This window comes from Hyaena hyaena, unplaced genomic scaffold (genome assembly GCF_003009895.1).
Source record: "Hyaena hyaena isolate Hyena2069 unplaced genomic scaffold, ASM300989v1 scaffold_1241, whole genome shotgun sequence".
Lineage (NCBI taxonomy): Eukaryota > Metazoa > Chordata > Mammalia > Carnivora > Hyaenidae > Hyaena > Hyaena hyaena.
In genome coordinates this window covers 223,594-347,635 of record NW_024081876.1, presented here as the reverse complement: position 1 = coordinate 347,635, position 124,042 = coordinate 223,594, and the positions used below count along the sequence as shown (strand labels likewise).

The following is a 124,042-nucleotide window of genomic DNA, read 5'->3' as shown; positions in this document are numbered from 1 at the left end:
ACAGGGGCCCAGGGAGCCCAAGGTCTGGTCCTTGGGAGCCATCACCACTCCTTATAGGGCAGAAGTCCCAGTGGAGCGTCACAGGAGTCCCCGTAACATGATCCCAGTGTATTTACTGTGGCGCCTTGGCCTTGAGCACTGCTATGGGCATTTTGGACCCTGCAGCCCCCTGCTCAGAGTAGGCTCCCCATGGCCATCATGAAGAGTCATCATTGAGGTCTGACAGCCTCGAGCTTGAATCCAAGCTTTTGCATTTAATAGCTCTGTGTGACCTTTGGCAAGCCATTGGAGGAGCCTCGGTTTTCTCATAGATAGAATGTGGATAATAGCAGCACCTCCTCGGGGGGTTCTTGTGAAGTTAAATGAAGTCCTGGTGCCAGGCATCTGATATAGTGCTGTGTATATAGTAAGTACCCAGCAAGGGAAGCCCTTAGAAGAAAAAGCTTTCTGTCTCCGGAGCGGCCCAGAACTAGCCTCAATGACTATGGGCTCAGCATATCGTGCAAGATTGGTATTTACCCGTCTGTGGAGTTCTCAGCTGGGTAAAACTGGAGACCAAGCAGGAGACCAAGCCAAAGGCTATCCAGCCTGGTGATCAGTTTTTCCATCTGAGAAATGGATACCAAAGTTTCTCCTGCCTGTTTCCTGGTCATCCTGTGAAAGTCCCATGAGGGAGTGTACCAAGCCCTCTCCAAGAGGGGTGCTGGTGGCCAGGCAGAAGTTTCCCAAATGCCAAGACCAGTAAGTAGGTCTGTTCTTAGTTCTTCCCCACAATCTCTCACTTCCTCTCCGATCTCCTGGCCTTGGTACTTAGGACTACAATCCATCCTCTTACGGCTGCCGGAGCAATCTTCAGGCACCGACCTGGCCATACTTCTCCCTCTCAGAACCCTTTCATGCTCCTCCACTTTGAGGCCCCTGCCATCAGTCTACCCTCTGTGGATGCTCTCCTAACCATGCCCCACACTCCATTAGCTCCTTACTCCCCACAGCTTTTCAGACCCACCCACTCCTCTAGGACACTGCCTTTCTCTATCCCTGCCTCTGTTTGTCAAAGGGGCTGGTTCATTCCTGGAGTTGACCAAGCCCTGGGCCTGGGTATGACAGGCCAAATCATGCATAAGAGCTTTGAATAGGACCACAGGTGCATGATACCATTTCCCCATGAGGACAAGCAGTCTAGGAGGCACACTATGGTAGGGAAACTGAGGCCCAGGAAATAGTGTCTCATTCAGTCACATAGCAAGTCAGGGAAGATCCAGACTAGCGCCCACATCCCCAGCCCACCCACCCCATGCGGGTCTTCCCACATCAGCTGCCAGGAAAATGGAGAACTCTACACAGGGTAAGGACATCTAGGAAAACCAGAAAGAGACTGTACTTCCAAGCCTAAACACACAGGGGAACTGAGCCGAGGCCAGTGTGTCCAACTGGAGGCTAGGAGCCAGTCAGGATTTTGCCCTTGGAGTGCTCTGATTGCTTGCAGAGAATCTCTTTGAGCTCTGGAACCCACGGGCGCTTTGGTCTCTGCTCACCCCAATACCTATCATCCTAGATGGTCTCAGCCTAAGGTAGAAGAGGGAGGGGTTCTCAAGGCTACTGAGGGTTCCAGTTTTCCCAGGGGGATATGCAGACACATACTGGGACCCATATAAACACCCCACAGATTATGGAGTCTCACACATACAAACACACACATGCCTACACACCTACATAGTGTCTCCTGGGGCTAACAAGCAGGCCTGCTTCCTGGGCCACTGGGACTCTGCCCAGGGTGGCCAGGGGAGCCATGCAGTGGGTGGTACTGGACCCTGGGAGTCAACTGAGGCCCAGAAAGTTCTGGGGAAGGGCTTGTCCTCCGTCTCACTTGAAGAACAGAGCCGTGGTCTGCAAGGACTTCCTGAACCATTCTAGCCCCCTGGTGGACTGGGTGGCCATGGCTTAAATGACCATCTTCTGCCCAGGTCTCCCCCCCCCATACATACACAGACCTGGCTTTGCCCTCTGGGACCTCAGACTCATTTATTTCTCCAGCATGGATGACCCAGGGGACAAAGTCAGGATCCTTTCATTCCCCAGGGCAGCTGCCAATCCCCTCCCAGGTCAGGCTGACTGGTTTGTCATTAGCCCATCCTAGTTTTGTGGTCAGCCTCCTGCCCTCCTTACTGCGTAGGCCACCAACTCCAAGTCACATCCTCCAGGAATTCATCCCTGGTCCATAGCCCCTGAGACACCCTTGGCATGTGGTCTGGTGTCCAGTCCTTCTTGTACAAGACTGCAGTCAGGGCCCAGGAATTGCAACCTCACCCACTGGCTGATTCACTTTCTCAACTTATATCTGCCCATTGACTGTTTCACCATGATGAAGACCATTCAAAAAGCAACTCTGAGCTGAATCACAAAATGGGGTCTTCCTTCTGAGAGCCTCATTCTCTCCACTTTATCCATAGTGAGGCCTTTTTCTGGCCTGTGTATCTCTGGCTTTTTCTAGTTCCCTGTACCTGCTCCTCAGCCTGCAAACTAGCTCAGGCCTCCCCTGTAGCTATAACCCAGATTTCCACCCCCCTTGGCTTTCCAAAAGCTACTGCTGCACACTCCGCACACTCCAGGGCATGTAGGAGGAAGCCCCTCTTGCTTTCTCTCTCAGATGCCCTCTGCTCTGGCTCTTTCTTTCCTGTTACTGCCTGGCTCACTCTGTCCCCATTCTCCGCAAGAGCAGTCACTTTTCTAGCCGTGGTCCATGCAATCGGCTGTTACAGTCTGCACTGAGAGGCTTGTGATATTTCCCTCCCTGTCCCCGCCACAGACCTTTGTTCTCCTCAAGAGCCCACGCCCCATGGACTGTACAGGGCTCTATACTGTAGGCACCGAACGGGAACAATGGGGAACTGCAACACCAGAAGGAACTGTTTAAATCTGTACACTTGGTCTCCCCCAGAATCTAGGGGACCATCCCTAAGGCGCTGGAGCTTTCATAAAAGAGGGTCCCCTTGTCCTCAGGTGTTCTTGTCTCCTTTCAGGCGAGGTGTGCCAATATGCACCCATCTTCCCGGGAACGCCACCTCTGAGCTGAGAGAGGGCTCCCAGCTGCCGTCTGCCCCTCCCATTCCCAATTCAGTCTAGATAGTAGTTATCTGCCAGGATCTCCTAGGGAGCTTTGAAAACATCCTGATGCCTGGGCTCCACCTTCAGAAATCTGATTTATTTGGCCTGGGGTCTAGTCTGGGTGTCAGGATTTTTTTTTCTTTTAATTAATAGACTTTATTTTTTGGAACAGTTTTAGGCTTACAGAAACATTGAGAGGAAAGTACAGAGTCCCCATATACCCTCTCAACCTCCTCTCCTGTCTCCCAGTTTCCTCTGTTAGTAACATATTGCTTTAGTGTGGTCCATTTGTTACAAATGATGAGGCTGTATCCACACAGCATCATTAACTAGAGACCACAGTTTATAGAGTTTACTGGCTGTGCTGTACATTGTATGAGTTTTGAGGAATGTATAATACCATGTATCCATCCTTACAGTTTCATACAGAATAGTTTCACTGCCCTAAGAATCCCCCATGTTCCACCTGTCTATCCCTCCTTCACCCCACTCTCACCGACCCCCTGGCAACCACTGTCTTTTTACTGTCTCCATAGTTTTGTTTTTTCCAGAATGTCATAGAGTTGGAATCATACAGTATGTAATCTTTTCAGCTTCCTAGGTGACTTTTTAAGTTTTTTCATCAGTTTTAATTGAGATGTAATTGCCATATATTACAGTATGTTTACGGTGTAGAACATATTGATTTGATACATTTTTACTGCAATATGATTGCCATTGTAGTATTAGGTAACACTTCTTTCTCTTCACATAATTTCAGTTCTTCTCGTGGTGGGAACAATTAAGATCTAGTCTCTTAGCAAGTTTAGTATTTAAAATAGTTTTGTTGTCTATAATCACAGTACTGTGTATTACATCTCCAGAACTTATTTATCTACCAGATGCAAGTATGTATCTTTACCTAGGTGACTATTTTTTTTTTTTATTTTAGAGAGAGAGGGGGCAAGTGGGAAGAAGGGCAGAGGGAGAGAGAGACAATCTTAAGCAGGCTCCATGTCCAGTGTGGAGCCTGGCATGGGGCTTGATCCCACAACCCTGAGGTCATGACCTGAGCTGAAATCAAGAGTTGGATGCTCAACCAACTGAGCCACCCGGGCACTCCTCCTTATCTAGGTGATGTTAACAAACAATGATGGTTGACATGAATACCCTCGGTCTAGAATTTGGTACAGATAGGTATTAAATCTGTTGCTCCATGTTTCTGAATCTAATGTGGGCAAAAGTCTCATTTTCTTTTGATATGTCCATCCATCCATCCATCCATCCATCCATCCATCCATCCATCCATCATTTCAGTATATGTCCAGGGCCTTCTATACCTAGACACGGAGTTCGACACCCAGCTAAATCAACACTATTCCTGCTCTCATGGCTCTCAAGTTTCCATGTGTGTGGATGATTTTGAACTGATATGAGTGCTCTTATTGGAAAGGCTTGTTGTGGTGGCTTCCTAAGAGTAGTTAGGGAGGTTTTCTAGAGAAAAGGAGGTTCCAGCTGAGATCTGAAGTTGGAGAAGCACTAACTAGGCCAAGGGAGAGGAAAGAAAGCTCCAAGTAAAGGTCCAGTTGTGCAGTAATCCTGTGGTAGGAGGGAGCATGGTGCTTACCAAGAAGTGAAGCAGAGATGTTGGGCGTGAGGAGGAGAACAGTGCAAAGTGAAACTGGAGGGGAAGGCAGACCTGGATAATGTGTACTGAAAGGATCAGTCTGGCTACAGTGTAGAGGAGGGATGAGGGTGGAGGAACCAGAAAAATGGAGAAATCAGTGGGGGAAGGGCACTGCAGTGTCCAGATAAGATACGATATGATGATGGCTGGGATGGAAAGAAGCTGAGGAGTGGTAGCCAAGAGGAGGCAAAGAAGCAGATGGACATGAGGGGTACGTAGGAAGCCAGAGGTGCCTTGAGATATTCAGGGAAGATATGCAGTAGGTACTTAGACATGTGGGACTGGAGCTTGGAGGAGAGGGGAGAACTGGAGATGGAGATGTGGGTGTCCTTGGAGTATGGTTGGCAGTGGAACTGGAAGCTATAGTTGTGATAAGATGGCCTAGCATGTGGGCATGGGGTGAGAAGAAAGAGGGTCTAGGATTAACCCCTGGAGGACTGGGTGAAGAGGAAGAACTTGAAAAGGCATTGGAGCAGGAGGGGCAGGGAAGGTGAAAAAGAAAAACCGGGTGTGGCTTTATAATGGAAGAGTGTGTGTGGTTTCAAGAACTAGGGAGTGGCCATCAGTGTCCATGATGCTGAGTGGTCAAGTCAGATGGAGAAAATGAGGGCAGATAGTCTTTTCAAGAATTTACCTGTGTAGCAGGTTGGGGGACATGGATACAACTCCCTCACCAGGGTTGGCTGCCTCAGGACCTTTCCTTTAATTGTGGAAAATTTTCCTTAACTAACAACCTGCACATGTTCCAAGGATAGACATGAATTTGGGGTGTGTGGAGTGTGGGGTTGTGTTTGCCCAATTTAAAATGGCATTAAAGGGGTGCCTGGGTGGCTCAGTCAGTTAAGCGTCTGACTCCAGCTCAGGTCATGATCTCACAGTTTGTGGGTTTGAGCCCTGTGTCAGGCTCTGTGCTGACAGCTAGCTCAGAGCCTGGAGCCTGTTTCAGATTCTGTATCTCCCTCTCTCTCTAACCCTCACCTGCTCACCCTGTCTCTCTCTTTCTCTTTCACAAATAAATAAAAACATTAAAAAAAATAAAATGGCATTAAAGAACATCTCTGAATAGGCATCACATCAGGTCGGTGGACCATGTTACCAATTCTCAGGTAGCATTTGATTTCACCCTAGAAGCTTATATTACCTTTTAATGGCTTTTCCTTTTGTTACCCTAGGAGATGTATGCTTCTATTGTTTTCAAATGGGAGAAAAAGAAAGGAGAGGGTGTGGCCAACTTCAGTCAAAGAAAAAAAGAGTGAATCCTATAGAAGACCCTGTTAATATCCTTCCTTGTCCCCATCTTCACAAATTTTTCAAAAGAGTCAACCATAATTTCTCACATTCCACCATTAATCTACCTTCCCCTTCATGGACATTGGTCTCCTCAAGATCACCAATGGCCAACAAATCTCTACTGTAAGTGTAGAGGTTAATTTATAGGAGACTTATAATGAGTAAATAATTCTTGTCCAATAGCAATGCAGATATTTTCTGTCTGGTAGAAAAGGGAACCCCAATGGTTGCACTTTCTTGCCTTGGGGGACATTAACCTGTCATGTTAAGTTCATTGCAGTATTCCTTTGACTGACCAACTCTGTACGCATTCTCAAATTCTCTTTTGAACTAGTCTTCATATCTTATTGATGGTCTCATTCATTAATCAACAAATAAACACTTTGACATGTGTTCCTTTTATATTTAAGTCATGTTTTTTGACTGTTTGGAAAATTATTCTTTACCCCTCCTGATTCTGTGGCTCCCCTACAGTAGGCTAACACTGAGGACAGAGGTGAAGGTGGCGAGGTGGGGTAAATTATATGAACCCACAAGGGATTGGCTACAAAGGGGTTTCCTGGCATAGTCTAGTCTTGTTTGCCTGATGCCCTGGCTTGCTCTGGATTCCTAATTCTCCTGACAGCTAGAGCTGTCACCAAGGGACTGGGTTTCCTCTGAACTGTGCCGAACTGCAGTGCCTGAGTCCTCAAGCAACAAGTCCCCTATCCTGCGGGGAGAGGGCCTATCCAGCTTTTTCTGCTGGCCTCCTGAGGCCAAGGCTGAAGAAGGATTGCTCGCTTCTCTCCCTAACCCCCCTCCCCTTCAGGCCTAGAAAATAAGTGTAATGGTGAGGTCTGTGACTCTCACCCAAAGCTGGCCACCCCAAGCACAAAATTGCTTTGAAATGTTCTTAAAAAGGCGTGCATATGCATTCCATGCATTCAATCCAATTTTGTAACTACTGTCACCAAACAAAACTAGCCCTCTAAAGAGCCCCACCTTGTGTCTGTGCTGTGATTCAGCAAACATTTAAGAAAAGCTTTGATGTGTTGTACCCCTTCTGTTGGGTCCTGCATCTATATACATCATTTAACCCTCACAATCTCCTTTTGGGGGGGGGGGTAAGAAATATTGTCCCATTTTGCTGATGAAGAAACTGAGATTTTTGAAGGTTTAAGTGGCTTGGTCAAAGTCACACGTGGTACAAGGGGCACACCCAGGTGTGTCTGTTGCTGATCATGTTCTCCCTTGGTTTATAATTATTTGTTCCTCCATGGTCAGAGCTGGTAGGGCCTGGGAGACCCGGCCCTCGTCAAATGGGAAGATAGGGCCCAGATAGGGGCCAGAACTAGACCAAGGTAACACAGGGAGGGAGGTGAAAAATCAGGACTCAAAGCAAAAACTAACCAGTGGTACCCTCTGGAAGCCTAGAGGACTCTCTCTGTCTCCCAGTCAGGCTGTTAGAAACGTAAGAAACCTTGCTCAGGAGTTTACAGTAGACAGAGCCCTGGGGAGTCAAGAAATTGCAGGTCAAGCTCTGGGCTTTGGGCAGGACACTACCCGCTTGGAGTCTCAATTTTTATACATGTAAAATGGACCAATTATTGGGAGACTCGAAAGAGGCAAAGGTTCTCAAGACAAATATGCTGTAAACCTACACATTGCCCAGAAGTGATAGACCAAGGCTCATTCTGGGGTCTGGAGCTGGACTCGGGAGGTCCAGATTCAGGTTTTATTCCTTAAATAAACCCTTGTGTAAATTTCTATGTCTCAGTGTCCTCATATGTGAAATGGTGGTAGTAATAGCACCTATTCAATAGAGTTGTATGAGTTCAAGCACTTGGAACACTGATATGTAACGATCGCTCAGTAAAGTTGCCTTTTTATAAGAGGTTTACTGCTCAAGGTATACACAGATCTCCCTCAGGCCTCGCCCCCTCCAGCAGGCCCCGCCCACGCCCTCACTCGAGCCCGCCTTCTCTTTACCAGGTCCTGCTCCAGCTGTCCTGGGTTCCTCCCGGCACGAGGGGGCGGAAGCGCCAAGTGGGGGGCTTGTAGCCGAAGCAGGTGACACTCTAGGGTGCGGCGGCGGCTGCTCTATGGCCAGTGGCAGCGGCACTCTAGCCAGCGGGTGTGCAAGGCGGGCTCTCAGTGGTGCGGCCGGCGGGCGGCTATGGCGGCCGTACGGGGCCTGCGAGTGTCGGTGAAAGCAGAGGCCCCGGCGGGGCCGGCCCTGGGCCTCCCGTCGCCTGAGACGGACTCCGGTTTGGAGCGTGGCGAGCCGGAGCCCATGGAGGTGGAGGAGGGCGAGCTGGAGATTGTGCCAGTGCGGCGCTCACTGAAAGAACTGATTCCGGTACGGGCGGGGGGCGGGGGTGAGGAGGAGGTCGCCAAGCTGGTGTCCCGCGGGGGAGGCGGCCGGCGCCTGGGCTGAGGGAAGTCACCGGCAGCGGAGAGAGGCGAGCGAGCGCTTAGGAGGCGGAGGCGCCAAGCTCGAGGAGAGATGGGGAACGGGAGAAGGGACCCCAGGGCGCCCGGAAATGGGTGTTGAGGGGGCTGGAGAAGATGCGGGAGCGCAGGGGGGTAGTTGAGGACACCCCCTTTGCTGCTTGTCTGAGCCAGGCTGTGCAGAGGGGTGAATGAGGAGGGGCTGGGGTTGTCTGAGGCTTGAGATAAAGACGGCGGGGGGGGGGGGGTGGCAGGCGGCAACAGAAGGAACTGTCGGGTGACGTTGGTGTCCAGGTCTCCCTGTGAGTTCAGCAGCTCCGGTGGAGCTGCTGTTTGTTAAACACAGCACTCGCGGTTTCTCTTGGAGGGTTGGACTTGTCAGCAGCAGAAATTCAGTGTTTCTTTTGTGACTTCAGAGTCAAATCTTGCCCTCATTCCACCTGCTCTGTAACACCTTCACGGTGGCCCTAGCAGGGGACCCTTAGTGAGACCAAAACATAAAGGAACCAGCAGTGGTCCGTCTTTTATCGCATGGGGGTGGTGAGAGGCGTTTTGCTTTTGGTTTGGTGGGTCTGTGTCTGGTTCTTAGGGCTGGTCTCAGGCCTGCGTGGCTGCTCTCATGTACTTAATTTCTCTTGTGACCCGAACTACTTTTTACCACAGGTCAGCAAGACTGGCTTTTAGACTGAAATTATGGGAAAAGGTAAAGATAGAATCACTAAAGTTAGCAAATGATAATGACTCTGGTAACAACAATTAACATAGTGTCGTTTTACCATTTACTATATTGTATTTAAGTATCACTGCAGTTGAGAAGTCTGTATCATCCCTTTATTCATTCTGTGCAACATGCAGTTCTTGCCGCCCCCCCCCCCCCACTTATGTGCCAGACACAGTCCTAGGCACTGGATCAAGATTAAGATTAAACTCTCTACGGGAGTTTATTTTTCAGCCGGAGGACACAAATAAAGAATTTTTTTTGTAGTGGTAAGTGCTAGGAAGAAAGTAAAAACGTGCTAATGGGGCAGACTGTGCAGAAGATAGGGAGGGTGTGCAGGGCGGGAAGCCACATGGGATAGGATGGTCAGGGAATTCCTCTGAGATAGTGATATTTAAGCTGAAGCCTAAATGACAAAAAGGAGCCAACCACGTGCAAATTTGGAAGAAAGTGTTCCCAACCCAGGCAATAGTAGGTGCAGAGGCTCTAAGATGGGAACGAGATTGTTTTGCTGGAGCAATGGAAAGTTCTGTAGAGCAAATGGGAGGGCAGTTCAAGAGCTCAGGAAGGCTGGCAGATACCGTGGAGGAGACCCAGTCCAGAGAGACCAAAGGAATGGTACAGTGCATGTAGTCAGCGACTCTCAGAGCTGTGACTTGAGTCTTCCGCTTTGGAGTCCCATCTGCTTTTCATTGCACTGTGCTGTTTTCCCAGGAGCTCTACGTGAGGCTGGACTGTCTGCATTTTGGTGAGGACATGTGCTCCACCTGGTGGCGTCACATGATGAATTTGTCCTGTGTGGGTTGGGGAGATGAATGAGTGTGCCTTAACTTGGACATTTTTCATGGAAGCCTGTAGATTTTCTTTTCCATAAATTCCTTCATCCCATAGACTTAGTTACAGTTTGGGACAGGGTTTGATCTAGAAAAGACTTCTTGTTAGTAGGGTTGATTGCTTACTTCCCAGAGTCACTGAGACAGACTTCCTCATAATAAAGTGTTGTCAGGGTGAGGAAGGATTGCTGAAAGGAATGACTATCCAAAAGGAATCTGTTGGGGAACTGTCTTCTATCATGAGTTTTTCCTCAGTTGCTGTTAGCATTTCTCATCCTTCCCCCTTGTGTTAGGACACAAGCAGAAGATACGAAAACAAGGCTGGCAGCTTCATCACTGGAATTGATGTCACCTCGAAGGTAAGACAGGCCATAATTTATTCATTTTGATAAGCAAGTGAACTCAATGAGGTTGGTGCCTAGGACTTGTAGAACAGCAGTTATTCTTTACCTCCTTTTTTCTTTTGTTGCTGTATTAAAGCAGTTTTTTAACTTGAATTTTGTGGTACACAATGATGCCTTCATGCCTCCTGAAAACATCCAGGTAGCATTTGTGTTCTTACATTTATGACAAGATAAAATCCATGTACCTAGTTGCCTGTGCTTAACCATGTCTGGAAAAAGTTCTGTGCTAGGAATGCTTTTCTTATCTTATGTCCATGCTTTAAAAATGTGTATGATGACTCCACTTTAAATGAAACAAAACATGACAGGTATCTGGCATATAGTAGGCTGTTAGTAAATGTCTTTATTCTTCATTGGTTGCAGGCTTAGAAAAATAGGATTTCCTGACTCTGTGGCTGTCTAAACTTTGATGGGCGAGTCAGCTGATTTAGTCAGTACCTGGGAGTATTGCCTTTTATCTGGTGATTGCTATTACTAGGTTACCAGTTTTCCTGTAACTTCTCACAGAGCCAAACCTATTTTCCTTTTATAAACAGTCAGTACACATTTGTCGCTGTAATTAGTGACATCCAACTTAGACATTCTTTCTGATTTTAATGTGTGCAATTAAGTTTAGAATAGAATTTTGAATTGTATTTCTGAATAATAGTACCATGTAACTATATTAGGTGTATAAAAACAAAAATAAAAATAAATATGTCATGCTCACCTTTTTATAGTTTATCTGGGTCTCAATCTGTTTCAGATTGCCTAAAGGCCAAAACAAGGAACTGATCATCTTAAAAAAATTTTTTTAAATGTTTTTTATTTATTTCTGAGAGAGAGACAGTGTGAGCAGGGGAGGGTCAGATAGAGAGGAAGACACAGAATCTGAAACAGGCTCCAGGCTCTGAGCTGACGGTCAGCACAGAGCCCCACGCGGGGCTCGAATCCACGAACCTTGAGATCATGACCTGAGCCGAAGTCGGACGCTTAACCAACTGAACCACCCAGGCGCCCCAGAACTGATCATCTTTTAGACAGGCAAGAAAATAGACTAAAGTCAAGATGTTTTCTTACTGTAATTGACAAAGAAGTAGACTGTGCTGTTCTTACTCCTGTACAGTTTGCCATTATGGGAAACGTGTCTGGGAAAAGATGGTAGCCCCAGAACTGGTACTTAAGTTGTTACTAAGGGAAGGTAGGTTAATTATTGTGGCCGGGGTGGGGAGAGGGGAGGGACGGAGTTCTATGAAGAAAATTAGCTTCTATGAAGAAAATTAGCGTAACTATTGGTGAGTAACAAAGTGTTGCCGCTTTACCAATCCCCACAAGCTTTCTTGGAGTCAGACCTTCAATTAGGATGGCAAAATCAATATACAATTAGTGAAGAGTTCCTAAGAGCTATCAGAAACCCATAGTTGGACCTGGATTTATTTTACCTCTTAGAGAAAAATTTATGAAGCTGATTATTTTGCTTTTCAGTGAAATATCAGTGCTGCTTGTCACTTACAGATGAAAAGTGGCAATTCCATGGACACAAGCCTAGAATAGAGGAGAGAATTTCTTTGCTTCAGTGTTATTTTTAAACAGGGAAAATGCTTTAGGGAGTGGACTGCTCAGGCAGACATAATGTGATAGGTGTGATTACCATGCTCACAGATGATGTGAAATGGGGGTGGTGGTTTTGGGGCTTCTAGAAATAGAACCAAGATCAGATCTATCCGTCCTACTAGCCAAAGAATCTCCAGCAAACCTTTTGGCTTTCTTACGCCTTAGTTGCTGGACCTGGAAGATTGGAGGGAGATTGTTCAGTTGTAATTTGTTTGGATGATTGCTGATAATAAATAAAATGTCAGAGAACTAAAACATTCATTACTCGTGGAGTTAACAAATATTCCTCGAATTCCTGCTATGCCCCCGACACAGTGATAGGCACCGACTTGTGGAGATTATTATAAATGATAACAGTGTTAGTGTACACTCTCCCAGTCATTGTGAATATCCAGTCGTCGGCAAAAATCATCAAAGGCATGATGTTGCTTTTTTCTTCTGACTTACTTTAGGGTGTCACGGAAGTGTTATGTTGCATTTGTGATTTAACTCTCCTTCTCTGTGTGTCACTTCTTTGGCTTTTTCTGTACCTTGTAGGAAGCAATTGAAAAGAAAGAACAGCGAGCCAAGCGCTTCCATTTTCGATCAGAAGTAAATCTTGCCCAAAGAAATGTAGCCTTGGACCGAGACATGATGAAGAAAGGTACATGGTGTTTGGGGGGCATTTTTTTGCATTTCCCCAGAGAATGACCTTTCCCAGGCCTTGTGATTCTGGCCTTGCCTTGCATGCCCTGTCCTCATCCAGACACTCCCAAAGGAAGGGACTTGCGAAAGCTCCATTTCTGAGGTGACCTGTTCAAAGTTGAGCTGCTGTTAGCTATGTCTCAGATGTTATAGCTGGAAAAAAAGAGATTATCTTGTTTGAGAGAGCCCACAGAAGGTCACCCAGTTAATGGCAGAGCTGAGATTAGAACCTATACTTCTACAGATTCTTACTCATTTTCTGCTTTTATCATGGAAGTGGTAACTTTTCCTTGCCTGTAAATGTAGTGGGAGTGGATCACAGTGATACTGTTTTTAGGGGAGTCAGAGGGATACTGGGATTGGTAGCGAAGCAATTAATGCATCTGTTGATACAGGTTTTTAATTCTATTTTTATGTTTTGTTAGGGTGCATATTTTTCTTCCTAGAACTCATCCTGAATTATATATAGTAATCTTTCCCAGTCTTCCAAAGCAATTTATAAATAAAAGGAAAAATATTACTTTTTTAGTTCACAAACCATATTATACCACTCAATGCAAAAAGTCTCCCTCGCTTGTATTTGCAAATTTGGTTATTTGTGAAGGACTTAATAGACATCCCTCTGAATGCATGTTACAGTTTTCCACTTTGCAGAGAATTTCTCTAGGCTTGCTTGGTTAATAAAACCATGTTGAATGAATGAAAGAATAGCTACTGTTTTTTGGGAGCTTGCTCTCTTACCAGGCACTATGTTAATTAGCATATTACATATTTGTTTCCTATTCGTTTGTCACAACAGCCCTATAAGGATTATATTTTTATCCCTATTTTACGAAGAAGGTAACAGACTCAAAGAAATGTAATAAATGCCCAGGCTGATGCAGCTAGTAAAAGTGGAGTCAGGGTGTGACCCCAGGTTTCTCTGATTCTAAAGCCTTGCTGCTAATTACTTTGCTCTGTTACCTTATAATATGTACATGATGCCATAAACTCAAACCTCCTAAGTCCTTCCTAGTGGACAAGGTAGTAGCTTGGATGCAGAGCTCAACTTTGGATGCTGCTTTACTCTTTTTCTGCATCGTGAGTTCAAGTTGGAAATATGACCTTGCTTCCCTTGCAGGCTGGGTTTCCAGGCATCTGCTTGAGTGAGTTTCTGTTTTAGGAAAACTCCTCTGAAGGCCAAGGACAGCTGTGCAGCTTGGCATTCATGTGCCTATACAGTCTGGGCTGAAGTAGACCCCTGTGACCTTTCTCACAATTCTGCTTTTAAGCACTGTAGTTTCACCACCTGTTTATGTCTAGTCCTGTGAACATTTCTTGTATGACATCTTATCTCTGATCCTATTCATTCTGCTGATTAACCCTTCCTTGTGCCATGCTTTGTCTGGCTCATATGTCACTTCCTCCATAAACCAGCCCTAATCATCCACTAAAATTTCTCTGCCAACTCTGTGCGAGCTCTTTAGGGTCTTAAGCCCTCCTAGAATTCAGTCTTCATTTCTTTGTGAATGTGGGCAAGTTATTGAATCTTTTTAAGTCTGTCTCCTTGTCTATAAAGTAGGAAAATGACACCTACCTGAAAAGGATGACTTTCAGGATTAAGTTTTAACTAAATAAATAAAAAGTTGTAGGTGGTTTAAAAAATATTTTAATGTTTATTTTTGAGAGAGAGAGACAGACAGACAGAACACAAGTGGAGGAGGGTCAGAGAGAGAGGGAGGCACAGAGTCTGAAGCAGTCTCTAGGCTCTGAGCTGTCAGCAGAGCCCAACTCAGGGCTCAAACCCACGAACTGTGAGATCGTGACCTGAGCTGAGGTCGGACACTTAACCGACTAAGCCACCCAGGCACCCCGTGGGTGGTGGTTTTTTGTTGTTTTTTGTTTGTTTGTCTTGTTTGTTTGGTTGTTTCTTTGTTTTTTTGGAAAAGCAATCCTGATCTCATGGTTCTGAAGATATTTCTAAAAAGCAGTACCATCTACCTGGGATGTCAGCTGGAGCAAGTTGTTCATTGCAACTTGGTTTTCCTCTAGGAGGCAGCCTGCCCTAGGATAGTGTTGCTGAACTCTGGAGAACCCTCCTGGCTATGCCAGATCAATTCAAATCAGAATGGGAGTGGGGGTTATAAAGGTCCCAGAGAGAATTCTTTCTTTTGTGTCTCTCTAGGTAATTCTAAATATGTATAGTCAGGATTGAGAGCTGCTGTAGTTCTGGTTAAGAGCATGGGTTCTGATGCCTGACCTGTCACTTTTAGCTCTGTGACCTTGGGCAAGTTATTTAGTTTCTAAATCTCAGTTTCTTCTGGAAAGGCAGATAACAGTATTTCTTATAGGCTTATTGAGAGGCTTTATTAAAATGTTACAGTTCTTAGAGTGGTATGTCTGATGTATAGTTAAGTGCCCCATAAATCTGTTTTTATCATTATCTGACGTTCTCCATATTCTAGGTAGTCATCTAAGTGGCCTAGCCTCTTGGGAGAATGGGGACATTGCAATACTCATCTTAACTCCTGAAGCCACAGCAGGTGTCAAGTTATTTCTTCTTCTTTTTCTTAATACCGACATTAATAAAAGCTATCACTTGAGGGGCGCCTGGGAGGCTCAGTCGGTTAAGTGTCCGACTTTGGCTCAGTTCATGATCTCACCCAGGTTCATGGGTTCAAGCTCCATGTCGGGCTCCGTGCTGACAGCTAGCTCAGAGCCTGGATCCTGCTTCGGATTCTGTGTCTCCCTCTTTCTCTGACCCTCCCCTGCTCACGCTGTCTCACTCTCTCTCTCAGAAATAAATAAAACATTAAAAAAATTTTTTTAAAAAGCTATCACTTGATAAATAGTTATTATATGCCGGTCACTCTGTTAGGTGGTCAGTTTATCCTTTGAACAATGCTGTGAGGGGAGAGTATTCTTCGTTTGTTTTACTGATGAGGAAACTAAGGTGCTGAGAGGTTGAGAAGCTTGCCCATGGTCCCACAGCGAGGCAAGTAGTAAGGATGGAATTTGAAGGCTGGTCTAACGGAGGCCCATGTTCTAATCCCTCTGTCTGCATTCAAGGACATAGTTTGGGATCTGCTGTACTCGGCCATTTTGCATCAAGAGTTCCTGCTATTCTTGAGTGATTCAGCATCAAGCAGCTTCAGTCTCCTTATCCCCAAGATCAAAGCTCTCATAGTTGGAAGGGGGACCTTAGAGGTTATCTAGACCAACCTCCTGCCCAGTGCTGCAGGCCTTTTGGCAAAGTTTCCAATGTTCTTTTGACTCTGCCTGAATATTTCCTAGTGATGAAACAAAAACTATTTATGAAGTGGCCAGTCTTGTGTTTGGATATTTCCTCATGTTGAGCAGAAATTGCTTTCTAGTAATTTCTGTTAGTTATTCTGTACCTCTTAGAACAACATTAAGTCCTTTCCTTATTCACACAGTGAACCTTCTGGTGAGGGGATGGCAGCCTATGCCCTACACTTTCTTTATGTGTCATGACTTTCTGGTCTTCTTCCTCTAGATTTTTTCTAGTCTCAAAATGCCCTACATGAGGTGAGGTGTAGATTTCAGATACGGTTGGATTCATGGAGAGTATGGCGGGACTGTTGCTGTAGTCACTGTTCTGGCTGTTTCTTAGTGTTGTATTAATCTGGTCAACCTAACCATCCAGGGCTTTTTCCTAGGAGCTGCACTCATTCAAACAATCTTTCTCATCTTGTACTTGCGGCACTTTAAAGAAGTTACCATTTTATTTATCCCTATCAGTTTACATCCTGTTGAGTTCAAAACTGTTTCAGCCTATTGAGTTGATTTTATCTTAACTCTGCCTTTCAGCATTTTAGCATGAACACCTCACTTTGGTATGCATGGTTTCTGCATCCTTATCTTGTTGGTAAATCTTGAACAAAATCCATGAATTATTAGTCTTATTCTGTTATCAGGTCCACATTTAATTTTGTTGTCATGAGAAACTAGATTACATGCTTTAATAAACTTGAGGTAGAACACTGTCTATGGTATTCTTTGAATTTCTTGGTCTGGTGACCGTATCAAAAAAGAAAGAGATTAGTGTAAACTCTTGTCATTTCTTATGGGAAAGACTTGGTTTCTTAAGGGATCGTAGATTCTGAGAAGATTTGTTTCTTTTTTAATTTCAAAGAATGACCCTTCCTTCCTTCCTTCCTTCCTTCCTTCCTTCCTTCCTTCCTTCCTTCCTTCCTTCCTTCCTTCCTTCCTCTTTCTTTCTTGTTGTTTATTTATATTTTGAGAGAGAGAAAGAGCTTCTGTGTGCAAGCTGGGAAGAGAGAGAACAGGAGAGAGAGAATCCCAAGCAGGCTCCACGCTATCAGTGCAGAGCCTGATGCAGGGCTCAATCTCATGAACTGAACTGTGAGATCATGACCTGAGCTGAAATCAAAAGTTGGACACGTAACGACTGAGCCGCCCAGGTGCTCTCTTGGGTTTTAGTTCTTATGTAATTATAGCTGCTCTACTGTCAGTAATTAGAATAGCACAATAGAGCCACAGTTCTGCCCTTTTTCCAAAGCAGTTTTGCTCCAAACACTTAAAAATGAAGCCATTAGCATTTTTGATAAGCCTGTTTACGCTGGACTTTAACCTTTTCTTCATTAGATATTATGCAAACAATTTATGTTCACCATAGAAAATTAGGAAAACAGAGAGGTTGCCCACAGTCCACCCCCCACACCCAGTTGTTGACATTTTGTGTATTTCCTTCTAATCCTTTCTGGGTGTGGACTTTATTTTTGTTATTCCCTTTGTAGTCATATTGTTGTTTTCATTTTTACTTGATAGCTGATCAACAGCATTTTCCATGCCTAATATTAGTCTTCTAGATTTTTATATTTCTGACATTCATTCTCTTACATTAGTCATTATACTTTACTCTTTATCTGTTTTCCATGTTTGTTCTTTGGTAAGTTGTGCTCACCTGGGAGCTGCTTGTCTTCTCTTTTTTTGGGGATTGCCTCTCATACTCCAAGGTACTGTATTTAGTGTCTTCCAAAGTTTTTAATCATTTTAATCTGAGGTCTTAGAATTGGCTACTTTTTCTCTGGATTCTCCTTGAATTTTGAGTCCTACTATCTGTCATTCATTGTCTTATTTCCTGTTAGAAAATCTGGGATGATGCCCCTCATTACCTTGCTTATAGTTAGCACTCAGCTGTCCAGTCCGCATTCCCCAGTGCATGCTGTTCAGTGCCCCATCAGCAATGAGCCCCTTCTCATAGGTTGGGCATACATCTAGGTGCCTTTTTTTTGTTTTATTTTAAGCAGTGACATTGTCAGCAAGGTGAGAAGTACTGAGCATTCTCCTTTGGCAGGCTTCCATCAACTCTAGAGCTTAAAGTTTCCATTTCTACTGGATCTTCCCACGGTCAGTCAGTTTGGTTCTCTTTTGAGGATGAACCTTTCTTATCCTCCAGATGACAGAGAGTAGTTTTTCTATGCAGTGATATGGCTTTTGCATTTTTTTTTTTTTTTTACATCTTTACCTGCTTCTTTTAAACAAGATTGTTCATTGACCATTTCTGGATTTGTATATCGTTCTCTCTACTTTAAAATAGAGATACCCAGGGGCGCCTGGGTGGCTTAGTCGGTTAAGCGTCCGACTTTCGCTTAGGTCATGATCTCGCGGTTCATGGGTTCGAGCCCCGCGTCGGGCTCTGTGGTGACTGCCAGCTCAGAGCCTGGAGCCTGTTTCAGTCTGTGACTCCCTCTCTCTCTGACCCTCCCCTCCTCACGCTGTCTCTCTCTCTCTCTCTCTTAGAAATAAATAAAAACATTTAAAAAAATAAATCTAAAAAAAAAATAAAATAGAGATACCTGGGGGTGCCTGGGTGGCTCAGTCTGTTAAGCATCTGACTTCGGCTAAGGTCATGATCTCATGGTTGGTGGGTTCCAGCCCCTCATAGCGCTCTGTGCTGACAGCTTAGAGCCTGGAGCCTACTTCGGATACTTTGTTTCCCTCTCTCTCTGCCCTTCCAGCACTTGTGCTCTGTCTCTCTATGTCTCTCAAAAATAATAAATAAAAATGTTTAGGGGGGCCTGGGTGGCTCAGTCAGTTAAGCATCCGGCTTAGGCTCAGGTCATTATCTCGCGGTTCATGAGTTCAGGCCCCGGGTCGGGCTCTGGGCTCACAGCTTGGAGCCTGGAGCGTGCAGCCTGCTTTGGATTCTTTGTCTCCCTCTCTCTCTGCCCTTCCCTGCTCACGCTCTCTCTGTCTCTCAAAAATAAATAAATGTTAAAAAAAAAAACAAACCTAAAAACAAAGTTTAAAAACACTTTAAATATAGGCATCTGAGGCTAGAAACTTTTTTCCTTATGCTCTTTTCCTTTTGTTTTTAAGCTATTTTCCTCCTCACATGTAGGTTTCTTATTTAATGTTAAGGTTTTGATAGAACAGTGCTGTGATACTCTTGAGGTTTATTTTTGCCATTTTTTTGTCTTTATTTTTTCTGATTGTCCTATTTGTGATTAAATCCTTGTTACCAGATCAACAAGTCTCCTACAATTGATCTTCATTCTTTTCCCTTTACCATCACCAGGAGCTCTCCCTGTTGTTCATTACCTTCTTCAGAACCATGTCTGTATTTCTCATGATTTTTTCTTTAAAGTCATGATTTAGCTTAAAGAACTGAGAAGACTCCTGACCAATGCAGACATACATCTCATTTGCACTTGCCCTCTGTTCACTAATTTTTTTTTAAATAAAAAATATTTTAAATTAAATCCAGGTTAGTTAACATATAATGTAATAATGGTTTCAGAAGTAGAATTTCGTGACTCATCACTTACGTATAAAACCAGTACTCATCCCAACAAGTGCCCTCCTTAATACCCATCACCCATTTAGCCATCCCCCTATACAACACCCCTCTAGCAACCCTATTTGTTCTCTATATTTAAGAGTCTCTTATGGTTTGCCTCCCTCTCTGTTTTTATCTTGTTTTTCCTTCCCTTTCCCTGTGTTCATCTGTTTTGTTTCTTAAATGCCACATATGAGTGAAGTCCTATGATATTGGTCTTTCTCTTACTAATTTTGCTTAGTCTAATACATTCTAGATCCATCCATATTGCAAATGGTAAGATTTCATTCTTTTTGATCACTGAGTAGTATTCCATTATGTATATATACCACATCTTCTTACTCCATTCATTAGTCAGTGGACATTTGGGCTCTTTCCATAATTTGGCTATTGTTGACAGAGCTGCTGTAAACGTTGGGGTGCCTGTGCCCCTTCAGATCAGCATTTTTGTATCCTTTGGATAAATATCTAGTAGTGCAAATGCTGGGTCATAGGGCATTTTTAACTTTTTGAGGAACCTCCATACTGTTTTCCAGAGTGACTGTGCCAGTTTCTATGCAGCAGTGCAAAAGTGTTTACTGGTCTCTGCATCCTTGGCAACACCTGTTGTTTCCCAAGTTGTTCATTTTAGCCAGTCTGACAGGTGTGAGGTGGTATCTCATTGTGGTTTTGATTTTTTTCCCCCTGATGATGAGTGATGTTGGGCATCTTTTCAGGTCTGTTAGCCATCTGGATATCTTCTTTGGAGAAGTGTCTATTCATGTCTTTTGCCCATTTCTTCACTGGATTATTTGTTTTTTGGATGTTGAATTTGATAAGTTCTTCATAGAGTTTGGACACTAACCCTTTATCTGACATGTCATTTGCAAATATCTTCTCCCATTCTGTCAGTTGCCTTTTAGTTTTGTTGATTATTTCCTTTGCTGTGCAGAAGCTTCTTATCTTGATGAGGTCCCAATAGTTCATTTTTGTTTTTATTTCCCTTGCCTCTGGAGACTTGTCTAGTAGTAAGTTGCTGTGGCCAAGGTGAAAGAGGTTGCTGCCTGTTTTCTTCTGTAGGATTTTGATGGTTTCCTGTCTTACGTTTAGGTCTTTAATCCATTTTAAATTTATTTCTGTGTATGGTGTAAGAAAGTGGACTAGTTCCTTCTGTATGTTGCTGTCCAGTTTTCTTCTTGTTTTCCCATTGAATATTCTTTCATACTTTGTTGAAGATTAGTTGGCCATATGTTTGTGGGTCCATTTCTGGGTCCTCTGTTTTGTGCCAGGACTGTTGATGATTACAGCTTTATAATATGAAGTACAGAATTGTAATGCCTCCAGCTTTGTTTTCTTTTTCAGGATTGCTTTGGCTATTTGGGGTCTTTTCTGGATTCATACACATTTTAGAGTTGTTTGCTCAAGCTCTGTGAAGAGTGTTGGTGTTATTTTGGTAGGGATTGGCATTGAATGTTTAGATTGCTTTGAGTCCTATCAACATTTAACAGTATTTGGTCTGGGGTGCCTGGGTGGCTTATTCGGTTAAGCGTCCAACTTCAGCTCAGGTCATGATCTCGTGTTTTGTGAGTCTTGCTTTGGACTTTGTGCTGACAGTGCGCAGCCTGCTCTGTATTCTCTCTCTCTCTCTCTCTCTCTCTCCCCTCCTCTCTCCCTCCCTCCCTCCTTTTCTCCCTCTCTCCCCCTCTCTCCCACTCCTGCACCACCCCTCCCTTGCTCATGATTTTTCTCTCACAATAAATAAACTAAAAAAAACAAAACAAAACACCAATGATTTGTTTTTCCTATCCATGAGCATGGAACGTTTTTCCATTTCTTTATGTCTTCTTCAGTTTCTTTCATAAGCTTTCTGTTGTTTTCAGCGTACAGATCTTTTATCTCTTTGCTGAAATTTATTCCTAAGTATTTTATGGTTTTTGATGCAATTGTAAATGGGACTGATTCTTTGATTTTTCTTTCTGCTACTTCATTATTGGTGTATAGAAATGAAACCGATTTCTGTACGTTGATTTTATATCCTGCAACTTTTTTGAATTTATGTTTCAGTTTTAGCAGTATTTTGGTGTTTTGGGTTTTCCACATAGACTGTCATGTTGTCTGTGAAGAGTGAAAGTTTGATTTCTTCCTTGCTGATTTGGATGCCTTTTATTTCTTTTTGTAGTCTGATTGCTGAGGCTAGGACTTCAACACTATATTGAACAGCCGTGGTGAGACTGTAGACATCTCTGTCATGTTCTTGACCTTAGGGGGAAAGCTCTGTTTTTCCCCATTGAGGATATTAGTTGTGGGTCTTTCGTATATGGCCTTTATGATCCTGAGGTATGTTCCTTCTATCCCTACTTTGTTGAGGGTTTTTATCAAGAAAGGATGCTGTATTTTGTCAAAAATTTTTTTTTTTTTGCATCTACTGAGAGGATAATGTGTTTCTTACCCTTTCTTTTATTACTGTGATGCATCACATTGCAGTCAGTGCAATGTGCAGCCCAGGAATAAATCCCAATTGATCATGGTGAATAATTCTTTTAATGTATCGTTGGATTTGGCTTCCTACTATCTTGTTGAGAGTTTCTGTGTCCATGTTCATCAGGGAGATTGGTCTGTAATTCCCCTTTTTTAGAGTCTTTGTCTGGTTTTGGAATCAAGGTAATGCTGTCACCTCTGTTTACTGTTGAACTGCTGGTCACTACTAGGGGCTTGCCAGTTAGTAAGTCTTGATGGTATCTCTGTCTTCCTGAATGTGGCTGGCAGAAAATCACTCACCTGATTTAGTCTGGCCATATCTGTGTGATTTCTAATTAAACCTGGCTTGTACTCTTCAAGATGACAGAACAATAGAGGCATCTGGGTGGCTTAGTCGGTTGAGTGTCTGACTTCATGGTCATGATCTCATGGTTTGTCAGTTTGAGCCCCACATCGGACACTGTGCTGACAGCTCAGAGACTGGAGCCTGCTTCGGATTCTGTGTCTCCTCTCTCCACCCCTCCCCTGCTCATGCACGCGCGTTCTCTCTCTTTTGCTCTCTCAAAAATAAACATTTAAAAAAAAAAAAAAACTAAAATGACAGATCAAATATTTAAACATTTTTTTAAAATCTGAAAGTAGTCATATAATTTTAAGTATTTAAGCTCATTTGTTTTAAACAGACCTATGGGGGCGCCAGGGTGGCTCAGTTGATTAAGCATCTGACTCTTGATTTCTGCTCAGGTCATGATCTCATGGTTCGTGAGATCCAGGCCCATGTTAGGCTTGTGCTGACAGCACAGAGCCTGCTTGGGATTCTCTCTGCCTCGCTCTCTGCCACTCTCCCCAATATGCTCTCTTTGTCAAAAATTAAAAAATAAATAAATAAGTTTACATATGAAAATATACTTGGGAGTAATGGACATTGAATTCTTGATGAATTTAGAGAAGGGAGGGAGAGAAGGGTAAGGAGGAGTTATACAGGCCCCAGTTTTATATGTAATGTTTTATTTGCCTCATATCTTTTTTTTTTTTTTTAAATATTTTATTTATTTCTAGGAGAGAGAAAGAGAGAGACAGCGTGAGCAGGGGAGGGTCAGAGAGAGAGGGAGTCACAGACTGAAACAGGCTCCAGGTTCTGAGCTGGCAGTCAGCACAGAGCCCGACGTGGGGCTCAAACCTGCGAACCGCGAGATCATGACCTAAGCGAAAGTCGGACGCTTAACCGACTAAGCCACCCAGGCGCCCCATGCCTCATATCTTTTTAAGAAATTAAGCATAAGGTTAGGTGGTGGACATACAGGCATTAAATTTTTTTTAATTGATATGTTTGTATATTTCACAACTATGAAGATTAAGTGCATAAAGTATTTAGTAAAAAATTAACACGATCCTGGTAAAGCTGAGATTCCTTTTTTGGGAGGGTCTAACTACTATTTGTTATTTTATCTTATCTCATCATGATATGTGTACTCTTTTTTAATTTTTATAATGTTTATTTATTTATTTGAAGAGAGAGAAGAGAGAACGTGTGAGCAGGGGAGGGGCAGAGAGAGAGGGAAAGAGAGAAAGAATCCCAAGCAGGCTCTTCCCTGCCTGTTCAGAGCCTGATGCAGGACTCAAACTCATGAACTGTGAGATAATGACCTGAGCTGAAATCAAGAGTCAGATGGGAAGGCTGATCTCACTAATAGGAAAATGTACATTAAAACAAGAGTCAGATGTTCAACCAACTGAGCCACCCAGGCACTCCTCTATTTTTTTTTTTTTTAATGTTTATTTATTTTGAGAGAGAGCACATGCACATGAACGTGGTATAGCAGGGGGAGGGCAGAGAGTAGAGACGGAATCCCAAGCCAGCTTGAAGCCCAACGTGGGGATCAATCTCACAACCATGAAATCATGACCGGAGTGGAAATCAGGAGTTGAATGCTTAACCAGCTGAGCCACCCAGGCACCCTGTACTATACTGTTTTAATTACTAATACTTTGTAATGTAAAAGAAATCTGGAATTGTGATACCTCTTGTTTTAGCTTTTCAAGATTGCTTTGGGTGTTCAAGGTCTTTTGTGGTTCCATACAAAGTTTAGGATTATTTGTTCTAGTTCTGTGAAAACTGCTGTTGTTATTTTGATAGGGATTGCTTTAAATTTGTAGATTGCTTTGGCTAATAGACATTTTAACAATATTTGTTCTTCCAACCCATGAACATGGAGTGTCTTTCAATTTCTTTGTGTCATCTTGAATTTCTTTCATTAGTATTTTACAGTTTTCAGAGTACAGGTCTTTCATTAGGTTCCTTCTTGACTATAGCCTTCAGCCTTTCTTCTTCCCCAGCAGTAACAGCTGTCCTCAGTGTGTTTTTCTACGTCTTTTGTGTTCACAAATACATACCTTAGAAAATGTATGGTGGTGTTTATATTTTAATTTTTAATGTCATCACATTGCACAGGCACACCTTATTTCATTGCACTTCACTTTATTGCACTTTGCAGATAGTGTTATTTTTTTAAACAAATTAAAGGTTTGTAGCAACCTTGTGTTGAGCAGGTCTGTGGTGCCATTTTTCCAATAGCATTTTCTCACTTTGTATCTCTGTGTCACATTTTGGTAATTCTTGCAATATTTCAAACTTTTTCATATTACTGTATTTGTTTTGGTGATCCCTGATCAGTGACCTTGATGTTACTGTCATAATTGTTTGGGGATGCCATGAACCACTCCCTTAGAAGATGGAGAACTTCCTTGATAAATATTGTGTTTCTTCTGACTGCTCAAACAACTGGCTGGTCCTTTGTTTCTCTCCCTCTCCTGGAGTCCCCATTCCCTGAGACACAACAGTATTGAAATTAGGCCAATTAATAACCTTTACAAGGGCCTCTAAGTGTTTAAGTGAAAGGAGGATCCACATCCCTCCCTTTAAATCCAAAGCTAGAGGTGATTAAGCTTAATGAGGAAGGCATGTTGAAAGCCGAGACAGGCCAGAACTAGAGCTCTTGTGCCAAATAGCCAAATTGTGGATGCAAAGGAAAAGTTCTTAAAGAAATTAAGAGTACTACTCCAGTGAACACACAAATGGTAAGAAGTAGATCAGTCTTATTGCTAATAGGGAGAGAGTTTTGTGGTCTGCATAGAAGATCAAACCAGTCCTTTCCCTTAAGCCAAAGCCTAATCCAGAGCAAGGTCCTAACTCTCTTCTATTCTGTGAAGGCTGAGAGAGGTGAAGAAACCGCAGAAGAAAAGTTTGAAGGCAGCAGAGGTTGGGATATAAGGTTTGAGGAAACAAGCCATCCAGTTCTGTCATGTAAAAGCACAAGGAGAAGCAGCAAGCATGTAGAAGCTGCAGCAGGTTATCCAGAAGATCTAGCCAAGATAGTTAATGAAGGTGCTACCCTAAGCTATAGATGGGCAGTGAAAGGTGGTGTCCTGTTTTAACGTGCATTTTTCTAATTATTAGTGAGATCAACCTTTTCATATGTTTATTGACCGTTTATATTTCCTTTTCTGTGAAATGTCTGCTTATGTCTCTTTTTATTTTGGGCTACTATTTCATTATTGCTTTGTAAGATTTCTTTTCTTTTCTTTTTTTTTTATTTATTTCTGAGAGAGAGAGTGAGACAACGTGAGCAGGGTAGGGTCAGAGAGAGAGGGAGATACAGAATCTGAAGTAGGCTCCAGGCTCTCAGCCAGCTATCAGCACAGAGCCTAATGTGGGGCTCGAACCCACGAACCGTGAGATCATGACCTGAGCTGAAGTCGGACGCTTAACTGACTGAGCCACCCAGGCGTCCCAAGATTTCTTTACTCTAGTTTGATACTTTGCTTTATAGTCAGAGGCAACATTGTTCAGAATTTTTATTACTGTACATCCTCTTTGACGTACATTTAAAAATTATAGAATCGGCTTGTCAAGTTAAAGGAGTAATCCTGTTGAGTTTGGTATTGCTTTAATTATTACAGGCTAATTTGGGGAGAGGTATCATGTATTTTACCAACACCATTTGTTTCATGTTTCTCAGCCTAATATGCCTATTCTGAATTAGATCATTTGTTTAATGCTGTTGCTCTGTGATAAAAATTAAAATAGTTTATCTTACCGTCATATCCCCTTTCTTTTGAAATAATTGTTATCTCTTTTAGCATATTTCTTTTCTAAGCATATGTTATCTGAACTGTCATAAAGGACTACTGGTGGGAAGTACAGTAGTGGGTGGGAAAATTCTGTCATCTCTTTTGTGTCTTGTTTTTCTAGCAATCCCTAAAGTGAGACTGGAGACAATCTACATTTGCGGAGTAGATGAGATGAGTACCCAGGATATCTTTTCCTACTTTAAAGAATATCCTCCGGCTCACATTGAATGGTTGGATGATACCTCCTGTAAGTACATGCAAGTTTTTTGTTGAATATGCTTTTGTTTATGACTTTAAGAGTTCTTGCCATCTCAGATGGTGAGTGATTATGGTTCAGACTACTGGTCTGTGTCCTAATGTCTGCCTTCAGCCTAGGAGAGGAAGGTTGCCCATTGATGAGAACCAGAGTGTCTTAGCCACTCTGCCAGATTATATTCCATGAATATTCCATCAGCTCAGTGGTGATGACCAGGGGTCTACGAGGTTGATTGCTCGCATCTGAGTCTTGTGTACATGATTGAGGCCTGATTAACTCCCACAGTTTCCCAACAAAAGGGTGGATCCAACTGTATAGACTTGGGGCTGTATGTTCAGGGCTTTAGATTTTATGCATACACCTTCCCATGTAGTTACTCACAGGTCTGTTTCTGCCTTAGTATCTGAGCTAGAACTAAACTAGAACCCTCTGACACTGTATCAGACCTCTCGCCTCTGCCTACTTTGGAACTTCACCTGCTTGCTCTAACCTGTGAGCTCTCCAACTTGTGAACTTGTTGTAATTCTTACTTGCCACCCCACTCCAAGCCTGGCATGACGTGTGGTAACCACTCTGCCAGCTTCTTGTCTTAACTTACTTCTAGTCTGGCTTTACTTACTACCAGCTTGCTGAACTGCTAGGTAGTACCCTGGATCGCTGCCTGGGTTTCCCAACTGCTTTTTTTTTTTTTTTTTTTTAAATTTTTAATGTTTATTCATTTTTTGAGACAGAGACAGATAGAGCACGAGCAGGGGAGGGACAGAGAGAGAGGGAGACATAGAATCCGAAGCAGGCTCCAGGCTTTGAGCTAGCTGTCAGCACTGAGCCCAATGCGGGGTTCGAACCCACAAACTGCGAGATCATGATCTGAGCTGAAGTCAGTTGCTTAACTGACTGAACCACCCAGGCGCCCCCCAACTGCTTTTTTTAGAAGATGTTGATTCAGGGATACCTGGGTAGCTCAGTTGGTTGAGTGTCTGACTTTGGTTCCGGTCATGATCTCAGGGTTTGTGAGTTTGAGCCCTGTGTCAGGCTTGCTGCTGTCAGTACAGAACCTGCTTTGGATCTTCTGTCTCCCCTCTCTGCCTCTTTCTCTCTCTCTCTCTCTCTCTCTCTCTCAAAAATAAATAAAATATTAAAAAAAAAGCTTTTAAAGATGTTGATTCAGTGTTTTCATTGAAAGAAGGAGAAACATGATTGAGTAGAAGAGTTTTCTCCGTTTTTCCACTTGCTTAACTTACACCATCTAAATCAAAAGTCAGTAAACTTTTTTTTTTTTATAAAGGGCTACTAGACAGTACATATTTTAGGCCTTGCTGGCCATACAGTCTTTGTTTTGTTGTGTCTGTTCAGCTCTGCTGTTGTGGCATGAAAGCAGCCATAGACAGTATGGTACAGAATGAGCCTGGCTGTTTTCCATAGAAATTTTTTATAAAAACATGGGGGATGTGTAGTTTATTGTACATTAATTATACCTATATAAAGCTGGTACTAGTATAAAGAAATAAATGAACAGGTGGTGCGCTGGATTTGGCCTACAGGTTGTAGTTTGCTAACTCCTGGTCTAGTCATTAAAAGTGTAGCTAAAGGATATTAGAGTCAGAGGGACTCTTATTAGATTTACCCAGTTCTGCTAACTCATATTGTACATCAGAACTGAAAAACAGAGAAGGAAAAGTGTTTACCCAAGGCCACATGGCATGTTTGTAACAAAAGTGAGATTCTGCAGACTTTCATTTCCCAACTGAGATGTAAGTGAGATGTAAGGATAACTTTGTTTTGAGAAAGGCTGTTTTAAACAAAATTAAACAGGTTTCTTTTTTCTTTTTTTATGTTTTATTTCTGAGAGAGAGAGAGAGCACGTGAGCAGGGGAGGGTTAGAGAGAGAGGGAGATACAGAATCTGAAATAGGCTCCAGGCTCTGAGCTAGCTGTCAGCACAGAGCCCGACACGGGTCTCGAACCCACGAACTGTGAGATCATGACCTGAGCCGAAGTTGGATGCTTAACTGACTGAGCCACCCAGGTGCCCCTTGGTTTTTTTTTTTTTTTAAATTTTGTTAATGTTTACTTATTTTTGAGAAATAGATTGCAAGTGGGAGGAGGACAGAGAGAGAGAGGGAGACACAGAATAGGAAGGATGGTCCAGGTTCTAAGCTATCAGCACAGAGCTTGACTTAGGGCTTGAACCCATGAGCTGTGAGATCATGACGTGAGTCGAAGTCGGGAAGTTGGACACTTAACTGACTGAGCCACCCAGGTTCCCCAAGAGATTTCTTTTCTACAAGACTTTTCAACACCTTTTTCTTGCTAAATTCTCTTGCTTAAAGAAACAGATTAAGTTACTTACTACAAAGCCAGGTGGCTGTCATGCCTCCATTGTATATATTCCAGGGATGCCACCAGCACTCATACTTTACAATGGGAAACAGTCATTTAGCATGTTCGGGTGACAAGGAAAAGCAGATGGCTTCCCTGTAGGGGACAGTAGTATGAAGGATAATCCAAATTTGTTTGATAGTTATTGTCTTGTCATCCTCATCATCATTCTCATCACTAGAACTGCTAACACTACATAATACTCACAGAGCCAGGCAGGTTTAATACACAGAACCCATTTTCAATGAGTCACTTAGTTTGTGGAACCCTGGTTGGGAATGCAGCTCTAGGCTAATTTCATCAAAGAGGCTTTACGACCCCTTTCTGTCCTTCTTTCATTAGTTGGTTTGTACATTTACTGATGCTGATCTGTAGCTAGATGAGGCCATAGCAATGAACACGTTGCAGTCTCTATTTTTAAAAAACTTACCATTTGGGTGCGATATCATGTTTTATTTTACATTTTGTTTTAGGTAACGTTGTCTGGCTGGATGAAATGACAGCCACACGAGCCCTTATCAATATGAGCTCTTTGCCAGACCTGGATAAGATAAGAAGCAGGGATGCCAATGAGGACAGGTCATCTGAGAAAAGTAAAAAAGGTAACAACACAAAAGAGGGACTTTTGGGCTAAAAGTCCTGTTATTTACACAGTTGGTTCGGGTTTCTGTGCAGAGCATTATATAGCATTTCATTGTCAGTTCTTTCTAAAATAAGCTATGGTAATCCAAAGTGGGAGAAAATCTTGAACTTTTAAATTACATGAGATGGAGTTATTTTAAGGTTCATCTTGTCCCTTGCATTGTATTTAGACAAACAGGAAGACAGTTCAGATGATGATGAGGCTGAAGAAGGAGAAGTGGAAGATGAGAACTCCAGTGATATAGAGGTTAGTAGTAGGGCAAAGATATATACAAAGTTTGAGTGCAAAAACTGCTTAGTGTCTCTTATATAAGGCTTAAAGACTTAGTACGTTGTGTTCTTCCTCTGGCTTCCACTGTTAGACCTTTGGAGGGTGTACCAGGTGCCTGGCCTTTCAGTTCCTGTGGCTGTAATGAATGATTTTTCTTGAGATCTTAGAATTGTACTTATTTATTGAGAAATACTTTGATGTGTTATCTGTCTAATCCGTTAAATTAAGCAAAAACCAGTGATGGAATACTTGCTAATGGAGATGTATTTTATTGAAAATATTAAAGTGTATTCATTTAAAGAACATTTATTGAGTACCTACTATATACCAAATTCTAGGTGCTGTGGGTATAGATCAAGCCAAAGCCCTTCCCCTGTTGGAACGTATATTCTAGTGAGAAGACAGACAGTGCACACACACCCAGATATGTAATATAGTGTTAGGAAGTGAGGAGTGCTATGGAGGAAAGTAAAGAAGGGTAAGCAAATAGAGAATGATGGCGACTCTCACGCAGAATGTTCAGGGAGGACTTGTGACTTAGAACTGCTTCAGAAGAACAGTGCTGTCATGCTTTGAGACATGACATTGTTAAAGAATGCTTTCTCAATCAATGGTGACTTTGCTATTCAATAAATACGGAAGAAACGTTGATGTTTATATTGAAAATGTTCTTTTTTAAGTTGGACACGTTGTCTCAAGTAGAAGAAGAGTCTCTACTAAGAAACGATCTTCGTCCAGCTAACAAACTTGCTAAAGGAAATAAGTTATTCATGAGATTTGCTACAAAAGGTAAATGTGATACTTGGTATTAATTTTTAGTTTTAGTTTTAATCACAGTCATTTATTTTTGAGTGACATCCTTCTCTTTTGAATAGGAAGTTAGACCAAGTAATCTCAAAGTCCCTTCAAACTATATAATATTCTGTGCCTGTGAAATGCTGGCTTGCTGCCTGAGTTGAATTTCAGACTTTGAAAGTGAATATTAGCTATTTGTATACTTTTGTGATTTTTGCCTAAAGAAAGTTATTTTCTGTTAAAGCTATTTTGCTCTTTGTGCTTTTCAGCCAAATTATCATCTGAACTATGAAAACTTTTTTTACGTTTTTATTTAGTTTTGAGAGAGAAGGAGAGTGAGCAGGGGAGACACAGAGAGAGAGGGCAAGAGAATCCCAAGCAGGCTCCATGCTGTCAATGTAGAGCCCAATGCAGAGCTCGAACTCACGAACCATGAGATCATGACCTGAGCCAAAATCAAGCAGATGCTTAACCGACTGAGCCACCTGGGCGTCCCTGAAAACATTTTTAAATTATAATTTTTAAATTATCACAGAAGTTTCCTCCTGGACATTACTAATAGTACCATTCAGCTCTGATTCTCTAAGGAGTCCAATTAAAAGTCTCTTAAATTTCTTTTTACTGTTTTTATTTGTTTTNACAGCGTGAGCAGGGGAGGGTCAGAGAGAGAGGGAGTCACAGACTGAAACAGGCTCCAGGCTCTAAGCTGGCAGTCAGCACAGAGCCCGACGCGGGGCTCGAATCCAAGATCCGCGAGATCATGACCCAAGCGAAAGTCGGACGCCCGACCGACTAAGCCACCCAGGCGCCCCTGTTTTTGTTTGTTTTTGAGAGAGAGAAGAGAGCAGGCACGTGAGCATGCGTAGGGGAGAGCAGAGAGAGGGAGACAGAGGATCCGAAGTGGGCTATGCAATGACAGCTGAGAGCCTGACGTAGGGCTTGAACTCATCAACCACAAGATCATGACCTGAACCAAAGTCGGATGCTTAACCAACTAAGCCACCCAGGCGCTCCAAGCCTCTTAAGTTTTTTTTTTTTAATTTTTTTAAAAACATATTTTTATTTATTTCTAGGATACAAAGAAAGAGAGACAGCGTGAGCAGGGGAGGGTCAGAGAGAGAGGGAGACACAGACTCTGAAACAGGCTCCAGGCTCCGAGCTGGCAGTCAGCACAGAGCCCGACGCGGGGCTCGAACCCATGAACCGCGAGATCATGACCTAAGTGAAAGTCGGACGCTTAACCGACTAAGCCACCCAGGCGTCCCTTAAGCCTCTTAAGTTTGTAAGGCTCTTTTATGCACGATGATTTTGGTGTACATTAAAATATATGAGTTTTGAATATAGAATACTCTGGTTTGTTTTTCTTGTCTGAGACATATTTTAAGAGTATAGGCTTGGAGTGCCTGGGTGGCTCAGTCAGTTAAGGATCCAACTCTTGATCACACCTTAGGTCTTGATCTCAGGGTCATGAGTTCAAGCCCCATGTTGGGCTCTGCACTGGGCATGGAGCCTAGTTTATTAAAAAAAAAGGAATATAGGCTCATTATTTTATAGATTCTCCCTCAGTTTTGGTTTGTCTAATACCTCCTCCTGATTAGAGTGGGTTGTGCGTGCTGGGCAGGAGTACCACAGAAGTGCTGATGTTATTATTTTCAGTGCATCGTGTCAGGAGGCACATGTTATTTATTGTACCCTTTCTGGAGATGTTAACTTTTCTCACTTGGTTAAGGTAATGATTGCCAGAGTTCTCCTGTTTTTCCATTTGTAAATCTAAAATTTGTGGGGAGGTACTTTGAGATTATGTAAACTGATTTCTGCTCATCATACTTCTAATCAGCAGCCATTGAGGACTTTTTGACTCTACATTTCTTTATGAGTTGGCATTCTGCTGTAAGGAAGAACTTCCTCTTTTTACCCATTAATTTATTTACTCACATCAGTTTAGATTCATGAGTCTTTTTCAGTGGTTTATCATTCACTCGTATCATTTTTTTGATTTACAAATGTTCCTGATTTGGCCAGAGGAGTTCCTTCAAGCTACATTATGTTGACATGCCTCCATGATTCTTTGAGCACTTTCTTCGTGGCCCAGAAAAACATCTTGTTTTTCCAGACTCAGCTTGTACTTTTCCTGTCCCACATCTGGAATCAGCCATTTCTGCAAGGAGCTAGTGGGCATGTCTTTCTAAAGGGTGCACATACTAGCTTGTGCCACTGTTTCCTTGTAGCACTGGATGCCTCGCATTGGCATTCATCCTTTGCAGTCAGTGAGTGCCCCAGGAGCCGTCAGAGACCTTTGTGTTACAAAAATATGTGTGATCACTGCCTACTTTTTCTTTTAACTGGCATTTTACCTTGCTTGACACTAGTGATCTTTTCTGTGTTCATTTGAGTGGCTTATTGGAGTGCATTCAAGATAAATGGTTTTGAGGAACATAACAATAAATTGGAAAAACTAGTTTACAAAAAGGAAACACTGGTTTACCAAACATATGGAATTATGTATAATCTGTTTCTGTAATACTGATTCCGTGTTATTGGTGTTGTCATTTAGAAACAAATATCTTTCAGGGGGCCAGTAAAAATGCTACCTCTTCTAGAAAGCCTTTTACTTTTTGAACAGCTCTAATGACTGAAGGTCTTCTATGCTTCTTGGAGCCTTGTATGTTGTGTTGTTGTTTTTAATAGTATTTTCTTTATGAGGTCAGTCAGCTTAACCTCCTTCCTCTCTGTATTTTGCCCCACCCCCTCGACACTGCAGTGGTTTGTAGGCGCTGAGAGTGAATGTTCATAGTGCATCTTTCTCTTCTGTTGGCAAATTGTGCTGATGTGATCCCAGCTATGGAAGACATTTTTTAAAACCATTCAACATTGTCTTCACACCAATGGGAAATCCTAGGTAACTGTTGTAATTAATTTTTAGATGACAAAAAGGAACTTGGAGCAGCCAGAAGAAGTCAGTATTACATGAAATATGGGAATCCAAATTATGGAGGCATGAAAGGAATTCTAAGTAATTCTTGGTGAGTCCACAACTTTTAAATTCAGTAGTTTAAACAGTACTTAAGGTTTTCTTAATCCTTCAGTAGGTTTTCTGCAATGGAATGTCAATACCATGTGTAGACTTGAAGGAAGACAAGAAGAAAGTCAGGATCCTTAACTGTGGTAAATGGTATGAAAGGCTGAGTTTTAGTTTCATGTAAATGTCTCTGTTTCAGTACCTAACATTTCATCAGTGTATAGTTGAATTTAATTAGTGGATTTCAGGGTCCTTCCTGTTGGTTTTTGATTATGTGCTTGTTTTGTAATGTTGCAGGAAACGAAGGTATCATTCCCGTCGCATTCAGCGGGATGTGATCAAGAAGAGAGCCCTGATTGGGGATGACGTTGGCTTGACGTCCTATAAACACCGACATTCCGGTAGTTGCCTGCTCAGCTCTTGGGTAGACACATGTTTGGCTTCCGAAATCATATTCTTATTCTTAATACAGTCTTTTAAGGTTCCAAACTTTATCATCCTCTCTTCCTTGCCCTCACCCTCTGCCAACATATAGGAAAGTAAGTCAAGTCAGAATTAATTTTAAATTGCCCATACGAAAGAGGTCAAAATGATTTTATAAAAGCTGTTCTAACAACAGGCCAAATGTGACATAGGAAAAAGTGAAAATTTTTTGTAAGAATCTAATTTTTCTACGTATTAATATCAAAAGCTACTTGAAATTTTTTAAAAATATTTTCAGATGACTTGATTTTATTGTTTTTTTGTCTGATGATGAAAATAGGCTGCTGTGTCTGGTGTTTTATGCTTATTGGCTTGTGCACACGGATGCCTCAGTTAAATGAGATATTGTGACTTGGGTTTGATTTTGTTTGTTCGTTTATTCCTTTCTTTCTTTGGTGCTTATTGTAAAACAACCATTTTCGTTATGTTTTATAAAGATTTGTTTTTCTTTTGAATTTAAACTGTGAAGTCTTCTACATGCCTTGTAGAATTAAGTCTGCATATAAACATGGGATAACATGCATACATGTTTATCATTGTGACAGGGACAGTGAGAGGTGAAGTCTATCATTTTTATTTTATGTGTATATCCAAAATTGTATATTTGAAATCTGCATCTGAAAAATGCACATACTTTTCTATTAGACAGTTATAGAACTCTAATTTTAGTTACTCTAAGATATTTTTATAACCTTCATGTATATATTACTAAAGAAATTGAAAAGCAAATTGCCTATAATTCTAGCACTCTAATATAACAACTGATTTCACTTTACGTTTTTCCTATTTGTCTCTTCATAATAAATATAATCGTTGTGAACATATATTTTATAGTCTTCTTCCACTTATAAGCATTTTCCCATGAACTTTGAAGTCAGAATTGACTTTCATTATTCACGGTGGTTATGTGCTATCAAGTCACTGTGACAATTGATACAGTGAATACTAAATCATTCTGAGAGTCTGGTTACTCCATTTTCATCAGCTGATCAATATATAGCCTTGTCTGATGTGTGTTTCTGTTTAAATACATTTAATACATATTGTTGATTCATTAACATTGGGCTCACAGCCAACAGCACTAGAACTCATGCTTGAACAAAGCTTATTTAACACATACTTTCTCTAAAAGGCGTATCACAGCTTTCTTGTGCTTAGAAACACTAGACAGCTTTGGTACTATACTTGAAGGCCATTTTTCAACAATGGAATCATCAACAGAAGCCTCAAAAATATGAAAAACATGGCACTTAATAGTCTGCAAAAAGGACACTTGTTTACAGTATGAGAACTGAAACACAGAGGCAGAGTGTTGCCTTGGTTGACCTCAGCTGGGAATATGCCTGTCTGGTGATTCAGGTTTTTTGCTATTCTGGACATGTCCACAAAGGATCACCAAAGCACTCTGAGTATGGATTTTGGAGTTACAGATGAATTTGGCAGATTTGCAAATACAGAATTCATGAATAACAACAATACACTGTATTGTAGGTAATTTTATAATATCTACCAAGTTGCTAGATCATACTTTATCTTGCCATTCTTCTGTTGTAGGTAGCAGAATGGCACCTAGATTGGCACTAATACAGATAATGCTCCAGTAAGATTTCAGGTGTGGGATCCCCACCTTTTAAAAAAGGTCACCAGTGTAGAGTAGAAAATCAGATTTGTTAGTTTTAGTACTTTTTCTAATGTTTTTTGGTTAAATTTCTTAGGACTAGTAAATGTTCCGGAGGAACCCATTGAAGAGGAGGAAGAGGAGGAGGAGGAAGAGGAAGACCAAGACATGGATGCAGATGACAGAGTGGTGGTTGAGTACCATGAGGAGCTTCCAGCTCTCAAGCAGACCCGGGAGCGGAGCACATCTAGGCAGTCCAGTGCCAGCAGTTCAGATTCTGATGAAATGGACTATGATCTGGAACTGAAAATGATTTCCACTCCTTCACCAAAGAAAAGCATGAAAATGACCATGTATGCTGATGAAGTGGAATCTCAGTTGAAAAATATTAGGTAAACTGTTTTTTCTTTTTATCAATGTAGCTTTTAATTTGATTTTTTTTTAGTTAAAATTTTTTTCTTCAGGTGTATGTTTCTTTTTGAGACAGAGAGAAGAAGGGGCAGAGAGAGAGGGAGACAGAGGATCTGAGACAGGTTCTGCATGCACTGACAGCACAGAGACCAGTGCGGGGCTCAAACTCATAAACCGGAAGATCATGACCTGAGCCGAAGTCAGACACCCAGCTGACTGAGCCACCTGCTTTTAATTTAATTTTAAATAATAATTCCTTAACTTCCTCTTAGCGTCTCTTAATTTTATAATCACCTTTATCTGTTCTAATTTCAGTCTTATGAGGAATTTGAATAAAAGCATCCAGTTTTTTCTTTAAATACACAAGTTTTTTCTTTAAATACAAAAAAGTGATCCTTTTTATAAAAATGTTAGTATATTAAGTGAAAGTCACCCATAATTTCAGTGTCTTCTAAAATAATGACTTAGCAATTGAGTGAATAACTTTCAAGTTAATTTTATGTATATATGTATAACACGTGGAGAAATTATAGGTAATTTCTTCAAAAATGAATTGTATTTATATTGTTTTATAGTGTGCTTTTTCTGTTTCATATATTATGTATAGATTATTGCTATTTTTTTCCCCCAGATGTAGTTCATTGTTTGAAAGTATCATGATATATTTAACCAGTCCCTCATTGATGGACATTTAGGTTTCTATTTTATTATTGTTGCACTAATTAAATTTCTTGAATTCCAGTTATTGCACAAAACAGTATATATGTTTAAAAATGTGGTGTTGCTAAGTTTCTTTCCAGAAGGGTTTTACTCAGTTTATAACCTATTATATACTTACCAAACCTATCACTCTTTCTAGTTTTTGCTAATTTTTTGGACCAAAAAAAAGTTATTTTAATGTGTATTTCTTTGATGACTAGTGGGGATGAGCAGAGTCCTGACGGCAGATGCACAGCTCAAAGGGTTGGGGTCTACAGTTGCTCTCCCTAAGTGCTCTTGTTGGTATATTTGGGGAAAGGAAAAACAGTTCAATCTGGTTTGTTTGTATGGCTTTGTTCACATCCTTATTTTTAGTTTTCATAGAACTTTCCAGTGTTGAATGCTGTCAGAATCATGCTGGTGCCTAGCTTGGTAGCAGATGTCTTTGACAGAGGAGTCTGCCCTTTAAAGAAAGAGATTATAGATTATTTTGTATCTTGACTACTGGTGATCACAGCCTGGGTGAACACAGGTCCCTGAGGCCTCTGCAGGCCTTACTTAATGTTTGTCTCAGAAGGGAGGGAACTCGTAATTACGCATTCTGTGATAGTTTACAGGTATCATTTGTGGAAACCACCTTGATAAACTTAGGAACCTATTTCCCCTGACTGGTCTCTTTATAGCAGGCTGATCATGATTTTTATAAGCAAATAATTATTGGTGTATGGTTTTTGTGAGTGAATGTTTAGATTATTAGATTGGGCATCTTACATTATTTTCTCCACAAAGTGTATGAGATTGTTGCGTAGGTATTGTCCCACAGTTGGAGTTGGTTAATTGTGCCTTTTTTTTTTTTTTAAAAGAAACTCCATGAGGGCAGATACTGTATCCACAAGCAATATCAAAAACCGAATTGGTAACAAGTTACCGACTGAGAAATTTGTAGATGTCCGACATCTGTTAGATGAAAAACGTCAGCACACACGTCCACGGACAGCAGGCAGCAATACTAAATCAGGTAGTATTCATTTGCATTTTTCAGCTTCATTCCGAACTCCAGAAAGCGAATCTAGGCAGACATAGGTCTTTAATTAAAACATTGCCATTAATGAACTGATTTAGTTGTCCTGCTTCATCACTTCTAAATTTTTGGTTAGGCATTGGAACTTTAAGACATGGAAAATAATCATACTTTTGCGATACCGGCTTTTAGTATTTTTGTCCCAAACAATTGTGTTATTCTATATGTCATTGATATACTTTATACATAAGGAAAATAGAAATTAAGTTGGATTGTTGTTTGATGGTTAAGAATTTGAACTAGATAGTATGTATGTACAAATACACATAGAGTGGGTATTTGGGCATGCCTGCTGTGTGCCAGGCCCTGGGTTGGGTTCTGGGAGTGTTAGACTCTTTGGAGGGTCTGCCGAGTCATCATAGAACTCAGATGGAGTAACACGAGTACGCAAGTTCAGGTAATTCCACCCCAAAGTACAATGTAAGTAAGTGCTCTCATAGGTCTGTAAGCAGGAGGCAGTGGGCATGCAGAAGAGGTAGGTCTACTGAGGGAAGGCTTCTCAGAGAAAGCAGCTTTAGCACAAGGCCTTGAGGGGGTGTGTGCGGGGGATCTTAGTTGGCAAACCTAATTTTTTGAGGTGGGAAGTATAAGATCTTATGTCTATTTTGAAAAGATAATTTTGTGGCGAGGTGGGGTAGGGTACAGATTTAAGTAAGTAACAAGGACCTGAACTAGATCAGGGAAAGTGGAGATGGAATGGACGAAAACATAAGACCTTGTGAAGGAAGAAGCCTCAGTATTGGGAAGAAGGGAACAAAGGGAAAGGAGCCAAAGGACTCAGGCCTGAGGAACCAGAGGGTTGAGAATGTGCTGCTCTCTGAGACAATAAGCAAGATGGGTAAAAACCCCAATGACGTACTAATAAACCTGTTGTTGCTGCTGCTGCTACATATTGTTAGAGGGAACTCAAGAGGACAGATTTCAGGAGGGATTGGAGGCAGGAGAAGCAAACTTGATATGGAATGTCCCCTTGATCCTTTGGCTTTTACACATCTCGTTACAACTATTGTTAAATGTAATCAGTGTATTAAGAATTCCTTATATGTTCAAAGACTGTGGCTTCTGCCCTCAGTGGGCTTATAGTATTGTTAGCTGAAATGTTTGGAAATTCTTGGGTATGCTTGCTTCTACTAAAGAAAACAAACAAACCCCAAAACACAAAACAGCTGATTCTGCCTCAGAAATTCCTCTCTGGAACAGTCAGCTGAGAGGCCTTTTTTCCACTGAAAGCCTCTATGTCTGCTCTTTCTTAGGGGAATCCAGACTGATCACATAGAAGAATTTTAGGAGCTTGACTTTGTCAGGCCCTTTGTCCTCATTTGGGGAGATTTGGCACTAGGTCCTGTAGGGATCTCAGGTTGACAGTATGGATAGCAAAGCACACAAGCTTGGCCACAATAATACTTTTTTTTTTTCTTTTTCTAGATATACGCCAGCGGTTAGGAAAAAGACCATATTCTCCAGAAAAGGCTTTTAGCGGTAACCCAGTCTTTCGGAGAGAGCCTTTTTCTGATGTACATAGTAGGCTGGGTGTTCCCAAGCAAGATATTAAAGGCCTCTATTCTGATACTCGGGAGAAGAAATCAGGTTGGTAACACTTAAAATTGAAGGGGATAGGAATTGGGTAAGAGCAAACTAAGCATAGCAATACTTTGTTGGTCGAGGGCAGAAAATAGCATATGTCAAAATTAAATTATTTTTCCTCTTCCATTATAATCATTGACATAATTGTAATAGTAACAGCATAGAAAATTTAGAAAATAGGAAAATAGCAAAACCAGACTTGGTTCTTTCTGTTTAGCACAAATACTTTTTAGTCTTGGTCCATATACATATCTTGCTTTTTTCATACAGTATTTTATTGAGATCATTTTTCCACACTGTTAAATTCTTTTTTTAAAAAAAATATTTTTAATGTTTATTTATTTTTGAGAGAGAGAGAGAGAGAAAGGAAGCAGAGGAGGGGCAGGGAGCAGACAGAGGATCTGAAGCAGGTTCTGTGATGACAGTAGAGAGCCCTATGCAGGGCTCAAACTCATGAACTTTGAGATCATGACCTGAGCCGAAGTCAGAGGCCTAACTGACTGAACCCCCCAGGTGCCCCACGTGCCGTTAAATCCTTCAGAAATAAAATATTTAATTGCCTTATAGTATGTTATGGAATTCTAAACACATATTTTTCTATTGTGAGATAGTAACAAAGTATATTTTAAAAATGAGTGGATATTGAGCCAAATCTCTGAAAGTTTACAGTGTAGCAGGCCCTTCACTTTGCAGAATTTATAGCTGGGAATGGTCTGGGAATGGCCCACTCCTGGCAGAATGAAGTTCTACACAGAATGGGGAGTCTCACCAGGGATGGGCAGGTAAAGCATAAGTAGCCTCTCAAGTGATTCTGATAGGCACGGGAGGCACATGTCCTCTAGCTGCGAGAGTCTCCCATTGGGTCCAGATCCCTCAGTTTGTAGGCAGGGGACTACAGCCAGGGGAATGAGGTTATACCTTCCCAACACTGCACAAAGGTACAAGAGCCACAAACCCCTCTCCAGTGTTTCTCGCACACCAGGTTGTTGGCAGTGCCCCTGCTCCTCAGTATCGACTGCCAGAACTGAAATGCCTTCTCATCCAAACAGGTAGTTTATGGACTCGCTTAGGATCTGCACCCAAGACCAAAGAAAAGAACACGAAGAAGGTGGATCACAGAGCACCAGGCACTGAGGAAGACGACTCTGAGCTGCAAAGGGCATGGGGGGCTCTGATAAAGGAGAAAGAACAGTCTCGCCAAAAGAAGAGCCGGTTAGATAACTTACCATCTCTCCAGATTGAAGTTAGTCGGGAAAGCAGCTCTGGTTCAGAGGCAGAGTCCTGATGCCCTTGGGGCCAATGGCAGCTGCCCTAAAGTCTGACATTCTCGTTGCAGGGTGGGGTGCACAGTAGGAAACTCTCCCCCTCCCCCTGCAGGAATTGGCGCCCCTCCTGCTCTCACACAGTCACCCTCAGCTCTTGCTTCTTCAGCAAGACATATTAAGAATGTGACATGTTTTGAAGGGCATCTATCTTTTGCTGCAGAGTTAGAGTTCTGGGCCCTCATTTCTTTTCCCACTACCCCACAAGCTTTATCCTTTGAGGAAAAGGCAGCCCTCCAGATTTTGTAGAGGTTTTTCTTAATATTTTTAACATTGTGTCTTTTAAAGAAATGTTTTACACAGTTCATCCAAAGAGCAGAGAACTGAACTTCTCACTGTTGCCTTGGCCCTGACAGCTGTTACCAGCACCCTTTTCCCAAGAAAAGTCAATTCCCAGGTGCTTATTGGACAGCCTTCGAGGGGGAAGATGAGGGAAGCGGCCAGCTCACCCTTCCAGGACCCTAGTGTCGGGGCTGAATCTCATGGACCTGACCGCAGAGGTGCACCGGTGCCGCCCAGGTAGATGAGAGATGCAGCGTCGATCGTGCTTCCGTTCTTCCCTGGGGATTTCTGTTAGGGGCCGCTTCGTAGCAGTCAGCTTGAAGTGAAAATCAAGTTCAGTCCTGTGGGATTTTTAGGAACAAAAACCTGTGACTTCTGGATTTGGGGTGGACTTTTGTGCTAGGGGTGGGGTCATGGGTTAATGTTGAACAATTTTTAAGTCTGTATTATGTTTAAAAATATTAATGATTTAAAAGTTAAAATTTTTAATTTTTATATGTGAAAATACTTCCTATTGGCTACAAGGGAAGCTCAAGTGGTGTCTTATGTGTGCTGTTAAATATATATTATATACTTTGGAAGAAGGCAAAGAGAGGAGTCTCATTATTTTTAAATGATCCTAATTGTATAGTCTGTCTGTTGTATATAGATTTCAACTTGCTTTTTGGCCACTGTAGGGGGAAAAAATCCATCCATCAGAGATGGGGTCCTGTTGTTTATTATCACTTCAGAAGTGATACATTGGTATTTATTCTTTCTATCTCCAAGTTCTGGCACCTGAAGTTATCTTTAAAATTGGCTAGTAAGTAATAGTTATAGAAATTTTAGTTTATTTCTTGTTTATTTCTAAACTCCCTTCAGATTACTTTAAAGGCCGATTTTTTTGTCTTCCTGTTGGATCTCTGTCTTGAAGTATTTAATGTTTATATTTCTTTGCAGGCTTAAAAATAGTGTTTCATTTCAATTCACTAGAACTTCGGAGTTAGTGATTGTAAGCCTCTGTCCCTTTGTGATATCACAGCTCCTCATCTGTCTGGAGTGTTTCAGTACCTAGTGTGGCCCTGGATTCTAGAGATCTTTACTTGTGGCTGAGCTAATGGCCGCATGGATGGTTGGTTACAGTGTGGTGGGATTGAGTGCAGAATGGTGTTGGAAGTAAATAAGGAAGTAAAGGGCTGCGGGACTTGAGAGCTGCAACAGTTGTTCTGTACCATGTTTTGTTAGTTAACCTGCTTTTTTCCCTCCTTGTAGAAAGATCAGAGCCTATAACTACTGTATGTTTCCATTTCCTGATAGGATTCTGGGAAAGAGATGGTTCTCTGCTGGCTGAGACCTAACATTTCTGAAGTTTCTCAGCTACTTTGGTCCTGTGGAGCACACAGCTGAGAGCCAGGTTCTTAACAAGGGGCAAGGTTTAGGGGGCTGATAGAGTGAGAAGGACGAGGACCTGAGTCAGAGACCTGGATGCCAACCCCTGGTTCTGTTCTGAGGGCCTGGGCCTCAGTTTTCCTGTCTGGCAAATGAATGGCCTGGTACCACAGCTTCTGACTTTGTTGGTGCGTCTCAGTGGTGTTTTTACTCTTCCTGAGGCAATGATTGTGGTGAGCTGGCCAGAACGGGTTTCTGTTATAGGTATGGGGAAGGTCAGAGACAGCTTAGGGTGTCCATGAGGTTGTAGACAAGGATTCACCCCCACCCCACTCCCATTACAGCCTGTAGGTCTTCTAGTGGGACAAAGAGGTTCTACTGATGTCTCAGCCGTGTTCGAGAAATGCCCTTCTTTATACTTGCGTGTTTCCCAGTCCTGACCTTTTCCACCAGTAGTCCAGGCCCATCTCTCCCATGGCATTATAGCCTCTGCCAGTCTTCTTTTAGGGATCAGGGAAGGCTTCCTGGAAGGCTGGTGGTGTTGTGTAGTCAAAACCGGGCCTTTGATCTAATCAAGAAAAATGTCCACTTGAGCTGCCTTGTAGTTCTTACAAATACAAAGAACCTGAAAAGTTTCTTTAAAGATTTTATTTCCCCAAGTTGGTGTTCGTTGCCTCCTCTCTCACTCTCTGACCTACACTCAGGTACTCAGATCTTGAAGCATCTTACACATGCCCTGAATGCCCAGGCCCTCTCTTTGGAGTTTGGGAGTGGAGATGGACCGCTGGGATGGGCCCCTAATGGCAGCTCAGCAGGCCTGGGTGCTCCTTATGCGTGTGGGCAGGAGAGCTACACACTTTTCTGTATTCGTCTTAGTCTTTACACATGAGATTTCAAATACGTTTTTGCTGCTTGATAGTAATTGCAGATACCTCATTTCTGTGTCTCTAGTCTCCCTCTTGGGAGACACACCAGCTACCCAGGAGAATTTGTGGAGCCTGTGACGAGCGCTCCTCTGGCCTTCTCTTGTCTGGTCCCATGAAACCCTCCCCTTAGTTCAGTCACTGTCTTCTCCTGCTGCATTGCTATGGCAGCCTCTTCCCTGGTCTCTGCCCCATAGCCTGTCCCTCCCTCTCTGTTATGTGCACTGCAGCTGGGATCAACTCTCGTTGTTTTTTGCAGCTTTACTGAGATATTATTTACGTAGCATACAGTTCACTCCTTTATAGTATACACTTCAGTGGCGCCTGGCTGGCTCATTCGGTAGACAATGTGACTTTGATCTTGGGGTTGTGAGTTCGAGCCCCATGTTGGATGTAGAGGTTACTTAAAAATAAGTATCTTTAAAAAAATAGTATACACTTCAGTGGCTTTTAGTGTATTCACAGAATTGTGCAACCATTACCATAGTCATTTTTGGAATATTTTCATCACCAAAAAGAAACCCTGTCCTCATTAGCAGTCACTGTCCAGTCCCTCTTCCCACCCTGGCAACCATTACTTTCTGTCTCTATGGATTTGCCTATTCTGAACATTCATATAAATGGAATCATACACTTTGTGGTGTATTTGTGATTAGCTTCTTTCACTGAACATATTTTCGAGGATCATGTTGTAGCATGTGTCTGTACTTCTTTTTATTAAGGAATAATATTCCATTGTATGCACAGTACATTTTATTTATCCATTCATCAGTTGATGGACATGTGAGTTATTTCCACTGGGGGCTGATATGACTAATGCTGCTATGGAACATTTATGTACAAGTTTTTACGTGGTCATGTGTTCATTACTCTTGGGTTATATACCTAGGGGTAGAGTTGCTGGGTCATGTGGTAACTCTTTCTTAACCTTTTGAGGAACTGCCAGACTGTTTTCCCAAGTGGCTCCATCATTTTCCATTTTCCCCATTAGTGTATAAAGGTTCCATTTTTTCCACATCCTCATCGACACTTGTTATTTGCAGTGTGAAGTGGTATCTCATTGTGGTTTCGATTTGCGTTTCCCTGATGACTGATGATGTTGGGCATCTTTTCATGTACTTCAGAATGAACTTTCTTAAAATGATTCCTGTTATTTTCACTATTGCCCTTGGAATAAATTCCAAACTCCTGTGATAGCTCACAGGGTTTGTCAAAATCTAGCTTCTGGTATCTTTGGCCTGTTCTCCTCATCCTCCCCTTCCGTGTGCCCACTAGTTCCTTGGACTCCTCTTGATCTCATCAGCCTTTCAAACTCTACTTGGTGCGGTTCTTCTCCAGCAGTGACACACTCCCCTGGACCTTTCTTCCTCCCACCTGAGCCTTGCCTTCTCTTTTCCTCATCCTCGAGGAGTTAGAGACCCCTCCAGGAGGCTACCTCCAACTTCCAGAGCCAGGTTATGAGTCCCTGCTATGTATCCCACAGTACTGCCTTGAATGAGACTTGGCTCATTCCAGGATTGGGTTATACAGTCACACCTAAGATAAAAATGGAGTGTAATCAAAATTCTTCTTGGAAACCCTGAGGAAGGTGCCATGTTGAAAACCAGCATTGCAAGAGCCAGCACAGTTGGTTCCTTCCCTGTAGGAACCCATCATAGTTTCTTTGGTTGAGTTCCAGGTAAAATGGTTGGCCTGCAATAGGGCCATATTGTGCAAAAAAAACCCCACATATTTTTAGGTGTTAGACTCACACTTAGGCAAGCAGCTCACTCCTGAAGGGCATCTTGGAAACCGTAACAGGTCACAGGAGCAGCAAGGGCACGAGCTTGCCGTAGGCCCTCCAGCATGTCTGGTCAGTGAGTAGAGGGGCAGGTGAAATGGCCCAAATGACTTAACTTGGTTTTCCTTCTTCCTTGTCTTTTCTTTTTTTAACTTTTTCAGAAAAATATACCATTGGGTTTGCCTAAGTGAAATGTGTGTATGATGCCAAATCTCTGTATCTGCCTTCCCGAGCCAGCACACCTTTATGCTGAATTGTAATACCCTGATCCTACTTTGTCTTTTTTGCTAGATTGTAAGCTCTGTGAGAGCAGAGACCACGTGTGGGTTATTCATGGGGGTTCTCCGGTCTTAGAACATGTCTGACACCTGGCAGGTCGTCCAGAAACATGTGGTGACAAATGTATAAATGCCTCAGCTGCAGAAACAGCTCCAGTTTCTGAGGCCCTCCAGTTTCTGAGGTCCTATTACAGGCTAGTCCTTGTTTTGTTGCCTTGTACACACAATACTTGATGTTCATGTGTTATTTTCCGTGTTAGCCTGTAAGCTCCTAATGAGCAGGTGTCTTCATATTGTTATCTCTGTGTCCTCCCGCCATGCCACTTCAGAGCAAGTAGTACTTACAAAGTGCTTGGTAAATGAGTGAATTGTGGTAACAGCCAGCTCTGGCTCCTTTGTCTGCAAGCTGGTTGAATTCTAGCTGAGACTACCAGATTCAAAAAGAGGAAGATTATTCAGAAAGGCATAAAGTGTACTTGTATAAGGAACAAAACCTTATTAATTAGATCTCCATAAAATTCAAATTTTCATCATCTGGCCATATCTGAGCTGAAGCTTACCTGTTAGAGAATCATGTAGGGTATTTTTTAGAAAGCATTCATCTGCCCCAGGAGAGCAGAAAAGGAAGCTGGCAGGTAGATGAGAGGCCCCCAAGAAGGGTTGCTGAGCCAGGTCTTAGGTGGGTCCTGTCTGAGAGGAAAGTGACGTCAGTCGAAAGAAGGTAAAGAGAAACCCATTTTTGGGCAGCAGCTCTTCTTCCACCTCTCATTTGAGGCTTTCTGAAAGTTGTGCTGAAATGCTAGCGGGCAGTTTGGATTCACAGTAACAGCAGAATGTGGCCTCACAGATCAATACATTGCTGCACAAATAAATTTGGTGTATAAGTAGTTGCTTTTAAACTTTATATAACAGGAAGCAAATGAGAAATTAAACCATTTTTTTCCTTTAAGAACTAAAAGTACAGACTTTTTGATAATTTTGAGAATATCACACTTGCCTCAAAGCAGATTGTTATTACATAATCTGACCACAAAAATCCAGAACTTTTCTTACATGTTTATTAAATAAATCTTAGAAGAAAAAGATATGGTAGCGTTTTTTAAAAATGACATTCTATGAACATTCGACAGGACTCTGATATTCCTGGGAACAATTAGGGAAATGCTGGCTCAAAAGCCCATTTCGGATTGTGAGCACTGAAGTGGGACTTTGCTGTGCTATAAATAAAACTCTAGCGTATGGGTGGTGTTAACCTGCCAAAATCAATAACCTGCCGTAGGCTTCTTACCTGCTTTTGTTTGATCAATTCTAGAGCCCCTCTTTGCATGCCCAGATTCTTCAGTAGCTGAAACTTTGTGTTCTCTCCAGTTGTCTGTCACCCTCATGCCAGGCTGGTATAGGTTAGTGAAGGCAGGAGGTCCATACCATTGGCAGGAGAGGAGACATGTGCTTTCTGTTCCTTCCTGGGGTTTTGTGTGTTTAATGGTGTGAAGCATCCCCTCTTGTCATTGGCAAGGATTACTCAGAAGGCCTATGAGCAGGAGGCAGCACTTTTAGCTCAAGTAAAGTGTCTTTTGGGGAGGGTCAAATAGAGTGCCTGAGGCTGGCCCTGAAGCCCTGGGGACTCATTTTGTCTCCCATACAAAGTGGAAAAGACTGAACAAATCCCTTTATCTCTCTGGATCTCAGTTTCTCTGTCTTTCAGATGAAGGGCTCAACTGGGATGGGCTCCAGGTTTCCTTCAGATGCTAATGTGAGTTCTCTGATCTTTGCTATACTTTTCCAAAGACCATTAGGAACCTAAGGTGAACAGGAAGGAGTTAGGGGGCCAAGCCCCTTGGACCCTTGGTCTATAAACCAGCCCCTCAGGGAGAACCAAGAGGATCCTCTCCCATGCTCCCTCCCTACTAAGCCCACCTTCCCCAAAACACACACACACACACACACATACACGCGCGCGCGCACACACATCATTCGGTGTTTTATTTGCTTTTTTTTAGGAGGTAGTCCACTGTATTAGCTTGGGCTGCCATAACAAAATACCATAGACTGAGTGGCTGAAACAATTGAAATTTATTTTCTCACAGCCTAGAGGCTGAAAGGCCAAGATCAGGATGCTAGCATAGTCAGGTTCTGGTGAGGTCTCTCTTCTCGGCTTGTAGGCAGGCATCTTATGGTCTCCTCCTCGCATGGCCTTTCCTTGGTACGTGCACATGGAGGGAGAGGTCTCATCCTTTTCTAAGGCCACTGAGCTTATTGATTAAGGCCCTACCGTTATGGCCTTATTTATCTCCTTTAGGATCTTTAGGTTCTATCTCCAAGGCTTCAACAGGAATTTGGCAGCCGGGAGGTGGGTGGTACACAACTTAGTCTGTGACACCCAGTAATGCAGAAAACTCAGTATTATGTTTGCGAAATGAGTTCTCTGCTTTTAACAGCTCACGAACTGGGAGGGCTTTAGACCTATGGGTGTGAGGTTAGTATGGTTGTAGTGGTGCAGAGTCCTTGCTCTGGAGGAGATGTACCGGTCTTGAGTTCCAACTCTGCCACTTACTAGCCAAATGGCCTTGGGCAAGTTACTTAACCTCTCTCTGATCCAGCATCCTCATCTGGGAAATCAGGATAACCAAGTAGGGTGGCTGCTAGGATAAGAGGAGAGCTTTGCATGGAAGGCCCTTGGCATTGAGTCTGGTACTCCCTCCTTAGCGCTCAAGCGGTAGTGATTGCTACTGCCGTTCAGACTTCCCCTCGCTCCCCTTTGCCAGCTCTGTCCTCCACTGCAGTCCTGTCTCAGTAAGTCCTCACTCTTCCAGATTCCCTCTTTCCAGCTTCCCAGGACTCCAAAGACCATGGGTAGTTAGAAATCTGCACCTAGAGGCTGTGAGGCAGGACTGTGGGAACTGCCCCGCATCCACTGGTGAGTGCAGACATCAAGAGCTTTTGACTCACTTGAGACAGAGCAGTTAGTCCTTTTACCTCATGTTAAACAGGTCTTCTCTGTCCTCTTAACTTTTAAGAGTTTATTTTGGGGGCGCCTGGGTGGCTCAGTTGGTTAAGCATCCAACTTCAGCTTAGGTCATGATCTCACGGTTCGTGGGTTAGAGCCCCGCATCAGGCTCTGTGCTGACAGCAAGCTTGGAGCCTGGAGCCTGCTTCAGATTTTGTATTTCCTCTCTCTCTGACCCTCCCCTGCTCACGCTGTCTCTCTCTCTCTCTCTCAGAAATAAATAAAACATTAAAAAAAAGTTAATTTTGAAATTTCAAAATTGCAGAAAAGTTTTGGAGGTATGACAAAAAATATTTTGCCATATCATTCATTCTTTCCCTCCTTCCCTCTGTCTTCCTGCCTCCCACATTCCCTCCACCCACAGTTCCCCACCTCTAAAGCATGAACTATTCTGGAATTATTTGCATACATCCTGTCCCTTTACCCCTAAATATTTTACTATACATTTCCTAAGAATATGGATAATCTCTCATATGACCATGATATAGTTATCAAACTTGGGAAATTTGTAATTTTACCTGATCAGTACAGTAGTATCTAATCTTTGGTTCATGTTTCAGTTTTGCCAATTACCCCAATAATGTTTCTTAAAGCATTTTTGTTTCCTGCTCTGGGAGCCAGTCCAGGATCACACTGCATTTTGTGTCCTCTCCTTAGTCTCCTTTAACCTGGATCAATTTCTTAACCCTTTTCTTATGATATTGATGTTTTTGAAGAGTTCAGTACAGTTACATTGTGGAATATCCCTCAGGTTGGCTCCTTAACGTTTGTCTAAAGCCTGTATGAGGCTGTGTGAGCGGAAGCATTGTACAACACAGTCTGGTTCTTTCCTTGGTTTGTATGTGTGGTTTGTATGTGTGGGGACAGCAGTTGCTGTTGACGGGCCTGAAGGACCTCTGTGTGCTTATGATTAGGGGTCTGCCATGCTGACACCGGCAAGCTTGGATACATATGTCTTCGAGGGATGCAGAATCAGTCCGCATTCTCGAAGTCTCCAAAGATGCAGAAATGGCCCTGCGCCCTGTCCACTTCCTCTGGTCATCACCTTGGCTTGGCCTCCTGAGGTGGCCTGAAGTTTATACTACTGACATGAAGTCCTGCTCTCAGAATCTTGAGCAAGCTGCAGTCCTGGGTTCTAGCCTGTCCTTACTGCTGATCTGCTCTGTGGCCTGGGGCTACTCTCTGGAGTAGGGGGACAGTCACTGAGCCCTGGAGTGGTAGGAAGATGGGCCAGGCCTCTGACCTGTGACAAGGTAAAGGCAATCTGGATGGTTTTCATTGTGACCTGGCAGGCAGACAGGCAGAGCATCAGACCTGGCACTTCGGGTTTTTTGTTGTTGTTTCTTTTCTTTTTTCTTTTCTTTTTTCTTTTCTTTTTCCTTTTCTTTTCCTTTCCTTTCCTTTCCTTTCCTTTCCTTTCCTTTCCTTTCCTTTCCTTTCCTTTCCTTTCCTTTCCTTTCCTTTCCTTTCCTTTCCTTTCCTTTTCTTTTCTCTTTTCTTTTCTTTTTTCTCTTTCCTCTCTCTCTCTCTCTCTCTCTCTCTTCCTCCCTCCCTCCCTCCCTCCCTTCCTTTCCTTTCTTTTTTAGCAGGCCAAATGATGAAGACCTTGTAATCTCTGTTCAAGCAACCATATACCACCAGGGAACTATTATCTTAACTGTAGGTACTTTGTCAGACCAAAGCAGACAATGGAAAAATTTTCAGTGTCATTGATCTCCACAGGACTTTGGCCAAGTAAGCTTTCAATGTGAGAAACAAAATAAAATTGATTTTCATCTGTATAGTCATTAAGCCAGCACGCTGGTCTGCTTTGTTTTAACACTTAGAGTAGCATCACAGCGCTCTCCCTGGGGTTGCAAACATGTGAGAGACAGAATCTCCTGCCTTTCTGAATGTAACTTAATTACAATTAAGTAAAATTAAAAAGTTAGTTCCTCAGTTGCACTAGCAACATTTCAAGGGCTCAGTAGCCACATGGGGCTCTTGACTGCTGTGTTGGACTATGCAGATCTAGAACCTCATAGTTCTGCCAGACAGCATGCCCTGCACTTCCAACACTCTGGGAAGTAGGGGTACAGGAGACACTTCATTCGGTGACAGACATGCTCACACATGGAAAAGTGACAATTTGTGAAGTTAGCTTTTAAATACGGCTGCAGACTATTGGCAGTGTATTCTTTGGGGTGCTGGATTGGATCAGAGGTATGCTAGAAAGATTTATGGAATTTTATCTCTTCTGTTGCTTTGGTACCTCAGAGCTCTTTTATTTAATTAATTATTTATGTATTTATATAAAGTTTCTTTATTTTGAGAGAGACAAACAGTGTGAGTAGGGGAGGGGCAGAGAAAGGAGAGAGAGAGAGATAGAGAGAGAGAATCCTAAGCAGGCTCTGCACCATCAGTACACGGCTTGATGTGGGGCTCAAAGTCACGAAACCACAGGATCATGACCTGAGCCGAAACTGAGTTGGATGCTTAACTGACTGACCCAGGCCCCCTGCCTCAGAGCTCTTTTAAATGAGTTCCCAGACTATGGCATTATAGCCAGGTTTTAAAGAGAACGTAGCCAAAGCTGAATTCACCGAGGCAGTGTTTTCAGTCAGTGCACTGGGTCTTTCCACTTACCAGGCCTTCCACAGCCTCCGAGCCTTAAATGCGGGAGCCCAGTGCAAGAGCCCAGTTTCTAGCTGTGGGGTCGCTTCCAGTGGGAAGGGGACGTCATTCTCACTGCTGAGGCAAACCACCAGGGACTATGGGCTGGGTGTTGGGCTGAGGTATCTGGTGGTAGTGGTAGGTGCTAGGGCAGGGGAGGGGACTGGGACTCTCACGCACATGAATGGTAAACAATGGCTGTGTTAATAATACTCCTGCACTCAAACATCTGCCGAGGAGGACATCCAGAACTATGTTCCCAGGCTAAACCTCGGCTCACCGTTCACAGAAGTGTGCATGATGGAGCAGAGCTGATGAATTTCTCTAAGCTTCCAGGACCCAGCCCACAACTGCTGAGGAAGCCACACAGCTAGCTGTGTATGAGTAGGAACGTCTGTGTCTACTTGAAAGTGCCTGTCTGCTTGTGGGTCCTGGCTTCTGTGTCTCTGACCCCGCCTTCTGGCCACCTAAACTGAGGAGGGGAAGCTGAACAGGCTGAGGTCCATGCTGCCGTCTGCCTGTGCTCCAGCTAGGATGTGGCTCTTCCACACTCTTCTCTACATGACCAGTAAGTCAGCCTCACCCCCCTGCCCCGAGGGACTGCTGTGCCCTCAGCACAGCCTCTGTGTCCTCAGCACAGCCTCTGTGTCTAAATGGGGCTCACTCAGAGCCAGAAATCAGAAAAAGTGGGGAATCCCTCAGGGAGGTGCTTGCTGGTTAGATCTGAGCCTTGCACAGAAGGGCTTCTGAGGCTATTGGCAGTGCCAACAGCCTGTGGCTTCAGACTCCAGAGCTCTGCGACCCTCTGCCACCAGAGCTCTGTTCCTCCTCCAGCCAGCCTCCCCTCCCCACCCTGGGCTTTCTCTCTACAGCACCCATTCCAGGCAAGTCCCTGGGTCTGTGCGAGCTTGTTCTTAGAGTATGGAGGTTGATAACATCCATCCTGCCCAGTAGAGCATCACAGACTGGGGTTCAGCCACGGAGGGTGAGGGCCCTGTGAGAAGGTGAGCACTGAGGAGAGACTGGGGGAGCATGTGTCTGTGTGGTAGAAGGTGAATGTACTGGGGGAGCCTGCTTCCTGTTTCCGAGTTAGGGCCAGTATGAGAACCTGTGTGTGGGCAGAGGGGGCCATTTCCATTTCCCCCAGCTCGGGGGTCCCATTTCTAGGAGACCATGGAAACTACTTGGGGCAAGCCAAGCCATGAGCCGGCAACTGCCCAGATGGCCTCAGGGTTGAGATTGAGCATGGTCAGCGAGCCCCTGGAGGCTGCTCAGATCTAGCCAGGGTGGTCCAGCCTAGTGATGTGGACAAGCTTCCCCAGGGGTCTCCTGCATTGGCCACAAGCTTGACAGAAGAATGAGATGGACATCAGGTAGATACAGTTTATGCTCTTGGGAGCCTGAGTTCTCCCTGAAGGATGGGCAGGGGCGAGCCAGTGAGTACAAGGCAGTGTCTGAGAAAGCTGAATTCATTGTTGGAGGGAACTCAAAATTAGTGTCTACCCTGGGGCCGGGTCACCAGGAGGCAGGCCTAACATGCAGAGCACGGGCAAAGCATACATTTTTGGATACATTTTAATATTTGATACTCAAAGTAGACATTATGAAAAAGTCAAAACTTTGTTGAACTTCCTTTTCCCTGTTTTACAGTTTAGACTTCTCTTTATTTTTAATCACATACAGTGTATGGAGAAAGTCTCACATATTTTATGGCTTATGGCTTTGATGCCCTATCACCAGTATGTCTGGAAAAGATGCTTAGACTAGACTCTGGTCCACCCCTTCCCAGGATGGAGGAGTGACTGGGTCCCAGAGAGGTGCACTGAGTGTCCAGGGTTACAGGCAAATACCAATAGGAATGGGGCTCAAGCCCAGGCCTCTGCCCTGCCTCCCAAGCTCTAGAATACCCCATGGCCTGAGATGCCAACCCTGGCACCATGCTGGGCTCCTGCTAGTCTCTGTTTTCTGTGGCCTAAGGTATGACCAGCCATTGGCCCAGCACCTTTTTCAGCAATGTCAATCCAGTAGATTTTTATCAACCCCCTTCTGGGGACTAGACAGTCCCCAAGCTCATGGATAGCAGAGAGCAAGATTGAGCAGGCTTGCAATGAGATCACTGAGCCCTCAGCTTGGCTAAGCTAAGGAAAGGGTGTGAGAGCAAGGCTCCAGCAGCTCTAGTCCGAGTGGGAGAAATAAAACTGACTGTTCTGCTCCGAACTGTGAGGTGGGATGGAGGGATGGAGCAATCCTGAAGAGCTTCCTGGAGGAGGTGAGACTGGTGCTGAGTCTTAATGGCTGGGGAGTCTGAGAAAGTGACAGGGAGATGGGGGTAGAATGGGAGGGGCCCCTCAGACTATGACTCCAGGCCTAGGGCCCTGAATCCTATGTTTGGCTGGGCCCGTTTAGGCTGGAGCGATTCCAGACCATTCCTGGCCTGAGCCTGACCTTCCATCCGTCCCAAGCCACCCACAGTGGGGTCCACTTCTCATCTGTGGGAGCAGATGAGATAACATCAATTATCTAAGAGCTTTCTAGTCAGAAACAGGTCAAAGACACACTGTGATGCTGGAGCTGCCCATACCCACACCCCTACCCCGTCTCATCATGCTACCATGCAGCCTGCTGTCCCCAGTTTAGTTTTTATCCTTGGCTCATTCTGCGACCCCATCCACTTACTTCTCTCCCCTGGGTCACCTTACAAGGTGAAGAAGGAGCCAGAAGTCTAGGGCCTGCTGTGCTGTTGAACCAACTTCGGGCTGAGGCTTGTGGCCCTGCTGGGGCCCTTGGGGTGGTGAATGGGAAGATGTCAGACCTGGTTCTGCCCCGGGCACACCCCTATACCTGTGTGCAAGTATATGATGGAAAACCTTGGTTGTTAGGAATGGGGGACCATAATGTCCAATGTGGCCCTGAGGATGGAGGAGATCTCTACCAAGTAGAGACTGCTGGAGTGTGTGTGTGTGTGCGGGGGTGTTCTGTGTAGATGCAGAATGGATAAAGACAGGGAGTGTGAGGAGTCTCTTTAGTAAGATGCAGGGTGAGGCTTGAGTGGGAGCAGAAGGCTGTCTGCTCTGACATTGCCTGTCCTGCACCCCCCACGCCCAGCCAGAACACGCTAGGCCCTGGGGGTGAGGGTGTACTAATCCCTGCCCTGGGTCCCCTATGTGAAGAGAATGTGAACTGCATGCACACACACAGGAAACCTATAGCCCCAGCCAGTGGGTCCATCGTGGATTCCTCAGGTCTTGCGCATGGGGGATGGGAAAAGGGCATTCTGAGCAGAGGCTAAACATCTGTGAAGTGCAGTGTTTGTGGACAAGCCAGATGTGGACTGTGGGCCTTGCGGGAACCAGATGTCTCCAGCCTTGGCTGGGAAGTCAGCTTATAAGGTGTGTGTGGGGGGCATGTGGGCGGTCAGGCTGGAGAAGTCCAGGGTGGTGGTGGGGAGGGTGCAGGGCCAGAGTACCAGGCGGAGGGAGCTTGGGCCGCACCTGGAGGGGATGCAAAGCCACAGCAGATCCTGAGCAGGGTGGCAACAGTGAGACTTGCACATTGGAAGGTGGGGTCCTGGAGAAAGGGGGGACGGCGAGGCTCCTGTGTGAAAGCCTGCGTGGGTGGGTTGAAAGTGAGCTGCTCTGTGGGACAGGCACCTTGCAGGCGGCTCGGAGGCATAAGCTTCCCCCAAGGCCCTTCTGAGTTCTGAGCTGGGTATCAGGACACCTGACTCTAGTCCCAGTTATACAGCCAGCTCCTAGTATAAATTTGGGCAGACAATGCCCCCTGGGTCTCAGTTTGCTAAAGTGAGAATAGTGCTGGGAGACTGTGTATGTAAAACACCCAGTGTGTTGGGGAAAGATAGATGGTTGAGGGGGAGCCGATGCTGGCTGACAGGATGGAGGGAGGGGCTATTCTGACTCAGCAGGGCTATGTGGCTGGAGACAGCTTGGGGGAGGCAGCCTTGTGGGTGGTGTGGTGACAGACACTGGTTCTGCTGGGCTTTCGTGTCTCACACAAGAGGGGCTTGAGATGGAGGGCAAGGCTGTCACAGGGAGCATGACAGGCCCTCCCGTGTGGTTATAACTGACATCAGTGCCCACACTGAGCCTCTGGTGTGTCAGACTCTGGGCAGGCGTTGCCCTATTTGCTCTGCACAGCACAGCACAGCCCTCTATCACAGATGGGGAAACAGGTGAGCTGACAAGCCCAAGGTCCTTAAGTAACTGTGTGGCAAAGCAAGATTTGAACACAGGACTGTCTCCCTCTGGGACCCATGCTGTTTTTTGTGTTTCACTGGGAAAGAAAGGGGTCACTTGATCTAGGGACAGCCCGAGCAAAGGTCAAATATCAGGGCCCTGGAGGGAGCCTGCTCTTGCAAGGTGGCCTACAGCTGGCAGATTCCAGGCACCAGCCAGCTCTCAGGGCGGGTGCTGGTAGCTGGGAAAGCTAAGTGAACATGGTGATCCCCCCTCCACACATGTTCTCGTGCCGCTGTGCCTGCACAGGAGGCTGTCACTGACCTCATCACCAACTATCTAACCCAGAGCTCTGCCCAGGCTCAGTGAGCTGCTGGCACAGCTGGGAGCTGTGGCCAGCCTCTGGGGCCATTTGTGACACTCTTCTCTGTTTACCAACCCCTCAGTGCCTCTGGCTTTTACTAAAGGCTTTGGAATTAGGGAGATCTGGGTGCTAGACACAAGTATTCAATTTGCTGATGGGTCACAAGCAAATCATTCACCTTCTTTGAGCCTCAGCACCCAGTGGAAGACATTGTAGAAGAAATCAGGTGCTCCAGGAGGTTGGCTGCGATTTGTCTCTGTGCTCATCTCCTCCCCTTCCCCACCCCTCAGGGATTTTGCTGCAACATTCCTCAGTTGAAAGCAGCAAAAATGGGAACAGGGGTGGGGTGGAGAGCAGGAATCTCTGACCTACTCTGACAGGTCCAGGACACATCTTCTGGGCCTGGCCCTGTGCTGAACTGGGCTTTGTGGGTGGAGGGTGACTCAGATTAGGTCACATTTTGGGGGGAGACAGACTTGATCTTTGATCACAGATCACTCTGTCCTAGACAGGAGGGACTTAGTCAGAGCCGGAGAGAGACACTGCAGCATGCGGTGGGGGCTCGGGGACCAGTGAGTTACTCTGGTTGAGAATCTGGATTAGTGTCTGAGCAGGCCTCCAAAGATGGGGCAGAGGTGGGAGAGTGGTGAGATTGGCGGAGGTGATGCCGGGTAGAAGGAATTGCCTGTGCAAAGGCCCAGAGGTGGGAGGTATGGGGATGGTGTTCAGGGAGTGGGGTGTAGAGGAGCTTGAAGTGGCTGGAGAGAAGGCCTGGCAGAGGGGGCAGTGGGCTGGTCAGGGAGATGCCATAGATGCCCAGGTGAGGAGTCTGGACTTAACTCAGGGGTTTTAAACCATGTCTATCAGTTACACAGTAAAACGGGAGAGAAAGCCTCCTGATCACTCCTTGCAAGAAGAAACTGGTAGTTCTTACTTTTTTAAATTCTGTCCTAGTCAGTTTGCTTACCCTAGCCTGGCTGACCAAGGAACACAGGGCTTGGCATAAAATGAGCCAAGGACCCTGAGTCCAATCCTCCTGTATTCCTGAAGAACAGTGCTCCCTGTTCCCCAACTAGGGTCTTGATCTAGAACCTTGAGGGTCCATGGGTTGGCTACAGAGGTGTCTATGAACCCTGTTCACTCATCCAGCACCTACTCGGTATAGGCCACCATACTAGGCCCTAGGATGACATGATGAGTGAGGCTGCCACACTGTCTCTGCCCTCAGAGGGGCTCACTGGTGGTGGGGGAGAGAGTCACAGGCAATAAATAAACAAGGAGATAAGCAGGGGAGTTTCAGTTTGTGAGCAAAGGCTTGCAGGGGTGCAGAGGGCTCAGATATGGGTCTGGAGGTCAGGAAAGCCTCTTGGAGGGGTTGAATGGTGAAGATCAGGAAGAAGGCAGGAGATCGCCTCAGAGCTGAGCAGTTAGGGCAGAGGTAAGACTTGGACATGGATATACTTGGATGAGTGGGGAGGGCTCTGATGCTCTCCTCCAATTCTCAAAGTGGTCCACGGCCCCCAGACACGGAACCCCTTATGGTCTGGTTATGTTTTCTGCGCTGTACTTTGGGTGATGGCAGGAGGGACATGAGTAACAGCTGCGGGTACCTTGGGTGGAGGTTTGTTCGTTCACTGCTGCTGCTGCTGTTGTTTTTTTAACCCTACTGGTTTTTTTTTCCTTTCCTCAGGGAAATTTTTTTTTCTGCTTCACCAGAATAATTTTCCCCCCGATTTTGTGGACACTGAATAATATAACTTATCATTTTCATCCTTATATTGGCTTCAAGAAAGTTTATTCATTTATGCAGATATTCACCAAATCATTTTATGAGGCACCCACTGTGTGCTTGCACTGTGTTCAGAACCCAAAGTGGGTCACACCATAGAAACTGCTAGTACTTGCTGATACAGAGATTAGCTGTTAGCCTCCTTCCTGATTTAATTGTGCCCTTCCATGTTCATCCCACTTTTATGTCATTTTCCTTCCTTTTTAAAAAATTTTTAGCCTGCCTCTTTATTTTAAAATAAGTTTTATCTTAATGTATTACATATTTTTATGAATTGCCACAAATCATTCTGGGCAAGGCTGAGGTATAAAGGGGACATAATAAAGTGCAGATGTCTGCTTTGTGCAGGCTCAGGGAGAGGGTCTGGGAATAGAGAGATGAGAGCTCAAACACTGCCTTCTCACATTGTGCCACCTCCTTGAGCCTCTGGAAGGTGAGTTTTGAACAAAATTTGAAGTGTGTACAAAAGCAGAGGAAATAATAGTGACAAACTCAATATACCCATCACCTAGATACACTGTTATCAAGATTTGCCACACTTGCTGCAGTAGTTCATCCCGTTTGGTTTCCTTTAAAGTTGTGCTGCTCAAACTTTGGTGTGGTGACCAGCAGCGTGGCATCACTTAGGATCTTGTTAGATGAGGCTCTCAGTCCCGCTCCTGAGCTACTGAATCAGAATCTGGATTTTAATAAGAAACTTGAGTGATTCACTAGCAGTTTAACGTTTCAGAAACATTATTTTAAGGCAAACTCGAAACATTGGGTCATTTCACCCCTAAATATTTCAGTGCAGGTTTCTGAGGTGTGTGGTTATTTTCTCACATAGCCACAATGGTTTTCTTTATCATCTAACAAAGTTAAAAATGATTTTTAGGTGTCATCTAATGCCCAGCCCATATTCAAATCTTCCTGTCTCAGTTTATCTTTTTATTAACAATAAGTTTGTTTGAGTCAAGATTCAAACAAGGTCTGCATTATATTTGGTTGTCATGCCTCTCTTAGTCTAGAGTGGCCCCCTGGCCAATTTTTTGGTTTGTGTGTCTTTTTCAAGTCTTTCCTTTACTGCAGATCTTGGTCACTTGTCTTGTAGAACAGCTTCATTCAGAGTTTGTGTGTTTCCTCTTTTTGGTGCAATTTGTCCTTCTATCTCCTGAATTTCCCAAAACCTGGATGTTGGTGCCAATGACTTCATTAAATTCAGGTTTACCTGTTTTGGCAAGCACACTCTAAAACCACGTGGGGATTTTGACATTCTTTCTGGATTTATCTCACTCCCCCTTTTTGTTTCTTTTGCCAAAGTATTTTAAAGACTTGTTATTCAAAATGAGGTCTGAGGGCCAGCAATGTGGGCGTCACTTGGGAGCTTGTTAGAAACACAGTCTAGGGCTCCTATAATCTTCCTATGGTGTCACACTCAGAGGGACATATGTCTGAGGACCCGGTATTCTTGGGGAGGTTAAGATTGAGTAGTGGCTCAGGTGGTGTCAGGCTAATTATAAAGTTTTCTATCAAACTTTCTTCTAGTAGTTTCATCCATTGTGGTCATGGCCTGATTTAATTATTGTATAATGGCTTGCCAAATTGTGTTTTTATGATTCTATTATTCTGCCCACATCAACTAGAACTATTTGGTGATCTTGAAATTCAATGCATAGAGGAAAAAAAAGAAAACTACTTAATATTTTCCTTTTAGTAAACAATTTTTAGAGTAAAGGGATGGTGGTGCCTTCATTAACTTATGATGCTAACCAATGCAGTTTTAAAATTTATTATTTTTTTCTCTCTGAAATATTACCATTAACATATAGAATTTTATATATTCATTGTGTTTCAGAAACTTGCAATTATTTTTTAATGTAAACTTTTTTTGAATTACCCAATAAAATGGACAAATTCAGGTCAGTGAATTTTCAAATTAAGCCAAATCCATGCCACTAATACCCATTTCAAGAAACGATTATGACTAACAGCATAGAAATTCCCTTTATCACTCCCTCCAGTCATTTGTTACCTTAACCCCAAGGGTAACCACTCTCTTAACTTCTAATAGCATAGATCAGTTTGCCTGTTTTAAACTTTGTATAACTAAAATTATACAATATAGTCTGTTTTGTTCCTAGTCTTTCACCCAACACTGTGTTTATGAAATCCAGCCACCTTGTTGTAGGTTATTTTCACTGCTATACAGTATTGCATTGGTGACTATTCAGTTTATCCTTCCTACTGTTGAGGGATATTTGGGTTGTTGCAGTTTGGAGTTATGAATAGTGAGGCTTGAACATTTTTATACATCTCTTTTTGTGGACATATAAACACACTTCTGCTGGTTATATGCCTAAGAATAAAATTGCTGAGTCATAAATTGTACATATGCTCAACTTTAGTTGATACTCCCAAATGGTTTCCTAAAGGAGTTGTACTGACTTATATAGTCTTACCTGTAGTATTTGAGAGTTCTAGTTGCTCCCAATCATTGTCAACACTTGATTTTTTTTTTCTTTCATTTTAGCCATTCTGGTAGTTGTATAGTGGTATTGTATGGTGGTTCTAACTGGCCTTTCTCTGATGTCTATTGAGTGCCTTCTCGTTTGATTACTATCCACTGGATAATCTCTTGTGAAATGTCTTCTTTCTGTTAGTTTACATGCCTTTTTCTTATTGATCTGTAGGAATTGTATACATATTCTGATAATCTTTTCTCAGATATTTGTGTTGCAAATATCTCCTCTCACTGTGTGTCTTGCCTCTTTATTCCCTTAATGGTAAGTTAAGTTTAATCAAGGTCTGTTTATCAGTTCTTTCCTTTACATTAGTGTGTTTTGTGTCCTGTTAAAAAAATATTTGTCTACCCCAGAGTCCCTTGTTTTCCCTTAAAAACTTTATGTTTAATTTTTCATATTTAGATATACAGTCTATCTAACTCTACAATTCAACCCATCAAGAACTTTTGTGTGTGTGTGATGGTGTGAGAATACTTAAGATTAAAAAAAGATTACTTTTTTTCAGTATTGATATCCAAGTGACCCAGCATCTTTATTTAAAAGATCATTCTTTCCTCACTGTTCTTCAATGTCACCTTTGTCATAAAACAGGTGATCATATGTGTTTGGATCCTCTGTTCCACCACTGGTCTATGTGTCTGTCTTGTGCTAGTATAATTCTGTCTTGACTATAACTGTAATGTCTTGATAAATAATAGTGTAATGTTACTAAGTCCCATATGTTTGTTATTCTCCCTTAAGAGTACCAGACTATTCTTGCCCTCTGCAATGTCATATAAATTTTTTTTTTAATATATTTTATTTATTTCTAGGAGAGAGAGAGAGACAGCGTGAGCAGGGGAGGGTCAGAGAGAGAGGGAGTTACAGACTGAAACAGGCTCCAGGCTCTGAGCTGGCAGTCATCACAGAGCCCGACGCGGGGCCCGAACCCACGAACCGCGAGATCATGACCTAAGCGAAAGTCGGACGCTTAACCGACTAAGCCACCCAGGCGCCCCCCCCCTTTTTTTTTTTAAATGTTTTTTATTTATTTCTAGGAGAGAGAGAGTCATATAAAATTTTTAAATTGGCTTATTAACATGGCTCCCACAGTAATTTGCTGGTGTTTTGATTAGGATTCTTTTGAAACTATAGATCAATATAGTGATAACTGACAACATTACCTTCATGGACATGATCTACTCCTCCATGTATTTATAATTTTTTTTTTCTGTTTTTATTTACTTCTGAGAGAGAGACACACACACACACACACACAGCATGAGCAAGGGAGGGTCAGAGAGAGAGGGAGATACAGAATCTGAAGCAGGCTCCAGGCTCTGAGCTAGCTGTTAGCACAGTGCCCGATGAAGGGCTCGAACTCACGGACCGTGAAATCATGACCTGAGCTGAAGTCTGGTGCTTAACCAACTGAACCACCTGGTGCACCACCTCCATGTATTTATATCTTTAATCTCTCTTAATCTTTTATAGTTTTCAACATGGAGGTTTTACATATCTTTAATTAGACTTCTTTTTAAGCACTTGGTATTTTTGTCTTTTGTTAATGGCATCTTTAAAAATTGTTCACTCTTTATTTGATCATTGATGGTATATAGAAGTACCGTGGTTCTTTGTATATTGCCTCTGTATCCAGTAACCTTGCTAAAGGCTTTTGTTAATTCTCAGTGTTTGTCTGTGGATCTGTTGGATTTCTCAATCTACTTAATCATTTCATCTGCAAATAGTGACAGTTTTATTCTTTCCTTTTTAATCTTTATGCCCCATATTTTTTTTTTCCTTTTCTCACTGATCTAAGTCTCCAATAAAATATTGAATAAAAGTGGTGATGAGAGTGGTCATCCCTATCTCAATTCTGATTTTAGGGAAAGATTTTAATAACACACCAAATAAGAATGATGTTTACTGAGGGTTTTTGTGGATCTTCTTGATCAGATTAGAGAAATCCCTTCTATTCTTTTTTTTTTTAATGTTTTATTTATTTCTAGGAGAGAGAGAGAGAGACAGCATGAGCAGGGGAGGGTCAGAGAGAGAGGGAGTGACAGACTCTGAAACAGGCTCCAGGCTCTGAGCTGGCAGTCAGCACAGAGCCCGACGCGGGGCTCAAACCCACGAACCATGAGATCATGACCTAAGCGAAAGTCGGACGCTTAACCGACTAAGCCACCCAGGTGCCCCGAGAAATCCCTTCTATTCTGATTACTATCATTTTTTTTTTTTATCACAAAGCAGTATTGGATTTTATCAATTGCCTTTTTCCTGTATCTACCATAATGATCATATGATATTTTCTTCCTCCCCATTAATGTGATAAATAAATCAATTATTATCAAATGTCAAACAACCCTTGTGTTCCTGAAAAAGCTCCACTTGATTGTGGTGTATTATGCTTTTTATATGTCACCAGGTTTGATTTGCTAATATTTGTTTATGATTCCTACATCTGTGTTCAAGAGAGATCGTCATTGTCCTTCCTTGTACTGCTCCTGTCAGACTTTTCCTGATTTTTGTTTGTTTGTTTTTTAAGTCTTTGCTCTTGTCTGGTTTTAATAACAATGTTAGGGTACCTGGGTAGCTCAGTTGGTTGTGTCCGAGTCTTGATTTTGGCTCAGGTCATGATCTCACAGTTTGCAGGATTGAGCCCCATGTCAGGCTCTGCACTGATAGTGCAGAGTCTGCTTGGGATTCTCTCTCCCTCTCTGTTCTCCCACTCAAAATAAATAAATAAACTTAAAGAAATTGTTTTTTTTTTTTTTTAATGTTTTATTTATTTCTAGGAGAGAGAGAGAGAGAGAGCGTGAGCAGGGGAGGGTCAGAGAGAGAGGGAGTGACAGACTCTGAAACAGGCTCCAGGCTCTGAGCTGGCAGTCAGCACAGAGCCCGACGCAGGGCTCGAACTCACAAACCACGAGATCATGACCTAAGCGAAAGTCGGACGCTTAACCGACTAGGCCACCAAGGTGCCCCTAAAGAAATTGTTTTTACATTTACTTCTTTTTGAGAGACAGAAAGAGACACAGCACAAGTGGGGGAGGGGCAGAGAGAGAGGGAGACAGAATACAAAGCAGGTTCCAGGCTCTGAGCTGTCAGCACAGAGCCCAACATGGGGGTCAAACCACAAACCGTGAGATCATGGCCTGAGCCAAGTCAGATGCTTAGCTGACTGAGCCACCCAGGTGCCCCTAAGTAAATGAACTTTTAAAAAATATATCAATGTTATTCTGGCCCTGTAAAATGGTTGGAAAGTGTTCCCTCAATTCTGTTCTTTGGGATAGTTTGTGTAAGATTGGTATTTCTTCTTCAAATGTTTGGAAGAGTTCACAGTGAAGCCATCTGGGTTGGAATTCTTCCTAGGGTTTTTTTTTTTTTTTTACTGTTTTATTTATTTTTGAGAGAGAGATAGAGACAGCGTGAGCAGAGGAGGGTCAGAGAGAGAGGGAGACACAGAATCCGAAGACAGGCTCCAGGCTCTGAGCTAACTGTCAGCACAGAGCCCAATGTAGGGCTTGAACCCACGAACCATGAGATCATGACCTGAGCTGAAGTCAGACGCTTAGCCAACTGAGCCACCCAGGCACCCCTCTAAGGTGTTTAATAATGGTTTTAATTTCTTTGACACAAGATTATTCAGCTTGCATTTATTTCATCATTTGTGATAAATCTTTATTTCAAGGAATTTGCCTATTTCAACAGAATTCTGAAGTAAAGTGGTATACGGTTGTATATACTGTCCTCATTATTTCTGTCTTAGGGTCTATTCTGATGGCCTGTTTTTCATTAATATTGGTAACTTGTGTGTTCTCTCTTTTTTTTCTTGACAATGTTGCTAAGGGTTTATCAGTTTTATTAAGCTTTTAAAAAATGTTTGTTTGTTTGTTTATTTATTTATTTATTTATTTCTGAGAGAGAGAGAGAGAGACAGTGTGAGCAGGGAAGGGTCAGAGAGAGAGGGAGGTATAGAATCTGAAACAGTTTCCAGGCTCTGAGCTGGCTGTCAACACAGAGCCCTACACGGGGCTCGAACCCATGAACCGTGGGATCATGACCTGAGCTGAAGTCAGATGCTTAACTTCCACCCAGGCACCCCTAAGTTTTTTTAAAACCAAACTAGCTTTGTTGATTTTCTCTACAACAAAGTTGTAGTAAGTTAGTGTTTTGTTTCATTGATACATATCATATCTTTATTCCTGTACTTTCTTTGTGTTTGATTTGCTATTCTTTTACCTTTTTGAGGTGGAAACTTAGATAATTGATTTTAGCTTTTCTCCTTTTTTAACATTTGCACTTAAGGCTGGACATTTCCTCTAAGCACTGCTTTAACTGTTTCCCACAGGTTTTGATTTGTCATATCTTAATTATCATTAAAAAATTTCCATGGTGATTTCATTTTTGACTTATGTAGACAAGTATTGCTTGATTTCTGAGAAGTTCAAGTTTTTATAGTTTTCTTTTTGTTATTGGCTTCTGGTTTAATTCCACTGTAGTCAGAGAACATATTCTGGATTATTTCAATCCCTTGAAATTTATTGAGGCTTGCTTTTTTACCTTGCATATATATTTGATTTGGTAAATGTTTCATGTGCATTTGAAAAAATGTTTACTTTGCCATTGTTACGTACGGAGTTCTGTAGTCAATTGTGTTGTTCCAATCTTCTATATCATTATTGATCCTTTGATGTGCTTTTGTAGCTTAGATGAAAGATTTGTTAAAGCATTAAAGTCTCCCATTTTGGTTGTGGATTTTTGTACTTTTCTTTTAAATTCAGACAATTTTTTATATATTTTGAAGTGATGTTAGTGACATACAGATTTCAAATTTGTATCTTCTTGGTGAATGAAGAACAACATATTTATATGTATATATTTCCTTCTCTTCCTTACATAAAAGTCTGTAAAGTTTTCCTTTGATTTTGTTTTTAAAACCTGTGCTGCTAAGTGAAAAGTCATTAATTGGAAAAACTAAATTTCCATCAATTTCAATGGAAAAACTGTGGTTCATTCCATCTAGCCCAATACCCAAACAGTTTTTACTGATGGAAAAATTTATTAATTGGCCAATAAAACAAGTTTATACTAAAAGATTAATTTGAATATAAAATATAACTTACATATACAACTTATTGTAATAATGATATATTATCCTCATTAAGAGGAAATGAAGACTTAATGATGGGTAGTGGAGGAAAATTGTGAGGGAGTCATTGAGAAGGTACATTTCTCATTCACCATTTCTTCACTGTTTCTTCTTTGGGGTACTTGTGGTTATCTTGCATTCAAACTACCTTTAAAAATAAAGTTATAGCACATTGAGCACACTGAGCCTAGTGGCTCAGTCGGTTAAGCATCCAACTTCGGCTTAGGTCATGATCTCGCGGTTAGTGAATTCAAGCCCCGTGTTGGGGTCTGTGCTGATAGCTCAGAGCCTGGAATCTGCTTCGGATTCTGTGTCTCCGTCTCTCTCTCTCTCAAAAATTAATAAACGTTAAAAAATTCTACAAATAAAGTTATAGCACAGAACAAATACACTGAGGGCAAAATAAATGCTAAACCTGAAAGCACTTCAAAATACATGGCATAGTTTGTGCATTTTAACAGACTGCAGAATCACAGACGCTGCTAGCCCTGCAGCCCTCTCAGCTGGCTTGTATTTGCCAAACAAGACATTTTGAGTTTATCTAAACAAGGCAAGCAGTTCACATTTGTTTACTATGATATTGTGGGGCTAAAAACTGCTTTATTAAGTAAATTAGTGAGTATGTTTTTGCCTGAATGTGTGATGTCAGAACATCATTCCTAATAGCATATTTATGTGGTATATTTAGGAATTGAAAGGTCATTATACCATCATAAAAAAAAGAATGTTTCCCAAAAAGCTTTTTTTCCCCAAAGGCTTTTTGCCATAGCTCTTTTCAAGAGCTTTATGGCAAAGATCTGTTCATTGAACAGTAATTGAACAGAAAAGTTCTGTGCACTGAACTGAACTTTGCCCTTTTTCTCTGTAAATATACATTAGCTTTTTTATGGGGGAGTGGCATAGCCAGACCATACTTTGAAAAATTCGCTCTGGCAGTTGGTACGGAGAGGATGTATCCAGAGGGGCAAGTCTTGGAAGAGCAAAGTCGGGAGACTAATGAACATATCCACGGAGGAGACAATGAGCTCAGAAGGGCAGAACCAAGTCCCAACTGAGGTCCAAATGCATATGGAAATTCTGAGAATGATAAAGGTGGTACTGCGAATCTATGGGGATGAGATGAGCCACTGAAGAAAAAATGTTGAGACATTTCAATTGTGGGGAGAAAAAGTAAAAGCTGAATCCGTCTTTCACTCCATACACAAAAATAGAGTGCAGATGGATCAGATTCAAGTGTAAGAAGTGAAACAAAAAACCCCCAAAATATAGAGGAAAACATGAGTGAACTTAAAAAAAAAATCTCTGCATGGGGAAGCATGACCTAAAACCCAAGAGTCATAAAGGAAAGATAACTTGATTATGTACAAATTATAGATGTGGGAAAAGATATGCATGTCAAGTAGCTAAGTGTGAAGCATTATCTTTAACACATTGGTGATTTCTTTTTGGATTCAAAAACCTCTTGCAAATTAATAAGAAAGCAATACTTCATACACATGGATACTGTATATGCGTAGGCAGTAAATGACTTAAAATAAGAGCCTTGACCTCTCTCATAATTAAAGAAGATATTTTGGAACAAAATGATAAGATACTCTTTCAAAACAAGGATGGTCTGCACACAGCTCAAGCAGTGCTGTGAGGAAACAAGCTTCTCCTAGTGTGTTGTTGTGGTGTGAATTGGCACAGCCTCTGGAGTTGGGAGCAATCTGTCAATACCTGTTTTCCCCCAAAACTTTTTAGTGAAAAACTTCAAGTATACAGAAAAGTTGAAATAACTATACAGTAGAAAACTATATACCACACTTAGATGTTACAGTTGTCAGCATTTTGTTATATTTGCAGTATCACACACACATATCTATATATCCATCTACCCATCCATCAATCCATCTTACATTTTGATGCATTTCAAAGTAAATTGCGGAGATTGGTACACTTCATCCCTAAATGTCTCAGTGTACATATCAACTAGAGGTCAGTGTTTGTTTTTGGTTCTTTTTTGAGGGAAAATTTATATTCGGTGAAAGGCACAAGTTTTAAGTTGACCATTCAGTGTGCTTTTGACAAATGCACACACCTTTGTCATCCAAATTCTTATCAAGACCTAGGGTGTTTCCATCTGCCTACACAGTTTCTTCCTGTCCCTTCCCAGTGAGGCCACATCCCTTTACCCCTAGGAAATATTTTTTTTACTATAGATTAGTTTTCTTGGTTCTAGAACATCATGTGAATGGAATTATACGGTACTCTTTTACATAAAGTCTCTTTCACTCAGCATGATTTTTGTTAGTCACCCTTCTTGCTGTGTGTGTCAGTTGCCCATTTCTGTTTACTCCTGAGTAGTTTTCCATTGTATGAATATACCAGTTAGTTTATCCCTTCCCCAGTTGGTGGACATGTGGGTTGTTTCCACTTGGGAACTATTACAAGTAAAGCTTCTGTAAACATACTTGTACATGTTAGAGGGTGTGTTTTCTCTTGGGTCACTTGATGGGGCATCATAGACAGAATGTGTGTATATCCTAGCCCTGGGGCTCATAGTCTATGGTATAAGACACTGTCATGAGTCTATGCTATCTGACAGATACAGAAAGTGTGCAGTGGGAGTTGTGAGAAGGTGGGAAGTACTTTTAGAGGAGAACCAGGGAAGGCTTCCTGGAGGAGGGGGCTTGGTGCTGACATAGGAGGAGGATCTGGGGACCTGGGTCAAGCATGCCTACATTCCTGTCCTATTCCCATAGGTTAAAGGTCCTGGGGAGTCTCTTTTTTCTCATCTATAAAATGAGGGTGATGATACCACAAGATGTGACAGAATGATGGTAGTCAAAGGCCCAGCCATGGCTTCAACAGGCATCTCTCTCTCTCTTTTTTTTTATGTTTTATTTTTTTCTTTGAGAGAGAGAGAGACAGCGTGAGCAGGGGAGGGTCAGAGAGAGAGGGAGTCACAGACTGAAACAGGCTCCAGGCTCCGAGCTGGCAGTCAGCACAGAGCCCGACGCGGGGCTCGAACCCACGAACCGCGAGATCATGACCTAAGCGCAAGTCAGACGTTTAACCGACTAAGCCACCCAGGCGCCCCATCAACAAGCATCTCTTAAATGTCCCTCTGTTCTCCACAGGCCTTGTTCCTCTGGTGGCCTTCAATGTGGACATGGCCCGGACCTGGGTGACTCCTGAGGGAGGCACACCCTATGTGCTCAACTCCCTTCTGCACCAAGATTCCAGCACCAACCAGACCTGGTGAGCAGGGCCCGGCAGATGGGAGGCATCACTGAGGGGGCTGCTGGGGAGCCTGAAAAAGCACCAAAAGAGGCCTTGGCACCCCCTCCCCTGGTTTGGAGACAACCTCCCTTTCCTTACAGAAGGGTGTGCAGGAGAGAGGCTGGGAGCACCAGGCCAAACCTGGCCTTCTTCGCTGCTGGGGGTGAGGGAATGACCTCAAAACTAGTTTAAAATAAACTTTATTAAGACTCTTTTATCCCTTATGGAAGTAACACATGCTCAGTATATAAACTTCGGACAGTGACAAAAATATCAAAGAAAACATGGAAAATACGAGGCAGCAGGGAATGTGGTTAAGAGGCAGGCTGTGAATCTTGTAGTCAGGGGTCAGTGACAGCTTTTCTCTCTAGTTGTAGCAAGGTGTTCAGCCCGTAGCCTCAGTTTCTTATCTCTACAATGGTGGTAGAGATTTCTCTACCTCACAGGGTTGTTGCAAAGACTGTTTGAAGTAATCCACATCAAGGTTTAGCACAGTTTCTGGCTGAAATCAAGCTCACTAAACATTGCTTTATGTTTTTAAAAATCTCATCTATACGTACCCATTAGATAAGCCACCAGTTTTAAACGTGACAACAGTCTACTGGTGAGGATGTGGGGACTTGTGGGACTATAAATTGATATAACCAACTCGGAGAACAGTTTTACCATATCTGGTAATGTTCAAGTCGTCTCTGACCCAGCTGTTCCACTCCCAGACACTAACCTTAGAGATACGAACAGGCACATGTAAAGGTACTTATTGCAGCATTTCTTGGAAAAGGGAAAGACTGGAAATGTTCCTCACTAGGAAAATGGAAGAAATAAGTGATGAATCATACACAATGCAATATTAGAAGTAGGTCAAATGAATGAAATGAGCTTAGTGGTTATTAACTTGAATCAATCCTGAAACATAAGGTAAAAAAGGCAAATTGTAGAATTATATATACCGTGGTCATTTCCTCAGCAAATTTTTGTATGGAGTACCTACTGTGTGCCAAGCCCTAAAGAGGCTCCAAAGGCTCACAGCAGGGAGCAAAATAGACAACAATTCTTTGGCTCCAGGAGATAGACAATAAGCAAGCAAGCAAAATATGCATTATATCAGCTGGTGATAGTGGTGATATGCTAATGTAGAAGCATGTCTTTAGTTTTTTTTCCCTTATTGTCACCAAAATAACTTTTAGAGCTGCTTTGTTTTGAAGCCAGGATCCAGTCAAGGTTCCTGTGTCACGTATTGTTGTGTCTCTTTATTCTTTTTTAATCTAGAGCAATTTTTACTTTCCTTTCTGTTCATCGTGGTTGTATGGCTTTCTCTGTGCTTGCTCTGTGACCCAGCTGTACTGGTGCCCTGACCCCAAGCCAGTCCCTTCCCCCTCCCTGCTTGCTTTGCTTCTAGTCATGGGTCAAGGGTCTCCTTCTTACCCAGCACGGATGAGCCCAGCATCCAGATGGGCTTAGGGGCAGACCAGGTGAGGAGCTCGAGGTTTCTGGGTGAGCAGGGCTCCCCACATTCCTGATTTGTGCAGAGTAGGAGCTCTGTTTGGTGGAGGATGGGTGGGCAGTAGCAGCTCCTGAGGCAACCTTATGGCCCTGCAGCTTTGACCATGACCCGGCCAAGCAGGCTTGGGCCCCTTACTGGATTATGGTTTCCTCATTGTAGAGTGAAGAGGCTGGTGACCATGCAAATGGTGATGGCAGGGCCAGTTTGTTCGTTTGTTTGTTCATTCAGCAAGTATTTATGGAACAGCCACTCAATGCCAGGCAAAGTGTGAGGAGCCAATAGTGAAACAGGCGCAGTCCCTGCCCCATGGAACTCCATGGCTCATGAAGGAGACAGACGAGGTAGGCAGTGACAAGAGGAGTGATGGCTGCTCTGGTCCAGGACACTTTGGAGACATAGAGGCAGGTGTACCCTCCAGTCACTGGGTGTGCATCAACACTGGGACGAAGGGGATGAGTAGGAATTAGTGTGAGAAGGCAGGAGAGGGGGATAGCGCAGCTGAGAGCAGTGTGGTCAGAAGGCCAGAAACCTGCCTGAGCAAAGTCAAGGAACAGAAGATGTCAGGTGGTTGAAGCTGAATGTCATGAGGAGGAGGTTGGGAGAAGTGGATAGTGCCTGGTTACCCAGGCATCAAGGGTTTGAGGAGCCAGAAAGGTTTGAAGCAGGGAGGGGAGAGGAGAAGTTTGTTGTTAACAAGTTTTTGGCTGCAGGAAGATGAATTGGTGTTTGTTGTCATTTGTTTTGGTGAAATTTTATGGACATTTGCCACACAGAAAAATGCACCCATCATGAGCCTGTAGCACAGTGAATGCTGGCCAAGTGAACCACCTATGTAAGTAGCATCCAGATGAAGGAGCAGAGCATTAGCAACCTCACCTAATCCCGCTCTAGCCTGGTGCTCCCTTCCAGGCACATCCCCTGCCAAGAATTAACCAGCGCTCTGACCTCCATTTCCCTGGATTAGTTTTGCCTGTTCTTGAACTTGTAAATGAGGCATACCATATGTGGTCTTTTTATGTCAGACCTCAATATACGGTCTGTGAATTTTGAATGTGGTATTGCCTGAGACAGTGATACTTATTTTCATTGCTAGAGTTTTCCATCATGTGAACAGAGCTGATGATGGGCATTTGGGCTGTTTCCTTGGACAGATTTTGCTGCTATGAACTTTATTTTGAGGTGCAAGGGTACTTCCTTTTATCGGGCATAATATGCATTGGGCCAACATCCATTTTTCCGACCTTGCAGTGCATGAGCATTCTGGCTGCTCCATATGCTCGTGAGGGCCAGGTGTCAGTCTCAATTACCTGTGACCATCTTTTGCCCAGTCCCCTCCCACCAGTACCTCAGCAGGGCCCTGCCTCTCAGAAGCCATGCTGAGAGGACATGGTGGACGAGAGGAGCTTGAAGCTCCTGGAGCAGGAGGCTCTGAGACCACCTTGGGTGCAAGAGGAGCCTAGCTGGGCTCATGAAAACCTCCCTGAACATCTGCTGAAGAGAGGGCTCATGGGAGGATGTGGTGGGAGGCACTTCTTGGTTCCTGCCACAAATGGTGAAGCCCAAGACTATAGGCGTGCCATGCAGGGCAGGAAATGCACCTCTGGCTGCCCCAGGGCCACAGAAAGAGGAACAGGCTGGTCCCCTGTGAGAGGGCGGTGTGTACCTCTCACTCCCTTGTCCTGTTTCTCTATAAAATATAGCAGCCACGGCTCACTGCATCATGGGTTTGGTTGCTATAGGGTGAGATGAGTGGAACAGAAAGAAGACCTTCCACACCTGAAAGTAATATAACACTGTATGTTAATTATACTTCAGTAAATGCAAATGAAACCATAAAGAGTAAATTAAAAAAAAAACTATGATAAAACTTGGAGAAAAAAAAAGAATGCCTTTCCCTGTGAGATATGGGAATAGACTCCAAGCAGAGACAGGTTAGAGGCAGGCGAAGGCAAGAAATGGCCTGCTTCCAGTCCAGGGTATAATAGCGTCCATGAGGCTATGAGCTGATGATAGGTTTGATTATTGTTTAGTTAGTCAGTCATTCAGTCAATGAACCTGGAGATCAAAAGACTACTCACCATGGTGGCTGGGTGGGAGAGAGTAAAATGGGAGACAACAGAGGCAGCTCATACTGGGCCCCAGGCCACAATGTCACATGACTGTGATATGAATGGCAACCTTGCACAGCCTGGACAGCTGTATATGGTAGTCTCTTGGGAACTCACAGTCTAGGTGAGTATGGGAGTGGGTTCCAGTAGTCAAGGCTACCTGGAGGGCTTGGAGGGGGTCAAGTTGTTCCTTTGGGAAGAATTCCTGAGGAGCTGGTGTTTAGAATGATTTTGGCAGGAAAAGGAGGTAGGAGTATGTTACAGGCAAAGGAAATAGCTTGGGTAATGGCATGAAGGAGGAAGGAGAGCCGAGGCTATTCCGGGCCTGGACTTACCCCACCAAAACATGATCTGGGGTAGAGACTAGTTCTAAGCCCATCTTTGTTGGAGACTGGGAATGAGGTGTTAGACAAAGGGCTGTGGCTCAGGCTGGGGAGAGGTCTGGAGCAGAGGCAGCGTTACTAAGCAGGTCACCTATTTTGGGAGCTCAGCTGCAAAGCCCACAGAGCTCAGCTACACGTGCTCTCTGCTCTTCAGCCCTGCTCCACATTAGCCTCCTTACCTGCTGCCTGGGCTGTCATTCAGTCTTTATTTAACCATATTTACCAAGCCCTAGCTCTGTGCCAGACATTCTTCCATGCCCTGGAAATAACATGGTGAACAAGGTAGACATGATTCTTGAGGAACTTACAGTCTAGTGGGGGAGACCGATAACAAGCACACAAGTGAGGAAAGAGGATATTATCAGACATAACAAGTTCTGAGAAGAAAATTAAACAGGGTGACATGAAACAGTAGCTGTGTTGTGAACTGGGGCTGGCTGGAGAAAGCATTTATGAGGAGGTGACAGTTAAGCAAGGCCAGGGGATGAAAATAAGCCAGTTTTGGAGAGTGAAAGGTAGGGCTCCCAGGCAAAGGGCACAGCAAGGTAGAGGGCTTGAGGTAGGAAAGAACTAGGGCTGTCAAGGAACAGAGGGCAGCCAGAGTAGAGTTGGAACTTGGAGAGCAAAGGAGAGGGGAGGGGAGAGGCCAGACTGTGCAAGGCCCTGTGAGCTGTATCAAGGAGTATGGACTCTTTCTAAGCACATGGGAAGCTACTGAAGCAGGAGAGTGACAGGGTGTAAACTACAAGGGTCAGTTTCAAGAACAAATGCTACCAGTTAGGAGGCTATTACCATAGACCGGGCAAGATGGTGGTGGCCAGGATGGTGATGGGGAAACGGAGAGAAGAGATGCTCTGTGGATATAGTTTGGAGGAAGGATCCACAGGGTTTACTGATGGACTTGATGCAGGGATGAGTGAAAAGATGAAGCAAAGATGCCTTCAGGATTCAGGCTTTAGAATTTAGTGGTTAGTTTTACCATCTATTACTTCTGGGAAGATGGAAAAGCATAGGCTTGGTAGGACAAGACCCCAAGCTCGGTTTGGACATTCTAAAGTTTGAGATGCCTATTAGACGGTAGGTGGTTGGTAATTGTATTTGTTTCCTATTGCTGCTGTAACAACCACAAAATCTGTGGCTGAAAACAACACAAATGTATTGTCTTACAGTTCTGGAGGTCAGAAATCCAAAATGGGTCTTAATGGGCTAAAATCAAGGTGTTAGTAGAGCTGTGTTTCTTTTGGCGGCTCAAGGGGAGAGTCTGTTTCCTCACCTTTTTCAGTTTCTGGAAGCAATCTGCATTCTTTGGCTTTTGGCCTCTTCCTTCATCCTGAAAACGAGCAGTGTAGCATCTTCAGATCTTTCTCTGACTCTTGCCTTCGTTTTATAAGGACCCTTGTGATAACACGGGGTCTACCTAGATAATCCAGGATTATTTCCCTCATCTCAAGATCCTTAACTTAATCAAGTCTACAAAATCCCTTTAGCCATAACAAGTAGTGCATTCACAGGTTCTGGGGATTAGCACAGGGACATCTGCGGTGGAGGCGTTATTGTATTTCCTACAGCTATGCTGGTCTGACTTCTGGTGGAGGGACTCTAGGGCCACAGAAGTTCAGCATTTATAGGTGTATTGAAGTCATGGGACTGGCAGGGATCACTAGGGAGAGTGTGCTGGAAAGGACAACAGGGACCAAGTCCTAAGGTTCCAGCAACATTGAGAAGTTAGACAGTGAAGAAGCCCACAAAAGAGTCTGAGAAAGAGTATTGAGAGAGGTAGGGGGAAATCAAGAAGAAAGCATTTCAAGGTGGAGATGGGCACATGTCCAGGGCTGCTGAGAGGTTGACGAAGATGAGGACAAAAAGATGTCCATTGTATTTGGCAATGTGGAGACTACTGTTGACCTTGACAGGAGCTGTATCAGAGGGTGGAATCAGCTTGGGGTGGGTTAAACTGGGGTTGGGGGCATATACACAGGTATAGACTTTATTATTATTATTAATCCATGGAGGTAAGTAAAAGATCTATGTTATAATTACAATAGAGTGATGGGAAGCAAGGAAGTGGAGATGGTACCTCACTCCTGTCACCCAGTCCACCACAGCCGCATGATGACCTTTTTGAAAGTACAAACTAATCCCCTTTATCGGGTCCTCCATGGCTTCCTACTGCCCTCAGCACAAAGATCTTAGACCTGGTTCAGTGTTACCAGGCCCAGCCTCAGGGCCCCTTCCTCAGTACCCCCTACTCAAAACCTCTGTTTTGAGGCAGACCAGTTTTCCCTGGGCAGCGTGGATAGTGAGAATGCCTAGGCTAAAACTGAACTTTGCTGTCTCTCTGGGCTTGGGACTATTTTTAGAGGCTGCTTTAATGAGGGTGAGATGCTCCCCCCTCAAACTCCATTTCTTTTTCTTTTTAAATTCAAGCTAGTTTACATATACTTGATGTCTTGACTTCAGGAGTAGAACCCAGTGATTCATTTCTTACATATGACACCCAGTGCTCATCCCAAAAAATGCCCTCCTTAATGCCCATCACCCATTTAACCCATCCACCCACCTACCTCCCCTCCAGTGGCCCTTAGTTTGTTCTCTGTATTTAAGAGTCTCTTATGGTGGGGGTGCCTGGTGGCTCAGTTGGTTAATGTCCGACTTTGGCTCAGGTCATGATCTCACGGTTCATGGGTTCGAGTCCCATGTCCAGCTCTGTGCTGACAGCTCAGATCCTGGAGCCTGCTTCAGATTCTGGGTCTCCCCCTCTCTCTACCCCTCTCGCACTTGCATTCTGCCTCTCTCTGTCTCTCAACAATAAATTAATGTTAAAGAAAAAATTTTAAATAAACAAAAAAGAGTCTCTTATGGTGGAGCACCTGGGTGGCTCCATTGGTTAAGCATCCAACTTTGGCTTAGATCATGATCTCACAGTTCATAGGTTCAAACCCCACATTGAGATCTGTGCTGACAGCATATGCTGTCAATCGTGCCTCCTCATGCATGTGTGTGCTCTCTCTCTCTCTCTCAAACATAAACATTAAAAAGTTTTTTTTTTTTTTTAAGAATTTTTTTAATGTTTTATTTATTTCTAGGAGAGAGAGAGAGACAGCGTGAGCAGGGGAGGGTCAGGGAGAGAGGGAGTCACAGACTGAAACAGGCTCCAGGCTCTTAGCTGTCAGTCAGCACAGAGCCCGACGCGGGGCTCGAACCCACAAACCGCAAGATCATGACCTAAGCGAAAGTCGGACGCTTAACCGACTAAGCCACCCAGGCGCCCCTGCCTCCCTCTCTGTTTTTATCTTGTTTTTCCTTCCCTTCCCCTATGTTCATCCATTGAGTTTCTCAAATTCCACCTATGAGTGAAGCCATATGATATTTGTCTTTCTCTGACTAACTTGTTTTACTTAGCATAATACCCCTTAGCTCCATTCACGTTGTTGCAAATGGCAAGATTTCATGCTTTTTTTTTTTTATCACTGAGTAGTATTCATTACACACACACACACACACACACACACACACACACACACCACATCTTGTTGCTCCATTCATCAGTCAGTGGACATTTGGGCTCTTTCCATAATTTGGCTATTGTTGATAGTGCTGTATAAACATTGGGGTGCATGTACCCCTTCAAATCAGCATTTTTGTATCCTTTGGATAAATACCTAGCGGTGCAATTGCTGAGTCATAGGCTAGCTCAATTTTTAACTTTTTGAGAAATCTCCATACTGTTTTCCAAGTTTGCATTCCCACCAACAGTGTCAACAGTGTTCCCCTTTCTCAGCATCCTTGCCAACATCTATTGTTTCCTGAGTTGTTCATTTTCACCATTCTTACAGACGGGAAGTGATATCTCACTGTGGGTTTGATTTTATTTCCCTGATGTTGAGTGATGTTGAGCGATGTTGAGCATCTTTTCATGTGTCTGTGAGCCATGTGGATGTCTTTGGAAAAGTGTCTATTCATGTCTTTTGCCCATTTTTTCACTAGATTATTTGTCTTTTGGGTTTTGAGTTTGGTAAGTTCCTTATAGATTTTGGATACTAACTCTTTATTTATTTAAATATCTTCTCCCATTCTCTTGGTTGCCTTTTATTTTGTTGATTTTTCCATTTGCTGTGAAGAAACTTTATATCTTGATGAGGTCCCTATAGTTCACTTTTGCTTTTATTTCTCTCCAGAGACATGTCAAGTAGGACGTTGCTGTAGTGAGGTCAGAGAGGTTTTTGCCTGTTGTCTCCTGTAGGATTTTGATGGTTTCCTCTCTCACATTTAGGTCTTTTGTTCATTTTAATCTATTTTTGTGTATGGTGTAAGAAAATGGTCCAGGTTCATTCTTCTGCATGTCACTATCTGGTTTTCCCAGCACCATTTGCTGAAGAGACTGTCTTTTTTTTTTTCTTTTCTTTTTTTCATTGGATGCTCTTTCCTGCTCTGTCAAAGATTAGTTGGCCGTATATTTGTGGGTCAATCTCTGGGTCCCCTATTCTGTTCCATAGATCTATGAGAATTTTCTGCATCCAGGTTCATCTGTTTTTGTGTCAGTACCATACTGTATTGATGATTACAGCTTTGTAATATAGCTTAAAGTCCAGAATTGTGATGCTTCCAGCATTGGTTTTCTTTTTCAACATTATGTGGCTATTCTGGGTCTTGTCTTTTTCCCTACAAACTTTAGGATTGTTTGTTCTAGCTCTGTGAAGAATGTTGGTGTTATTTTGATATTGATTGCATTGAACATGTGGATTGCTTTAGGTAGTATTGGCATTTTACAATATTTGTTCTTCCAATCCATGAACACAGAATGTTTTTCCATTTCTTTGTGTCTTCTTAACTTTCTTTTATAAGCATCCTATAGTTTTCAGTATATAGGTCTTTTAACTCTTTGGTTACGTTTATTCCTAGGTATCTTATGGTTTTGGGTATAATTGTAAATGTGATCAATTCCTTGATATCTCTTTCTGCTGCTTCATTATCGTTGTAAAGAATGCAACCAATTTCTGTACATTGTTTTTATATCCTGCAACTTTGCTGAATTTGTTTATCAGCTCTAGCAGTTTTTTTGGTGGAGTCTTTCAGATATCCCATGTAGAGTATCATGTCATCTGTGAAGAGTGAGAGTTTGACTTCTTCCTTGCCGATTTGGATGGCTTTCATTATTTTTTGGTTGTTGTCTGATTGTTGAGGCTAGGACTTCCAGTACTATACTGAACAACAGTGCTGAGGGTGGACATCCCTGTCATCTTCCTTCCCTTAGGGAGAAAGCTCTCAGTTTTTCCCCATCGAGGATATTAGCTGTGGGCCTTTCATATATGGCTTTTTTTTAAAAATTTTTTTTAATGTTTTATTTATTTCTAGGAGAGAGAGAGAGAGACAGCGTGAGCAGGGGAGGGTCAGAGAGAGAGGGAGTCACAGACTGAAACAAGCTCCAGGCTCTGAGCTGGCAGTCAGCACAGAGCCCGACGCGGGACTCGAACCCACGAACCGCGAGATCATGACCTGAGCGAAAGTCGGACGCTTAACCGACTAAGCCACCCAGGCGCCCCATATATATGGCTTTTTTGATATTAAGTTATGTTCTTTCTATCCCCACTTTCTTGAGGGTTTTTATCAAGAAAAGATGCTGTATTCTGTCATAGGCTTTTTCAGCATCTATTGAAAGAATCATATGGTTCTTATCCTTTCTTTTAATAATGTGATGTATGATGTTGGTTGATTTGTGATTATTGAATCAGCCCTGCAGCCCAGGAATAAATCCAACTTGATCATGGTGAATAATTATTTTGATCTTCTATTGAATTCATTTGCTAGTATCCTGCTGAGAATTTTCTGCATCCAGGTTCATCAAGGATATTGACCTGTAACTCTCCTTTGTAGTGGGGTCTTTGGTTTTGGAATCAAGGTAATGCTGGCTTCAAAGAATGAGTTGGAATCAAACCTCCATTTCTGACTGACCCATTGCATAGGGGTGCCAGGATACTTTTCTCAGGAAATACCATCACTGAAGCCAGGTGGGTCAGTTCCCCTGGCAGCCACTAGGAAGCCAGCACTGCCCCTGACAGGACCAGCTGTCCTGTGGATGGCTTCCTAGTACCTACCCACCCCCTCCCTAAAGAGCAGAGAGTTTTTATTTACCATCAATACCACTCCCATTTCTGTCAGGGTGGGTCAGCAGGAAGAGAGCAGATGCATTTAACCTTCCCCCCCCCCCCCCCCGAACTGTGTAAAGATAAATGCTGAACAAATGCTTTTCACATAATGCAAAGTTGCAAAGTCTGCCATTCTGGGCTGGGACCCAAGTCTGGATCTCCTCCATTAGTTTCCATATAGGGAGCTTGTGAGCCTGGAGTGGGGCCTGGAGTGGGAAGACTGTGCCTCGGCAGGCAGAAAGGAGAAGCTTTCATTGGCCAGCTCAACTTTGCTGTCTACGTTCCCACTCAGGCTCCTGGTCACCAGTCCTCAAACCAACAGGACAACAGACCCCCTTCATCGTTGTTCCCTCATCCAGGATGAGATTCTTTGCCAACCAGTAGGTAAGTCAACCTCCACTCCGGGGAATATTCCGTGGACCTCCTTTTGAGGAATCTGGCCTAAACCATTTGAACCCAGACCCACTTTAGATTCCACCACCACCCACAGGCTTTCTATCCTAAAGCCAATCCCATCCCAACCCAACCCAAATCCCCAGCCCGCCTTTCCAGACCTGGTCCTAAAAAAAATGATACCTAAAATGTATTGTGTGCTCACTATGTGCCTGGCACTCTGCTAAGTGCTTTTTTCCCTTTCAATTCTCAAAATCACTCCATTTTATAGAAGAGGAAGCTACAGTTCAGAGCAGTCCTTTGATTGCCAATATGACTAAGGTCATGAATCTAGTGTTGGCGGCACTACAGTTGGCAAACCTGAGTCTATCTGATTTCAGAACCTAACATGTCCCAACTCATCACACCTCAGTGGAATTCAACTTTACCCCTCCTAACCTGTGGCCATCCTAAAATCTAGCATGGGGACTGGCATATATTCGGTACTCAATAAAGCTGTTTGAATGAATGAACAAATGAACTAATTCACTTATTAACCAACTCTACCATTGCACCCAGTTCAACTCAAGGCCCACATTTGCTGGTGACCCCTCAGCTGTATATGGTAGGATCCTTGTCTCTATGAGAGGCATGGTGTTGAACAGCCTCAGTTTCTGCTTCAGAAGGGGATGCAGGCTGGTAGCATAACTGGGTGATCCTATGGCTCAAAAATGAGTCTCCTGAGGTCCACAGTGTGGAGGGAGAGGAATGAGCTACACTTTCACTCTAGGGTCTTCAGGCAGTAAGATTCCCCAGAAATAGAATTTTGAGAGTGGAGAGTTCTTTGGTCCATATAGCCGGTCCTTTAGCATCTTTCACACCTCCCTGGTGCTACACCCACCCACCAGCTACTGCTTCTCTACCCTCCTGCCCTTCCTAATTGGGAGCCCCTGTAAGTCAAGTACCAGGCCTCGGTTGTGTCTAGATCTCTATCTCCATCTGGCTTGGGGCTAGGCACAGAGCAGACATCACTGGACATTTGTTGAATGAGTCAGTGAATAAGCCCAGGGAATAAGCACTTTGCCTTGAGCATGTCCAGGCCTGTGCTTAAAGGTCCTACAACCAGCTTCTAGAGCCTGCTCTGAGTGGCCAATAGTTCTTTACGGGGCCCTGACCATCATGTGACCTCTGATGTTGGCTGTAGGGTAGCCTCCCAGCATCCCTCCCACCTTACCTGGGCTTAACTCTTTCAGAGCACGCCCCCATCCCAAAGGGAAGGTACCGGGGAGTGACAGTTGTCCGGAACCACCACAGTGTTTTGGTGAGTGTGCATGCGGTGGGATGATGGAGGGGTTCAGGGAAGGTGGAGCTTACCCTATAGTTGACCGGTGTTGATAACAGTCTGACTGGCTTATTCTCTCAGGGCTGAGCCCAGCTGCCTCCCTGGGACCGACCCCAGGGCCAACCATGGCTCTGATCTGGGTACTCCATGACCCAGCACACTGACCTAGGTGCTTAACTTCAGCTTTGGCCCCAGTACCGACTCTTACCCCTGATGAGGGGTGAGCAAACTTTCCTGCATCTTCTGCTTGGTTGAGGCACTTGATTCTGTAATGGGGGTGATGATGTGGCAGTGATTATGGGGATTGTACTGGAGATGACCTAGGCTTCCCCCTCCTACTCTCCCCCTCTCTCCCAGATCTGTATTCAGGTGCAGTCTCGGAAGCCCCACAGCCTCATCTCAGAACTCACAGGGACCTGCAGCCTATTAGCCAACAACTTCCAACCCCAGGCCCAGGTCTACTTCTCTGACCTTGGTAAGGATTGGACACTGACTGACCTTAGACAGCTCTAAAGAGATCTCCTTGGGTCTCCAGGAAGAGGCATGGTTGCTATTAGAGGGACATGGAGACCCAGAGAGGGCAAGGCAAGCCTAGGCCCCTGTGAAGAGAATCAGAGCAGAGCTAAGTTTGGGCCTGCCCAGAGGTGAACAAGAAGGCCATCTGACACTGAGTTCTTCTGTATGCGTTTTTAAAGAAAATCTCCTAGATCCCAATACACATGTGGATGCCAGAGACTGCTGGAACAAGAATGGCAGGATAGAGAGGACAGCCAGGTGGCGTCGGGCTCTGAAGCCACAAGAGGATGATGATGACGATGAAGCAGATGGTGAGAAGAGGCAGATCTGGGTTGTTCCCAGAGGCTGTCAGAGCTGACCCCTAGGCTGGCGGCCTCCAGGACTGAGGTGTGCCTAGGTCTGGAAGATGGGAAGCAGTGGCTGGATTCTATAGACCTAGCCATAGAATGGATGGGGGAAACTGAGGCCTGAAGAGCAGGTGCTGTGGGAGTGACTCACTCAGAAAGTCAGAGCCTGAGTAGCTCTGGCTCTCTCTGCCTCTGAGACAAAGTCTTCACCCTCGGGAACTTTACCAACTTCCTACCTGAATTGAGCGCTCAGGGCCTGAATGGGGTGGGTGCCCTGCTGCCCTCACTCCCATCTCATATTCCACACCCAGTCCTAACATGCTCCCTGTCTTGGCCCAGGCACTGAGATTGCCATCATCCTAGATGGCTCAGGAAGCATCGACCCCCCAGACTTCCAGAGAGCCAAAGACTTCATCTCCAACATGATGAGGAACTTCTATGAGAGGTGTTTTCAGGTGGGCTTCCCTAAGAACTAGACTCACAGCCTATCAGTTCTCTATTGCCGTGAACAAACTACCTCAAAACAACAACCGTTTATTTGCTCACAGTTCTGTGGGGGCAGCTATTTCGGCTGGATTCAGCTGGATTCAGCTCTTCTGCCGGCCTTGCCTGGAGTTACTCGTGCAGCTTCAGACATCCTGCTGCCTAACTGGATGGCCTAAGATGGCCTTACTTGTTTGGGCCATGTGCCTCCAGCAGGCCAGCTCAACTTTTTCACAGCTACAGTATTCCAAGAGGGCAAGACTCAGTGCCTGCATGTACTTTTCAAGTTTCTAATTGTATCACATCTCTGGTGTCCCACTGACCAAAGTTTGTCACATGGCCAAACCATGGAGACATGGTTTCAGGGAAAAGTCTGTGATTCACTGTGATCCATTACTATTATACCTTCTTCCACCTCTCCTTGCTTAGAGATTTCCCTCTGCCTTAACATCTCCTCCTGCCTGGAGCAAAGGAGAAATGGGTGGATTCTTCCACTGCTTCCAGGAGGAACCATCTAAGGGGCAGGGGCAGCTTCGGGCATGGCGACTCTGCCAACAGCCGCCCCACCTTGGCTCCTCCTCTATAGTGCAGCTTTGCCCTTGTGCAATATGGGGAAGTGATCCAGACTGAGTTTGATCTTCGGGACAGCCAGGATGTGATGGCTTCTCTCGCCAGAGTCCAGAACATCACTCAGGTGGGGAATGTCACCAAGACTGCTTCTGCCATACAGCATGTCTTGTAAGTATGAGGGTAGTGGGAATTACCTAGGCACCTACTGGGTGCCAGCTCATGGCCCTGCCCAGAGGCTCTGAGGAGTCATGCTTGCAGAGGTGGCTCAACAGAGCTGTGAGGAGGAGAGGATCAGGTTCTAGCTCTTCTTTGGCTGAGGGGAATATGTGAGGTCTTTCAATCTAGCCTTTGCTAATGACTGACACCCCAGACATCCTCCAGAAATCCTTCTAAAGACTCCCATTGTGAGCAGCACTAGTGCATGGTACTTATAGGGACGGGCTTCGTGGCCATGCTGTATGGGTTCAGTCTCAGCTCTGCTTTGTACTCACCTTGGGTGAGTTACCTAACCTGCCTGTGCTTTAGTTGCCTCACTTTTATAATGAGAATACTAATAATGCTTGTTAGGGGCACCTGGGTGGCTCAGTCAGTTAAGTATCTGACTCTTGATTTCAGCTCAGGTCATGATCTCACAGTTTGTGAGTTCGAGCTCCGTGTCAGGCTCTGCACTGACAGGTGGAGGCTGCTTGGGATTCTCTCTCCCTCTGCATGCTCCCTTTCTCTCTCAAAATAAATAAATGAGCTTACAGAAATAATAGTATTTGTCTTGTAGGATTTTGTGAGGATTAAAGGGGTTAAAATACGTATAGTATTTGGGGCTCCTGGGTGGCTCAGTCAGTTAAGTGTCTGACTTCAGATCACGTCATGATCTCAAAGTTTGTGGGTACAAGCCCCACAGCAGTGTCTGTGCTGAATGCTTGCTCAGAGCTTGGGGCCTGCTTCAGATCCTGTGTCTTCTTCTCTCTCTGTCTCTCCCTGCTCATGCTCTGTCTCACTCTGTCTCTCAAAAATAAATAAAAGTAAAAAAAGAAATTAAAAAAATATGTACAGTGCTTACAACAGTGCGTGGCATGTAAGTACTATGTAAATATTAGCCAGTGTTTATTAATATCATTGTCATTCCCACACATGAACACAGAATAGACTCTGCTGTCCAGCACCTCTCTGTGGGAGGAGGTGAGGGGCTAGGTATGTCTCAGCCTCCCCTCCACCTGGCCCTGCTATGTGTTACAGGGGGCATCACCACCCCTCTTTGAGCTTTTGTTCCTCATTTCAGAGGGCTCCTTAATCTTCTCCAATTCTAAAACAGGTCAGTGAGTAAAATCTCCCCAGAGTTCAGTATCCCTCTGGCAAGGTTCTCCTCTTTATTTATGCTCCCCTACTTAGAGACAACATCTTCACGCCAAGCTATGGCTCCAGAAAAAAGGCATCCAAGGTCATAGTGGTACTCACCGATGGGGACATATTTGGGGATCCACTCAACCTCACAGCTGTCATCAGTTCCCCAAAGATGCAAGGTGTTGAGCGCTTTGCCATTGGGGTAAGTGCTAGGAGTGGGGGTGGGGCACCTCCTGACCTGGTCAGCCTGGAGTGGGGAGGAGCCAGGGTTCCTGATAGGGGCTTGCTCTACTCCCGGACTCTCACCAACTTCTCCCAGTCCTGCACTTCCCCCATCCCACTTGGGTCCTCACACAGAGGGCTTGTTTCCCAATCGTGGTCACAGTTCACTCACCCAGCAGTGATGGGGAGAGCAGTAGACACTCAGTGATCCCAAAAGAACATCAGGGAAGGTTCCTGGAGGACATGATGCTAAGCTAAGTGTTGGAGGCCAAACACGAGTAGCTGGCCTAGAGTGCAGGGGAGGTAGAAGGGCTCTGCAGGCAAAGGGCACAGCATGTGCAGAGGTGAGAATGAACGTGGTGTGAGAAGGAAGCGGTGTGTGCGGGAGAACAGGGAGCAAGGGAAAGAGACAGGTGGTGAAGTGCCCGGAAGGCCAGCAGAGGGGCTCAGCCCTCTCCTCCAGGGCCTGGAGAGCTCTCTGGGCCTGGGAACCAGCCAGCCCTCACGGTGCTAACCCACTGACCCAGGGCCTCTGTGCAGGTGGGAAATGCATTCAAGAGTAATAAGACCCGCGAGGAACTGGAGCTGATTGCCTCAGACCCCGATGACAGACATGCATTCACAGTAAACAACTATACAGCCCTGGATGGACTGCTGAGCAAATTGCAGCAGAATATCATTCACATGGAAGGTGAGGGCTCCAGCGTGGTCCCCTCAGCCTCTGGCAAGAGGCCAAGCCTTGTACGTCAGCCCCACCCCTGTCCTACCTCCATATGGCTATCTGGGCAACTCCTATCACCTCTCTGAGCTTCAACTCTTCCATTTCTAAAAAGGTAACAATATCCCCAGCCCTTGTCGCTTCCCCAGAATTACCCGAACCTCTGATGAGAGGCTTAAGGGCTGGAGAAAAGGTGACTGGGACATGGATCCCACTCTCAGGTGCTCACAAATGACGAAACTGAGGCCCAGAAAGAGGGAGTGAGCTGCCCAAGCTTACTCTTCCAGTAGATACTAAAGCAGGAGCAGGTCTCCATTCTCAGCCTGGTGTATGTCTCATTATTCTGAACATCGTTCCCTCTGGATATGAGGTCAGACTGGCCCTTTCCCTGACTTAGTTTCTCCCTTCACCTCAGCCCACAGCAGTGTCTCACTGGACTTCTTGGCTTCTAGGCACTGTTGGAGAGGCCCTCCACTACCAGCTGGCACAGATCGGGTTCAGTGCCCAGATCCTGGATGAGGTATGTAGTGAACTCAGCACCAGGCAGGCTCGTCATAGAGGAAGGGCCTCAGTGACACCCAGGGACTCAGGGACCCCTGGCTCACAGCACAAGGCTCTGCCCTCCTGTAATGATGCCTCTGAAGGAGCCCTTTTAGGATAAAGGAAAACTCTTGTACTTGCTTGCCCCTATCTGGACCTTTGACATAGACAAAAGAATGGCCATATCTATTACAAGGGTCAGTTTTGTTCTGTGTGCTTGAAGACTGAGCAGTTTCCTCTTAACATGCTCTACGAACACGACTTTGGCTTGGGTGTCTTGCCTACCACGTTGAATACCCCTCTCTGGAGGCGCTATTCCTCACAGGTGGGGAAAGATGCAGGCCTGGTGAGGGCATCAGCCTTGCACACAGGTTGAACGACGGCTAGCAGATTACTCAGCACAGATGGGCCTTGGGTACCAGACACAGGCTGAGCAACCTGTACAGACGGACATGAGCTCTGTCTTACTCACCCATACCTTGTTTTAGTGCCCATCATCTGTGGCCCTGATCAGATTTCTGCCCCGGGGGTGACTGGCACTGGAAGGACAGTTGCCCTGGGCGGGTCATGGGTACAAGGCAGGAACCGGATATTTGCCATTTCACCTTCCTCCTGCATTTCTGGCCAGGTGGTCAGAGATCACTGAACATTCCCCACCCCCAGCCTAAGGTTTGTGGCCCTGGCTGGTAGGCCCATGGCTGCTGTGGCTGGCCCTGGCCCCTCCCTCTCAGATGGCCTCCAACCCTCATCCCCTGTAGGGGCAGGTGCTGCTCGGAGCTGTTGGGGCCTTTAACTGGTCAGGGGGAGCACTGCTCTACAACTTGCACAGCTGCCGGGGTCGCTTTCTGAACCAGACTGTAGCAGATACCAAGACGGCACAGTACAGCTATCTAGGTGAGGCCTGGAGATGCCATGAGGGAGGGTGGGGCCTACACAGGGACACTGAGGCTGCACAGTAGCCTGCACTGGGCCTTCCAGTTAGGGCAGGCTCTGGGCAGTCACATGGACTGAGGGATGGGCCTTGGTTAGGGACCCTTGAGGCTGAGACTTAGGGCCTTCTGGATGAGAACAGGACCTCCTTGGCACTGAAGCTCAGGGTGGCCCTGAGGAGGTGGGGCCTTGCCACTAACAGGAGTTGTGGGTGACCCTTCACCCATCTCCTTGGTCCTCATATACCGTGGGCATGATGAACATGGGTGGTGAATGTGTGTGAAGGAGTATATTTTGAGTGAAGCTGTATAAATGATATATCAGCTCTATGTGATGGGGCACATGTGTGTGACCAGCCACAGTGGCTAAGTGGGACCACCTGCTGGTGCCAGTTTTTAAAAGGATGAGAAAGACAGTTTCTCCAGATCTGCTTTCCCCTGTCCAGGCTACTTTGAAAGACTGGCTGGGAAAGTGGGGGGGGGGGTGGTCTAAGGAGTGGCCCGGGAGCTCCCAATGACCACCACCACCTCCTCCCTCCCAGGTTACTCAGTGGCCCTGCTGTACAAGGCCTGTGGCATCTCCTATGTGGCAGGGGCTCCACGGTACAAGCAGCGGGGGGCTGTGTTTGAGCTCCAGAAGGAGGGCAAAGAGACCAACTTTGTGCCAGTGCTGGAGGGAGAACAGGTACATGAGAAGGATGCTCCCATTATTATAGATGGAGGACCTGGCAGTGCCAGAGGGAATGGGGCAGGCTTCAAGGCACACCAAGGGTTATCACCTCAGCCTGGACAGAGCTCGGGCAGAAAGCAGTGCCACTGCCCCAGCTCTGTGTGTCTAATTATCACCTGGCTTCCTCCCTCGGGAATATGGCCACTCACCCACGCTTCTAGGTTTCTCTCGTGAACAGATTGATGTGGAATGACCCAAATTGGTGGTCCAGGCAGAGCAGGAACAGGACTCTAGCCTTGCTGAGGGGTATCAGAGAGGCCTCCCCAGCACCCTTGTGAGCTGAGTTCTTCCTGGGCTGTAGATGGGATCCTATTTTGGCTCAGAGCTGTGTCCTGTGGACATTGACATGGATGGGACCACAGACTTGTTGCTGGTGGCGGCTCCATTCTACCACATTCATGGAGAGGAAGGCAGAGTCTACGTGTACCATCTAACTGAGCAGGTGAGAGTGTCCATGTTTGCAAGCTTGCTGAGGTTGTGGGTGCTCAGCCTGCTGCAGAGGTAATGGGGGTTGGGAGCGCCCTGGCCCTAACTTGCTTGGGAGGACAGTGCTGGGGAGGTGCTCAGGGTGGATGGGGGCCAGGTGGGGCGGCCATTCCATTTCTTCCCCTGCTCCACTTTTACACTTCCCCCACTCCATTATCCCATGTTGATGATGATAACATCCCCAGTAGCTGCACGCTCAACAAAGCATGTTTTGTCTATGATCTCGCTTGTTTGTCACAGTAGCTGTGTTTCTCACCATAATTGTTACTTCCATTTTACAGATGAGTAAACTGAGGCTCAGTGATGTTGAGACTTGCTCAAGTTTACATAGCAAGTGTGTGGTAGAGCCAAGACTAGAACCCAGGCCTCCCAGTTGCCAGTGCGGTACCCCTAACTGTGGGAGCAGAGGGGAAGGTTCTGGGTCCTGAACTGCAAGGCAGGAGGATCCTAGCCTTACCACTCACACACTGTGTAACAGTGGGGATGTCCGTTGCCTTTTCTGAGCCTCAGCCTCCCTGCTACAGAACCAGAAACAAGTCCAGTGAGCACGCCTTCTGGGATGGCAGTGGTGGTACGCCCTGCATCCCTCTCTTGAGGGCTGAGCTGCCTGTTTGCTTTGCAGAATGGTTCCTTGTCTTTGGCACACATGCTGAGTGGGTACCCTGGATTCACTGACATCCGATTTGGCTTTGCCATAGCAACGGTGGGGGATATCAGTCAGGATACGCTCACGGATGTGGCCATTGGTGCCCCCCTGGAGGGTTTTGGGTTAGAGGATGGCACCAGCTTCGGCAGCGTGTACATCTACAACGGACGCTGGGATGGCCTTTCTACCACCCCCTCTCAGGTAACCTGCAGGGCTCTCTCCAGCCTCTGCCATGGGATTCTGACCACCTAGATATGATAGCCTAGGCCCCGAGTCAGCTCCTGTTCTAAGGGTCAGGCAGGTCCCAAGGGGTCAGGAGTGCCCAATGAAGGACAGAAGTCACTTGGAGGTTCCAGGCTGGGACCTCACCCCAGATCCTTCCAGTGATGTAGGAGGTTGTGGCAACATCTGTTTCCTGACCTGTGTCTCCTTTTTTTGGCACTCCTGACCATGGACCTGCCTCAGATTCACCTTCCTCTCTTTCTGTCCCTTTTCTGGCCCCTGTGTGCCACCCCACCCCATCCATGCCTTAACCCTCATCTCCCGGGACTCCACTGCCAGCCTCTCATGTTACATATTTTTGGGGCACTTTTACCCACCTCAGACCACGGTTGTTCTCCTAGCTTCAGTCTTGTATGTCCAGCTGCCTCCTGAGCGCCTCACTGGATGGCCCCCCAGGCATCTCAGTCTCATGTTGCCTAACCCAAAGCATCCTCTTCCACACCCGCTGCTCCCCTGGGCCCCTTCCGCCTATCCCCCGCACCTGTCCTAATGATTCTCTCCCATATCCAGCCCCTGACCTGGATCCTATCTCTCTCCATCCCCACCACTCCTGGCCTGGCTGCTCCTACTCCCCATCTTCCACCCTGTGCCTGAGCAGTTAGGCCCACATCATTCCCAGCCCCTCATCAAGCCTCCTTGCACCCAACCTCCTTCTGTTCCCATTGCAGTGACCCTAGCTATGTCCTCATATGACCCTGCTCTTTCCCAACCCTGGCTTTCTTCACTTGCCATGTCAAGTCCCACCTACCCTTCAAGTTTCCATCAAATGCTGCTCCCCTTGGAAAACCTTGCCCTTCTCTTTTCAGGTCCTCAGTTGAGGGCTCCCTGGGGTGGAGACCAAGGCTGATGATGCTGATTTGAATAAAACCCCAAAGGACTCCCCTTCTCCTCCTCCATGCCTTGTGCTTCTCTCTCCACAGCGGATCAGAGCCTCAGAGGTGGCCTCAGGACTCCAATACTTCGGCATGTCAGTGGCTGGTGGCTTAGATTTCACTGGTGACGGCCTTGCTGACATCACTGTGGGCACTCTGGGCCGGGCAGCTGTGCTCCGGTATGGGTTCACCCTGCCTTCTGTGGTCCCAAGTCCCAGCCTTACCTAGTTGCCCTGACTTCAGTGACCCCATGAAGACACCAGGCACTGATGGGAGGGAGTAAATGCGGTTGTGGAGGGCACCAGCTCTCCAATCTGCCCAACTGGGTTTGAACCTCAGCTCTCAATTGGCCTTTGGGCAGGTTCTTGTATTCTGAATCCCAGTTTTCTCACCTGTAAATGGGAATAACAGTAGCACCTACCACACAGAGTTATGAAGATTGAGAGAATCTTTGCAAGCATTTGGTACAGTACTCAGTGAAGGCTATTATTTTGATGATGATCTGATGATTTTCAGAGCTTCTGTGTTCTGTCCCCAGGGAATTATCAAATCCCATGGCTATAAATAATCTGGCAGAGCACCTATCTGTCCTGTGCGCTCCACTAAGCTCCAGCTTGGCTGGCTATTTAATGCTCCTCCTGGCTGTTGCTGTCTGGCATCTCAAAGTTAACATGTCTAAAAATGGACTCATTTTCTCACCCACTCCTCGTTCTCCCCAAGCTGCCCTTTCCCAGGCTTGCCAGCTCAGTAAATGGCACTATTTGTTCAGGACAAATACCCAGGAGTCATCCTTGATTCCTCTCTTTTCTTTCTGCCACCACCCCACCCACAGGATTTTGTTAGATCTGCCTCCACAATGCCTCCCAGTATAAGACGCTGGCATCTCTCACCTGTATCACTTCTGTGGTGTCCTTCCCTGCTTCCACTCCTTGTTCTCCATTCTCCACACAGCTGCCAGAAGAATCCCCTTATTCTGCTGCTTAAAACCCCTCAATGACTCCATTAGAGAGTAAAACCCAAAATCTTTACCATGGCCCACCCTCTCCATGGCCTGTCTCTGCTCATCCCTCCATCCCCATTTCCTGTTACTACCCTCCATCTCACTAATTGTGCTCTAGTCATGCTGACCTTTGTGTTCCTCAAACAAACCAAGTTCATTGCTACCATGCTACCACATGCCTTTTGTGCTAGCTGTGATTTCTGCCTGGAATGAGGTCCCCCCTTATCTTCACATAGCTAGCTCTTGTTAACAGATCTCAAATGTCTCATCAGTGAGGCCATCCCTGATCACCCAACCCAGGTAGCCCCCAATCTCTATTACTCTATCCTATTTTATTTTCTTAAATTTTTTAATGTTTGTTTATTTTTGGGAGAGAGAAATAGAGAGAAAGGGAGACACAGAATCCAAAGCTGGGTCCAGGATCCCAGCTGTCAGTGAGAGCCTGATGAAGGGCTCGAACTCACAAACCGTGAGATCATGACCTGAGCCTAAGTCAGACACTTAACTGACTGAACCATATAGGTGTTTTTTTTTTTTTAATTTAATTTAATTTAATTTTTTTTTTTTACAAATAGTTTATTGTCAAATTAGTTTCCACATAACACTCAGTGCTCATCCCCAAAGTGCCCTCCTCCATGCCCATCCCCCCTCCCCCCCACATCCATCAGTCCTCAGTTTTTGTCAGCATTCAAGAGTCTCTCATGGTTTGCCTCTCTCCTTTTTCCCCCACCATTTCCGCCCTTCTTCTCCCCCTTGTTCCTCCGTCAAGTTCCTCCTAATCCTCCTATACGTGCAAACATATGATATTTGTCATATAGGTGGTTTTTTATTTTTGTCATAGCATTACCTGTACATAGGATTTTCCTGTTTCTTCTTATTTGCTTATTGTCTATTTTCTCACTAGAAAGGGACTTGTCTCTTTTCCTACTACTACATCCTGAGGATGCAGAACAGCACTTGGTATATTGGAGATGTTCAATAAATATTCATTGAATAATTGAATGAGCCAAGCACTGGAGTCTTGTGGTCACTCCTCATGGTTCTCTTTGCTGTCTTGTTTAGCTCAAGACCTGTGGTTTACCTGAATGTGTCCATGACCTTCACCCCCATGGCACTGCCCATTGGCTTCAACACCAGTGTGAATGCTTATTTGTGTTTTGAAATCAGCTCTCTGACTACAGCTGCTCAGTCAGGTAACAGACAGCCTGGCTCACCACCCTCCCCCCACCCCACCCAGTGTTGTGGTCATTCCTTGTTGGCTTCAGTAGGGGACCGGGAAGGAGGACTGAGGGTGTGTGTGTGCAAGGAGTATGAAGTCTTGGTGCTTGAAATCCCTCTATTAGAGGTTACTATCTTTGACATTAGGTTCTGCCTAATGGGAACTGTCCCAGAAAAGGGCAGTCTGATATTAAATCCATACTATGAAGGGATTTATCTGACCCTTGTGGGCAGAGGGGCTTTGGATCCCTTCCTCAAGGTCGAAGGATTGAGTTTCTGAAAGAAAACTCAGAAAAAAAGCATCCATGTCTCCATTTTCCTCTCCTGTGCCCATGTGTGTGGAGCTCCTGAGAAGTGCCTTTCCTCTTCCTCTCTGATTTACATCTTCTCTCCTTCCCTGCTCGCTGTATCTTCCTAGGCAGGTTGGATTAGATAACCTGCTAGAAGCCTGGCCTCTTTTTCCATCCCCATACCTGGCGTTGGTTGGGTGCCTTTCCAGAAGGCAGAGGATGGGCATGTTTTTCATGGCCCAGGTACTTTTTGCCAACCCAAGAGCTGCCCTCCAGAATAATCCCTCAGCAACAGTCCCCAAAGTTTAATCTTTCCAGAACAATACCTGCGATGTCTCTTTACCTCTTGTAGGTCAGAAAGCACTCTCCCAGGTAGTAGTGGCTTTCCTGCAGAAGGGGAGCATTATCAAATGTGGGGGTAGAAAATGATGGGCCTATCAGTTCCAGTTGTTTAGGATGAAAGATTCAGGCCACAGTGCTTGAATAGCAGCTTCTGAGTGGCTGTGTGACACTGGGCAAGTGTCTTTCATTCTCTGGGTCCTGATTTCTATTCTGTACAGTAAGGGAGTTGGCCCAGGTAATCTATCAGGTGTTTCTAGCTCTGCTATCCTCAGATTTTACTCTGTGGTTTCTCTCTTCAGCCTCTGAGTTCTTCTTCCTCATCATTGTCTTCTTCAATCATAGCCCTGGGAATGTGCTGCTTTGGGTTTGGGGGTGGGGCACTGAGGGACTGGAGCCATGAAGACCATGAGAAAAGTACTTTTGAAAGGAAGAAACTCGGGAACCCAACACAAGGGACTAGGTGGGGACACCACTCAGGAAGGGCTGAGGAACTGCAGGCTAGGGGCCCTCTGTCCAGGGCTTACCCATCCCAGCCTTATCAGGAAGGTCTGATCTTCATTCCCAGGACTCAAAGACACAGTTCTGAACTTCACATTGGATGTGGATGTGATGAAGCAGAGGAAAAGGCTGCAGTGTTCAGACAAGAGAATCTGTCAGAGCCACCTTAGGGAGTGGGACAGCAGTGTGTCACATCTTTGTGAGCCCTTCCTGCTCATTCCCACAGAGGGAAAGGTAAGTGGAGGAGTTTAGAAGAGAGTCAAGAGGGGTCTGTGTTTTGTTAAGAAAAAAATTTGAGGTGCTTGCAATGAAGGATATTTACCCAAAACAAACCAGGCAATAAAAGAATCCTAATAGGACAAGAACCATATAATGGCATGGGAGATGGAGTTAATTGTACTGGAACTCCGAAGGAAAGAAATGTGCTGAAATGGAACACTAACCATATCTCTGAGCTTTCTAGAAACTGGACACAAAGGGAAATGCTCTAATGGCTGCCATTTTTCTTGGTAACAAATCAGAAATAACAAGAATTCTCCCTGCTTCATGTCATCTCACTCACCTGGTAGTAGCAATGGGGCTGAGTGCCCTTATATGAATAAACATCAGGAAAATTGAATGAGAGAAAGTAGAAATAACGACAAAAGGTATCATTTACAAAGGTTTACTCCTGGCAGGGGTGACTGGAGACATAAAAGACATGAATTTATCAGGATTCCGAGCCTTTGAAGGACCTATAAGGGTCATTTATTCCAATAAACTCCTAAGTTATACTTCTGACTACACATCTGTTCGTGTATCTGTTCAGAGTGTTAATTGGATTAAGAAAGTTTGTAGCAAGTCTGTGCCTTCCTTAAATAAAAGCTACATTTTCTACCCAGGAATCATGCTCACCTACTCTCTGGTGTTCAAAGCTCCTACTGTGGCTGAAAGTCTCACTTACGGCCAATGACACCCTGAGCAATCTCCTCATCCTCAGCTTTTACCTTTCTAACAAGTCCTCCAGGTTGCTTTGAGAAAGATCTTGATAGATGTGACCACTATCCTTCCTTTCTGTGGCTTCCATTTGCCCTCCAAAAAAACCTCAGGTTTGTTTTTAACTCTTGGTGGCCAAAATCCCTTTATGTTTGGGATGGGAACCATGAGTTTTCAGGCCTGAGGGCGGAGCAGATCAAGTGAGATTTTTCCAAAGCTCTAGGCAGCTTGGTTGAAGGAAGGTTCGCTTCAGCATGGCTTATGTGGAAGAGGCTTACGACTTCTGACTCACCACTTTCATTGTTTATTTCTTATTATGACTACATCAAAATTAAAAATATTCTCCTTGTCATTCCTCCCTGCCCCCCTCACCCCCCCACCCCATGCCACTCCAATCCTGTATTACTCGATGACTCTGGTAGCTCTGTGAGGAGGACTGCTTCTCCAGCATCAGTGTCAAGGTCAGCTACCAACTCCAGACCTCAGAGAGCCGGAAGGACCATCCTCGCCCTGTTTTGGACCTCTACACTGAACCCTTCACCATCTTCCAGGTGACTCAGCTAGGCGAGACTGTCCTGGGAGCCATCCTCCCAAAAGCCAACCCCCTTGTTCCTCTAACTTCAAAGAATGTTAAAGTTAGGAGTGCCCTCAGACAGTATTTGGGCCCCTTGCTGTTTACATGGTTGGGAAACTGAGTTCCTGAGATGGTGTTAATTTGCCCAGGGCCTTACTGGTGGGTAACACAAGTCTCTAAACCACAAGCAAGGTTAGTTTCTTTATGTTCACAGAAAACTTGCTGTGATGCATAGAAATCTGTTGTCTGACTAGGCAAGGGTCTCTGATGATAGTGTGATGCGGGTCCTATGTGGGGCCCAGACTGTGCCAACCTGCTCTGTTGTGCAGACAGGCTGCTCCTTAGTGCATCTGCCTACCTAGGCCCTGACCTCGGCCTTCAGGCTGAATGTCTGGCCTGCCCAGAAACTTGGTGAATGCCTATCACAAGAAACTTCTCACATAACTAAGGGAAATCAGAGGGCAAAATAAACAGTCATTAAAAAAAAAAAGTTTATTTATTTTGAGAGAGAGAGAGAAAGTATGGGCAGTGGAGAGGCAGAGAGAAAGGGAGAGAGAGAATCCCAAGCAGGGTCTGGGCTAACAATGCGGGCCTTACCCTGGGGCTACATCACACAAACCATGAGATCATGACCTGAGCCGAAACCAGGGGTTGGATGCCTCAGTGACCAAGCCACCCAGGCACCCCTCAAATTTCTTGATTCTTTGATATATAGAGTAACTTGGTTCTCCATAGTATTGGAGTATTCTCCATAGTATTCTCCATAGTAACTGGCCCCCATGGTATTCTGTCAGTCTTCATTTAGAAGGTCTTATGGCATATAGAAAAATCAGGAAGATCAAAGTGACAACAAGAGCATTTAAAATAATAATTACAGTTAGCTGGAATGAATGGAACTCCAAAAAGGAAACCCCACCAAAAGCATTGACATAGAAAATCTTCAGGTAGCATAAATCTATTTCCAGGTATCCATAGGACACTCATGACTGTCTAATATTTTTACAACAATTCTCTATATGAATTAAATTATATAAATCTTTGGCTCACATTTTGGCCAATATCCAATGAATCAGTCACAAAAAGTGAATAGAAATAAGAGAGTAATGTAATCAGAGTGATTACACTGGAATCACTGTTTCCATTGCTCTTCTGCCCAGGAAGGAGAATCAGCCTCCCTATGAGCAAAGATTGTCATCTTAATTCTTTTAGACAGGAATTGAATTTTAAATTTATAATAGTATACTTATTTTGTAGAGAATTTTATAAAACTTGGTATTGACAGAATAGATGATTCAGAAGAGATTAGGAAAACTAATGCAACAAAATTTCATGAATAAGTAGATTATCATTAATTCTACACATTCTGTTTTTAGAACCTTTTTATTTTGAAATATTTCATTTGCTAAAAAAATGGAAGAATAGTCCAAAGAATTCCCATTCATCCTTTATCCAGATTCTCCAAAAGTTTACTCTTTTGATATTTTATCATATTTGCTTTATCATTCTCTCCCTTCTTATTTTATGTATATATATATACACACATATACATATATATGTATACATATATACATACATATATGTATATAAACATATCACACATCCATATATATATGTATGTATCACACATTTATATTTTGCAACCATTTGAGAGTAAGGTGGAGAGTTATACAAAAGATGGTTCTTTACCCCCCAATATTTCAGTATATATTTCCTAAAAAACAAGGACATTCTCTTACAAAACTACAGTATGAGGATCCAAATCAGGAAATTAACAATGATAAAATGCTATTATGTAATGCATAAACTTTATTCAGATATTACCGGTTGTCTTATTAGTGTCCTACATGGTGAAAGAGAACAATTTTTTTCTGTGGCCGAAGATCATTCATTACATTTTTTTCATTACTTGTCTTTAGTCCTCTTTGATCTCCAATGGTTGCTCAGTCTGTCTTTGCCTTTAATGACCTTACCATTTTTGAATGGTACAGGCCAATTATTTTGTAGAATATGGTTCCTCATGATTAGATTCAGGTTATGCATTTTTGACAGGAGTATCACAGAAGTGAAGCTGTGTCCTAAGTGCATAACATAGGAGATACATCATGTTGATCTGTCCCTTTTCTGGTACTGTTTCCCTTTGTAATTAATAAGTATCTTTAAACTTTCTAAATGTTTATTTATTTTTGAGAGAGAGAGAGAGAGAGAGGGAGAGACAGAGAGAAAGGAGACACAGAATCTGAAGCAGGCTCTAGGGCTCTAGGCTCTGAGTTGTCAGCGCAGAGCCCCAAGGAGGGCTCGAACTCACGAACTGCAAGATCATGACTGGAGCCGAAGTCGGATGCTTAACTGACTGAGCCATCCAGGTGCCCTTAACAAAGAGATCTAAAAAAATATATTCCACTAATAAAATGGTTGAGGGGAAATTATTTGGTGTTAGGTTAGGCACATAGATGTTTCTAAAGAATGAGTTCTAGCTGGGAGCTTAGATGGTTTAATCCTCTCTCTCACTGGGGCTGGCTGTAAAAGCAGGCTACTTGGTTATATTAAAAGCAAAACTCAAAAAGCCTGACTCAATGTTAAGCTAGCCAGATAGAGCTCCGAGATCTGACTTCTTCAAATTGCATCTCCCTTCCCTTGGAGGTAAGTTTCCTTTTCAGCTTTGGGCTCCTGTTCCAGCTCCAGGCCATGGTAACATTCCTTGCAGAATGTTGCTGAGGTGGTCACCAGCTGCTGGGGAGACAACTACAGAGATTCTCCAGCTAAGTAGCTGCCTATGTTTCCTTCATAATAAAAAAATAGATCCAAGTCCTTTAGGAAATTTGATTTTTTAACTTAACTAGGGATGTTTAACCTTGACTGGGCCTTTTGGACCCTATGTAACTTTCTAAATCATTTTGTTTTAGTATAGGCAAGATTACAAGGGGGAATATTTATCCTACAGAGAAGACTAGTCATGGGGACATGAACCTCACAGGACTGGACCTCACAATATTTGGGTTCGGTATCCCCATTCCTGCCTCTACTGTTCCTGTCTCTACTTAAAAGGACAAAGGAACCTTTTTTTCCTCTTAGGGTTTCCTCCCTAAAGTGTTCAAATTAGTGAATTGTGAGCAAGCCTGCTGCTTAATTCCCATGATATAAATGTGACAGGTACCCCCACCATTCCATGAAGGTCCCCCCATTTTTTACCTTGGCCAGAGGCCCGAGTCACGGTGTACCCTTGTTGTGAGACCAAGCACACTCCCTACCCCTGACTGGTCAAGCAATGTCACGGTCACAGCTCTCTTGGCCACATGGGTACAACACCAGTCTGTTGGGCTTCATGTCCTTCTACCTGCACCTCTCAGAGTCTAAGGAAGGAGAGGTGTGTCCTCAGGAGAAGATCGTGAGGCAAAGCTCCCTGGGGTGGTGGTGTCCCTGGTGTGACCCCTAACTCTCTCTGTTTACAGCTACCCTATGAGAAGAACTGCAGGAATAAACTGTTGTGTGTTGCCGAGTTACAGATGGCCATCACCACCTCTCAGTGAGTTTAATCCAGTTGTCACAGTGTCTGCAATGAACTTCCTCCTGAAAGTGTACCTGGGAAACCCCTCATCACAATCTGACATTTCCTCGTGGCCCACAAAGGGCTTTGCATTTATTATCTCGTTGGGTCCTCAGCCACACTATGAGGGAGGCAGGAGATTTGTATTTCTGTCTTCTAGATTACAGAACAGATGCAGTAGTTGAGGGACTGTGTGGGATCACAGAGGTCATTCAGTGGACTTAAACCCAGGTCCCTTGACACTCTGGACAATGCTCTTTTTATATGCCGGTGTTTCTTGCTTCTAGGACTAATCCAGCTAGAGGTAGCCTCTTCCTTGGCGCACCTCTTAACCCAATTACTTAACTAATTCCTTCAATATTTATGGAGCATCTCCTCTGTGCCAGGCACTCTACCTGCTGGAGATATGTCAGCAAACAGCACAGACAAAAAAGCCTTGCCCTCCTGGTGTTTTAGGAGAAGATAGGAGGTAAATTTTATGTTGATGAGATGTACTATGAAGAAAAGGCAGGGAAGGTGGGAGAAAGTGCCGAGTGGGGGTGGATTGAAGTCTGGAGTGGTCAGGAAAGGGCTCCCTGAGGTGACATTTTGGTACACACAGGAGACCGAGGAATGAACTGTGTGGGTGTCTGCAGGGAAAGCACCTGCAAATGCCCTGGGGGTGGGAACACACCTGGAGGTGAGCGGAATGGCCAGGACACCTGTATGCTTTCAGTAGAATAGGGAAGAGGTAATGCGGGGGCAGGGAGAAAGGTTATACGGGGCTCCTGAGGCCCTGAATGAGGTTTCCTGTGAACTGGAAGCTAGAGGAATGACAGGACCTTGCATTTTAACAGCCTCATTGCTGCTGCTGAGTGGCAGACTGAAGGAACAACGATGTGAGCAGGGACATGGTAAGGATATATTATAACAACTCAGGCGAGAAGTGACTTGGGCCATAGTGGTAGCAGGTAGAGGTGGCTATATTTTGAGGTTAGAGCCCACAGGATGTGATGACAGATTGGATCAGGGGAGTAAGAGAGAGAAGGGGCTAATGCAGCTTCCATGGTTTCACACTGAACATCTAGATCTGTGCTGTCCAATGCAGTAGCCACTAGTCACATTTAACTATTCAAATTAAGTAAAATTAAGTAAAAGTAAAACTGTAGTTCCTCAGTTGAACTAGGCACATTTCGAGTGCCCAACACCCACATGTGGCTAGTGATATTGAAGAGCCCAGATATAGACTATTTCCATTACTGCACGAGTTTCATTGGATCACATCGAACTCCAGAATAGTGGCGATGCCAAGAACTGTATTGGGGAAGCCTTTAGAAGAATGATTTTGGAAAGCAGGGTGGAGAGAAAGAGATAAGGAGTTTGGCTTTGGACATGTGAGGGTCTTAAAGTGCCCTTTCTGGCTAGTAATGCCGTATGCATAACACGGCACTGATGGCCCATTGGCCGGAATTGGCATCTATGCGGAAGAACACGATTGCCTGAGTCCTGGTAAGCCTTTTCATAGACATTTGTAGGAACTGTGGATGGCTTAGTGCTGCCTATCCCAATTGCTAAGGATCCAATTCAAGACTTTTGAATGCTTGGAATCCAGCCTAATAAACAGATGCAGCTGTTTCTAACACGAATTGATTACAGCCAAGAACTTCCCTTCCAGCCAACTCCTTGTGATCTATAGTCATATATATAGCACACACAGCTGGCCCTACATCACCCCCTAGCGTAAATAGTAAGCAGTCTCTTCTTTTTTCAAAAAGTATGATTGGCCTTTTTGAATCATACTTTTTGATGGTTAGCATCCAGTGTTTCTTAGATCCTTAGCATCCAAATGTTTCAACCTTTTTATGGACATGGATCTCCTAAAGAATCTAAGAAAAGCTACAGACGCTTCCGCCTAGAAGATTACATGTGCATAGAACATAAGTGTTTGCATTTGGGGCCCTCTGAAATGGTCCCTGGTCCTCAGGTTTAGAACCCCTGTGAAATATAACAGTGGCTCTCAGATCTCTCTCATGGGCTCTAGAACAGTATAGCCACCTGATGTTTCAACATCTCTACCTTGTTATGCCATAGACACCTGTCATTATATCCTGCCTGAACTCATCTGGTCACCTGCCACCCTCTGGTCTTCTCCAGTATCCTCTCCCTCATGAATAGCACCATTTGGTCATCCAAGGTGAAAAGTCAGGGCTCTTCCTTGACTCCTTTCTGCTGCTCTGATGGCAAGTGTGGCCTTACCTTATCTGGCTTCTATCCCTTCTCTCTATCCTCATTACTACTGTCTTACATCAGGCATTTGCTATCTCTTTTTAAAATAATTTTTTAAATGTTTATTTATCTTTGAAGGAGAGACAGAGTGGGGTGGGGGAGGGGCAGAAAGAGAGGGAGACATAAGAATCCAAAGCAGGCTCCAGGCTCTGAGCTGTCAGCACAGAGCCCAATGCGGGGCTTGAACTCATGGACTGTGAGATCATGATGTGAGCTGAAATTGGACGCTTAACCGACTGAGCCACCCAGGTGCCCCTCTTTATTTATTTTTTTTTAATTTTTAAACATTCATTTATTTTTGAGGGACAGAGTATGAGCAGTAGAGGGGCAGAGAGAGAGGGAGACACAGAACCTGAGACAGGCTCCAGGCTCCGAGCTGTCAGCACAGAGCCTGACACAGCGCTCGAACCCACGAACTGTGAGATCATGACTAACGCTGAGGTTGGATGCTTACCCAGCTGAGCCACCGGGGTGCCCCCAGGCATTTGCCATCTCTTAAATGGATTTCCACAGCAGGCTCTAGCTATCTCTACCTCTCCCCTGCCAATCAATCTATCCTCTTCTCAGTTATGATAAAGCAAAAATAATACAACAACAACAACAAAACACAGGTCACATTACTTCCCAGAGCTTCATATTCTGTTGTTGAACATTTCAGATGGCTAGGAAATTTTCTTTGTATTGTTAACATGTTTTCCTGTAGATCTTGGTAATAGATAGTGGTTCTACACTCTGGGGCCTCACAGCACCTCAGTGGACTTAAGGAAGCTCTCACAAATCCCAATTCTTCTCAAGTCTGAATAGATTGTTTTAAACTGGACACTTAACCAACTGAGCACCCAGGGGCCCCTAGTCCTCAGTAGTGAGCAGAGTCTCAGGCACAGAGAAAGAACTCCAGAAGTATATGTGAAATGGATGAATTCGTGTAATGAACTACCTTGCCTAGGGTTGCAGTGAATTGGCTGTAGAAGGAGGATTTAAATATAATTTTCCCAACGCCCTTTTGAGACTGCTAGACCTCAGGTAAATCAGACTCTGTTGGCCTGTTTCCTTTTCTATGAAATGGAGAGTAACCATATCATTTTATACAGTTATTATGAGGATTAATTGAGGATGTGAAGCATTGAGCACAGTCCCTGCCATACAGTAGGCACCAAATAATGGTGGGCATTCTCACCATCTCACATAGCAACTGGGCTGGCTGTGGCAGTGCAGGTGTTTGCTTATGTTGAGGGGGAAGAAAATCTAGGCTAAATGTATCCTTTAGGCAATTATAGAAGTTAGTTAAGATTGTGCTATTGTATTGCATTGAGGTTTTTACAGACCAAATAAATTGGTAACATGTATCTATCTGCCTACTTACTGCTGTGCAGGCAGGAATTGGTGGTGGGTCTCACCAAGGAGCTGACTATGAACATCAACCTAACTAACTCCGGGGAAGATTCCTACATGACGAGAATCGCTTTGAATTACCCCAGAAACTTACAATTTAAGAGGATACAAAAGGTAACTGCGATGGCGGTTTTGGAAACATGCCACTCATAGCTTTCCCTCCCTGTACACCTGCTTTTTCATGGCAACCTCCGAACGGGCCTCCCTGCCTCCAGTCTCCTCATGGTCCATCCAATAACCTAGGCGAATCCCCTCCTGTCCAACCGTGTGTTGAGCTGGGCGCATAGTCGTGCTGTTCTCCGCCTAAAGAGCCACCATGGTGCTGTTCTAGTCACTCCTTGCCTGTAGCCTCTCTTAACCAGGGCTCTGAGAGGGAGATGTTCTCTCTGTTAGCCTGGCCTGGGAAAGTAAGTCTGCCCTGCCATTCGTCACCCTGGGATCACAGACTCAAAGCCAGTGGCAAGATACTAGGAGACAATAATGCTCCCAAGGGCATCCTGCAGCTGTGAAGTCATATGGACAAGTGTCCTCTAAAATCATAGGCAATCACAAACTTTGCTGCCTGCAGTTCTGTCTATAATTATCAAATCATTTCACTCTTGACACTGGAGAATATGTCACTTTGAAGAGAAGCAGTCTCAGCTTTCATCTGAGGAGCAGAGCTTCCGATAAAGGATTCTGGACACAACTGTACAAAACCACCCTAATAGTTTCCAAGGGAGGGTCCCTGGGTCTAGTCCTCTTTACTTAGTGTAGCCTGTCAAAACTCGGCTTCACTTATATTTCACCAGAACTGTACCCTTTCCCAGGATCCTTTAACTGTCTTTGCTTTTCTTTGGTGAGACATACCCTGGTGCAGTTTTCCTCACTGTAAGGGATCAGGAAACCTGCCTTTGTCACACTATAAGTTTGTCCCTGGGGTCTTAGGCTTTTTGAGCTAGGACAGCCTCCATTCCATGAAAATAATGAAATTATCTCAGAAGCTTCTAGAGTGGAAGTGGTGTTGCACTCTCCGTGGGAGAATTAAGAAAATTGTTAATGAAATCGCCTTCTGTATTCAGTGTTCCAGATGAAGATCCAAGGCTGAGAGGTGGTGCTGGGTTCATGCTAGCCTCCAGCCCATCTCAGGATATTAAGTTTGCATGGGTCCAAGGCCCAGTTCAAATGCCTTCTTACCAATGAAGACTTCACAGATTCCTTCCTCCTAGTTGGATTTCACCTCTTTCTATATGGTTTTCCTTGTACCTTTACAGAACCACTCCTTGGGCCTTGTATTTAAATTCCTCAACTATCTACTACTGATCTCTTCTGCCCGGCTTGTGAGGAAGACAGAGACCAAATCTGATTTTTTAATTTTTTTTTTTTTTTAATTTCTGAAAGAGAGAGAGAGGCAGCATGAGCAAGGGTCAGAGAGAGAGGGAGATACAGAATGTGAAGCAGGCTCTAGGCTCTGAGCTAGCTGTCAGCACAGAGCCCGACATGGGCCTCAAACCCACGAACCGTGAGATCATGACCTGAGCCAAAGTCGGACACTTAAATGACTGAGCCACCCAGGCGCCACCCGCCCCCCCCATCTGATTTTTGTCCCCAGCTCCTGGCAGATGTCTGACATGTAGAAAATCAGTGACTATTTGTTACTTTGGTATGAGGCAACTGCTTCCTTTCTTGCTCTTTAAGAATGGTTGTTTTTTGTTTGTTTTTCTGTGTTAACAGCCTCCTTCTCCAGACATTTGGTGTGATGACCCTAAGTCAACTGCTTCTGTGCTGGTCATGAACTGCAAGATTGGTCACCCTATACTCAGCAGGTCATCTGTGAGTATGTTTTGGTCAGCTGACGCTTCTAACTTGGACTTTTTGGTGTCTCCCACATTTCAGTCTCATCTGAATCTCTGCGTTGTGGTCTCCACCCTGTACTGTAGTCAATCTACGGCAGAGCTTAGAGCTGCCAAGTTTGCTCTCCAAGTAGGGAGTAGTGGGGTGGGGGTTATAGCACAAACTGTTAGCTCACCCCCATTACAGCAGAGTGAGGTTGGGAGTAGTAAGGGCAGAGCAGCAGAGTTTGCATGGGTCCAAGGCCCAGTTCAAATGCCTTCTTACCAATACTTTTAGTTGTGAAGGGGGTCCCTGGTCTGCCACTGATGGTCTTTGTGCTGTGGGCACACTCTGAAGTGGTTTCTTTAACTGTACGAAGGGAAAATGCGGTCTGCCCAGCTTGCTCTGTATTGACATTGTGAGGCCTACGTGGAATAACAGGTGTGGAAGCATGCTGGGCCACAAAAATGTGAGGAAGATGAATGCTTTCCCAGGTCTGTTTAGTTAGAAGGAAGCAATGTGAATTGGGAGTAGTAGAGAGAGGGACCATGTGCTTTTTTTTTTTTTTTTTTTAAATAGGCAATCTTTTCAGTAGTTTGGCAGCTAGAGGAGAATGCCTTTCCAAACAGGACAGCCAGTATCATGGTGGGCCACAAAAATGTGAGGAAGATGAATGCTTTCCCAGGTCTGTTTAGTTAGAAGGAAGCAATGTGAATTGGGAGTAGTAGAGAGAGGGACCATGTGCTTTTTTTTTTTTTTTTTTAAATAGGCAATCTTTTCAGTAGTTTGGCAGCTAGAGGAGAATGCCTTTCCAAACAGGACAGCCAGTATCATGGTGACAGCCACCAAGTAAGTACTGCCTGTGTCACAGGAGGCCCAGGCTGTGGCCCTGGAAGGAGTCTCCTTCCCGTGCACATGTGTAAGAGCTATGGCTCCCTCACTGCTCAGGAAGAGCCTCAGTGAACCCACAAAGAACTTATGCTGCTGCAGTGACCTGGCTTTTTCTTCTTATTATCAGATATATTGGAAACCTTTTATTGACACACAAAGCAAAACTATGGTACAGTCTGGTAAATGAGCCTTGGACGCAAGTTCTAATTCTGGTTCATTTAACTTTGGACAAGTTCTGTCATCTGCAAAACTTCTACTTTTGGGGGTAGGGTATGGTGTTGGGGAAGGGTTCTCAAACAGGGATGATTCTGCCCCTCAGGTCCAGTGCCTGAACATTTTTCGTTGCCACAACTTGGGGGGGGGGGGGGGGTGCTACTGGTACCTAGTGGGGAGAGGCCAGGGTTGCTGCTAAACATCATACAGGTTAGCCTCTCACAAAAAAATTTCTGGACCAAAATGTCTATATTGTCAAGGTTAGGAAACTTTCAAAATCAGTGTTTCTCCAAGTATGGTCTTTAGCAAGTCTGCACTCTAATTACTTATCTTCAAGAGTCTTTTCTTATCTGACCCTCACCAACCCGGGGAAGCCAAGGTATGTAAACAGCTGTGTACAAAGCAGGTGTGCTGTGAACTGACACTCTTATTTCCTAGTCTCAATGAAAAACCGTCTTTGGTCAGAAAGACCCAGAGCCTACAGTTCAAGCATGCCTTCACTGCAGTTCTTCCCAAGTAAGTGCTTCCAAGGGGCCAACGCCTACAGTACAGCTTCAAGCACTCTCTCTTGTGTATAGAACTGGTGCTTGGGGCAGATGTGGGGATCGGCCTTCACTGACAGGAGGCTGCTTAAAGCCCAGGCTCCCACTGATCTCTAGGGCACTGACAGTTGGGTCCTAGAAAAAACCCCATGGCTATAACCGAAGGAGGAGCAGTGCCTACTGGTCTTGCTACAAAAGGTTACTGATGGAATGCTAAGGAGGGAAGGGAGGAGCTGTGGCACTGGGCAATAAGGAAGGAGAAAAGTAAGGCCACTCTGAGGAATGATAATTAGAGCCAGAGCCAGCCCAAATATACAGAATTCAAATATCCTACTGGATCCCAACTGCCCTACCACCACCTTATGGTTTGATATTCAGCTTTGATTCGTCTTAAGGATGTGGTGCCCTATGTCCTACTGTATACATCTGGTAGCATTCAGGCTCATTTGAAAGAAGGGGGGCCTTGAGGCCTAACAAATATCCTCTCAATTGCAGACCGTCAGTGATATATGTCAACACAAGCCAGGGGCCTTCTGTCTACAAAGAATTCTTCTTCAATGTAAGTGCTTATAATTGCAAAGTTACAGGTGGGAAAGCACCAGTTTGATTTCCCACTGTCTGACTGTATTTTGCAGATACATGGGGAAAACCTCTTTGGAGCCGAATTCCAGCTGCAAATCTGCGTTCCAATCGAATTACAAAATCTCCAGATTATAAGAGTGAAAAACCTGACAAAAATTCAGGTACTTAGAGGCATTTCTTTATCACGATCACACCTCTTTCCAGACTGACTATGGCTTCTCAAAGGTATATAATTAGAGTTCTAGAAAAGGAGTAAAAACATGTTTAGTTACCCGGGGAACACATTAGGAGTAACTTGCCAAAGTCATGTTCACAAGAAATATCAACCATTCAGCTCTTAAAACAACACTTGTTTTCCTTCCCTTGATGAAAAATAAGCAAAAATTCAAACTTTAATACACATGGAGACATTTATTTTCCCTCTGAAAACCGATAAATTCTGCTTCTCTTTGTGATTGGCAAATGAGCTTGAAAAACAGGAGCTATTTATTGCACTTCTCCCTATAAATTTACCATCTTCCTTTCCTCTGTCCCGTCTGTCTGTCTCTGCTTTGCTACAGCCTCTTTAATCTCGGCTGACTCTTCACCTGTAGGGTGGTTCCCTTACGCTACCTGCAGCCACAGGCTCCGAGCAGTATGAAAGTTGAGGTCTTTGACTTTCCTGGGTTTTTGGGGTTTTTTTTGCTCAGGGTACATGAAATGCCAAGGCTCAAAAATGAATATATGAAAAAGCATTTACAGAATGGACTCTGCTGACAGAAAGAGGCCTTATAATCACTTGTTCCCATATATAATTTATTTTTAAAGAATACTTGTTAATTTCAAAAACATTCTAGTTTCCACTTGGAAACCAAATTCTTATTTGAAAAAACTGATTAGAAACATTTAGAATGGGAAGTCCACCCTGGTCTAAGGATGAAGACTGAAAATGGCATCAAGGGCTTTAATACCAGTACCCTCTCAGTTTGGGCCAGTAAGGCAGCTCTGGCTCACTTAAATAGACTGTGTTGGCAGAGCAGGTCAGTGGCAGACCTGAAGTTCAGCATTGTCCTATAGAAATGCTGCATCTTTCTCTTCATTTGTTTCATGGCAGGGGTGTTACATTTAGTCTTGAAGGTCATCTGTTTCAGAATCTTATCTGTGAGGTAATGGAGCCAGAGCACATTATTGTAAGGGTGATATTCACCCCAGCAGTTGTTGTTCTCCTTCCTCATTAGCCTGTAGATCTCAAACTGGTAGTCACCTTTACCTGAAAATAGGTCCTCATCCATGGAAATGTCACAGAACACCACAATCCCATCCCGTTCCAGCCGTGACAGGGTGTAGTCAATGATATTGACTTGTAGTCCCCGGGTGGGGATAGTGCTCGTGTTCCCGTTGAGGGTGTAGTGGAGCTCTTTGAGGCTGGTTTTCTTTAAGAGCACGTTCCCCCAGTGTAAGTCTCGGTGCTCAAAGTGCAGTGATGCCTCGGCCACTGCGAGAGATGCTGTAATCTGGTGTAGAATGCTCTTTGCAGTAGCCATGGAGGACAACTTTGTTCTCATTTGTTCTAAGTCAGTCCCCCCAAATTCAAACTCCAGCACAATGAAGAGCTGGTCTTCCTCAAAAAAGTCAGGCCGGTCATTTGCAGACCCTTTAGTTGAGTGATAATGGTCCCAGGCTCTGAGGAGCAAGGGAGGGTAAGATCCTTGAACACAGTGCACGGAGTTCAAACCAATAAAGCCTTCTGTACGGTTGTGCACCTCATCAGACAAGAGGCTCAACTCTTTGGAGATGATGATCTCCGGCAGAATTTCCTCAAAAGTTTTCTGATGGGCTCCGTTGACTAAATCTGGTCCTTCGATAGCAATGATTTTTAGGGCAACAGGTGTGTGATTAACAATGGTTTGAAACACTTCACCAAACACCCCTTCCCCAATCTTTTGACAGCATTCCAATTTTTCTGTGGAAAGGCAATGGCTAAAGGGGACAGGACCCTCCTGATTGCATTCCCCATAAACCTTTTCAGCATCCGATACCTTTTTGTCTGTGACATGTAAAGACTTAAAGGGGGTTAGCAAATACATGGAAGAGCAGTGCCAAGAGGATGCAGCACTGTTTGTTCTGTTCATAACAGGAGGGTTTGGATATTCAGATAAGAGGGACTCAGAGAGAGAACTGGCAAGGGTGTAGCTACTGCATACGTCTGACACAGCAGTCACCGTCTTCTTCTTGTGGAAACTGAAGGAAGCCCTGGTTTTGGTCCAAGAGGCATTCTGTAAATGAGCCAGGTCCTGGGTGATGAATGAGTCTCTTTCCATCTTTTGGCCCTTCTTAAACTGGTGGTAGTGGAGAAGGGAGCTTTCTACTGTTTCCTGAAGCTTCCTTTTTCGCCCAGTTCTCTCAGGCCTGTTGACTTCCCCAGGTAGGAGACAGCCCTTGCAGCCATCCACCACCTCACAGTCTATCTGGACAGGCCCTGTAGACCCAATATGTTGACAAGAGTCCTGGTGTGTGGCTCTCTTCTTACCCATGCTTGAAAAACCTGGCCTCTCCAGCCTCTTCCCCTCCTGTTCCCTTTCACAGCAAGACTCCCTCATATTCCTCCAAACTGCCCCGCTCTCAGAATCCTCAGGGGTTCCAGAGTCCGTAACACTAAAGAGAGCTGACCTGAGGTTGGCATGGGCTTGTTGGGCCAACCTGGTGAACCTGCCTCTTCCCGTTGCTGCCTCCTGGAGGCGCTGGAGGGATGCTGGGTCCAGGGAGGCTTCTGAGAGGTGGAAGCCGCTCCGAACTTCAGAGGCTGCATCCAGAGAGGCGGGGGCGCCGGTACCGAGGACACTGTCTCCTGGCGCTGGGAGGCCGGGGCCAGGAGAGGCCAAACTGCTGAACAGGGAGGCACTGGTGCCCAGCTCGCTGCCGTCCCCGGGCTGGCTGCACGCACTGAAGTTCGGGCTCAGGCGGCCCGGGTTGCAGTTAGAGAAGGGTGGTGGTTCCAGCGGGCCGCAGGGGGTGCTGCAGTTCTGAGGAGGCCGAGCTCGCAGCCTGAGGCGTCTCGGAGTCACGATCAGACTCGGCCGGTCCTCGGAGACTCGACCGCCAGGGCGCCTCCGCTGTCGACCCACCGGAATGCCGAGGAAGTCTGGGTCATCGGGATCGTCGGAAGCGACAGACCGCGAGGGGCCGCCGCCGCTGGCGTCGCTGCTACTGCTGCTGCTGAATAAACGCTTCCGGTCTTTCGGCGGGAACCACGGCGCGGCTGCCCTGCCGGGTCGCCGCCGCGCCCCCCCGCCGCCCGCCGCCCCATACGTTCGGAAGAGGCGATTCCCGGGTCGCGGGAGCGACGCCGCCATCGTCGGCACCCGCCCAGAGGTTCAAATGCAAACATCGCGAGATTTCCCGAAGGCCGAAGCGCTCGCTAGCCAGCCTGCTGGGTCCTAGCGCTCGGCCGTGCTCATGCGCATCACGATGGGTCTCCGGGGAGCTGGGAGGCGGCGGCTAACTGACAGTTTGGCTTCCTCAAGGACGCTCTGCAATGGCTCTCGTTTCAGGACCACACTGTGTGCAGCCAGGCTCAGGAGAAAACTTGCAGGAGCGATCCCGTTCAGGTGAGCGTGGCCTTCCCGAGAGCGGAGGGAGGGAAGCAGGGCTCGAAGCGGGTGACCTGAGAGGGCAGATGCTCCTTTCCCCGTCGTTTACGCCTGAAAGCGTACGCGGGGCGGCCTCAAGGCGCTGTCTAGCCTCTTCTCTGGGTCACCTTAGCCACGTCTGGCTTTGCTTGAGCCAAGGGAACGCTGAAGCTTTATACACCTGCTATTCTGGCATCTTAGGGTGCTCTGCGTGCTAAGTGTTAAAGCTTTCGTCTTTTGCACTCAGAACGGCATTGTGCTAATTATAACCAGGGTTTCCTTTTCAGCGTGTGGAAAAATGGCATTCAGTGAGCTGTGTCATCACTTCAAATAAGGAAAATGTAACGGTGGCTGCTGAGCTCTCTTTGAGTCATTTTGAGCAGGTACTTGAGATGGGGAAATGCTCCAGATTTGCTTGGCTTGTTTCTCACGTGCATCTGCTATCTTTCGGAGAAAAATTAATAGCATCTCAGATGTAACATGTCCAAAACAGGTGTCCCGATCTACTTTTTGCCCCAGTCTGTTCTCTTACGCAATCACTTGGGGTAACAGGGTAACTTAGGGTAACTTACTCTAGTTATTTATCTTAGGAAATACTTGTGACTCCTTCCTTTCCTGCATCCCCATATCTATTAGAGCAGCACACTCTGTCATTCCACCTCCAAAATGTGTTCTAAATCTATTCACCTCTTTCCTCTCCACTGCTACTATTGTAGTTCTGGCCACCTTCTTTTGCCCCAGCGATTACAGTAACCTGTCTTTTTTCTCTTGTCTGTGCTCTTGCCATGCCCTCTACAAATCTTCCTTCACTTAACAACCATATTAAAAATAAACATTGTGCTACACCTCTCAAAAAAAAAAAGGCATTTGAATACACCTAGCCTAGTGGTGCCTGGGTGGCTCAGTAAGTTGAGCCACTGACTCTTGATTTCAGCTCAGGTCATAATCCCAGGATTGTGGGATTGAGCCCCATACTGAGCTGTGCACAGAGCATAGAGCCTGCTTAAGATTCTTTCCCTCCCTCAGCCCTTCTCCCCCACTTGTGTGCATTTTGTCTTAAAATATTTTTTAAAAAGTAAATTAAGGGGCTCCTGGGTGTCTCATTCGGTTGAGCGTCTGACTTCGGCTCAGGTCATGATTTTGTGATCCATGAGTTTGAGCCCCGTTGTTGGGCTCTGTGCTGACAGCTCAGAGCCTAGAGCCTGCTTCAGATTCTGTGTCTCCCACTCTCTCTCTCTCTGCTGCTCTCCCATTCGCTGTCTCTCTCTCAAACATAAATTAGGGAAAAAAACCCGTTAAAAAATAATAAAATAAAATACTTAAAAAATTAATTAATTAAAAAATGAGTACTTCTAGACTAAAACACAGTTTTTCAATGACCTGCAAGGCACTACGTGATCTAGTCTTTGCTGCTTCAACTTTATCTCCTAGTACTCACCTCTTTCCCACTTTTTAAAAAAAGTTTATTCATTTATTTTGAGAGTTTATTCATATTATTAAGAGAGAGGGAGAGAGAATCCGACTCTGGCTCCACATTGTCAGTCAGCATAGAGCCTGATGTGGGGCCTGAATTACAAATTCTAAGAAGGTGATCCAAGAGGAAATAGTTGGATGCACAACCAACTGAGCCACCCGGGTGCCCCCCCCTTATAAATATTAATTTTGAGAGAGAGAGAGAGAGAGAGCAAGCGAGGGAAGGGTAAAGAGACAGGGGGATAGAGGATCTGAGGCAGGCCCCGTGCTGACAGGAGAGCCCGACGGGGGCTCCAACTCACAAATCATGAGATCATGACTTGAGCTGGAGTCAGGGCCACTCCCCATCCACTTCTTATACTCCAGTTATTCTGTTCTTTCTCCAATATTGTTCTGGCCACAGGATCTTTGTACTTGCTGTCCCTTCTGCATGACCGTGCTCTTCCTCTATATCTTTATGTGCATAGTTTCTTATATTTAGCTCAGATATTACCTTAGAGAGGCCTTCCCTCATCATTTGTTCTAAAGTGGATACAACTAGGATAGACTGTAACACCTCACAGTAATCCAGGTGAGAGTGATGAGATCTGAACGGAAGAAGTAACAATGAAGGTTGGAGAAAAGGGACAGGTCAGAGAAAGAACAAAAATAATTGTCAAGAACTGATTTGGGCCCGGTGAGCAGTGTTGTGACATGAGGTAAAGTGTAAAAGAAAAGAAGTTGGGGAATGATCGCAGGTTTCTTGCTTGGGTGGCTTTGTGGTTGCCAAGACCACTAACTGGACAAAGGAATACAGGAGAAGGAACACGTGTAAAGGAAAAGATGCTGTCCAAAAATTGTAAGTCCATATGTAAAATATGTTTTATCTTCCTTCCATCTTACAGTTACTAAGAGATGTAACCGAACTGCAGATCCTTGGTGAAATATCTTTCAACAAATCTCTGTATGAGAGGCTGAATGCAGAGAACCACAGAACTCAGGTAATCCCTGGCTGTTTTCTGTTTTTCTGGACAGTGTCCTGGGGAAACTGCCTAGCCTTAGAGCCCCTATACCAACACTCTTCCTGTTTTCAGTCTTAACACCTCTGATCTTGACTCTACCACTAGCTGCCTCTTTGTGACTTTGAATTAGTCAGCATCAGCCTCAGTTTTTTCATATTTGAAATGAAGCAATTGAATAAGACACTTAAGCTGAAATATCTAGGTTGAAATCAACAGCTGTGTGTACTTTGACTTGAGAGTGTATTGTATTTTTAAAATCTGCCACGTGAGAAATTGTTTTTTTGTATACACTACCTGTCTTCCTAGTGTCCTTGTTTACTTACCGTAGTAACCAGTTACAATACTCAGGAGCACATTATAAATCTGAAACTAAATACTAGAAGTCTTGGGATTTCTTTAGCAAAAGTGTGAACACAAGTCATATTAATATGTGGGATCTATGGGCTAAGTGCTGTGTGTGTACTACTCTGAGCTGTCATTCTTGCTGACACTTAACCTACATGTGCTGCTGTCTTGAGAGAGAATCCATCTGTGGGCCCTTTAGTCAGGCATGATCATTACTAGAAGGAATGTCAAGAAAGGGAGACTAGATTGCTGAATATTAGGTCCTCTGATTTCCTTCCTGGGGATGAGAAATGAACAGTTCTCTAGACATGTCAGAAATAACATTTGCTTCTATTTTTAACTATTTCTAATACAGAAAATTATATGGGGAAAGAGAAGTGCGTCATTATCTCACTGCCCAGATTTAAAAAAAAAAAAAAAAAAAAAGAAAAGAGCAAGAAAATCCAAGCCTTACAGAAAAATATCAAGTGAAAAATAATGGTTCCTTCATTCCCTGCCCCTCTTTTCCCATGTCCCCAGCTCCCTCTTCCCAAGAGGGAAATATGGCCTACAGTTTCTTATAATGCACATTTGTAAAGAATTTATTTCTCCCTCTTGCTGATGCTTTTATTTCTATACATAGATTCCGTATAATTATTTTCCTTTCTTTCAATTCAGTACCCTGAGCAAAGTGTTAAGTTGTTCCTGACAATAAGCAACTAAGGTAGAATGAACCTATGAGTATAAATACCCGTGTATCCAAGTGCATTTCATTTGCAAGTAAGGGAAAAGACCCACTAATGTACCATAAGGGCATCTGTTGTTTGTCTGGTCAACAGCTTGGCTCCTTTGAATCTTGAGCCCTTCTATCTGTGTTGGTGATAGCTTCCCTTGTGGCCAGCACAAAGTTGCCACCTCTCTCAGTGCTATGTTTTCATGTGTCAGGATACAAAATAGGAAGCAGGAGATCAGTAGCGAAAGGAGTTTTTCCAAGTGTGCCTTCCTTTTTTAGGGAGGGAAATTTTCCTAAAAACTCCCAGCAGCTGTCCCCTTAAATCTTGTCTGTGAGAACTGGATCACATGTCAGTCTCTGGCAAAGGGGAATAGCTCTGGCATGATTAGCTTAGACCAGCCATGATTTCTGATAGAAACTTCAAAGGAGAGAACGGTTGTTGGGTAGGCCACCGTCGGCGGTCCGCTACAAGCAGTAGGTACCCTGTGTCCCGCTTCTCCCTTCACCTTTACCAGGATAGCTTTGGGGCACTTTGGGAACCTGTGGGTTTAGAAAAGGAAAAGGGGAAGAGGCTTTGAGAGAGAGGAGCATTTCTTTTACTCAATCTGGCCTGTTACATCACTATGACCTTGGGACTTCCTTTCATTTCTTTCCTAAACCCATACTCTCAAGTCCTTCCCCCTGCCACTCCCACTTCACTCTTAAGTAGGAGAAAAACCAGCTCTTTTCCTGTTCTTCTTCCCTCTCTGTTGCTCTGCTCCCTCTCTATTGTCAAGGCCTAGCAATTAACTCCTATTAAGCTGAATTAAATAGTTGCCTGGAGGGTCAACCCTAGGAAGTAACCAGCATTTATAACTTAATTAGAAGAGGCCTTAAAGGAGTAAATTTGTCCATCTTTCCAATTCATATAGCAATTATCCCTGACCTTGTTGCTTCAACACTTGCATGAAAGGGACTCAGTGTTTTGGGCTGGCAGAGAAGTCTTAGTGGACTTAAGTCCTGGAACATGCTGTGGCCATGGTGCATATGCAGACCACAGCTTTGGAGGGCCATAACTGGCTTTATTTGGAAACCAACGTCCCCTGAGCCTTCCAGCTGAGCCCTGTTAGTGAGAAGAGAGCATAGACTCTTGAGATTGAGACAGCCTTTAGACGACAATGCTGGGGATGCTTCTAATAGAAGAACTCTGTGAGTGCAATTGACCGTTGAACATCAGGAGGATTTGAAGTGCCAACTCACCACATAGTCGAAAATCCACGTATAACTTTTGACTCCCCAAAGACTTAACCACTAATAGTGTACTGTTGACTGGATGCCTTATTATATTATTAATATTCTATTATATATGGTACATATTATTATATACTATATTCTTATAATGAAGTAAGCTAGAGAAAAGAAAATGTTAAAGTCATAAAACATACATCTACAGTACTATATCACAAATAAATCTGCATATAAGTGGACCGACACTGTTCAAGCTGGTGTTGTTGAAGGCTCAGCTGTAGTGTACATGGATGCCGTTTTGTAATCATTATCATATCTTAACATACACTTCAGTGTGGTGAAGATCAGATCAGTATCTTTCTCATATATCTCATGTGGGAAAAATGTATTATCAGACTTTAGGGATCTGTGCAAGGTCAAAAAGAGCTGTCAGAATTCTATCAGAACAGAGTTGGAAAGGACTTAGAGATCATTTAAAATAGGTCATCATTTTGAAGATGATGAGCTGGGGGCTCAAGGACACAGAGTGGCACAGCAGGATGTAGAATTGATTTTCTGTCTTGCAGTGTTCTCTGAAGCGTAGACACCATAATCCCTTGGGACCTCTGTTAAACTGTCAGATAGTCCTTAACAGATCTCTCGACAGACCAAAATAGTGTAGAGTATTTTGCTCTTTGCATAATTTTGCTGTGCTGTTTTTTTTTGGTTTGTTTGTTTGTTGTTGTTGTTGTTATTTTTTTTCCTCCACTTTTTGTTCTCTTTGCTTTTTGAGGGTTTTTTTGTTTGTTTGTTTGTTTTGGTACATCTAACTCAGAAAATCTTCCTTGGGTCATGTCCAGTCTACTAATGAGCCCATCAAAGGCTTTCTTCATTTCTGTTACAGTGGGTTTTAATCTCTAGCTTTTTTTTTTTTTTTTTTTTGGTTCTTTCCTGGGATTTCCATCTCTCCACTTACCTTGCCTATGTGTTCTTTGTTTTTGTTCCTGCATGCTGTCTATTTTATGTGTTAGAGCCCTTAGCATGTAACTCATAGTTGTTTTAAATTCCAAGTCTGATGATAATTCAGTCATCCTTTCCATGTCTGGTTCTGAGGCTTGCTTTGTCTCTTCAAAATGTTTTTTGCCTTTTGATATGTTTTATGATTTTTTTCTGGTAATTTTTTTTCTTTGATAACCAGACATGATGGACCAGGTAAAAGGAACTGCTGTAAATAGGTTCTTAGTGATGTGAGGTATGGGGGAGGGGAAGTGCTCTACCATCCTGTGATTAGATTTCAGCCTTTTAGTGAGCCTATGCCCCTGTGCTGTGTCCCTACACTTCTGGACTGTCAGCCTAACAAGCATTTCTCAATTTTTTTTCAATCCCCTTAAGGGGGACAGGATACCTAGAGTGGGCTTGAGTTGGGTATTCCCCTTACTCTGGGTCAGTTAGGCTCTTAGCAGTTTAGGCTCCAGGTAACTAATTTCCCCTGAGGGCAGGCCAGACAGAGCGCTCTGGCCTATTTCAAGATGGTTCCTTTTCTTTTCCCCTTGCCGGAAGCATAAAGGGGTTTTTCTCTAGTATTTACTATAGGAACCCAGTCCAGCTCCTGGAGGAAAACCTTACAGTGTTGTGGGGGCTCCTTTATGACTGGGTTCCCTGGAGGCTTTAACTCTGAGAGTTGTCAATACTGGGCTTCTCATAATTAATTCATGAAGTACAGATCAGGTTTTTCCCACCCTAGCACGGGGAAGCCTCTACTCCCTGTATTTATGCATCTGTCTCGCTAATCTTGGGGGCAGCAGTTTGCCGAGTATCCTCCCCTCGCTTAGGGCGCCAAGAGGAGTTCTTGCTTTTTCAGTCTGTTCAGCTTTTTACTTGTTAATACAGAGTGACACCTACCATGCTCTCTACATGTGAAACCAGAAACTGAAAGCCTCGTTAGGTAATTTTAGATGCTGCATCAGGAAACATTTAGCTTTTTGCTTAACTGTCATCAGTCTTGGTCAGTAGACAGAATGTTGCCAAATTCTCATATTTTGCTCCTTAAAATAACATGTGGAATTTTTTTCTCATCTGCTTTAGCAGACTTGTTAGATGATCTCTGTGTCTTGCTCTAGATCACTGTCATCTTCCTGAAAGACGAGGAGTATTATCCTTTGCGCCTCATCATTTCGAGTAGTGCTGGTGGTCTTCTGGTTTTGATTGTGATTATAATCACCCTATTCAAGGTCAGTTCGACTCATGTGAAGTATTAAGGTACAGAGAGACTTTCCTGAAACAGATCTGGTGGTCATTCCCCTATTTAAATCCTTTACTTTCCTTCCCCTGTTTTAATGTTCAAAGTTTTTTTAATGCTTTCAGTATCCTCACTCTCCAGCCTCTACCCACTCCACTCGTAAGACTTGCTGTTTCTTCCAAACACGTGTAACTAAATAGGTTTGTGTCTCTGTGCTTGCTCTCTATACTGCTGTTCCCTCCACCCCGATACCCTTTCCCACCTTGCTCACAGTCTTCCCTTAAAACCCAGCCCAGAGACTCCTCAGTCCTCTGAGCTGAGTAATATGCTTTTCCTGTGAGCTCTTTTCTGGAGACTCTTCCAAGTGTCAGTCATCACACTGTGTTGTAATTGCTTCTGTTCCTAGTAGATTGTGAATTTCCCTTTTTTTTCCCTAATTTTTTTTTTTTTATGTTTAAGTAATCTCTATACCCAACGTGGGGCTTGAACTTAACAACCCTGAGATCAAGAGTCTCATGCTCTGCCAACTGAGCCAGCCAGCTGCCTCTAGATTGTGAGTTTCTTGATGTAGGAGGCCATACTGTCCGTAGGAGGCTGAGTACTTTTATATAAGTAAGATCCATTATAGCCAAAATTATAATACGTTGCAGAATTAGTTAAGTTAAAAGGGTTAAAGAGCAGGGCACCTGGGTGGCTCAATTGGTTAAGTATCTTTTTTTTTTGTTAATGTTTATTTATTTGAGAGAGAGCGAATGAGAGAGAGAGAGAGAGAGAGAGAGAGACTGTGAGCTGGGATGGGGGTGGAGACAGAATCCAAAGCAGGCTCCAGGCTCTGAGCTGTCAGCACACAGCCCGACTGTTGGACCCTTAACTGTCTGAGCCATTCAGACACCCTGTTAAGTGTCTGACTCTTGATTTCGGCTCAGGTCATGATCCCAGGTCATGGGGTCAAGCCTTGAATTGGGCTTCCTACTGAGCATAGAGCCTGTTTTAGATATTCTCTCTCTCTCTCTCTCTCTCTCTCGTTTTCTTTCTCTCTTTCCCTTTCTGCCCCCCCTCCCCTTCTATATCTTCTCTACTTGAACACGCTCTCTCTCTCACTCAAATTTAAAAGAAAAAAGGGTGAAGGAGCTTTGGGGTTTCAGAGGAACATGGAAAATCACTTCTGACTGGAGAATGAGCACCAAAAAGCCTTGTGGAAAGGCAACATTTAAGACTGATCTTGAAGGATCGGATTGTCAGGGAGAAATTCAGAGGAGGCGTGAGAAGCAGAGGCGTGTAGGAGCTATCTAGAGAACTAGGTAACGGTTTTCGAAAACAGATGGGTATCTTAGGTCTATAATGGGACTTCCCCTCCTTTGTTTTAGTGTGGTTTTTTTAAAAGAAAATACCAGCACCTGAATTTGGACAGCACAAAGAAGGCGTCGCCGAAATCAGAGAATCTGCTCACAGAAGAAAATTAGGACCAGCTTCTTCATCCGTTGGGAGAGAACATCAGCCAGTCCTTCAAGTTCTAGAGACTTGGTGTCATTCCCTTTTTTTTTTTTTTAAGATGATCTAGAGCAGAATCTAACAAATTGTTAATGGAATATTGTTTTTTACCCATCCATTGTCCCCAAAGTGTCTGTGTGTTGTGCAGAAAATAAATTTGGGAAACATTTGATATTAAAATAAACTTTTCTCTAAAGAAGTGCCTTTAATACAGAAATGTACTTTGTGATATTTTTTTCCCCAAGAGGAGGTATAGCAATTTCCAACCTTATTTGCCTAAGAACACTTTTTTCTTGGCATTTCCATTGATGTCTCCCAACATAGTGTCCCTACAAGGTACATTTTGGGGGACAGTGATCAAGAGCATTTCCTAGTCTGGCATTTTCAAGATCCTAAGGTGTGGCCTATCACTTCAAATTAGGCCACGAAGAAAGCACCCCCGGAACAAATGTAAAAAGGAGAAAAACAAAGGTCATCAAAACAGGAACTAGGGAGATGAGGAGAAAACTGAGACTTCATTCTGCAGTTTCATTTCTGTTGTATGTATGAATACAGCAACTTAGTGCCCCGTGCTAATCCCACCCGCCTTCCTGCTCAGCGAATTGCTCAGGGAGACCTCTGTCCCTTGGTAAACACTCACCAGGAGAGAGCATTCTTCCACAGGAGGAGATGGAACCTGGCCTGTGAGTTGGAGGCACAGAGATGAGGGCCTAGTTTCAGGCTGCCTTTGCTCTTAGTATCTTATTTTATTTTTACGGCCCTTGCTGTTACAGCTTGGCCCCATCTCCCCACTTTTAACCCTGCAATGGGACAGTCTTTGTTTCCGTGGATCATAAAAGTCACTGCAAAATATTAAATGGTGTATCAGTATATAATATAGAAAGATATTTGTCTTCTTTATGTAATTCAGATGCTTTCATTATTTTTTTTAATTTTTAATTTTTTTCTGAAATGTGTGTGTGTATAAGGTGTGAATTAGGGATCGAGTTTTGCTGTTTGTTTTGTTTTTCTCCCAGAAGCGTAACTAACTTTCACAGCACCACTTACTGAAATGACCGCCTCCTCTTTGCTTGTCCACACTCTCCCTTTTCGCAGGGGTGAGAGGCTTCCAACATTTCCCAGACTCCCTTGTGGTGGGTTTGTAGTTTAGATTTTGCCAATGAGAGGCACTTGAATGAGACTGGAAGTTGGGAAGATAGGAAGACTTTCTTTTGGTTGCGGCAGCAGTGGTGGAGGCGGGTGAGTACAGACTCCTGAGCGGCAGTGTGCCCCCGCGGCCCCCAGGCCTCCAGCCGTGGTGGCAGCTTCCTGCAACTCCTGACCTCTGGGTGATGTCAACTCTGCCGTTTTTATTTCCCAGCCCTCCCAGCAAATTTGAAACATAGCTCTCATCATTCAGCCCCTTTCTGCTTGAAATATCTAGACTGGTTTCTGTTTTCCTGTTGACCTTGAGTCTAACTATGTTATTTCCAGTGAATAACAGCTGTCTCTATGTCACTTATTGACATGTTCATTAATAATTTAAAATTCTGCTGGTACTACTCATGAAATTCCTATGAATACATATAAATTCTGGGAATTTCATTTTGTTCCATGGATCTGTTTGTTTGTGTAGCAGTACCACAACTGAAGGAACACATTCAGCAGGACGCAAATTGTCGATTCTAAACAGCACAGAGGTATCTAAACAATGAAAAGTCTCCCTCTCTTCTCCACCTCCAATCTCTTTCCAAAAGCAACCACTGTTAATACAATGTTAGATACTCTTTAAAAATACTCCTAGGCATATACCCGCATGTACATATCTAAATTAGATCGTATGGCTTGTCCTACCTCCTGCTTTTTCATCTAGTAGATTCCAGGCATCTTTCATTAGCAACCTCTGCAGAGCTACCCCATCCTTTTTAACAGTTACGTGATACACTGTATTGTGTCTACCTAACAAACCCCTGTACGTGGATATTTAGTTGTTTCTATTTCCTTCTTTTTATTACAAAGAAAAGGTGTGGTGAACATCTCTAAGCATGTATCCTACCTGGTGTCCTTTTCAAGTATGTTGATGGCTAAGTTCCTAGCACAGTCACCAGCTCCGAGATGACGTGCGTGTAAAATTTTGATGGACGAAATAAGTCATCGGAACGGAAGGTACAGAATGGGGCCGATAGCCAGTGGTATTGTAAGAGCACCGCGTGGTGACACGTGGTGGCCGTGCTTGTGGCGAGCACAACAGAATGCAGAGCTGTTGGATCACTTGTGCGCCTAGAACGAATATGACACTGTCAGCTGTGCTTCACTTACCATGTTTTTGATAGACAATGACAACCTCCACAAGATCTCTCCCAGTTGACACCCCCGCTCAGAGTATAGGAAGGCTACTGTGCACGCTGCCACCACTTGGGCATCATCACATTTCCACTGTTTTGCCAACCTGACCGTTGTGATAAATGGTATCCTGTTTTTGATACCAGTTTTCATTATAACTTTGCAGTAAATTTTGATACCTGATAGGACATTTTCAGTCTTAAGAAAAATTACTGATTATATTCTTTCAGATAATTCTGAATATCAGTGTTTCAAATTCCCAAAAGAAACCCTGTGAGGTTTTAATTTAAATGCACAGATTAGGTTGAGGAGGACTGCTTTCTTCACAGTATGATTTTCTTACTCACAAATATGACATTTCTCCACTCTCTGAGATTTTTGAAAACACCCTGCAGCAAGGTTTTATCATTTCTTCTGGAGATCTTAATTTATGAAGACTTTTATTTCCAGCTGTATTGTTTTTACTTAAGTTTATTTTTGAGAGAGGGAGAGGTGACAGCGTGTGCACACACACCAGCTGTGCAAGGGCAGAGAGATAGGAAGAGAGAGAGAGAGAGAGAGAGAGAGAGAGAATCCCAAGCAGACTCTGCACTGTCAGCACAGAGCCCAGTGTAGGGCTCAAACTCCCAAACTGTGACATCATGATCTGAGCCAAGAGTCAGATGCTTAACCGACTGAACCACCCAGGCACCCCTATGTTATATTTTTTATTGCTACTATGAAAAATATCTGTCTTTTCCCCTGGCTGATTATAGAGCTTGTATTTAGAACAATTTGCTCTTTTGAATATCTTATCTAGCCACCTTACTGAACTCTATTTCTTAATAGCTTTTTAGTCGACTCTGTTGGATTTTCAAAGGAGAAAATCCTATCTGGAAATAATGGTGATTTGGAGGGGGGCGCCTGGGTGGCTCAGTCGGTTAAGCGTCTCACTTTGGCTCAGATCATGATCTCGCGGGTCATGAGTTGGAGCCCCGCATCAGACTCTATGCTGACAGCTCAGACCCTGGAGCCTGCTTCAGATACCCTGTCCCCCTCTCTCTGTGCCCCTTCCCCACTCACTCTCTCTCAAAAATAAATAAATGTTAAAAAAAAAGAAACAATGGTGATTTGGAGTCTTGTATTTATACTTTTTTTCTCCTTATTTCTTTGACTAGAACTTGTAGAGCTCTGAGAAGTTAACTTTGCCTGATGTTACTGTAGCCTCCATGCCTGCCTCACAGCCTGCCCGTGGTCTCACGCCCTGCTGCTCTGCCTTTGGCAATTCTGGGGCTTGGTTGGAGACTCCATCCGTAGCCTCTCATGTGTGTTACATCACCAGACTCTTTAGCGTGATCAACGCTTCTGCTGACCTGATTCCAACTGCTTTACTTCTGTCAGGAGTTCCTTCATCGTTTTACTTCCTTTCTCGAATCATTCTCTTTCCAATGCTCCCGTGGGTTTCTTCCCTGTTTCCATTTCTTGAGTTTCTTTGAAGGCAAAGAAAGAGTTAGGTTGCGGGGCGCCTGGGTGGCTTAGTCGGTTAAGCGTCCGACTTTCGCTTAGGTCATGATCTCGCGGTTCGTGGGTTCGAGCCCCGCGTCGGGCTCTGTGCTGACTGCCAGCTCAGAGCCTGGAGCCAATTTCAGAATCTGTGTCTCCCTCTCTCTCTGACCCTCCCCTGCTCATGCTGTCTCTCTCTCTCTCCTAGAAATAAATAAAAAATATAAAAAAAAAAAAATAAAGAAAGAGTTAGGTTGCGCAGATATTTCCCTGTTGATGGGACCAGGAGTTATGGTCCAACTTTTCAGTGTTTTAGGTGACGTGCAGCTCTTGCTTTTATAGCTTTTTAAAAATTATTATTACAAATAAGACCCTACTCCCATTATAACAGTCAAGGCTTATATTGACCACCTATGAGCTATTGACTGAGCTGTGCTGATCTGATTGGAGTTAAACCAATGCAATTGTAGTTAAGAGACTATGTAAGGGACCGGTCTGAGAAGGGAAAGGACCATTAGAAACAGACATGATTAGATTTTATAAATTCACGTGCTGTAGCTTGGGACAAGGCCTTTATTCGAAAAGTGCCTTTATAGTGCTAGCCATTTTCCATTTCCTCTTCATCCTTTGCCTGAGAACAGGAAGTGCCAAAGCTTGTGTGGGTATAAGGACAATGGGTAATGGCCACTGGCTTGAGCAGATAAAGACCAAGACAAGGTCCGCTTGACGCTAGCATGGGGAAAATGCCCCTTATGTTTTCTCTGTTTTCATTTCCCCTGTTACAGCTAGTGAGCGCGGATTCAAATGACCTTTTTCTCTCGTGATGACATCTGAACTTTGGTTGTTGAAGAAGGCATGACATCGAGCAGATGTGAAAATCTACATCTGTCAAGCCTGTTAGACCTAATGAAATTTTGAGAAAGGATGCTTCCTATGGCAGCAGTCTTACATTATCCATATGCAGTGTATACACTGTGCACCTGTTCTGTACCCTTACAACAAGGGATATAGGTATTTTTGGGTCTCCTAGCTATAATTAGTGATGGTAAGCCTTGTAATAGTGCCAGAATTTCGCCATTAGTTTCTTTTTAGGAGTTTATTTTTAAGTAATCTCTATGCCTCGTGGGGCCTGAACTCACAACCCCGAGGTCAGTAGTCATATGCTCCACTGAGCCAGCTAGTCACCCCTGCCATTACTTTAAGAACAGATTTAGTGGGGTACCTGGGTGGCTCAGTTGGTTGAGCGTCGGGCTTCTGCTCAAGTCATGATCTTGCTGTCTGTGAGGTCGAGCCCCGCGTCGGGCTCTGTGCTGACAGCTTGGAGCCTGGAGCCTGCTTCGGATTCTGTGTCTCCCTCTCCCTCTGTGCCCCTCCCCTGCTCATGCTCTGAATCTCTCTGTCTCTCAAAAATGAATAAACCATAAAAAACAAAAACAGATTTAGTAAATGGAATCAAGGGAAACATTTAATCACTTTAGGAAAAGTAGTTCTAATATCAGAGGTCAGCAAGTAGCTGGATGCACCTACATAGACAATTTCCAGCTTCAGTTAACTTGACTGTGATTAGTGGAAGGGTTTTTTGGAAAGCACATAACTAATACCACTCTCACAGTAAGATCACAGTGACATGTGAAAACCTGCCTTTGTCACACCCTGCCCCACCCTGAGCTCCTACTTAGAGGCTGAGGTGAACTGGTGCAGTGTATATCCTTCCAGGCTTTATCCTGTGCATTTGTAAATAGTCACATATACACATATATAGTACATAGTTTTTGGGTTTTGTTTTGTTTTCTTTTTTTAAATAGTATTATATAATTTTTAAAAATGTTTATTTATCTTTGGGAGAGAGATGGAGGCAGAGCACAAGGACAGAGGGAGAGGGAGACACAGAATCTGAAGCAGGCTCCAGGCTCCGAGCTGTCAGCACAGAACCTGAATCATGAACTGTGAGATCATGATGAGAGCTAAAGTTGGACACCTAACTGACTGAGCCACCCAGGCACCCTTGTTTTCTTTTACATAAATAGAATCATATATTTTGCCATTCGTGAGAATTTGTGACCATTTTTAAGGAACCAGTGTCAGAGAAAACACGCTGCTGCCAAATGTGGGTGGAGGGGTAGGGAAAGGTGACACCCTGGTCTGGTGTGTCTTTGGGGAATAAATAACCTAACTTTGCAGAGCTCTTTACAGCCCCTTTCAACTTTTTCCAAAAGTGAAATTACAGACATTTTTGTAATTGTTATATGATCTAATTTCTAGGTCTGGTTTCTAATCTAGTTTCTTCCATTAACATTTTACACCCTGCTTGCTTTATCTCATAGTTTCCCATCTATCCATCCATCAGCTTGTTTTCAACTGCATAAAAATGGAAGCTTACAGGGGCGCCTAGGTGGCTCAGTTGGTTAAACATCCGACTTCGGCTAGGGTCATGATCTCGAAGTTCGTGGTTCGAGCCCAGTGTCAGGTTCTGTGCTGACAGCTCAGAGCCTGGAATCTGGTTCGGATTCTGTGTCTCCCTCTCTCTCTGCACATCTGGCTCATGTTGTGTGTCTCTCTGTCTCTCAAAAATAAACATTAAAATAAATTTTTAAGAGGATTACCATGAACCAATTATATTGAAATACAATAATCAGAATATTAAAAATTCTTATGGAGATTCATGTACTTCTTTTCTAAAGCAACATGTCTAATGACTACTCTTCACACACAGAGTGTGAGTGCAGGAGGGGCAGAGAAGGAGGGAGACACAGAATCAAATCAGGCTCTAGGCTCTGAGCTGTCAGCACAGAGCCAGATGGGGGGCTCGAACTCACAAACTGTGAGATCATTACCTGAGCTGAAGTCAGACACTTAACTGACTGAGCCACCCAGGTGCCCCATAACTACCCTTCTTTTAAAGTAGTGGTAAGCTTAAAATGTATTCTGAGGTATCTGCAATAACTGTAATGTGGAAAAATATCTGTACTTTCTGTTGGTGTGAAGATACAGATACTGCTAACACAACCATGTTTTGTTTCCTATATTCATAATTAAAGAAAATGTTACATGTCAGTTAAAGAGTGGTAAAAAAAAAAAAAAAGAGAGAGTGGTCTGTAAAGACCTCCTACTTTACATGTTCTGGTCCATTTAATAAAAGCAGTGTCCTAGGGGCACTTGGGTGGCTCAGTCGGTTCAACATCTGACTCCTGGTTTCAGCTCAGGTCATGATCTCACAGTTTGTGAGATGGAGCCTTGCATCAGGCTTTGTGCTGACAGCGAAAAGCCTGTTTGGGATTCTC

At 44.2% G+C, this 124,042-nt stretch overlaps 3 protein-coding genes across 4 annotated transcripts; 2 read left to right on the top strand and 1 right to left on the bottom strand.

The window, feature by feature from the left end:
- Positions 1-8,145: 8,145 nt before the first annotated feature.
- NCBP3 (nuclear cap binding subunit 3) lies at positions 8,146-43,640 on the top strand. Of its 2 annotated transcripts, XM_039223019.1 has the most exons (14): positions 8,150-8,399; positions 10,336-10,401; positions 12,577-12,682; positions 26,238-26,363; positions 29,224-29,352; positions 29,563-29,639; positions 30,344-30,452; positions 33,382-33,481; positions 33,775-33,878; positions 35,676-35,970; positions 37,552-37,706; positions 39,195-39,356; positions 40,403-40,565; positions 41,032-43,640. In XM_039223019.1, exons 1-14 carry the CDS (start codon positions 8,217-8,219, stop codon positions 41,138-41,140), a joined length of 1,884 nt encoding a protein of 627 aa, XP_039078950.1. In that variant the 5' UTR covers positions 8,150-8,216; the 3' UTR covers positions 41,141-43,640. The 2 variants fall into 2 exon arrangements, with proteins under 2 accessions (XP_039078953.1, XP_039078950.1); XM_039223022.1 differs by having other exon boundaries at positions 8,146-8,399; positions 40,403-41,105.
- Positions 41,103-117,213, top strand: ITGAE (integrin subunit alpha E). Its single transcript, XM_039223030.1, is given in 32 exon segments — positions 41,103-41,150; positions 41,152-41,194; positions 68,069-68,189; positions 78,644-78,735; positions 79,977-80,044; positions 80,423-80,540; positions 80,761-80,892; positions 81,268-81,383; positions 81,998-82,149; positions 83,368-83,521; positions 84,082-84,232; positions 84,712-84,779; positions 85,558-85,693; positions 86,271-86,413; positions 86,760-86,900; positions 87,567-87,791; positions 88,793-88,923; positions 90,807-90,937; positions 92,160-92,326; positions 93,490-93,618; positions 97,091-97,164; positions 100,824-100,956; positions 102,556-102,654; positions 103,424-103,503; positions 104,197-104,274; positions 104,796-104,859; positions 104,936-105,043; positions 108,413-108,469; positions 108,778-108,873; positions 110,848-110,943; positions 115,348-115,458; positions 116,834-117,213. Coding segments are annotated over 32 exon segments (3,558 nt in total). The 3' UTR covers positions 116,930-117,213.
- On the bottom strand, positions 105,657-108,285 carry HASPIN (histone H3 associated protein kinase). Its single transcript, XM_039223018.1, has one exon. It carries the CDS (start codon positions 108,212-108,214, stop codon positions 105,872-105,874), a length of 2,343 nt encoding a protein of 780 aa, XP_039078949.1. The 5' UTR covers positions 108,215-108,285; the 3' UTR covers positions 105,657-105,871.
- Positions 117,214-124,042: the final 6,829 nt, after the last annotated feature.

What these genes read in the sequence shown, in the direction of transcription:
- NCBP3 (XM_039223019.1), top strand. Translation starts at nt 8,217, where the DNA reads ATGGCGGCCGTACGGGGCCTGCGAGTGTCGGTGAAAGCAGAGGCCCCG. An exon ending in ATCTGAGAAAAGTAAAAAAG is followed by an intron (nt 29,353 to 29,562) that starts GTAACAACACAA and finishes CATTGTATTTAG; the next exon opens with ACAAACAGGAAGACAGTTCA. An exon ending in GGAATTCTAAGTAATTCTTG is followed by an intron (nt 33,482 to 33,774) that starts GTGAGTCCACAA and finishes GTAATGTTGCAG; the next exon opens with GAAACGAAGGTATCATTCCC.
- HASPIN (XM_039223018.1), bottom strand. Translation starts at nt 108,214, where the DNA reads ATGGCGGCGTCGCTCCCGCGACCCGGGAATCGCCTCTTCCGAACGTAT.